Consider the following 144,179-nt stretch of genomic DNA (forward strand, 5'->3'; position numbering starts at 1 on the left):
TTACCAGGTACTTGGCACATAGTTAGTACTCAATAAAAGTCAAGGATGCTTATTACTACCCCTGATACTGCTGTTTACTAGTTGTATAATGTTAGAAAAGTAATTCCTTGGGCCTCAGTTTCCCCACTTGTATAATGATGGGATAGACTAAATTGCTGTCATGACAGCTGACTTAGAAATGGAAAATTCTATATTCTGCGCATGCGTGCACCTGTATATATTCATGAAGTCACAGGCTGTGTTCACTTTGTTCATATTCATTTACCTAGTTCATAGCATAATTCCTGGCACACAGCAGCCATTCAATAAATATTTGTTGAATGAGCGAATGTTTGCAAATATTTGGCTTCTTAAGAATTAGACTCTGTGGCTTATTCATGCAAAAAGCTCTACAACTGAAGTTCTAAGCAGACATTTCTCGGCAGAGGAAGAGAACATTCTCGGCCGGTAGAGGAGAGCACTCAGTCCTGCTGGGCTGATGATCTAAACCCCACTCATTCTAAGCAGGAGGCCAAGTCCAAAGTCTTGGGGATACTGGGAACAAACAATATCAACGTTCCTATGCTTCCTGTTCACCTTCTATTTGATAAAACATAGCCACATGATTTTGTGACCATGCCAAACCTATTTTTACTTGCTCATATTGGCTTTAATTCCAACTTTAAATTTCCCTTGCATTTCAGCTGTCAGCGTGGGCTTCCTCTGATATCTGTCACCCTACAAAGGGTCAAGATTAATCCAGCTCATCTCCTTGACGAGGCTGACATTGTCTCCCTCCTTCTCTGCTGTAGTGTTGTGGCCTTTAATAGAATGGTGACTTTTCAGAGAAAAGAGACTCGTTCTTTCGTTGAGGGTGGCAAGTAGTAAGGTTACCTTTAAGCGGATCCTCAAGGCTCCTTGCCATTTCTGGCATGTTCCATCAGTCTGTTTACAGAGCAGTTCTGAGCCAGAAAGCAAAGACAAATCTGTGGTATGTCCCCAGTTGACACGGAAAATCACTAGACTACAATGACTATGAAAGAGTATCTAAATTGCCAGTCATATTATATGTGGAAGGCTTTTTATCTCTGAGAAGCAGATAGCCAAAACTCATCAATAAAATTCCATGGTCAATTTTATTTTCCCACTGGGGAAAATATCGACATGGTCATCACAAGCCCCAGAGGCTGCCTGGCTATCAAGGACAAACAGGCAGACATTGTGAAGCAGGCCACAAAAGTAGCAAAATCCACCCATGGAGATCAAACAGGATGCAAATCTCCCCATTTCATCTCTGGAAAGAAGACCATGAAACTAATGAGGTGGAAACAGACCCATATGACATCCTCTCTCCTCCCCCCACCACCTGTCCTTGTCTGGATCTCCACCAGAAACAAATTCTCACTCGCCTTCATGATTATTTAATTAACATTTTAAACAGGAATCTGATTGTGCACCATCCTGCTTAAAACCTTCGATAGTTTCCCACTCCCTTCACATGAAATGTAAACTTTCTCCCACGGCCTTCATACATGGATAAGCCATAGGGTCTAATTCTTAAGAAGTTATATATTTGCAAACATTTTTTCACTCAACAAGTATTTATCGAATGGTGCCGTGTGCCAAGCATTGTGCATGGACTGGGTAAACAAATATGAATAACATCATGTTGGTGTTTAAAGAATCAAAAAATAATCTTCTTTTTCCTGCCGAGTTGAGAGCTGGCCATTGAAGAGTCAGAAAGTGCCTTAGATGTGTGACAATAGCGTGCTTCTTTACTCTGAAACCCAGAATACTACAGACTTTTCTACTCAAAGACAATGCTGCATCAGCACAGACCACCTCCCCCTCGCACCTGGGATGCTGCCCCTGTTTGATGCACAGTTTGGAAGAGTAGATCAGAACATGTCATCCTAGAGAAAAAGGTAAGGGCCAGGACATGCATGCCGTGTGCCTTCTCTTGAATTTCTCTCTGGTGGTATGGAGAGAGGCTAGATATCCACCTGGAAGGACATCAACAGTGGGAAATCTGTTCCCCTCAGCAACACAGAGTCATGGAAACACAAAACAGAGGAGCTCAATATTTGAACAAAGACAATATGGCCCGAAATTGCCTTGTTGGTTTTGACTAAGACACATTTTAAGTCATGAGATCTTTACCTCACTGGTTTTCCTTCTTATTTGAGTTAATGTCTGTCTGATCACTTGGAATCAGCCCATTTTCTTTCAATTGATGTATTTGTCCTTTTCCCTTCCAATAATGGAAAATGATGCTTTGGCTATTATTACATGAAATTGATGATATTCAACCATTTTTCACCCACCCAAAATGGCAATTTCATATGATCCAAGCTAATAGATATACTAAGAACATGTTGCAGAACATTTATAAGAAAAATAAGGAGAGAATGAGTATGTGAATACTGATCAATTAATTAATCGACGGTAATAGATTATAGATTAAACAGGCAGTGGAAAATACGTAGGGCTACACTGTGGAATCAGACCTGAGGGATCCAGGTTTTGGTCTTTTGGATGCTCTGTTTGATTAGGAATCTTTGGTTGCAAGTGAGAGAGTCAACTCAACTAGCAGGAGGGCGGGGAGGAAAGGCAGTGTATCACTAGGCGATAAGGCTACCAGAGAAGAGACTGGCTCTATGGAGAGAGGAGAGATGTCATCTTTATCCGTCGTTGTACATTATTATTTGGCTCCAAGCTCCCCCTGCTTTGTTCACAGATGGAGGGAAGGAAGAAAGGGAAGAAGGAAAGAGTTGAAGATACTAGTCATCAAAGTCCGGTCAGGAGTCCCCTGGAGGTCCCTCAGATCCTTTCAGGGGTTCTGAGAGGTCAAAACTCTTTTCACAGTAATACTAAGACGTGAAATGCCTTTTACACTGATGTTTGCACTGATGATGCAAAAATAATGGGGGTGAAACTGCTGTTGCTTTGGCAGAAATCACGGCAGTGGTTTCAAATTGTGTGAGCAGTCATCGTATGCTTCACACCACACATTTACAGTATTAAAAAAAGTGCTAGTTTTACTGCAGAATGTTATTGATGAAGCAGTAAAATTATTAATTAAATTTTGACCCTCAAGTATTATTCCGTGTGAAGAGAAAAGAAACACATATGAAATATTTCTGTTGCAAACGAAGGATAATGGTTGTTTTGAGGGAAAGCCCTTTGGCAATTGGCTGAGCCATGAGCAGAACTGCTTTTTTCATTGAACGCCATTTTTCCTTGAACAAACAACTGAAAGATGAACTGTGGTTATTTAGACTCGGGCATTCGACAGACATTTTTTCTAAAATGAATGAAGTGAGCTTGTCAATTCAAGAAAAACAACTGACAGAATTGGTTGCCAAGGACAAATTTGATGTCCATGCAAATAGTTACAGAATTTTGGAAAACTTATACAGTTGTGCCGCATAACAACATTTCGGTCAAAGACGGACTGCATAGACGATGGCGGTCCCATAAGATTAGGACCACATAGCCCAGGTGTATAGTAGGCTATAGCATCTAGGTTTGTGTAAGTACACTCTATGATGTTCGCACAGCGACAAAATAGCCTAACGGTGGATTTCTCAGAACGCATCCCTGTCGTTAAGCGACTGTATCTGCCAAACCTGAGCTTGACAGCTTTCCGATGCTTAAAGCCTTTTTTTATAGAAATATGTTATGAATGCTAACATGCAGTGAGTTTATTATTATTTTAAAAAGTAAGTTAATAAATATCCTTCACCTATCTCAATTTTAATTTTAAATATAGTAAATATTGAAAGATACAGCTCTCATAAGCAAATGATTTTCAGTCTTCAATAGTTTTTAAGTGCATAAAGATGTATTGAGACTGAAAGACGTTGAGAATGATTCATGTAAGAATGATTTTTTTTTTCTTTAAGTAAATTCTAGCACTGAGAGAGGCCTTTTGCTAACAAGCTTTTCTCCATTTTTTCTGAACTTCCCCCTCCGTGATCTGTCTCTGTGTGTGTGTGCGTCTCTCTCAGCCTCTTTTTCTCTCTGTCTCTTTCCACTATGAGCATTTAGATCTGGAAAATATCTTTTCATGGTTAAATTAATGGCAATGCTTCTCAAAAAAACAATGTCCATTGGGCCAGAAGATTTTCTCTATTTCCTGCCTTTTAGTTCCCCAAACAATTTCCTTCTTTTGCTGGTTTAATTTTGTTTTCAGTGAATCCACGTGCAGGACTGTGAAGTGGAAAAACAGTATTATACACTTGCATGTGATGAAGAAGCCAGAAAGAATAAATGAGACAAAAGCAATGTCAGTGAAAATAGAAACCACACACACAACACGACAAATGCAAATGCTAGAGATCATTCTATTTTTGTAAAGTCTTGGATGTGTTCATTTCCCCTGAAATATCTATTCAGTGTTATGCTGGTTACAGATGTTGTTATTATTACCGCTGACAAGCGTGACTGCACAGAGACTTAATGACAGGGTGACGACTTGTACGGAAAAGACACGTCAGCCTGCACCGTGCGGAGAATGACACGGGCCCACACATTGAGATTCTCAGCAAGTCACTCTTGATGACTATTAAGTTACATTTTCTAAATGATATTATTAGTAACACTGCCAGATCAGCCTAACTGTAGAATGTGTGATAGAGAGAGGGCTCTGGGGGCTGTTATTTTAATAGAAAGTACAGCTTAGGTCACATAGAAACTTAGAGAATATTCCACTTGGAGGATATTATCATTTTATTTTTCTCATGTGTAGAATTCTCCTGTGAGTTTTCAGCAGCTGATTCCCTCCCTTATGTGGGTAATTGTCTCTTATGTCAAATGATAGGATTGGACTAGAGCAGTTGTTTTCAAACAGTGAAATCCTCACCTGGAACCTCAATGTACAAAACAGAGACAAGAGCTGCCTGGCTTAGAGGAAACTTAAAATCTCCCCTTTGGCTCCCCACTGAGCTTCTCTGCTCAGCTTTTGAGATACCGCAGTGAACCCTGGGGCTCTGGGGCACACAGTTTGAGAACCCTTGGACCAAGGACTCTATAGCTCCGTGTGCTTATGGAGGCCTTTCCAGAAATCTGAGTAATTTCTTTTAATTAGAGAACCAGTTGCCATCAAGTTCAGAACTAAATGGTCCCCTGGTTGGAGCTTGCAAGGATGAGGAAGATATTGGCAACTCCCCCTGTTGGATTCACGAGCCCACTAAGAGCCACTAAACACATACTGAGTACCAACTGTGAGTCCATCCACTTCCTGGGCATTGTGGGGTAAACAAAATGTAGGCAACCAACATCTGTCTTTAAGGAGCTGATAATCAATTTGGAGAGGCACAACATAAACCCAGAAAGCCATTAAAATGCCAGATATCTGGTCATGCATCACTTAACAACAAAGACATATTCTAAGAAATGTGTTATTAGAGGATTTCGTTGCTGTGGGAACATCATAGCGTGTACTTACACAGACCTAGATGGTATAGCTTATTACACCCTGAGGCTGTCTAGTGTAGCCTGTTGCTCCTAGGCGACAACCCTGTACAGCTCGTTACTGTACTGAATACTGTAGGCAACCGTAACGTAATGATGAGTGTTTGTGGATATAAACACATCTAAACATAGAAAAAGTACAGTAAAAATATGGTATAAAAGACAAAAAAATGGTGCACTTGTATAGGGCACTTACTGTGAATGGAACTTGCTGGAATGGAAGTTGCTCTGGTGAGTCAGAGAGTGAGGATGAGTGAACTCAAAGCCCTAGGACGTTACTGTTCACTACCGTAGACTTTACACACACTGCACACTTAGGCTACACTAAGTTTATAAAAAAAGGATTTTTCTTTCTTCAATAATAAATTAACCTTGGCCTACTGTAACTTTTTTACTTTATAAACTTTAATTTTTAAAAACTTTTTGACTCTTTTATAACACAACTTAGAACACAAACACGTTGTGCATAGATCTGTACACAAATATTTTCTTTCTTTATATGCTTATTCTATAAGCTTTTTTCCTATTTTTAAAACTTTTTAGCTTTTTTACTTTTTAAACTCTTTTTGTTAAAAACTAAGACACAAACACACACATTAGCCTAGGCCTACACAGGGTCAGGATCATTAACATCATTGCCTTCCACCTCCACATCTTGTCCCACTGGAAGGTCTTCGGGAGTAATGACACGCGCATGGAGATGCCGTCTATGATAACAAGGCTTTTCTCTGGAATGCCTCCTGCGGGACCTGCCTGAGGCTCTTCTTGAGGAGGTGTCACTCTTTTCAGAAATATGTCCATAGTGGTTTGCTTGGTTTGTTTCTTTTTTCATCGTAGATTTGCTTGTAAGCAGATAATGCACCATGAAAGTTCCTCTCTATGAATGAGAACCTTTCGCTTCTTGGGGTCCATGTTTTCAGACTTTTTAAGGAGATTGTTGAGGTTTGCAAAAGTTTCGGCTAAACCCTTTCCTGTGAATTTTCTTGAGTGTTCTTTTTCTTTTTCTTCTCCAGCAGTTTCCTTTTCTCTTGCCTCTTCTTCAACTACGCGTTCCTGTTCCAGTTCCAACAACTCTTCATTAGTTGGCTCCTTAGGAACACCTTCGAGGAGCTCTTCAGTGTCACACTCACTCGCACCCAGGTGAAAGCTGTTTTCCGTCTCAGCTACAGCCTTGTTGGTGGGTGCAAGCTCCTCATCCTTGGAAAATCCTTTGAATTCATGGACAAACCTCTTGAGTGTCTTCTTCCAGATGCTATTCATATACTCCTTGGTGACATCACCCCAAGCTCAAACAAGATTCTTGAAGTAGTCATAGATGTTGTAATCTTCCAGGATTGCGTCAGTGTCTTCCTCAGTTACAGCAATAACCTGGGCAGAGTTTTCTTCAGGTAGTAGGCCTTAAAAACTGCTATAACTCCATCCATCGATTAGATCAAAGAGGTGGTGATTGGAGGGAAAAACACCAGTTTGATTTGGGGATGAAGATCACCAATAAAAAGAGGATGTCTGGAAGCATTATCAACCATAAGCAAAACTTTGGAAGCTATATTTTTCTCCAAACACTACTTCTCCAATTCACTGGCATAGCAATTTAGGAGGGCATCTAGGAAGAGGAGCTGGGTCATCTATTACTGATATGCTTGAAGGCCCTGGGTTCTCACTGTGCCAGAGCCCAAAGGGGTTTCAATTTGTAGCCCGCAACATTGCCCCCAAGCAAGGCTGTTATCTTGTCCTTAAAAGCCTTGAAACCTGGCCTTGACTTGGCCTCCTTGTGAATGAAAGTCCTTTCAGGCATCCATTTCCAGAATAAGCAGGTTTCATCCATGTTGAATCTTTGCTCTGGCAAGTAATTTTCCCCCAAAATGAGCTTATCTAGAGTTTGCAAAAATTCTTCATCTGCCTTCAGATCAGCACTCGCAGACTCACCACTCACTTTCATATTGTGTGATGAATAATGACTCTTGAATCGTTGAAACCATCCAGACCTAGGAGTGAATTCAACATTGTAGTCAGGACCAATCTTTCAACATCGCAAAAAAACTTTTTGGTTTGGCTGTGATCATCACAGTGCTGAGAGGGATATGTGTCTGTGTCTGGTCTTCACTCCAGGTCATTAAATGTTTCTCCACGTCTGATACAGGCCCTTCTTGAATTTTTCTTAGTCTCTTTGCCTCCAATGAGGCAGATCCTTTAACAGCTTCCATCACTTTCTTCTTGTTCTTCATCATTGTAGCTGTGGTGGAATGGGACATGCCTGACTGGTCAGAAATAGCTATCGCTGATTTTCCACCTTTGGAGTCCTTCATCACTTTTAATTTTGTTAAAATTAAAGGTCAGTCACTCAACGTGGCCTTTTACTGACAGCTTTAGCAGTGGATTCTGTACGCTTGGGGTCACGAGAAACAAAACAACATGAGATTAGATCAAGCACAAGAGAAAATGATGCAATCAGGAGACACGGTAAACACGAGATGTATGAGGCTGCGGCTGACACAACATAGGCTACTGTTTTATAGAAAATTTCTTTTTCCAAGTAGAAAGAGTACCTTCTGAAATAATGATAAAAAGTATAGTATAGTAAATACATAAACCAGTAGTATAGTTGTTTCTTATAATTACCAAGCACATGGAGGTTACATAATTCTATGTGCTACAGTGTTGTATGACTGACAGTGCAATAGTGATACCAACCCTGATATCAGTATCCCCATATTAAACCCAGCATATTTGGGGTTAAAACCAAAGCACTCATTCCCTGCTTACTCCCTGGCTTTCTGGCTCCAGAATCCACTATCCTCCATGGAGACAGACACAGCCAAGGACAAGCACCTGGATTTGTTGCCACCTCCCTGCAAAGAGATTCAGGCTGGTGGGAAATCTGCTGACCAGCAAGGTCATGGGCTCCCTCCTCTCTGAGAGTAGTCTCAAGGCCAAAGACAGGCCGGTGGGAAAGCTCTGACCAGCAAGGCCATATGCTCCCCCTCCCCGACCTAAAACCCCAAATAAAAATCCTTCCTTTTAGCTTTTCAGGGAGTTTGGGATTTCAGCGTTAGCTGCCTCTCTCCTGGCTCAGCGCTGTGCAAAAATAAAATTCCTACTTTCTTCCACTACACCTAGTGTCAGAGATTGGTTTGCCATGCAACAGGTGAGTGAACTCACTTCAGGTTTGATAACAGTCGGTTTCTTTACACTGCCATCACCACAAACACGTGAGTAATGCATTGTGCTGTGACATTACAACAGCAATGACATCACTAGGTGATAGGAATTTTTCAGCTCAGTTACGGTCTTATGGGACCACCATCCTATATGTGGTCTGTCATTGATGAAAACATCATTATACGGTGCATGACTGTAATATGGTTTCAGAATTCAAGGATAGGTTGTAGGTACCACAATTAGGCAGATCAGGAAGGACAGACAGAGCAGAGTGTGTCATTCATTTATTCATTCAGGTTTTCAACAGCTATTTGTTCAATACCAGTCAATTTGCTTAGTGATAAGGACATAAAGATAAACATACATGGCTATGATTTCTTCTTCCTTGGTGCTTGCTATCTAGTTGGTTTTGGGTAGGAAGAGATATCAATCAAGAAATGGAAAAAAATAAATGTGAAATTTCAACCATGTTGAGTTAGACTTTGTTCTTGAGGGAAGGGAGGGTGGTCAGACAAAGCTTCCCTGAGGAAGTGCTTATTTAGCTGAAATCAGAAGGATGAGTTGAAATTGAATGATGGGGTTTGGGCAGTGGCGGGGGGAGGGTTGGTATATGAGAACACTTGACTGTGGCTGTCCACTAATTAGGAAAGCCACAAATCAACCACCATGGCCCTGACTTCCAGTCGTGTTTTCCTGTTTGCAGGATCCATCCATTCCTCTGCACTTGATCATTTGAGAATGACAATATGAAAACCCAGCCATCTAAGCCATACTGGGTCAGTCGCTGTCTCCTGATTTTCCTGCTGTAGCCAATAATAATATCTCGCATCTCCGTAGCGCTTTATAGTTTACAAAGCACGTATGCATGCATTATCATATTTTCCTTCTCCAGAATCTTATGAGGTGGATACTACCATCCCCATGTTACAGATGCAAAAATGAGACTTAAGATACTTCATGACTTTTCAAGGTCCCACAGCCAGGAAATCATGGTACGTGGTACATGGTATCTTGCATAACTGAAACTTAATACCTGTTGAACAGCAGCTCCTTCTTTCCTCCTTCCCCAAGCCTATGGCAACCACCATTCTACTCTCTGTTTCTGGGAGTTTGACTATTTGGATACCTCATGTCACTGGAATCATTTAGTATTTTCCCTTCCACAACTGGCGTATTTCACTGAGCATGATGTCCTCCAGCTTCATCTGTGTTGCTGCATATAGCAAGATTTCTTCCTTTTTTAAGGCTGAATAGCATTACATTGTATGTACATACCACACTTTTGTCATCCATTCATCCACTGATGGATATTTAGGTTGCTTCCATATCTTGGATGCTGTGAAAAATGCTGCAAATTGTATAGCTGATAAGAGGTTAATATCCAAAACAAATGGGGAACTTCTATAAGCCAGTAGCAAAAGATCCCAAATAATCTGCTTAAGGAAAGGACTTGAATAGATATTTCTCCAAAAAAAAGACATACAATAGCCAGCAAGTATATGTAAAGATGCTCAACATCACTAGTCATCAGGGAAGTACAAATCAAAACTATAATGAGATATCACTTCATATGCATTAGGATGACCATTATTAAAAAAAAGATAAGTGTTGGTGAGGGTGTGGAGAAATTGGAACAAGTGTGCACTGTTAGTGGCCATGGTACAGCTGCTATAGAAAATAGTATGCAGGTTTCCGAAAAAATAAAAAGTGAGACTACCATATGATTCAGCAATTCCACTTCTGGGTATTTATTCAAAAGAAATGAAATCAGGGTCTCAAAGATATATCTGCCTTCCCATAATGACTTTTTTAAACAGACTGGCCTTGATAGGGGACATAAAGAAATGGCTTTTTTTAATGCCCACCTCTGCTTTCAAATATCTTCTGTTGAATCCCTTCCTCTATTCCCAGATGCCCTGTTAGGCAAATTCCATCAGTTTTCTGGTCACTTTTAGATATTTTAAAATATCTTTTTTCAATACAGAAAGATTGAAGGCTCCAGTCTGTTGTCCAGTTCAGAGCTGATCTGTCCATTTGAACTTTGGCCTGCCTTGCGCTCCAGTGACCAGCAGTGGGGAAGGACACACAGTCTGTTCTTTTGCTTTCCTTTCCCCACCTTCTCCCCACGTCAGTCTGCTACTTCTGGCTCCTCTAGAGTTAGGGGTGAGCGGGAAGAAAGGCAATGGGGAGGAGAATTGAAGCTGCAAACAATTTTGTTTCCTTTAATTCCAATAATAACATGAATAAATATATATGTATATGTACATGTCTGTATATATGTATATACATATGTATGTGTACATGCATGTACTGGATCATCTGGGTGACCTTCTTATAGTTGGATTCAGACACATGCTATCTAGTTAGGGTGACCAGTTTGTCCCAGTATGCCCAGGACTTTCCCAGTTTTAGCACTGAAAGTCACACATCTTGGGAATCCCTCAGTCTTGGACAAATTGCGACCATCGGTCACCCTAAGGTAGAGTAACCTAGCAAATCCTCAGGGGTGCGCCTAGGGATCCCTGGTGATCTGCAGGACTCTGTTAACATTACAGCCACATAAGAAATAAATTCTTTATCTGAAAATCAAAAGAACTACCTCCTCTATTCACTAACAGTGAGGACTTGAGTAAAGGGTTTAAATAATTCAATAATTATTTGCAAGGAATGAATAGATGAGTGTGCATGTGGAGTTGTCCGCTGTGCCCCTATTCATTCTGAGAGTGTTAAGGCCAACCCAATAGTAGGCATTGGTTGTTTTGTTAAACAAAATAAATCGCTTTCAGCTTCACCACTGGTAATTATGTCAGTAAAAGTTTATTTTAAAATATTTAGAGTTTAAAAGAAATTATTAATAAATCTAATCAATAATTCATTCAAATAATGAATATGGAGTATATTAGCAGTATGCAATGTTCACTTAAGAATAATAATATTTTATTTAGCCTTCCTATGTTTTATTCAGGAATTTTGATTATTTTTATTAAATGTAGAATTGATAAGGAAGATACCATGAGTACTGGGAGTTAAACAACAAAATCAGACAGGAAGAAGAGAAGCTATGTCAGTCCAGACAACCCGCTCAAAAGAACCGGATCATGAATTCAATTTGCTCATTTATTTGAAGGTTTCTAGCATGTACAGTGAATTATTTGTGGAAATATGTAATAAGAACATTGACACAAATGGGGAGAAATCAGAGTTTATTGGGAAGAGCATGAACTTGAGAGTCACAAGACCTGGACTCTAGTCTTGGCTTTACTATTTACCAGCTATGTGACTTTTGACAAGTAAGTTATCCTCATGCCTCAGTTTCCTCAGCTAGCTTCCTATCTCATAGTGATTTTTGAAAAATTCAGTAAGATACTGAATAGATAAGTAACCAGGGATAGTGCAGTATTGACCAAGAGCAGGCTTGTGGGGGTGGGGAGAATGAAAGCCTGTGGCTGGCCACAAGCAGTGGCTGCCCCAGAGAGATGCTGTGGCAATCAGCAGGGAGGAAGGAGGCAAATAAATCCTCAGATATCCTTCTCTTGCCTTCTGCTGTCTTGACAGCGCTTCCCACAAGCCAAACCCAGCTAGAAACAAGAGGAGAAAAAAGTCTGTTGACGTAGCCCAAGGATGTCATTCATCAGATGCCTGGAGAAGGCAGAGCAGGGCCAAGAATGGAACCAGAGGAGTGAACAGCAGACATGAGCACTGCAATAGAATCTTCCAATATTATAAAACTGCATGCAGGGAAGTGTGAAAACTAGCTGTAACTCTGGACAATCCTATGGCACTTTCTTATAAAGTTAAGCCTACTCTTATCACACAACCCAGCAATCCACTCCTGGATACTTATCCTAGAGTAATGAAAACTTGCGTTCATACAGAAGTCTGCGTGTGAATGTTTATAGCAGCTCTATTCATAATCACACTAAACTAGAAAGTAGACAAATGTCCTTCAACAGCTGCATAGATAAACAAACTGTGGCACATCCGTTTGGTGGAACACTACTCAGCAATGAGAAGGAATGGACTACCGAAGCTGCAGCAACTTGGATGCGTCTCAAAGGCATTGTCCTGAGTGAGAGAAGCCAGTCTGAAAAGCTTACCTACTGTATGAACCCATTTATATGACATCCTTAAAAACACAAAACTGTTAGGGGTGGGGGGAGGATATGACTATAAAGGGACAGCAGGAGGGAGTTTTGAGGGGCGATAGAATAGTTCTGTGTATGAATTGTGATAGTAGTTACACAAAACTATACATGTGCTAAAATTCATAGAACTGTGTATCGAAAAAGGTCAATTTTGTAGCTAATTTAATTTAAAAATGAAAAAGCAATTTAAATAAATAAGGCATATTGTGGACAAAAGCTTCAATGATAGATTTATTCTTGTAGATATTGACAACATATTTGTCCCGAAGTTGAACTTAAAGATGCTTCAATCCAAACCTAAATAGGAGTTGTTAATCAATGCAGAAATACCTGAAAATAGGACATTATATAAAAGTGGCAGCCTTGGCAGGGGCAGCAGGCAAGAAGGGTGAGTTTTCTGTGGCAGGATGACAGATAACAGGCCTCAGGACTTTGCCAATGGGGCTTAGGGTCAGAAAGCAACTGTCCCCAGTGGACACAAAAGACAGGGTGGAGTAGAGGGGTCCCCGAAGAAAAAGCAAAGGCAGACACTCATACATGGAGCCAAGGACAGAGCCTGGAGCTCAGGAACCACATCGTAGTTTGGCTGTACCACAAGGGTTCAAGGCAAGAGATGGTCCAGTGCTTGGCAGCGCATTCTAAGGAGGTGGGACAAGAACAAAAGAAACAGGATAGTATAGGTTGAAGAGCATGCGCACTGGAGTGAGACAGAGCTGGTGGAGTCTGGCTCTGCCACTGCCTAGCTTACAACCTGGGACAATTATTTTAGCTTCTCGTGTACAAAAAGGGATAAGAACATCTCTCCCATGGCACTGCTGTGAAAATTAAATGAAGTAACATCTGCAGCAGTCTCAGCAAGTTGCCCAGCCCGGAGGAGATGCTCAATTAACAGTAGAAGTACATTAAAGGAGAGGGTAGAGTTCACATCAGGATTGTGGAGCTCATGAGCTGTATGCTTAGTGAGTCATTTCATCTTGCTAAGCCTCACCTTCTAAACCTGTACAATGGCTGTAATAATGTCTACTCCGTGGAATTTGGGGAAGAGGGCTCTATTGAGAAAAGAGCTATGAAGATGCTTTGTTAACTGAGAATTGCTATTCAAATGTACTTCTTTTTAGGTCAGAGAAGGGCCAAGGGGAAATCTTTTCTTCTTGCCTAGCTCCTGGCCTGAAGATACAGAAAGCACGACATCCAGATCTGGGTTGGTCCCAAGGCCATGTGGGGCCAGACATACAGGAGAGGATCAAGAGGACTCAGCCGGCAGGTGCCAAACAACTTTGGCCAGGAGGAATTGGTGATGTCATTATCAACGGGACCATGAGGACTCACCTTTGAGCACTGAGGGGGAAATACACTGGGGTGGTTAACAGCGTGGGCTCTGGAGCCAGCACTTGCTGTGGGGACCTGGGCCAGTGGTGCAGATAGGGCTGTTGCTGAAGATTCTTAACGATCACCCTCCCCACGTTCTCACACTTGTAATAGGATTTTCCCTCCATTCTCTTAGTCATGTGATGCTTCAGTGCCTGCCAGCAGGGTAGACAGATTCTACATCTTTCTCCCATTGACTTTGGCTCCATTTGACTTTGTGTTAACTCTTTTTGGATAATGACAGGCTAGTGGATATGACAGGTTAGTGGAGTGAGCATAGCCTCATGTACGATTTGCCGTTAGTCATGAGGAGACATTGCTCAGGGAGCTGCTGTATCTTCAGCTTGGGTCACAAATGACTGACACCTGGCACAGTCCTGAACCTGACCCACCACCTGAACCAGAGTCAACTCAGCCCTCTAACTGGTCCTTTCAGTGAGAAATAACTATTGGTTGTTGGAAGCCAATGAGATTTTGGGGTTGTTCGTTATGCAGCATTATTGTAGCAATAACTGACTTAACAGCAGTTCTCTAACTTTAATTATCTTTAGTTTTGTCCTTCATAAAATGAAATAGATAGGGCCTAATTATAATCACCCAGCAGGACACTTATGAGCAATATACCAGGTGATATATGTCAAGTATTTAGTAAACTACTCAACACCAAGCAAAAGAACAAGGAGTGAAAGTCACTGCTCTGAAGAGAGTGAGTTAGGAAGAAATTCTAAAACAACGTCCACCTTACTGAGTCTCAGTTTCCTCAACTGTGAAATGCATACAGAAGCACTTGACCCACCCCCGTCTAAGAGACGCTGTGAAGCTTACGTGAGGTGATGGATGTGAAAGTAGCTTGCTGTCTGTGAAGAGCTATCTAGGAGTTAGGAGTCATTACTCTTTCTACTACAGAGAATTCTCTTATCCCAGTATTATTTATCATCATCCCCAAAGTTACAGTTACATAGGAGAGTAGGATGAAAGGCATCATTGCATGACAGCATGCACTAATAAATTGTCCACTCGTTAAAATTCATCTCCACTCGAATACCCCTTAACACTCTTCTCTATATCCACAATGTCTTACCTGCGTTCAGCTACTCTCAAACATCTGACAACACAGCACAAGTATATTGCAATTTGATTGCAAAAGGAAACTGCAAATCTTGAAAAAAGATGCAAGACTTTGCAAAGATGAAAGGGAAGATGGTGAATTTCGTTAATCACATGCAAAATAATTGACAAATGAGGATCTGACAGAGTTAGGCCAGTTAATAATTGAAGAAGAGAAAAATCAACAAGGATGATGACGTAACAGGCTTCAAAAGAGAATAATTTGGTGATTTGAATATCAAAGGATGCAGGAGGCCTTCGGGAAAATTGATGAAATCAAAACCTTTTTTGCAAAAATGATTATCCTCTGTATGGCTATATGTTGATGGGTATCATATTGTACTATTAAGCAATTTCTTTGGAAAATGATCTAAAAAATTCTTTGTTAGTTTTAATAATCATCAAATAATTGCAGTACAGTCTACATTTTCATTAAATATAAAATTAACTTATTTTAATACATTTTAGTTTTATTTTTTCAAGATAAAGTCTCCAATTTTTCCCCCATTTTCTAGGAAATTTTGGTTCCTATTTTTAGCGGTCTTTTCTGCCATCATCTTTTCCATGTGTAATTAGGACCTTTTCTACTTATTGTTTTCTTCTTCCTTTTAGACTCACTGAGCCCTTGGAACCACTCTTTATCTAGAGATTTCGAGAACAGAAGCTTCCAGTGGATGAGTGAAGGCAGGAAAACATCAGCCCAAGGTCCAGAAGGCTTCCCTGGCCCCTTTGGGATGAATGATTTTATGTGACAAGCCAAATGAACTTTTAAAAACCTGAGAGAGTGGGGTGTAATTGTCCTCTGCAAAATCAATAGCCTGTCACAGACTCATCCTCTTTCCATAACTTACTTCTGTGTGACTTCAGCCAGGAGGCATCACTTTGAGCCTTTTCCCTTTCCATAAAGAGGGAATGATAATATTTACCCTGAAGGAGCTTTATGAGGACTGAATGAAATTATAGATATTAAAGTATGTTAAGCAATGTTTGCATAATAGGAGTTCAAAAAACTTAGCTGTGATTATTTCTAATACAGCCGCAGTGACCAATATTCCACTAGGATATTTCTCTTGCTTCCTCATCTCTAACTTCCTTCGTCTTGAGCATATTTGTGTACAGTCTAGAATTCTTCCTCCAGATTTCCTTGAGTCCTCTGCTTGACTCCACAACATGTATGTTCTGGAAGACAGTGGCTTGCATCTAAGTTTCATTCTTCTATTGGGTAGTGTGGAGGAAGATCTGCCTTATAATCCCACAAAAACTTGAGCTTACTAAATGGATGGCGGGGAGGGAGAGGGCTGGTCCGGTGGTGAATGCTGGCACGGAGGCGCAGAAAGGAACATTGCCTCCTCTGTGATTTGTCGTGTTGGCCTTCTATGAGTTGATTCTTTTCAATCTTTTCAACAAACACTGCATCAAATGGCACCAGCACATCCAGAATTAACAGAATGTCCAGGACTAGAATCAACCTAGCTGTGTTAGCCATGGAACTAACCTGATGATAACTCTATAGGTTCATTATTTTGTAGATAAGGGAAGGAAGGTTTGTAGCTAAGTTGGAGTAACTTGCCTGAGGTCAGTCAGGGTTGCAGGTGAGATTTAAACCCTGCAGGTCACCTCCACAGCCTTCCTTACATGTAACCACAAAGCTCTATTGCTGTGGGCCAAATGAGGATGCCGCAGGAGGCATCTTGAGTTTGTATCCCTGATGTACTGCATGTGATAATGTTTACCAAAAAGTTGCATTCCTAACATCATTTTTCACCTTTTGAGTGTTCCTTGAGATAGGTGAGAAGGAAGAATCCTGTTTTACCAATGAGTTTGTGTGATTTATCCAAGGTTGTCTATTTGGCCAATGGCAGAGCCAGGACTCTTAACGGAACACTGACCCCTGTCTCCATATTATGCATTTTCCAGTTCTCTTTCTCTGAGCACGTCGTTGTGTCTCAGAAGCTCTGTGTTGTGTTTCTGTGGCTGCCAGCTGTGAGATGGTCTACCTTTAGAACAGATAGATGGAGAGGAGAAGCTCCGTCCTACGGGGATGCATCTCCTCTCTACTCCAGAGAGCTCCATCCATCACTTTGTCATTGCAGAGACCCAGCTGGGGCATGCCCAGCAAGGGTGAGGATACATAAATATAATGGAAATCAGTCAGGGGCCAATTTTCCCTATTGAAAAGGGAATTGCATTTCTCAGGCATGTGGGCAAAGAGGGGTTGATTAAACAGAAAACACTTCCACAAAGCGGGTAGAGTAAAGAAGAACTCAACCCCTGTGTGGTCTGAGAAGGAATCCTCCTGCAAAAAACACAACTGAGTGCCATCTGTGCTTCTGATCATTTCATCTGACTGCTTATCTTGTTACAGAATTGCTGATTTGAGCAACTTGGAGGTACTTACTTGACCCATGTTTCATTATCTGATATGTCACAAGACTTTAAAATCTCTAGAACAGGGTGTAAAATGTGAAAGCATGCAGGAGGTAATGGGGTGCTTCATCCTACATTTGGCTAGGTCACCGGATACTGACAGAGATCAATAGTTTCTTTTAAGGACGGCATCCTTGAGCACTGAATGTGGCCATGATGTCTGGATACCTGACTAGCTTTTGTGTTTGCGGGACGGTGGTTAGGAGAAAAATCAATAAATTTAGTACTTGATGTTAGTATAATAACTAACCTATTCACCAGACGATACATGGGCAATCAAGAGAGTGGACACAATGAGAGACAATACAAAGCCATTCTGTACAAGAGGCAACTAAGGATAGAGAGCTAACTGTCTGGCCAAGGGTTATATGGGAGGGTGAGGGGCAGGGCTACGATTTCACTGCAGAACTTCAGTTCCCACATCCAGCATTCTTTTTATTCTACCATGCTATCTCTCATTCTTCTCATACTTACTCTCATCACATTTACTTTTTATCGTTCCTTTCTTATGATTCTTTTTTTTTTTTTAAGATTTTATTTTTTCCTTTTTCTCCCCAAAGCCCCCCAGTACATGGCTGTATATTCTTCGTTGTGGGTCCTTCTAGTTGTGGCATGTGGGACGCTGCCTCAGGGTGGCTTGATGAGCAGTGCCATGTTCGCGCCCAGGATTCAAACCAACGAAACACTGGGCCGCCTGCAGCGGAGTGCGCGAACTTAACCACTCGGCCATGGGGCCAGCCCCTCTTATGATTCTTTTTAAATTTACTTTCATCATTTTCCCCTTTGACTCCAGCATTTTCTGATTGCTTTTATTTTTTGACCGTAAATGTCACCACGGCAATTATTTTTCCAAGTCTCTATGAGCCCCCATACCCGACAGTTCCCAGCACAGTGCTAAATACATGACCATGCCCCAGAGATATATTTTTATTGATGGATTTGTTGGTTAACTGGTTCCTTTCTTACTATTATCCCTGTTTGGCTCTCTGAAATTACCACCAATTTATCTACCTTCTAATTCAGTAAACATTAGTTGAGTGCCTACTGGGGGTACAGAGATTAATCTCCTGCCCTCTAATCAAGCACAGACAGTAGGTTGGGAAGATAAGGCTTGGCCTAGGGTAGAATATATAAGTTTTCGTGAACTAGAAGAGAATACACTAAGCAAAATGTCTCCATCATCTTTGCTCCCTGACTGTTTGGAACTCTTGCATTTTTCCCTAAGTATTTCTATCTCCAAAGACCAAAGGGTCACAAATGAAAACAAGTGAAAGTTGTATTTTGGCATTGTATTAGTTAAGGTTTTCCAGAGAAGCAGAAGCAACAGGATATGTATATATGTATAGGTAAGTGTATATCTATCTATCTATCTATATCTATCTATCTATCTATCTCTATATCTATCTATATACATAAAGAGAGAGAGGCGGGGAGGGGGGGATGGTTTAAAGCAATTGGCTCATGTTATTGTGGAGGCTTGATGAGTCCAAAATCTACAGGGTGGACTGGGAGGCTAGAGACCCAGTGAAGAGCTATAGTTCACATCCAAAGGCAGTCTTCTGGCAACATTTTTTCTTTCTTAGGGGACCTCGGTCTTTTTTCTCTTAAGATCTTCAACTGATTGCATGAGGCTAACCTACATTATGGAGGGCAATCTGCTTTACTCCAAGCCCACCAATTTAAATGTCTCATCCATAAAACACCCTCACAGAAACTTCCAGAATAATGTTTGACCAAATATCTGGGCGCCATGGTTCAGCCAAGTTGGCACATAAAATGAAGCATCACAGATGTCTTTTTAACCACATGGGCACTCTTACAAGGTACAGATTTGAATCAGTAGGAAGGAGAAGCAGCTCTTTATCCTTTCCTCCCTCCCACCACCAGCACCTCTGCCCCACGAGGAAAACACCCACCACCATGAGAAGGAGTATATGAATTGTGGATTTAAATGCTGTAATGCAATTCAGTAGATTAAAGTGAATGAAATCGGATGTCATTTATTCATGTTTTAATATGCATACATCTCAAAAATAGAATAGCAAGCCAGGGAGTGTGTGTGTACGTGTGTGTGTGTACAGCTTGCAGAAAGAGACATTGAGTGTGATCACATTTATGCAAAGTTTTAAAGCACAAAAAAATTAAAGTTTATGGATAAAAAGAGTAAAAGCGTGTAAGTCAATATAAACCTCCCACTCCAGAGAGTCAATGCCTCTGGGAAGGAAGGTGGGTGAGTGGATGGTGTAGGTGGGGTCCTCGGGCAGCTTCAACCTCATCCCTGATGTTTCCTTTCTGTTTCCAATGGATCTGACACAAGGCAAAATATTAAGTTTTTACAACATTTGGTAGTGGGTGCAAGAGCAGAAGTTTTATTATTTTGTATACATTTTTATATGCTTGAAATATTTGGTAGTAAAATTGTTCAAGTGTCTCCTTTTTCTCTCAAGAGTCCCTGGCAAAGGTAGGCTGTCCAGCCCTCCCTCTCTGCTCCTGCTTTATTTACCAAGGCCTCAGACACACACGCAAGAGTTATAGCGTCTGCTCAGAAGTGGGGTGGGCAGGAGAGGCGGAGCCCTTCATGAGAGGAAAATTCCATCAGGCCTCTGTGTACTAATCTAGTCCTCCGGCCGGGCTCAGACTATTTAATGCTCAGCAGTCAATCTTGAACATCCCAACAGGGACAGGCCATGTGAATGTTCTGAGGAGAAAGCTAGGAATACATAAGTAGTTAACTCAAGGCTCTTCATGCTAAACCTTCTGAAGGCCCAGATGAAAATGGCCGCTGTGTGTCAATAAGGAAGCCTTATTGAAATTCAGTGAGCAGAGTACTGTATCAGTAATTTTCTGTGTTAAATTACTAACACAACCAACTAAGCGAGGGTATCTGATGTTAGCCCTAATTCTGTTAGTCATAATTCCACGCATGTGGAATTATGGGAGCTAGACAGTTATAGGAAGATCAGAAATATGCCCTCATCTTTCTAATGGACAAGTATGTTCATCTTTTTAACAATGACAAAATTTGAATTGCTCTCTCATAAAGTAAATTTAGAAAGAAAATACTTTAAATTGGAAAAGTGCAAAATGAATTTTTTTAGAGTGCAATCTGCAAATTTCAATTTGTCACTCACATAAAACAAAACTGTTTGTATTCCCTTAAGATGGAAATGAAAGAGGCTGCTTCAGATGCAAAATAAGTAATACTGAGGTGAAAGTCTACTAAAGGCAGGGAGTGCACTCCTTTAGCCCCGGAGGGTAGAAAGCAGAGTGTCTACGGGAGCCCTGCAGATTACCACTGGCCTACTAGGGGGCAGGGAGCAGTTTTTCAGATAGCAAATAAAGGAGGTTGATTCTGATCATGCTAACGGTGTACGCACTTGGGAGCCATTGATGAGTGCAAGGTTAATGCCCTACAATAATGTGAATAACCGTCTACTATTCATTTATTCAGTGAATATTTGTTGAGCACCTACTAAATGCAGATACTCTTAGGTATTATTGATAAGATGGGAAGTACAAACAAGGTTTTCCCTGCCCTGAGAGAGCTTGGTAGTCACAAAGCAAATATACAATTGAATTTTAAAAGTTCTCCGAAGGAGGGAGACACTGGGTCTGTAATTGGGGAAGTTGATGGGGAGGAGGGAAGGCTTCTCTGAGGAAGTGAGGTGTGAGCTACAGCCTCAAGTAGGGAGGAAGACCAGCATGGCAAGAGCATGAAATTGGTTAACCGCTATTTATTGAGCATCTATTATACGCCAGGCATTTTTCTGGTTGATCAGGGTACATGAATAAGACAAGGATGCCAGTCCTTGAAGAGTTTATATATTTTGGAAGGGGAAGGTCAGGAAGAATAAACATAATAATTATGTTCTATAGTACATTAGAAGGTGATTACGTTTCAAAGAAAAGGCTGGAGCGGGACAAAGAGAATCATGAGTGTCTCCAGCTTGGGAGCAACTCATACCTTTGAACAGAATGATCAAGATGGGTCTCATTATGAAGATGACGGTAGAGTGACTCCCTGAAGGGTGAGGGAGTGAGCTCTACAGATACCCGGCAGAAAAGTGTTTCAGGTGGAGAGGACAGCCAGTTCCAAAGGTGGGAGTGTACCTGGCATGTTCAGGAAAGGGAAGAGGCCAGTGTGGCTGGAGCAGAGTGGACGAGGGTGGAGGTTAGATGGTGGAAGGCCTTGAGGCCATTGCTGGGCTTTCGCTTCTGCTCTGACTGAGTGGGGCACCTACTGAGGGTTTTGAGCAGAGTCAGGATATGGTCTGACCTCTGCTTTAAAAGGATTTCTCTTACTACTGTACTGGAAATAAAGGCCCGGGGGCAAGGGTGGAAGCCAAGGTCACGGGGAGACGTAGTGATTCTGATGAAAGATGCTCATGGCATGGGCCAGTCAGCTAGAGGCGGTGCAGGGAGTGGAAAGTGGCCATCTTTTAGTGGCAGTCTGAAGGTGAGGCAATAGGGTTAGCTGGTGGATTGGATGGTGGGTGAGGACAGTCAGAAATTTCTGCCAAATTTCCAGCCTGAGCAACCAGAAAGTTGGAGTTACCATCAACGGATGTGAGAAAGAGTCCAGGGAGAGCAAGCTGGGAAGGAGAGGACCAGGAGTTCACTTCTGGACACGTGGAAATGAGGTTTACATTTTACATCCAAGTGGATGTCAAGTAGGTAGTTGGGAAGAAAGGAATTGAAGACAGTGAACATGGGCAGATCTTTAAGAAGTTTCACTGCAAAGGTGAACAGAGAAATGCAGCTGAGGCTCATAGAGGAAGTGAGATCAAGAAAGGAACTTTTTTGTAATTTGGGAAAAATAGCAGCAGGTTTGTATAAAGATGGGTATGAGCATGGTGAGTAATGATACTGGGCAGCCGGAGGGAGTGCCGGGCATTTGGCCCTAGCAGCACGTTCGAAGGAATTGGGTTTTTATTGTAGCAGTGGGAAACCACTGAGATTTAAAGAGAATGGTTTGATAAGACAGAATTTACATTTTGAATGGATTCCTCTGGCTGCAGAGGACAAACTGGATTGGAAACTAGCCAAAGGAGTTGTAGGCAGCCTACTTAATGTGTGCCTAGCAGGGTGCTAGGCATGTCCTATGCCTTAGCTTATTTAATCCTCACAACAAAGCTGTGAGATGGGTGACATTCTTCTTCACCTTTTACAGGTGAGGGCACCAGGACTCCGAGGGTGGTTCAGTGACTTGCCCATAGTCATCACACAGTTAGTAAATCAGTGAGGGAACTAGGGTTAGAGTCCAAGTGTTTCAGTTCCAGTATCTGGTGTTTTTGTCATATGTGCTATTGGTCATGGACTCATGTAAGTTTTAGTTGGAAGGGCTCTTAGAAACTGCCTAGCCCAGCCCCTCGGGTAAACTGAATTTCAGGGATTCAGAAGCAGTAGCTTGCAAATGGAATCATAGTTTAAATGCACAGGGGGGAGGTTGCTATTTAAAGTCCTATTCTGGGAAATCCTTTGTAAAGTCAAGAATCCTTTTGTAAAGCAAATAATCCACTCTCCAATTTAGCTGTGGAGAAAATTCTGTTCTTTAAACATCAGGTAAATCTATAAAACTAAAAAGTGCTAGAGAATGTTCTCATTATTCAGGGAGAGGAGCTGTGGCGAGGCGGCACGGAGAGATGTGGGGAGAGAGGGCTGCCTGAGGACTAGAAGAGTGGGGTCCTCGGCTTTGTGTGCTGGAGGGCACACCAGCTCCAAGGCAGACAATATTATAGTTCAAAGGTTTCCACTCACTTCACTACTAAGGAATCTTAGAATTCGCTTTGTGAATCTGTGATCTGTTGTGGAGAACATGTTGCTACTATCTGCCCAGTACTCCTTTCTCCATCACAGAACTGTTCCTTCCCCATCCCATCCCCGCCAGGTGATTCTGATGGGACTGCCAATCACCAGGCTTTATGTGCCCCCTCGTCCCTGAGTTGGGCAAATGAGCAGGACTAACCAATCAGAGCCTCCCTAGACTCTTTCATCTGATCAATTTTTCTCTGGATTATGACAAGATAGTCAGCATGTGTCCACAAGGAGAGAGACTGTGTGAGAGTAAATCCATACAGAGGCAAGGGGAGCCAAAAAATGGAGAATAATTAAAGCAAAGCCCTGGTGACCTTGCCCAAAGATCTAGACCAGGCGTACCTGAATCCAGCAAGATCACTTCCTTGGGATATTCCAGTTACATTAAACACTGGATTCTCTTTGTTGCTCTAGGCCTAAGGTCCTCACCTCTAAAATAGGAAAAATAATACTACCTACCTCACAGCATGTAGCAAGGATGATGTTAAATAATGTGTGTAAAACACTTAAAGCAGCGCCTGGCACATGTCAGTTAACTATTGCTGAATAACAAACTACCCCAAAGTTAGTGACTTCAAACAACTGTTGAGCTCTCGATTCTGCGGGTTGGCCATTTGGGTTGAGTTCTGCTGGGTGGTTATTCTAATCTCCGCTCTGCTCATTCATGCATCTGTGGTCAGTTTCTGAGATGGGTCAGTTCACCTCCACATGGCACCACGTCCTCCAGCAGGCTTGCCCACATCCTTTTCGTTGTGGTGGCTGGACCAAGTACTAAGAGGAGGAGTGGAAGCAGGCAAGCCCTCTTGAGCTGGCATACTATCTCTTCTGCATTCTGTTGACCAAAGCAAGTCGTGAGCCCAGCCCAGATCCATGAAGGGGGAAAGCAGACTCAATCTCTTCATGGGAAGAGCTACTGCCACATTGCAGAAAATCTGAACAGAGAGAGCGCTGGGAATGACTATGGCCACTTTTTCAATCTGCTACAGTAAGTGTGTAATAAAATCTCACTCTACGTTGCTGCTATTATTATTATTATTGCCCAAACTAGTTTAATTTACTTTCTGTCCCTTGCTACAGACATGATCATCTTTGCTATCAGACTTTCGAAAAGTTTATTAAGAATAGCTCAGCGATCACCTCAGTTTTTTTCTTAGATTTCTCATCGAAGACCAAATATAGTTTACTTCTGGAAGTAAGATTTGCCTTCTAGAAACATCCCAAATGATACTCTGTTTGTCACTAGCAGAGTATTACAAAAGTGGAGGACTATAATTCATCATGTTGTAAGTTATATTTTCTCTGTTCAGTAAGACCTTGCAAATTACTAGGTTGTAATGATCTAGTTTAAACAATCCATTATTTGTTTGAGAATTTCTCCTCAATGGTTTCCATTTTGTAATTATTTACATTTCTTTGAGGTTGGTTCTTCTTTAATTGCTTTAGATTTGAGGGAGAAAATATTGAGATCACTCAATTGTTCTTATGGGGGAATAATATGTATTCTTGAAAAGAACAAATTGTAGATTTTCATCCTTATTAAGTTTTGATTGTAGAGAATATCACATTATGCAAGGTGTGCAGTGAATACATATCAATTAATTACTTTAAACAAATTCCCTCAACAGAACTAATACTGATGATTTTTCATTATTATGTCACTAATGATATTGCCAAATTTCAATTTCTTCTGTTTCTAAATTCAGCTGAGGATTAGTGTAAGTTTTTCCCTTTGTTATTATAAAGAGAAGCAATGTGAAAAGGATTGTTTTTTAAGGGAGGTGATGGTTTTATTCCAGAGTTGGAGGGATCTATTGTATGCTTTGTGATATCAAGATATCAAGAGCAGATAGAAGCATTGCAATTTTCCACAGTAACCAGAAGGGAATAAACATCTTTATCAGCCAATGTTAAAGGACTGTTACTGTGTTTTTAAGTTATGGCACTGTTATCATCCACCATTAGCAGAAACCCTTTTTCTTTTACTACATTAGATGTTACCTTTTGTTTATATTGGATTGAATGTCAATGTTAGTAATTGATAATTGAGCACCAACTCTGTGCATTCGCCTATGGATTAACTAGCTAATATTGGGAAACAAATTATCCAAATTTGGATAATTCCAAAATTCAATGGCTTAAAGCATAATAATTATTTTTTCTTATAGTGCAAGTGGGTCAGGTGTTCTGGAGCAGTGTGCCTGTGCAGTTCTGGCTCAGGTATCTCATGAGGTTGCCGTCAGATGTCAGCTGGGATTGCAGTCATCTGAAGGTTTGCCTGGGGCTGGAGGATCCAGTTAGTGCTGCCTGTTGGCAGGAGGCCCCTGTTCCTCTCCACGTGGATCTTTCTACAGCACTATTTGAGTGCCCTCTTGACCTGATGGCTAGCTTTCCCAGAGTGAGCAATCCAAGAGACCAAGACAGAGACCACAATGCCTTTATGACCTAACCTCAGAAGCTACACAAGATCACTTCTAATATATTCTGTTTATCACACAGGCCACCCTAATTCAGTGTGGAAGGAGAGTATAAAAGGGTGTGAAAACTAAAAGGCAAGGATCATTGGTTGCCATCTTGGTGACTGGCCACCACAAACTGTTACTAAGTGGTAGCAATAGACTATCTACAAAGACCAACTCTATCAGTTATCAGAGACTGCGTACATTTTTATGATGTGTCTCCTGGGTATGTCCTATCCCATGCAGAACGGTGAAGCCACTGATTATATCTTCATGTCCTTTACTGTAATGATAATGCTCTACTTATCTTCTCCAGAAGAATCTAGGCCTTTTCTGTTGCTCTTCCCATAGACATGGTGTCTTTCCTACAATAATTTTGGAGTCAAGGAACCTTTGCCGATCTCATGAAAGTTTTGGAATACTTTTGAAGAAAAGTATATTCACACACAATTTTACTTACTTCAGTTGTAGTAGCTTCAGGAACACCCTTTCCCCTCAAGTGAGTGAATACGTGGAGTGAGTTAAAATTTCTGCCCAGAAGAGGTTACAAGGCTGTCTATAAATTAGGGGAAAAATTCATGCAAGGCCCAGAAAGTATCTGCGCAGTGTGATCTCCAAACAGCCCAAAGTAAGCATTTCCCTGGAGAATTCTAATCTTTAACGTTAATCTCTCAAAAATAGAACGATTATCACTCCAATTAGAACTCTCAAAATTTCTTATATATTTTATATCCTTCTTCCTATCTCATATTCTCTGGAGTAACTCATTTTCTACCTCCTCCCCCTTCCTTTTTGCTTCCAGCTTGCTGCATTTTTTTTTTCTCTTGTTTCTCCTTTTTCTTCCAGCTTTTTATCATGTAGCTTGATTTAGCCTTTCTTATAAAGGACTTTCCTACCTCTACCTCCCTCTTGCTCCTGTGTCTTGCTGCCCATTCTCTAATTATGCATTGACAAATCTAAACAACCAGTCTGGCACTGTTGGTCTCTCCTGGAGAGTGGCAGGTCTCCCAGGCACAGGATGAGACGAAGGAGAGCTAAGGGTGAGTACAGCATTCTCTTTACCCACTCTGGTGAGGGGAAGGACTAAGAACATTGATACCTTAATATCTTTTAGCCCCTTCCCACTTTCATTTAGCAGCAATTGATCTGACAGCAAAATCTTCAAGACACTTTCTATTTAGAGAGTCGTGCCTCTTACGAGTCCCTTGAAGAGTAATCAAATTGCTTGATGAAGTGTGGCCTGAATTCCCCTAGTCATCTTGATAAATTATCATTCTGCGTGCTCCTTGATGTATTCTTTTTATGTCACATGGGTTTCTTTCATAGTCAAAATGTGACAGCAAATAAAAAGAAACAACAACAAAACATTGATTTTGAATCCTGGTATATGTTAAAATCTCCATTAAATGGGCAATTTGGGGAATGGGAAAGAGCACAACACCTTGCTCAGTTGTATAAGACATGCTAAAGGGCTGGGTTAATCAGTTAATTGCCTTTTGAGATTAACTTGAGATGGTCCTTTATTTTCTCATACTCTGGTCTTTCAAGTTTAAGGGAGAAAGTTGGCAACTTTGGAAAAGTAGAGAAAGCCTTGGGATGGGATGGCTGCCAAGATTCCACCCTTGTGTAATCCCCAAACTTTGTCACTCTGATGGATGTCATATCATCATTAGGTTATTTATGTGGCACACATGGCTTTAAGAAAGGGAGATTATCGTGGGTGGACTTGACTTAGTTAGGTGAGCCCCTAAAAGGGCCTGGGCTCTCCCTGGAGACAGAAATTTGAAATTTAAAAGCATTTCATGTTGGGAGAGTCTCCATTGCTGGCCTTAAAGATGGAGGGGGCCACATGGCAAAGGTCTGAGGGAAGCCTCTAGGAGCTGTGATATCCTCTGGCTGGAAGCCAGCAAGGAAACGGAGAACTTAGTCCTACAACTTTAAGAAATTGAATTCCACCACAACCATCTGAGCTTGGGAGAGGACCTTGAGCTCTAGATGGGAATGCAGCCAGCCAACACCTTGATCTCAGTCCATGAGAACCTGCGCTAAGAACCCAGCACCGCCATGCCTCAACTTTCTGCCCCGCAGAGTTATGAGATCATAAAAGAGAGTTGCTTAAGCTACTGAGCTACTGAGTTTGTGATGATTCGTTAGGCAGCAGTGAGAAATAAATACAAGTCATAACCTGTTTTCTTTTGGCACCCAGGGAAGGTGAGACAGCAGAACAAGAGGCAATATACTTGGGAGTTAAAAGCTTCAGCTCTAGAATCCTAGACTGAGCTCTGCGACCCAATTCTAAGCTATGTGATTTTTTCAGAATGTCTTATCCCTCTGAGCCTCAGTTTCCTCACCCATAAAAAAGAGAATCATTATTGGTTTCTCATAGAATTTTAAGAGACTTATATGAGGTGACAAACATAAAGAACTAAGAATGGTAACTGGCACGTGTAAGAGCTACAGATAGGTAGGTAGATGGATGGATAGATAGATAGATATTAGCTATTTTTACCCTGAGAAAAGTTACTAGAACATGGATTTTGAGAGCTGGAGAATAGGAGTGATTATTAAACAACCAATAATTGTGCACTTTTGGCAATTTAACAATATATTTTCCTATTTTATCTCATTTCATCATTACTAGCTTGTGAGGAAGATATTATTAACAATATCATTTCTTTTAAATTTTTTATTTTTAAATATAGACTCACAAGAAGTTCCAAAAATAGTACAGAGATGTCCCATGTACCCTTCACCCAGCTCGTAATGGCACCTTGCTTGACTGTAGTACAATATGAAAACCAGGAAACTTAGATTGGTTCAATGCTATTAACTAGATCTTACTCACATCTCACTGTTAATAATTTCATTTTACAGACCAAAAAGCTGGGACTTATTTCAATTCCTGATTTCAAGTTCCCCTTGAAAGTTGTGGTCAAATTATATAGACTTACATTATAAATCGTTTGTCTCTATTGCCTGTCTGCACTCAGTGGGAGATTAGGGAAAACAAACGTAGCTTTTCCTTGACCGTTCCGACTGGTTAAAATTCAACTGTATTTTTGAGGACAAAGTTTTGTTTTTGACTAGAAACTTTTATTTTGCTGCAGAGAAAGAAAGATGACATTGCAGATTTTGACTGAAGGCTAGTTGACACAGATGTTGACAGGGTCGCAATGCTGGAGATACATGCACAACGGTAGTCCCCCTAGTACCGTCTCAGTGGCCCTAAAGATCTGAGGAATAGTCTCGGCCTTTTTTCAGTTACCACCGAAGGCAAGGATGCTCACGTGAAATAAAGCTGAAAGTAACCTGGAAGTCAGCGGCCCCTCAAGATCCAGGTAAATTGGCTTGGACCCCTGCGGTTAAAGAGTCTGAGGGTTTTTGAGAGTTTTCAGTGAATTCTTCCCAGGAATTATATTGCCTCACCCCTGTTTCCCTCCAGGGATTCCTTTCCCACATAGATTGTTTCTGTGCTTCTTTGTGTGGTTGGATATAAAGCTCCTTGAGTTCTGTGAAAACTCTTGCAGCCAAAAGTCTTGGAGAACTGTTATGGAAGGTTTTCAAAGGACAGTGGAGAGGTTTACGTTCCACACCTTCACATGAAACAACCTTAATCTTGGATGTTAGAATTTCTCTTTCATACAGGTCTTTGGAGTCAGCTTTGTGCCAGGCGCCTCTCTCGGCCTGCCTCTCTGTGCCCAGTCTCACTAATACCTTCCCCTTTTCTCTTCTGCTCACTCATCTCTCCTGCCCTTGGGAGAAAAATAAACTCCTTCCCTTTTCTTTTGCCCTTCTCAGACATTCTGGTCCCAAATCCTTAGGCTTGCACCACCTGCCTTGCACCAAGTCCTTATAAATCATCTCTCTAAGAATTTTAATTCTCTTGCTGACATGACATCTGGTATCAGGTGTTAAGATGAAATGTCACTTTGCTATTAATCACTATTAATTTTATTATACATTCATTATTCACTTAACTTGCTAACACCTTTTGTTATTGTGAATTCTCTGAAGCTCCTGGGGGTCCTTCATTTCTTTTCCATTTCTCCTAGTTTTCTTACCAGAATGTTCTAGATCATGGTCGCTGTAGATGCTGTATCTTCTATTAAGGAATAAGCCAATTCTTGTTGCATGTTGGGTAAAGATGTCTATTTGTATCCCAGTGCTGCTTCTACTTTGCCTCTCAGGAAAAGCAAACATAAACTTGGCACAGCCTGCCACAGACACTGCATGCCCAGTTTGGAACCACACCATGAAAGGGAACACTAGCCACTGAAAAATTGCCACGGAAGGATTTACCTTAGAAACCCATCAGCCTCAATTTTAGATGTCAATTCATCCCCCCAGTCCTGTCTTCCCTCTACCTGTTGACCCGTCCGTACTCCCAATGCCTAGCACAGCGTTATGCACACTGGGCACTTAGAAAATATTTGTTAAAGGTATTAATGTAAGAAAGTATGCATTGTAACAAGTAGGCTGAATTGATAAGCTTTTGAGGAGCCATAGAATAGACATCCTTCTATCTCCTATATCTCCCATATTGACTCCTATATGGTTTAAGCAACTAGTGAACGGGTCTCTTGGAAAGCAAGGTTGTCATGTGACCTGGTCATTTACAACTTATTTGTTGTTATGTCAGGGAGAAAAGAGTAATGGGTTCAATAGCTCGAGAAAAATACTACATCCCTTAATGCTGTTTGTATCATGTTGCTGTCTAAAGAGCAGTTCATACATATCCTTTCCACTCCAACCACAACTTCTGGGAAACAACTTTCCTCTCCTCCCTCATCTAAAATGCATTTTAGCTAAATCTCTTGCTTCGCCAAGAGTGGGTGGTGCCCGTATGCTGGCCGTGTCTCGTGTCACTTCTCATCAATGCAATGTTGTTAGGTTTGATGGCGAGCTGAGGCTGAGGTGGGCGTAGCTTCACTGCTGTGGTGACTGAAGTGACAAACAGTCTAACATGATTAGTATTTGACTGAACACTGAGGATTTTTCCATACAAAAAGAGCTTAAAAAAGAAATGTGACTTTAAGGCCATCTCTGGGGAAAGAAACTGGATGCTACTCAGGCCTAGATAGGTCGGCTGGCCCTGTGTGCAGTGAGAAGGCTGGTGTGATAACCCTAGAAGCCTCAGTCTGAAGGGTTTTCTATGTATAGTCACCTGGGCACTTCCATATCTACAGGTGTGGCTGGTTGGAGTGGATGTTAGGTAGTCTGTAGGTGGTTTCCCCGCCTCTCCCGATTCCCATGTCTGAGGCATACACACACTCGCCATTCATTCCTTGTTCAATTATTCATTCATCCAGTAACCATTTCTACACTGCTCTGCACTGAGCACAGCACAAGGCGCTGGAGCCACAATACTGAAAGGCACAGGAGTGGTCTCTGTCCTGCTGTTGCTTATAGTCCAGACCAGGAGACAGATTCAGAGATGGGTAGTCACAAAGCGGGATGGTAAGGGCAATGACAGAGCTAAGGCTCAGTAAATTATGGCACACATAGGAAGAGCATGGAACACAGCTTGTGGGAGATTCCCTGGGCTTACTGAGTTTTAAAAGACAAGGAGTCAAGCAGGAGAACTGGAGGAGGTTGGTGGAAGAGAGGGAGGGAGAGCCTTCCAGATGGAGGGCACAGCATGAGCCGAGGCCCAGGGAAGAGGAACACTGTGGTACGCATGGAGTTACAAGCAGCAAGGAGCTGCTGTATGAGGCAGAGTGGTAAGAGATGAGACTAGAGAAAATTGAGGGATCAGGCCATGGAGGGCCTTGTAGGTTATGATTAGAAGTGTGGACTTTATCTTAAAGGCTATGGGAGCCACTGAAGTGGCCTCCAGCGCTCCTTCCTTCACACGCGTTTCCGATGGCAATAGGTATTCTCATGTCTTAACCGACCGGTTCACTCTAACTTCATTGGTCTCCTCTATGATGCTGGGGATTTTTCATGGGTTGAAGGCTGCTGACATCATCTGTTGCTCACGGATTTCAATCTTGCTGTGTTATAGTCCTTGGAGAGCAGGCCTGTGGGCTTGCTGCCTCTCTTCTCGTTTCAAAGCTGGACTTGAAAATCTACTTTACTTATGCGGCACCTACAGGGCTGCAGGCAGAATCCTGCAGGCTCTAAGTTCCAGTTACTGTTGTAGGAAAACAAGACTCATCTTCTCCAACTCTCTGGTTTCCCAGCATAGTTTATATAAATTGACATGCCAAAGATCCCAGCCTCCATCTGCTAGCTTCTTAATGTCTATGAAAAAATGCGGGAACTTTTACATCATTTTAGCAATGTATGATGCCCTATCGCTTATACTAGCTTCGTCTTCCAACGTTGTTGCGAACAAAAATCCATATTTTGAGAACCATTTTGCACGTATGCCTTCATGTTTTCACCGCTAATGTTGATCATGATTCTAACTGTGAAATATGTCATAAAGTCTACGTTTCTTACTTAATAAATGTAACACAATAGAGAAGTAAAAGAAAAATAAAAACTGAGGGCAATTTCTCTTTGTCACTCACTGCTTTTCATGCCAGAAAACGATATGGCCCCATGTTTACTGAGCACCTACTATGATGTCCCAGGCATCTTCCTGGCATTTTTATACACGTTACCTTGTTTAACCCTCTCAATCACATGGTGAAGAAGGTCTTATTATTTCCCATTTTTATACATAATACAACAGAGGATCAGAAGGTCAGGTGAATTCTGCTAGGACCCATAGCTAGCGAATAACGAAGGTGGGATGAGCCCAGGACTGTCTGACTGTCTGAGCAGACTTTGGGGGAGAATCTGAGGTGGGGAGGAAGATGGGAGTAGTGGGCTAGTTTCAAGCAGTTGTTAGCAGAAAAATACATACAGCATCTAGTGCCTGAGGGAACAATTGGCCTCATCTCTTTTATTAGCTGTGGTCAGTTAGTAGCGGCTGCCTGGAGAACTTGGTTGAGAAATTGCACTGAGATTGATTAGCTAGGTATGACATAGTAGACATAGACATGTTAATTCAAATGCCATATATTTAGCATCCGTAGTTTACTGATAGTAAGGCTGTGACCACAGGCACACCACGGAGGGGCATGAGGAAAGCACTGAGAAGACCTGGCTCGCTTCTCACCCAAGGGTGGATGCAGGGCTCCTGGAGCTACACCCACTATTTCTCCTTTGTCTTTTCAGCATTGCACCTGCCAATTCCTCAACAGCTATTGATATACTAAAGGGCAAAATGTTCACAAATTACCCAGCAAGTATCTTCATATGGACCTTTTCGAAGGGAACATATTTTGAGAGAACATATGCTTTTTGATGCTCTATGCTCGATTGAATTAGGTAATAAGCATTCAGCCCATCCAGGCTTACTGTAGAAAGCATAATAATAGTGACTCTGCTTGTCTAACAACCCCTAATCCCGTAAGTTGTCACCATTTGCGAGCCCCATTGCTATCACCTACTGGGCACCTTTTTCTCTTCCTCTCAACTGTGTGTTTGGGGAAGAGAGTTCTGCAAACATTACAGGCTTAGAAGGCACGGTCAGAATGCTAATAGAACCATCAACCCTCAGACGACAACTTCCTGGAATGTGACTGAGCAAGGTGTGCAGCGCAGCTCATACCTTGTGCCTCCTCCTACATGATTGCAATTAACATTTTATCTGCCCTATGTCTCAAGTCGAAGCTTTGGCACTGTTCCCTGGAGGGTGAGGCAGGACCTTAATTACAGAGCACATGCACTTCCTGCTGAGGCTGTATTCTGATGTCACCACCTCTGAGCTCCAGAGAGAGGTCAGAGGGATCCTAGGATGTCCTGTGGCTCAGATCGAATATTTTAATTCAGAGACTCAGTAAGCTGCTCCATCAATTAAGACTGGCTGTACTTGCAGCGGACTTGCTCGGGCACAGCCAGGAGCTTTGATTCATTTCATTTCTTACTGACCCTGTCACACGGTGGAGGGACAGTCAACATTTCAATGGGTGGTGGAGAGCTGCCAGAAGTAAAAGGAACACTAATGATTGAGGAAGATTTTAAAGGGTAGGACTGGCATTTGAAATGACAGCACATATGTCATGCTGGCTAAATGATGGTGCTTGGTGGGGGGCCAGGGAGAGGGGTGGACTATTTTATAATTTATTAGCAACTAATAAATCCCCCATCTCAGTGAATTATCACAGGACGGGTTTGCTTTTTGCTCAGGTAAATTTCAGCGCAATTAAGTGGAAATGCTTCTCCATTTGGTTTTTCAGGGGTCCAGGCTCTTTCCATCTATGATGCTATCAGTTCACCATGCACTCCAGGAGGGAGAGAGAGTAATGGAGGAATGTACTGCCTTTCAGAGGATGAGGTTGGGGCCAACTTTTTCCTCCTTTCGTCCACAGATCAGGATTAATCCCAGAACCCAGGATGGGGTTGAGCCTGCAGCAGTATGCATGTGGGGGTGGACGGCTGAGTGAGAAGGAGGTGGAAGCAGTGAAACTGATCCAAACATGGAGTCAGATGTGGGCAGTGAGAGTCAGGCAGCATCAAAACCTACCTCGCAAATGTAAACACCTTACATTTCAGCAGGTGCCCAGTCCGTGGAGGCAGCTAACACTAGGCCTATGGGGACAGTTCTTTTTGGCAAAGTAAGCATCCTGATGGCTTTAGAGAACAGCTCTCAGCTGTAACTACAGGTAGGTCTTTGGAATCGATGCCACACAATCGGCTCTTTTCAAAGGGGAAAAGAGGCTAATGACTTACTCCCCATATTATTGGTCTCAGATGAAACATAATTTAGAATAAAGTATTGTTTTAGCAGCGACATCAGAGCTGCTAAAAATATGCAGCAGTGATCATTTACATTCACTGCCCGATTATTATCTTCCTTATTTACAAAGAAAGTGGCTAGCTGTCACCCTGGCTTTCTTCCATAGTAAACCACGAATAATTTTTGTTAGAGTTTGTACTTTGAATTTAAACATAACTGGGCCATTACAGCTGGCTGCCGCCATAAACACACATACCATTTGCATGTCTAGATGAGCAAATCAGAGCTGTAGACAACGGGGGCCGCGCGGCAATATATTACTCTGCCTCCCCTCCACCACGAGTAATTAACTACTGCCTGGGAAATCGATTCATAACTAGATGTCTAATCGAAGAGATAGGACAGGATAATATACAGTTGCCAAAATGAAGTTTGATATGAACTTTAAATCTTGTCTCTGGCTTGAGACACTGTGGTTGGAAATGCAAATTATTCCTTTCAAAACTCACTTGCAAATGGAAGGAACAATTGCTGAGTTAATGGACGCAATGGGAATTTTACCCTCCCACCAGCAATTTGAGGAGCATATTTATTACCAAGTTATTGGGCCCACGACTCCTCTCTTTACCACCAGCACCATCCCGAGCAAGGAAGCTGTGTTTGGATTCCAACAAGTTCTTAAACTTATACTTGTATTAACTTTGAATGATTCTAGCAGAGCGTGTCATGAGTAGTGACAGGATTATTCATGAGCTAAATGATTCTGACTCAGAAGAGCACCCAGTTTCTAGCCCTGGCGGAAGGAAAGGGAATCGACAGCACAGGGAAGTGCGTTGTTTGTTGTGCCTTTCTTCGTGGAAGCTTTTCTCAGAGATCAGACAACAGACCCCTTCAGGGAACTGGGCCTGCGGGGGTACTGGTTTGGAAGTGGGCCCTGCTGTGGGCATTAGTTGTGAGTTGGGTGAGAAAAAGTGTGTATGTATGTATGTGTGTGTATGTGTGCATATTTTTTACCATTCACTTCCAAGTGGCTGATTTTGATATCCCAATGGGTACGTGCTTAGGGTATCTACAAAGTAGGGGGACCCCTCCAAAACGCTCTTTGGAAAAATTATGATAGGTGAAAGGAAGCATCCAAGAAGCCATTCTAGGAAATCCAAGAATGGTCTTGGATGCTCTCACGCCCTTTTCTGGTTCAGTATTTGGATTATCATTCGTTGGATTGAAGGGTGTCTGACAACCTTGACATTGCTTAAGACTTTAAATGTCTTACTCAGATCTTGCCAATGGCCTAGCTCCATAGCGTGAACTTGTTGGGTGATGGGGTGACACCAAGGGAGAAGAGAGGTAGGAGTGATTCCCCTGATGGAGAGACAGTCAGAACCCAGAGGCTAAGTTGCTGTGGCTCCTTCTATAACACCGAGCCTATTTTCAGCAAAATCAGGGCACCATTGATGGTAAAGGCCCCTGGACCAGGAGTTCGGGGTGCTGGGTCTGATTTCTGTCTCTGTCATTGACCTGGCAATACCGTAGAGTGTTCACAATAGTCCTATGGAAATACTGCACCTTCCTAATTTGCAACTTGTCCTATTTCCCTCCTTGGGTTGTGGTGAAGATATATTGAGAGGAAAACCATGAAAGCACTTTGAAAATTAAAGAACATTTGACAGTGTTGGTGAGCAACCTTCTTAGAAGTACAAGCTAGGCCCTCTGAAGCCAGATCCTGTGTGGCAGCAAATATATAAGAGAAAACCTTTCATTCTTAGGCATTTATTGGAAAATTATTTTAACTTTCCGTGTTATACACGAATGGATGTGACATTAGAATCGCATTATGTCAGAGCCATTTCTTCTGAAATGATTTAGAAGATGACGACCACATAGAGACTAGACTACAACTGCTGTTTGTTGGTTATTTTTTTTATTTTTATTTTTTTAGTGGGAGGTTGTCTTAAAGGATAATTGAAATTAATAGGAATCTGATCTCTTTCCCATTTAAACTACTGATTTATGTAACAGGATCAGTACAAACCTGCAGAGCAGTACAGTAACTAAGAGAAATAAATGCTTTCAAGCCAGCAGCATGACAAATGGTCAGCATAAGCATGCACCCTCTGGTTATTACAACCCTTATTATGATATATCATTAAGCAACCCAGTGTTCCACACAATGCAGAAGTGATTAACCCCCTAGAAACAGGGGAGAATGCTGGGTCTTACAACTTCTCTGAAAGTAAAATTGGGAATCGATTAGGCAGACTTTTTGATTATGACCTAAGTGACTTGTTCTCCTTGTTGCTATATACGTTGAAGACGAATTGCAGGGTTGGTCCCGCATAGTAAGAAACTTCAGAGAAAATCTAGTCCATCCCTCTCTTTGCACAGATGAGGATACGGTGACCCTCTCAGACAGAGGAAGTTGAGAACGGGAAGAGATCTTGACCTGAGCAGCGTGTGTCTGCCACATAGTAGGTGATCAATGAATGCTTAATGATAAGTCTTAGGGATGAGGAACTCTCGTACGAGAACACAAGTGAGAAAATAAGAGACTTAGCCAGAGCTTGCAGGACTGCAACTGGAGTCCAGCAATCTGAGTGCTAGACCTAGTCCTACCATCAATAGCTTATACAAGGTGTACTACTATTTCCTATACTCTCAGTTTCCTCTATTTCCGCTATATTTTCTGTAGTGCTTTAGAGTAAGGGAAAAGAGGTACAAAGCACTTTGGAAAATGTCAACTAGTCTCTTCTATAGCTAGTAAATTTGTCTTGTAGATGATTTAGGAAGACCAGACTGTTTTTAAGGAAAGACCTAGGAAACAGCAGCAAACAGCTGAGTGAGAGAGTCTGCTGATGCTTGAAGCGGACGGTGGTTGTTTATTTCTCCTCAAATCCTCTGGTGAACTTGCTTGTGCAGGTCAGAGCTGTGGAGTGGAAATCAGTCTGGGGTATTTGATCATTAGGACTTATTTCTTATGAGCCCTTTAAGGTAAAAAGCTAGGTGAAGGTACCATTTCAATTTTCTGCGAGGTCAGAATCTAAGACTCTCATAATAACACTGCCAGCAGCAGAGGGCAACTATAATGAGCCCACCAAAGAGAGAGAGGTAGTCCCTTGTATTTAAAAAGCTCTCAATTTTAAAAAGTGTCCTTAAACATTTTTCTGTTTCCTCTCAGGACTTCAGAAGGCAGAGAGTCAAGCTCTGCTTTGTGGAAAACCAGGTGTAACAATTAGTTGAGAGGGAGGTATTTATATTTGCTATAAAATTCAGCCATTTCAGCTATCCTGGAGTATTTAGAAATATGGACATGTGAATTAAAATCTTATTGACTTTCAATTATTTAACAGTTGCATTCCTATGTTAATGGTATAAAAATCCCATTAAAAAAAAGTTCAATTTTTTTCCACTTGAAACTGATCAGATAGCCATAGGTTTCCTTAAAGCAAGTAAAGTAGAAATCAAATAATTGTAATGTGAGAGGGCTTTCTTAAGCCCAGCTATGATTCCCAAAGTCCCATTCATTTCCACCACCATTTTATCAGAACAAGACCTCTCATGGGCAATCCCCGTAACTAATTATGGGAGATGTCAGCTTTTCTAGGATAAGCTTGAGGCGATCCAAATATCAGGACTTAAAATTTAACCCTTATTCCATATATTACCTGTATTTTATTAATGAAACCAAATGTTTGTCTTTCTCCTTTTGTTTCCCCTACTCTAAGTCTGGAAGAGGTGGATTCTGTCGGACATCATCTGGGCTTTCAGTGCATCTTTCCAAGAAGGAAGAATGGTTTCCTTAGGCCAGTGTTTGTCAAGTTGAGGTGCAAGGATTTCCTGCCGTTAAAAATGCAGATTCTTGGATCTACCTCCATGCTACTGAACGAGCACTACTGGGATTGAGACTCAAGGATCTAAATATATAAGATATATTAGTCTTATATAATTATATAAATATATATCTATATATTTATATAATTATATAAATATATATCTTATATAAATATATAAGAGACTTCCCAGGTAATTCTTATGCATGCTAATATCTGAAAACCACGGCGATTGGCTGTGATAGAGTCTCACGTGTGTAGGGTCCCATGTTGCAGAGGAAATTGATGATGGGGAGGGGGAAAGCATGCTCTGACGGGCCAGAAGAGGATGCCAGGGGAGGGTCCTGTGCTTCTATATACTTACACAGAGGACTTCTGTTCTTTCTAGAAAGACCTCTTTGGTTTGCTGGTCTTCTTCTGGTCATTCTTCTATTTAGGCAGCCATCATCCTGAACGGATAGATTTTCCCAACGCTGTAGATTCCTAAGATATACATATTGGGTGAAGGACTGGCTACAAGAGTACTAGCGCTCACCTTCTCTCTGGTTTCAACAGAGCATCCCTTTTGCCAAGAATTAGTCTTCTCCCAGTCTCACTGAAGCTTTACAATTTGAACATTCTCCTCTTGTTTGAAGAAACACATCAAATGTGGCTCTGTGCCTTACATAGATGGCTGAATGTGGGCTGCCTGATGTGCTAAAACCCTACATTAGCTTTGTTACACTACTTTTCACTTTCTCACGGAACACAAATCCATCAAAACCTACACTTTTCCATCATCACTCACCCCATAGTGAGCTAGGAAAGAATCTCTCTCTTCCTTAGTTGTGTTTTGAATCTTTCTTGTTCGCAACTCAGAAAATGCACTGCATGATTACTCTGGTTGCCATGGCTACAGGTCTAATTTCCCTCCAGATCTGTCTTTTGGTGTCACATGTTCCTTATATGTTTGATCTGTAAGGGAGCTTTTCAGAAATTCATCTACTAGGTGTCAGGAGGAAATAAGACATTAGGACATCAAAGTGGGACATTTGTAAGCTTAGTTTCAGAGAATAACAGCTAACACTCCTGATTGTACATTTAGGAAAAAAACACTGAAAAATCCATCTTCCTGAACTCTCCCATTGGTTCTCTATACTTTCCTTCCTTCTTTGCCTGAATATTTTCAGTTTTCCTCATAGTCTTTATGATCAACTTTTACCTAATAAATTGTAGTGAACCTCTTAAATATTTCCCAAAGCTTCTTTTCTCTGTTGGCAGGAAAACTGTCTTCATTTTGATTTTTCCTGAATCTTCTCTAAGATTTTTTTGTTTTTGTTTTTGGTGAAGAAGATTTGCTCTGAGCTAATATCTGTGCCAATCTTTGTCTACTTTGGATATAGGACGCTGCCACATCACAGCTTGACAGTGGTGTAGGTTGGTGCCCGGGAACTGAACCTGTGAACCCAGGCCACCAAAGCAGAGTGCGCCAAACCTAACCACTCCACTACAGGGCCAAGGCCTGAGATTATTTTGCTTAACGTGAAAATGAAGATTATCCTTGTAGTACTCTACGATGTCCACTGTTAACAAAATATTAGCTGTTTTTAAACTGTCATCTTCAGTTTCTGCCTTCTGGGGCAATCATGGGGCCTAGATTGTTTAGAGGATTCCCCAGAAATTCAGTTAGAACGAGTGATTGTTCAGTGTTCTTCTCTTACATTTGATGTAATCTGGCCCTAATATGTTGCTTCAAAAACATCTCAGGTGCCTAAGAGAATTTTTGTCTTGCAGGGTTCCAACCCACTCAACGAGTCAAATTGAGAAATACAAAATGAGTTGACACTGCGCACCTCCACCTTGCCGCCAGGCAAAGAATTTTTCAGTGATTTAGATACGTCTCTGTTTTGAAAGATTACCACCCTTACTTTTTGACTCTCTTTTGAGTGCCTCGTTTTAAAGAAATTATCCACAGATTTAAGGCTAAAAGACAAACTGAATGGCAATTTTACGGGTAATTTGGGCTTGACATGTGGTAGGAGAATTTGTTGCTATCTTGGCCAGAGTGGACATGAGATTCTGGAGAAGATGTCTCAGCAAAGCACATTTGGAATGATTAGCGCAGTCATTCGAAAACAACTAGGGATTTTTTTAGCTCACCTTGTGTCTTTACAGATTTGCGTATTCATGCACAGGGGGTAGAGCCAGGCTGACAGACTTGTCAAACTATGAAAGGCAGGTGGTGTAAGGCTTTTTAATGCTCCACGAAGCATGAATCCAAATGGAACAACATGAATAAATTCCTTCTTGGGATTTGTAAATAAATGCATTAAATGTCTTGAATATTTAATTCACTTGCTCCTAATAATATTTGTTGACATGGAAGATAATAAAGCATAATGACTTCTAACCTCCTAAATGGGAATAATCCCCAGGAGCTGTCATTAATATGGAAAATTTTAGAAAAAGAGTGCATTTCAGTGGCTCATAATAAATGTGCTGCCCTGCTTGAAATAGTGTTTGATGGATCTCCTCCTGGAAAAAAAATAAAAATATCTTACCTTTGTATACTCCTTAGACACTGTACTTTCTGGCTTTGTGAAATATACTTTGTCCATTTTATCCACTCTGAATTTTTTAGCCTCAGAATATTAATTTTAAAGGCAACCACAAAGATGTGATAAAGGAACTGTGTCTGAGAAAATGCCTGAAAAATTCAACACATTTAAAAGTATCAAGTGACTTTCTTGGAATTAATTGATCCAATCACAGAACAAATTGTCCTCCACATCTCTTTTTCTAACAACTTCATTAAGAAATTCAGCAACAGTAAAAGACCTTAGCAGCCTATATAGAAAAAAAAAAAAACTGGTTGCAGACACCAAAAATTAGGTTTTCCTTGTGTCAATACAACTTTCTAGCCAAGAGAATATATTACTATTGAGTTAAAACTGAGATGACCCATATCCTGTCACCCTCATTTTTTTTAAAAGACAGTATGGAGGCCCAAAATAGTTGACTTTCCAAGGCTCCTGGTGGCAGAGCTTTTCCAGAATAGAGGAATAATTTGGCTTGTTAGATGGTCTGAGTTCCTGCCATGTCCCGAAGCACTCTGAATGAAGAAAGTAAATTACCTTGAGTGTATTTAATTATATTGTATTTCTTTGAAAACTGGACCTCTGAATTCTGAACAGGTGATAAATCTCTAATCAAAACGTTAGTTAACCAGAAGCCCTGCTTTGGGACCATGATGGATGATAGAGAATTTCCCTTCATGCCTTTGTTGTTTGGCCATGCACCTGCTTCCAGCAGGGACTTCCTGCATTTTCCCATTTACTCACATTTACAGTGCTATTCAGTTGTTTTGCCAGAGGGGTTTCTCTTTTTTCCTTTATTCAGTGTGAGGTATTGTTGACCTTTTGAGCACACAGCATTTAATGAGGTTCCCATGCTGCTAAATGAAACGAGATTCAAATGCTGGCCATTCAGGTGATTGCTAGGCTGTATGAGTCAGACCCCAAAGAAATTTGTCCTCTGAAGGAACTGGAATTAGTCCTGTGTAACTTGCAACATCCTTCAATCTGGGCCTCCATTCTGCGTTGTCAGGGCAACTGTCTTTTTTTCTCCCCCCCCCCCCCCCCCCGAGGAAGATTAGCCCTGAGCTAACATCTGCCAATCCACCTCATTTTTCTGAGGAAGACTGGCCCTGAGCTAACATCCGTGCTCATCTTCCTCTACTTTATATGTGGGACGCCTACCACAGCATGGCGTGCTAAGCGGTGCCATGTCTGCATCCTGGATCTGAACCAGCAAACCCCCAGCCGCCGAAGCAGAAGGTGCCGGCCCCAGGGTAACTGTCTCTTAATAATCCCTGAGATGATAGAGATGATTATATCTTAGAGTGATTCTTCATAAGTTATTTGGGAAAGTAAACAGAAATAGAGAGAAACCCCCCCCCCCCATATTTTGTTTGTGGTCTTTGAAATCCATACCCAGGAAATAGTCTTTGAAAACGACATCATTTTATTGCAATATCATAAATTTAGGTGAGTCCTACATTACCGTGAAAGTACAAACCTGTTGTAAAGTTATGTGTTATCGTAAGGATTCAGACGTACTCTGGGTCAAATGACGACTGCTAAAACTACCTCCACAGAACGTTCTTGGGTATTAACTTGGAAAGAAGTTTGTTCTTATTTTCAGAATTAGAAATGGATTCCATTGTGCTTTATTCAGGGAAAAGAAAGAGGGTCTCTATTTTAAAAACAGAAGGCTACTCACATCTCATAATATTTATCTAAATAGATGGGTGTAATGGTTTCAGAGTTTCATTCCTTTCTTGGGAGCATGAGACTGAATTATGTCTATTCTTTCTAGATGTTTCATGTCATGTTCTAGCCAGGCTGCCATCTTGAATGTTAAATACCCCAAAAGACCCTTGGCTGATTAAAGGCAAACACATCTTGATTTATTCAGCCAAGATACCGAGTGCGAAACATCTGCCAATTCCTGAACTGTATAAGCAGGATCAGAGGGCATAGTTCCTTTCCTTAAAGAGCTTAGAGTGGAAAGTAAAGTCAGCCAATGGTGATAACAAAATGTGATGGGTACAGTGGAAAGCACAGGGACCACAGAGAAGGGGCATCATACTCTCTCGCTTAGAGTTGAGAAAAAGTGTCAGCAAAAGCTTCCTGGATGAAATGAACTGCAGTTGGATAGTGAAGGGCAAATAGAAAGTATGGAACATTTGGAAAATTCATGCAAAGGACCACCTGCTAGAGAATATACAGAAAAATACAGTGGTTCAGCAAAATTGGAGGGTGAGTTGCCTTGAGGGAAACACGAGTAGTAGGCAGGGTCCATATCTTGATGACCTGATTTCCCTTGTTAAAGAATTTGGACTATATCATTGGGGCAATGGAACAAGGGTTTAGGGTGGCATGATCAGACTTGTGTCTTAGATCGCTTTGCTTAGAATGGATTGGGAGGGAGCAGGATTAGAGGCAGGGAGACTGTCAGAAGGTAAGAGAGAACGGTGGCCAGATTGGAATAGCACCAGAATGGATGTGAGGGAGGATGCCCAGGTGTGGACTAGGACATCTGGGTGAATAGGGCCAGGATCAGTTTGGAAGGATGGTGGTCATGGGTTTTGAGTTTGAAGCTTTGATTTTGAAGATATTATATGATATTCTTTGAGGAGAGGGAAGTAATGAAAAGGCTGTTGCCTGATTAGATGACGTGTGTGTGTGTGTGTGTGTGTGTGTGTGTGTGTGTGTGGTGTGTCTTAGTTGCAAATGATAAGCCCAGAACACAGACCCAAAATCTAGGTGGTGAAGAAACCATCTGGGCTTGAGGAAGTGGAGGACCAGACTCTGAAATCGGGGCCAAAGCACACAGCTGTGACAATTGGCCTGACCCCCCCCCCCCCCCCCCCCAGAGAACCCTATCTGTTCCTCAGCTCCTGTGGCTGCATCTCCTTGGCAAAAGGCCTTGGAAGACAAAAGCAAAGGTGGCTAAGAATGGAAGGAAAGGGGTATTCCAGGCAGAGGAAAAACATTTGCAAAGAACCACTTTCTTAATGGTAAAAGAATTCTCCCTATGGGCCTAGAAGTTGTTTAAGAATATGTTTAAGACATCACACACAAAAAACTAATATGTTTAAGATATCACACACAAAAATAGAGCCATCAGAAATGAGTTCAAAAGCTGTAAAAAGTTACTGAGCAATATCAAAGTTGACAGCAAATTTGGGAAAGATCATTTACATTATCTGACTCAATGATTCCCGGGAATAGCCTAGGCCAGTGATGAGGAGCAGGGGCTCCGGAGAGGGACTGGCTAGGTTGGGACCCCAGCTCCCCACTGACTACGTGTATGCCCTCAAGCCAGTTTCTCAACATTTCTGGGCCTCAATTTCCTTAGCTGTGAAAACAAGATACCCACAATGCCCGGCTCATAGGATCATGGTGTAAAGTGCTCAGCAGCTGCCCCATAAATGTTAGCCATTATGATTATGTTTCTCTTTTTCCTAAACATGCATCGATGGATCGATTTGTTCAGAACCACTAGGAGAAGTTTGGGAAAATATAGTTTCCAGATTCCCCAAATCCAGGATTTTTGGTTTAGTAGATTAGAGGTAAAATACAGAAATAGGAACTTTAAAGAAAGATGGATCGGTTTGGGATCTTGTGCATGTTATGAATGAAGAAACTTGACCCAGAGAGGTTAAGTGACTCATCCAAGGTGAGTTATCTTGGGTTCTTTATTTTTTAAGAAACAGAGACTAATTAAGCAAATGAAGATGGAGGCAGATCCAAGAATCAGGTCTGCTCATTGCAAATTCTGAAGTACCCACCTCCTTGCCCATCCCAACCTATCTAAGATATTTTAAGTTAAACAAAATTATTATGGATAGAACATAAAGACTGTTAAAACAGTCATCGTAAAAAAGAAATCAATTTACACCCATCAGAAAAAACATGAGGCTAGAGGGAATTTGATCCCAGGTGGTAGAAACATAGGTATAACTAAAACATGGCAGCACGCTATCAGAAAGGACTCCCCAAGTGCGTAACAAGCCCTCACTGACAGGGGAAATGTTAGTCATGATGCTAAGTGAGGTGTGCTAAGAACAGATTGCTCTCTGATCAATACTCAGTATGAAGGTGCTTTTCAATTAGAAACACCTAAGTAGAAATTGGCAGAATAACCAACCATGTCTGTTATAATGTTTATTTCAAACGCCATTTGTAAGAGAGAATATGTGTTTGGTTTAAATTTATTATGTATATTATAGATATATAAATTATATACATATATAATAGCTAAAGTTAAAGCACAATATTAAGAGGGTTTTTTTCTTTCTTTTTTTGTGGGGGAGTTCTTTGCTTTCAAAGGAGATCTGATTCAAGGAGCGCTTTTGACAAAGTTTCTGTCAATAAGCCTCTGGATAAAATGGTAAATACATGTTAGATGCCGCTGTTATTCAGTGCATTTGAAGAGCTCTTCCCAAGCAGTGTTCTGGCTTAGAAAGGGTCTCCAGTTTCTGGTGCGTGATAGGAATTTGTTGGATGGCGTTTGGATGAGTGGGTAAACAAATGAATAATTTAATGAGTAAAAGTATGAGTGATGCCACGGCTTTTTGCCATTGTTGTCCTCTTTCTAACAGTAATCTGTAGCTTATTTGACAATTGTATCATCATGGGCTCTTTATTTTTAGGAGACAGATGCTGAGACCAACTGAAGGGATTTACTGGAAGGGAGGATAAGAGGGCTAAGAAGGAGGTGGGGAGACAGGAGCTCTGAGGACCTAGGTTGAAGACACAAATGGAAAGTCTGCTCCTGGCTCCTCCACTGGGATCCACCAGCTCCTCCAAGCAGGTCTCCGTACTCAAGGATGAAGTTCTCAGGAGAGAGCTCCTGATGCCCACTGCCAAGGGGGCCATCTGGAATAACAATCCCACTGAGACTATACCCAATTGTGAGAAGGAGCAATTCTCCATGACACAGTTGGGGTGCTTTTCCAGAAAAAAGGGTGGATGGGTGCTGGGCAGGCAAAGACCACAGAGTCCAATACATCAATGAGTATAAAACTCTGTGTTTAAGCTAAAAAAAAAAATCAAATTGCCAAGTAAAGAAAGGTAGAAATATTGATTTGTTATAGTCAATTTTTTAAACATGTTTGAAAACTTGCATTGCCCACACATGATCAGTAAAGGCTGACCAAAGATAGCATGAAAACAATAGAGGTGATAGTCCTAGGGTCCCCTGAGTGGTCACATTATATCTGCTCTATTCAGGATGGACATAGGGTTCCAAGAAGGGCAAGTTGACTTGGAGAACATTTGGGGGAGAGAGGTCATAAGAGTGCAGTGCCCAGAAAATGTCTCACCTGAGAAATGTTTGAGGACATCAGACGAAGGGGATGCATCAATGCCTGGGTGGGAGAAGTGGGTGATCTGTCCAGGCAGCTGATCCCAGATCAGTGCACCCAGGTAGAAGGACTCAAGCTTAGTTTGATGGGTCCCACTGTCAGAGACTTGGAAGAGGGGTGCGTGCATTGGATGAGGGTTGAATTTAACAATGACCAAAGTCATCTTCATGAACTTTGGTGGAGAAATAGGAAAGTGAATCCAAAAAAATGTAGTGGCAAGCTTTTGGTATTAAGAATTTGTTTTTTGCAAAATTCTATGGGATATGGTCCATGAGAGGTAAAGAAGTGCTTTATGCAATTCCCTGCATTTTTCATGTTTACTGATAATTCTAGAATCAAGAGGAACCAAGCCAAGGATGGCAAGATTTCATCAGTGTAACCAATTCCTAATGATTAATTACCATGCAATGAGAACAGTAATCTATGAGGGAAGCAGTTAATAATTTTGAATTTTTAAGATATGTTTTTTGGTGACATTTACTAGGTGTATGTCATATGTGTTAATTACTATTTCTATCTCTTTACCTGCGCTTATAGATTATACAAAGGCTCCCCCTAAATCTGAGGAGCTGTTGTAATTCTCTGTGCTCTTCATCTTTGCAGGTAGGTGAAAGCTTAAGTGCAGCCCAGCCTTGGACCCCCATTGGATGGACGGCACCCGTGCTTGTGCGGGCATCTCTTAGTGTGCGCTGATGCTGAAACCCTCCTTCTGTCCACTCTCAGGGGCCGTAGCACCAGACCTGGAGCTAAGGAGCATCTTCAGTTTTTCTCCTTCTTTTTGTTTTGTTATGAAACATTTTAAATGTTCAGAAAATTGCAAGGTATAATAAACTCCCATGTATCCATTACCCAGATTTAACATTTTGTTATATTTACTTTATTTCCCCCCTTTTATTTCTTTAAATGAATACAAATTTAGAGGTAGAGTTGTGGCCGACTTGGAGGAGCACTGCTGGTAACCTGAAATGAAAAGCAAAACAGTGACAAGTGTAGCTTGTTTAACGCCAACTTCAATTTCCACGGAAGAAAGAAAATACATATTTCAGAGCACCTCCTATATGTTTGATACTATCCCAAATACTTTCACGTGGGGCAGTGGTATGGCGGTAAACTGGCTCTCAGAGGCAAAAAAGAGAAGCCAAAAACCTGATATGCAGTGTCTGCTGACTTTGTGGTGTGTAAAGACACCCACCATGGCTTGTATCAAGCTACCAATGGTTTAACAACTGGCTTGCAAAATTCCTGAATATTTAACGATCTGTTCCTGTGAACCTGGACAAGCCAGCTCCAGCGTACGACTGCCTGTATTCAATCGACAGATATGTATGGGGACCCCTATATACTGTAAATGTTGGGGACATAGTAGCCTTTCTTAAAAGCAGCCTTTCATCCTGAGAGATTGAGGTATTATTATCTTCCTTTTATAGATGTGGAAACTGAGGCCCCAAGAAGTTAAGTAATATAGAGACTGCTATTGACAACCTGCCCACATCCCACTGGCGTTTACCTTATCCATGCATGCAGCCTAATTTACATCTACCCGTACCTGTGACTCCATCTGTGGCTCTCTGCCCACCTGAGCTCTTGGTCACCAGGGCAGGGAGGCGGGTCTGGGGAATTAACATCCCCTGAGGTGCATGTTCCACACTGGATTCTCCAGCAGCATTAAACTCACAGGACTTAGTTCCCCTCAATGGTAACTGACTTGGAAATGTACCCTTTATCATCTACCTTGCCTTTCCTGAATCCCCACATCCCTGCCTGTATTTCCTGCAATTGCCTTCCAGATACACTACTTGCACTGGAAGCCCTGCCTTGGGTTCTGCTTCCGGGGGAACCCAAACTAAGGCAGGCTGCAGCCTGGTCAGCCTCCAGAGCTCTGCTTGCTTTCTCCACCCACCACCCTGCTTCCTAGAGCTCATTCTTTGCCTTAATCTTTCTGGCTCATGCTAAAATGCCAACATCTCAATGAGGGGCAACAGCCCTGGGAGGGCTGAGCTTCTCATGCTGAGGCTCCTACTCCATCCTCCTGGGGAAGAACCGGATTGACCAGAGATAGGGTCCACAGGACACTGCAGCCAAATGTCAGATTTATTCCTGGTCCAAGTTTGTATCCTGAGTCTGGCCTTGCTCTCTGCTGGACTGAGCTGACCTGGAAAGCCAAGAAGGGGGATTCAAGATATAATTTATTTCGCACCCGTAAATCTAGAGCCCGGAGTCACCTTGAGGAGCCTGGCATGTCCCCGTGCTAACCATCACACCCTCGCCCACTTCTCCCTCCTAGCCCCACTCAGAAATCCAGAGCCAGAAGCACCTTCTAGCAAAAGGCCTCCCAAGTGGCTAACCCTTCCCCAAGTTTGACTCTTTCAAAGTGGCTTTGACTGCCGTCTGCTCTTGAAGCAGTACTCACGTCTCCCCTACACACTTATTACTGTTTTAATTTCATATTATTTCTGTGCCTGTTCAACATCAGTGTCTCCCCAACAGACAGGAAGCCCACAAAGGAGGGTCTGTCTGTGTTCGCTCTCCAGGGACCTTTAGTATCTACCACAATAGATGCTCAGTAAATACTGCTGACTGAATACATAGAAGAGGAAAAGGAGTGAGGAATGACCCTGCTTGTTCTGTGTCCAGGGCGAGCCCAGATGCTGACTCCAGCCCTGTTCTTGGACTTCAGTCTCCCTGTGAGCTCCTGCCCTTGGATGTCCTTGAATAGCAAAGAGCATCAGCCTCGCGCGAAGCATCAGAGCAGCGACTCTGGGGTGAAATGCCACGTTCCAGTCCTGCCTCAACTGTTTACGAGCTACGTGACCTTCGGCCACTTACTGGACCTCTCTGTTCTTCAATTTTCCTATTTGCAAAATGAGGAAAAGAACACCCAGCTCAAAGAGTTGTTTTGAGGAGTGAAAGCTTGAATGTAAGCAATGTGCTTACCACAGGTACTGGCATATAGTCACAACAGCACGCAGTCTCCACTCGATAGCAAGCACTCACTTAACTTTTAACTGTTATTACCTTTTTAAAAAAGAGTAAATTGTGCATTTTCTCTAAGGAAAACCCTTAGATACTTTAGTGTAAATTCCCGGCTCTGACTCTGGCGACATGAGGTGCCCTCCAGCCTCTCGACTTCATCTCCTCCTCCCTCCCATCTCTGTCTAAGCTCCAAGCTCCCTGCGGCCTTTCTTTTCCTCAAACATGGCATCGTTTTTCCTGTTTCTGGGCTTTGTCCACACTGTCCTCTCTGCCTAGAGTGCTCTCGCTTTTGCCTCTAGGAGCTGGTCCTCTCAGGAGTCAGCTCTTCCATGGGGTCGTCTCTGATCTAAAGCTGCTCAGTCCCCGCCTCTCTCTCTCAGAGCCTTTATCATCAAGTGTAATGATCTATTTTCTCTCTCCTGACAGAATCTCAACTCTCTGAGTCACAGCACCCAGGATTGAAGGTCAATACGCACATCGAGTCAATGAACATGAAGGCCCAGCATTAGGGGGCAGGTTCCAAGGCCTCACCCAGGCCCCCCATTTTGCTCCCACATGGCCACTCAGGCTTCTCTCATCCTCAAGTGGTGCTTGCTAAGCCCTGACCTCACGCCCTCAAACCAGCGTCCCCCTCACAGCACTGGCCGTGGGCTCTGGCTGCTACTCCCGGTTCCTCCCAGCCTCCAGGTCCTGCTGAAATCCTGTGAGTCTCCTTCAAAGCTTCCAACGGCCTCTCATCACACTTATTTCAAAATGATGAGGTCTGTTTTTGTCTCTCGTCTCTTTCCACCTCCCTCTTGCTCATTGTGCTCCAACCAGACCGATCTTCTCTTGTTCCTCAAACGTGCCAAGCCAATCGCCACCTCAGGGCCTTTGCACTTGCCTCTTTTATCTTTCAGCTCTGTGAAGCCTTCCCTTACTCCCATGTTATATGCTATCTCCAGATATCTACATTGGTCTATGTTATTACCTGTTTTATTCTCTTTATAGCCCTTAACACTATTTGAAATCATCCATTTAAAGAGTCCATCTGTCTACGTACTTCCCTGCCTATCTCTTGTACTATAATGTGCACCTGTTAGAGAAGGAAACCACCACTCCTCTTATTCATCACTATGTGTCTAGTGCCTGGTGCAGTGCCTGGCACTTAGTAGGTGCTTAATAAATATTTGTTGAATGAACGAATGACAGAATAAAAGAACTAACACTCTTGTCTGTTCCTTCTTGGGGACAAAATGGCTCATCCCAGAATCCCTGTTTGCTGAGCAGAACTTGAGAGCTCCATCTGGGCCCATGGACCCCGATGCTCCTGATAAAACCACTGCCACCATGTCACTGGCTCAGGGGTCCTCACTGGGCTTTGCTTTCCTTCCTTCCTTTCCTTTCCACGATGGCGTCCTGTTGCCTCCGTTTCTCTCTGCCTGCTGAGGCAGCAGCTCCAGGAGGCAGCCCAGTATGTCTTTAGAAGCTGGCAAATCCAGATTCAAATCCAAGCTCTTCCATTTATGAACTGTGGCCTTGACCGAGTCCTTTCACCTCTCAGACCCTGAGCTTCCTCAACTACAAATAGAAACTGTAGAGAGAAATGTCAAATAGCCATGGTCTCACAGGGTCACTGGGAGGATTAGATGAGATAATACTTCAAAATACCGCACCACAGTAAATCCACAATAACTGTTTGACACTTTGACAGTCGGCTACACTTTCAATTTGGCTTGTCTCCAACTCTCTGCATCTTTTCTGCTCCATGAATTCTCACCCTCTCTGACCTCACAGCCTTGTCCCACCCAAGCCCCTATGCTTGGACTGACCAATGAATTAACGGCCATGCGTCATTTTGAGTGACAGCCTTGCAGTTCTGTATAAACTGCAAATGTGAACCAAACAAAGAAGCAACTGGATCGTAGGACTTAGAGCTATAGTTCTGCACGTCACCTCCTCGAAGCACCGACCTCAGCATTCCCTTTCATGGTCTCCCTCGCGGGGAGGGAGGTCAGATACTGGCCCATCAGTGTCACAGGTAGCTGATACCTCACAGCACAGCCCCATCTCTGTTGATACACATAGAGTCCTGTAGAAATATTCTGATGAAATTATTCGCTTTCTGTCCACTCTTACAGAGTAAAATAAACTCTTCAAACCTGATGACAAGGTCAAATAGTAAAGCATGGGTCTATTTACTTAGCAAGCAGATAGCAAAGAAGCTGCGACATCTCAACACCTAGTACCAGTCTTTTCTAGAACTGACTGGAGATACGCTCACCTGGGACCTGGGTCTCACGTGCTCTCAGCGTTGTGCTGGTGAATACTCAGTCCTAGACCCTCCCACCTGCTCTGTCTTGACATAAGTAGAGCAAAGTATTCAAAAATTCCAGATCCTTGCCTTTTGGATATAAACTGCTGTCACTCACAATTCAGCCCTCACACCCTTCAAAGTGAGTTTCTCACCACTCGCTTTTCAAGGAAGATCTTGAATATAAGTTAGAAAGTCCTCTCAGAAAATGGAAGCAAGTATGGGAAAACAAAGTCATAAAATTCCCAGAGGTAGTCATTAGGATTTGTGGAGGATGGTAAGCTCTTATTGCTTAGTGCCTCTCTCTCAGTTCATTAAGGTGGAATAAAACCCAGCAATGTTAAGTAAGCTATTGTTTAGGAACTAACAATGACTCATCGTCCATGCAGGCTAAAATCTTTGGAGGAGGTTGAGAGCATTTAGCAAAGCCATTTACCTGTCATTGGTCTCTCTTTAATTCCTTGGCTGTGAAATGATGTCTTTCCAAACATCCCATGAAAAGAGATTAGAAAGAGACAGAGATGGATTGTATCAACAGGAAATAAATCATACACATTCTGGAAACACAACTTCATTGAGGATATCACTGCTCTGTGCTAATTACTTTGTTTTGGGTAAAAAGCTTTATGATTGAATTGTAGGAAAGCACTAAGTCATCACTGAATGTGAAATTCTACTTCTGTCTCTAATAACGTAAAAAAATTTCCTAGAATGATGGAAAACCTTGTTTGTGGCAAGAACTTCAGCCAAATGCATCATCTAACAAGGAAGTATATAAATTTCATGTTTAAAAATGGATTATTGCAAAAATTTTATTCTGACCGCTTAAGCGTAATCTTGGTGGAAAGCCCTTTTTCAAAACCCTAACCTCCACAGTTGTGTTGGCTGTTTTCTTGTGGGTTTCCTAAGTTCCACAGATATGCACACGTAGGAGCAGTGCTGTATTAGTTATCTTCTGATGTTTAACAAATTACTCCTAACATTAGTGGCTTAAACCAACCCACGTTGATTATGTCACAGCTTCTATGGATCAGAAATCTGGGCATGACTTAGCTGAGTCCTCTGGGTTTCTAATAAGACTTTACTCAAGGCATTGGCTGAGACTGCTGTCTCATCCTTGGCTGGGAGCCACTGCTGGACTGAAGGCCTCAGTTCCTCACTGGCTGTTGGCACTCCTGTGGTTCTCTGCCACATAAGCCTCTCCATGGGATAGCTTGCAACATGGTAGCTTACGTCATCAGAGAGAGCAAGTAAGATGGCCAGACAGGGAGTATATGCATGATGGAGGACATAGTCTTTTGTTATCTGATCTTGGAAGTGACATCGCATCACTTTTGCCACATTCTATTTGGTAAAAGCGTCACCAGGTCCATCTCCACACAAAGGGAAGGGGTTTCCAAAGTGCATGAATACCAGGATCCAGGGCTCGTTGAGGGCCATCTTAGAGACCACTTGCCACAAATGCCAAGGAGAAAAATCTAAAATTATGATGACTCTATGATGATTCTCTAGACGCAAAGCAGCAACACTGAACCACACAGTGAGACAATACATTAGGGCGTTTACAGACACATATTTGATGACTTACTGGAGTTCAAGTTCTAACTCTGCAATGCCCCAATTCTAAGAATTTGGGCAAGATAGTCAATCTCTATCTGTAAAATGGAGATAATTCCTACCTCACAGCGTAGGACAATCTAAATTTTTCAGCCTGTTGCTCACTAGATGGTAAATAATTAGTAGTAGCATTAGTCTAGTATTTTGTGTGACCCATGTAGATCAAATTCCATTTTTGCCATTGACTTGATAGTTGTGTGAACTAGGACAAGTCACTTAATCTCACTGTGCCTGTTTTAGTTTGGGATGCATTTTGCTACAAGTAATGAAAAACTACAGTGTCTCAAAAACAAAAAGAAAAGGATTATTTACGTCAAGCAACAAGACATCCAGGGAAGACATACTAGAGTGAGTGGGGTAGGTCAGCAATGTTCTTGGGGGCTGAAGCTCGCTCTTTCTCTTGATTTTGCCCGCCTTGGCATGTTGGCTGTTGTGCCCATGCTTGTTGCTTCATGGTTGTAGGAGAGCTGCTCTCCCTCTGTCCTTATCTCCATGTTTCAGCAGGAAGAAGGAAGAAGGAAGAAGGAAGAAGGAGGCTCCCAAGATAATGCTAAGCTGAAGAGTTAGAATGACAGGTATAGATAAGGCCTGGAGAGCAACCAGTCCAAGTGTAAGGAGGACAGAAGGAAGGCTCCAGAATTTTTCCAAGAAAAAAATTAAAACTGACAGGCTACCTAATATTATTAAAGTATATTGAGAGGAGATTTATGATTATGCTGGAATGTCAAGCAATGACTTATTAACAGGAAGATCAAAAGCTAGATGACCTAAAAACCAAAAAAAGTCAGGCAAGATTAATTACAGGGAAAGCAAACAGTTATATAGGGAAGGCAACGAAATCACAGATACTATAAGCATTAACTGTGAACAGTATTTACGTAGCCATACCACTGAATATTGGTTTAATATCCAAGAAGTGCATTATAACTATTCCAGAATGATGGAGAGAAAAATGCGTGAGTGTGTGTGTTTTGTGGGGGTCTTGTAAAGGAGTCAAATCTTTATTTTTTAAAGTTTGAAGTCAACAAATAATAAAAAAAACTGTAAAATCAACAAATAGATAAGTGTGTTATATAGAAACGTGGAGGTAAATCTCAGAAGTTGCAAGCAGTTTTCTCTGGGGAGTGGGCCTCAGGAGTAGGAAAGGTTGAGTAGAGAATGTTTACTCACCCTTAGCTGCATCCCCACTGCAAGACAAGAAAAGCCCATGCAGCTTGGTATAGATAGACGTGGCAAGGGAATAGAATTGAAAAATTAACTATGCTTTATTTTTTGGTACTCTTATCATGAGAGAATGAGAGCTCTGTTTCCTTGCTTCTTCCCAAGGGCTTCCCGGGAGAGAGTTATGTTAAATATTCCTTTGGCTGAGAAAGGGAGGGCTGAAAGAAGTTCAGCCTCATTTTAAGGAGAGATTTGGAGTTTCCAAGACTAGAGCAGGAAAGTGAAGGAGGCCAGTCCTGAGATTGATGTAGCCTGGTATCCCACTCGCATGGAGCACCCAAGGACAGTCAGGTCCTCTAAGGTGGGGGCCAATCATAAACTCTGCAGCATGAAAAGTCCTATAGCCAATCTGAACACAAAAGGCCTGAATGCTGCAGGAATTTGAGACCTAAAACTTTGAATGAACCAATGGCTTTGATCCTTAAACACTTCGTGAAGATCAAAAACCTGTTCCTTGAATTTCTTACACTGAATTAGTCTCTTTGGAATTCCCACACCATGTAGGAGAGGGAGGAAGCCCTTCTGATGATCCATATTGGATCTCTTGTCAACGCTAGCAAGTGGTGTTCCAAACTGGGTTTAAATTTTTTTGAAAATATTTCCAATGTGATGTTTCTTGTTGAGAAAATTCTGCTTCCCTGAACAATCTTACAGAAGCACACATCAATCCAGAGGCAAGTATGTAGGAGGTGTGCAGAACCAGAACTAAGGTCTGTAGGGGAGGAAGACTTTTCCTCTACCTAATGTGGGTTCGTCTGGCCAGAGAACGAATTAAATTCACATGAGACAGAATAGCAAGAGAAAATTAAACAAAGCTTTATGAGGACCATGGCCCAGGGCCTTTCTTCCCGAAGGAAGAAAGGGCACTGAAGAAGTGGGGTGCACAGAGTGGTTATATACCCCCAAACAGGATATTTCACATATGATTGAAATGTCCCTCCCACAATAGTCAGAAGATTGCCCTGTCGGCACAGCACTTGATGGACACAGCAGATAGTGGGTCTGCTATCTCAGTGGGCGTAGCAGGAGGAAAGTCTATTGTCTCGAGCTGGGTGGTCACAGGTGAGCCCAGCAATCAGTTCCTAGCCTAAGGAAAGATGCTTAATCCTTAAAGAAATGCCAACGTTGGGAGGGGAGGGAAGTCAGTTACAGGAGGTTACCAGACAAACACAGTAAACAAAATGAAGATTTAAGTCCTTGCCTTGCCCACTGATTAAGAGTTTCTACAGACAAGGTCATCTCCTTTCTGCTTCCTGGCACAGAGAGGGAGGCACCTTTACAGATAGAGATTTCCCTTACAATGTAAATGTCGCCTAACAAAGGGCAAGCAAGTTCTACTTTTCAGAGCCTCCTTCCCTGTCCCAGTTTATCAAAAGCAATCAGCCTCAAACAATCCTCATGCTAAAGAGACATATCTTGGGGTGGCCAATTCCAGTCCCCACAGGTCCTAAATACATGAGGATGGGGACCATGTCTCCCTTGTTGTCTGCTTTGATATATTTCTTGAATGAATGAAACACTGTTTGAGACATTGAGCCCAAAACGAGAAAACTCTTCATGAAGCCAAATAAGACAATAGCTATGTTCAGAGATTAAAAAGATACTAAAATGTCACTAGAACAAAATATTGGCCAGCAGTTGGCAAATCAGTGGGTAGAGAGGGGTCTGGAGGTAAGCTCAGGACTGAAGTTACCGTGTGCCCATCTTAGACCTTTCTGCCTTTTTGTACCCCTTGTTCCATAGCACATGTGTATAGAATAACTTCTTGTCTGGCACAAGAAAAGATGGAAGTTGGACTTACATCTGAAGCTTCCTTTGCTCCAATCTTGTCCACCTCATTCTAAGTAACCCAAGCTGCTTCTCACTCTGGGCATCCGTAGACCATCAGTGACAAGCAATACAAGACCTACCACCTCGTGGTAGATGACAGGCTGCAACGTGTCAGTTTCAAATTCAATTTCAAAATTTATGTAAAGTACCATCTATTGCAGCAAAGAGTAGTGAAAGTTTGAGCAATTTTCTGGTGCCTTCTGTTACTCTTCCTGGTCAGTAAGGGTTATTAAAGTCAATTAGCTTGTTTCTTGCAGGTGAGATAGCTAGCAAAGCTGTTAAACGCCTAGCTCTGGGATAAACTGCATTCAGCTCTGAGATGCATCACTAATGATCTGTATGACCTGGCGCCTATCACTAAAGTTCTACATTCGTGAAATGGAGACAAAATGGTGACTAAAACACTTAGCACCTCTTGAAACATGCAAAGCTCACCATCAGTATTTATATCATCAGTATTCCTCTTTATAAGAACTTTTTTTCTCACCTGTCGATAGATAGATGTGGCTCAGCCCTTCTTTTTACCTTGTCTCTGGAGGCCAAATTTTTGAGAAAGGAAACATTTGTGCAAAAAACAGGGTGGAACAGAAAAAAAAGTGTAAAGCCACAAGTTATTTGCTAAATGAAAAATAGAAGGTTTCCAAAACCTTCCTACATCTAAATGTGCTTCCATCACTGCAGCTCTAGACACGTAATTCCCTACGGCTTTGGCCCACAACTCTTGGATCTAATGGGCTATTGACTCAAGCTTAATTTGGCTTCCAGGATATGGTTTGTGTATATGATGTACAGTCTGCAAGAAACGTAGGGCTAGTTTTGTTTTAGGAAATGAAGATTAATAACGAGCATCTGGCCCATTAATAACCTTGGGTGTACGGGACAAAGACAAATTTTTAGATAAATTCATAATCCCATAAATATTGGTGAAGCAGTAAACTTCTGATTCTAAATTAGTTAAGTTTCTCAGGCCATAAAACACTTTTACTGCTGCTTTCCTTTTCTAAAATATCCAGCTGGAACCTTCAAAGAATAATGGCTACCATCTTCTTTTAAACCAATCTTATTTTTACAGTATTTGCAGAGGATGGATTTGTATTAATAGTGCACTTCTCCTTACTTGAAGAATCAGAATAAACTGGTAACTGGTGTTAGTGGCCCATCTAACATTAACACGACACAGTTGTGTCACGTACTTACCCTTTGTGGAGTCTGGGTAATTTCCTGGGGGAGAATGTTCTCTATTCATTCTCTATGTGATTTTCTCCTCTAGGTTCAGACGTGGTTTTAGTCTGGTAATGTTTCATCTTCTGTACTCAAGAATCAGAAATAATAATTGCTTTTGCCTAGTGCTTTATAGGTTCCAAATTATTTTCTCATCTTTTGTCCTTTGCCCTAAAACCACTCTTTACAATAGGTATCGTTATCCCCTGATGAGGAAAACAAGATTTAAAGGTTTTCGGTCACAAGCTGAAAATTAACACCGACAGGAAGTGGTGGAGCTGTGAGGTCTCAGGGTTCCAGATCTTGTGCTGTTTTCATGATGAGAGAGAAGGGAAGGCTTTGGGTGACAAAGACGCATCTGTGCCCTAATGATTGTGCTGCGGACTGCTCCTCGCAGAGAATGCCTCTCGCATCTTTTCTCTCTGTGCCTGCACTCAGTATCTCTTCTCCGCCTCCTCCTGTGGCCCTCTAGAAACAATTTTCTATCAGTCCTTTTCTAAGTTTGATTTCCCCCCAAAACACACCCTGACAAAAGTTTTGAGGGCAAATTGTTTATTAGGGAGTAGACCCCAGGCAGCACTGTGAGGGGATGCGGAGGCAAGGCAGGAAGGGAGGAAAATCAGTAAAGTGTACTGCGACGAATGAGTTACCACTGTGGGCAGTCAGGGCTCAGTGCCCCTAGAAGTGCTTTGTAAAACCCAACTCGGAAGGTAGCCAACTCCTATCCTTCATTGGTTAAAGTTTGCTTTTGGGGACATTAACTTCCCATTTTGCCACGTGTGTGGGATGACCATGCTCCTGTGGCCAGAGAAAGTCGTCAGGCAGAAATACGGGCAATTGAGATAGGAGGTCATCAGGATGTATGGTTTTTGTCCACTGAAGTTGCAGTTTTCATACAGCCTGGGTGGATGGGGGCGGGGGCAGGGGGTTACAAACTGTGTCTAACAACAATAAACTGTAACAGTTTAGTGTGAATTTTAGGCATTTGGTAACCCTTCTTTCAAGGCTTTGGGTATCCTTTCTCAGGTCTCTTGGTTGTAAGTGACAGAAAAGTGAACCCCAAATGACTTTAAGCACAAAAGGAATTTATTGGATCACGCAGAAGGCAAGTCCAGAGGAGGGTCTGTTTTAGGTGCTAAAGGATGCAGGGGCTCCTGCATCCAGTTGTCTCCATTTTCTCTGTGTGGTGGCTCTATTTTCAGAAAAGCTGCTCCCAGTCAAAAGTGGCTGCTGGCAGCACCTGGTTCTGTATCCTTCTAGGTTCAAATCCAGCGGAAGAGAGGACGTTTTGTCTAGAATGCCCAGCAGAACTTCTAAACTTCTTTCTTACTGGACTACTCTAGGTCACATGCCCACCCCTGAACCAACCACTGTGGCCCAGGGTATGTGACCCACCAGCTGTCTTAGACCTCCATCATATGTCACACCCCAAGTCTAGATTCTATGGGCTGATGTTGGGAGGAAGTGGATCCCCAAATGAAAGTTGAGGCTGTCTCTTGCAGAAGGGATAATAGACATTGAGAGGCCAAAGAACAAACATCCAGTACAATCACCCAGGAGAATGACAAATCGGTATTTATCTCTAAAAGTCATTTCTTGAAAGAGTTTTAGATAGGGAGCAGGAGTCGGACAAGGAGGTAGTGGACAATACTCACTAATATCGCCAAAGGGATGGTGGACTCTGCTCCCTGCTTGAGTTTCCTGCTTTTCTTGGCCAATCTGTGGCTCTTGATAAAAGTGTTCAGGAAATCCTTGATCCAGTCTGCACCAATGCAATTCAGACACGATTCAGAGAATTCCCTGGGCACGTGCTATGTGCAAGGCCTATGCCCTATGCCTCCCACTGGCAACTGCTCTATCTCTAAATTTCTTCTCCTTCATTCTCTGCTCTGGATGAATCAGATCATGCCCTGTAGTTTTTATTGGCTCCAAGAGAATATTAGCAGAGAATGCAATGTTTTTCATTCATGCACTCATTCATCCTTTCATCCGTCCAGCAGCCATTCAATCATCATTGATTGAATGCCCTCTATGTGCCACAGAGAAGGCAAAGACTAAGCAGAACAATATTTTGACTTCAAGGGGCTGAAAATCCAGAAGGGAATCTGTTAGGGTATATGAGACACAAGATGTGTACAAAAATATCTCTAATGTGAAGCAGAAATTGACCAGTGCTATTAGTCATAAACAGAGAAATTCCCACTCATTTCAGAAAAAGAAATGACCCTCTGGTTTCTGGGGTGGAATCAATATGAAATCTGATGGAAGAGGGGGAATAAATAAAATTAAATTAGTGTTTGCATTTTGGAATGCTTGAAATGTTTAGCATGATCAAATTTCTTATTCCAGTAAGTTAAACATGTCTATTTGGAATGGCAACTCTTGCTGTTCAGATTATTCCAGTTTATGGCTGATGTTTAACTCCATTCTCTAGGAATGTGCTTTTTCTGTTTTACCAAAGTGAACATATCTAATTTAGTTCTTATTTTGCCTGATGTGGTCCCCATAGGACAAATGTCAGTATTTATTCTCTAGCAAGTACTTGACACATTGCACGTGAATGAGTCAGTGGAAGTATATAGCCCATGAGACCATTGCCGTCATGTCCATTCTGGAATAAATTAAAGACAACTCAAGGTGGAGATAAGATTGGATTTTAGGAAAAGACTTAAGAGCCATAAAGTCGAATATTAAGAACAAATCAGACCAGTAGATTGGACACTCGTCAGCAGGGACTGTGGCTTATTCCTTCATGTACCTGCCCCGACTCCAGGTTCAAGGCCTGGCACATGGTGAGTGTTCAGTAAAGGCATCTTGAATTAAGTCCCTGGCTATCTTTGGGGATACCACCATTAAAAAGGCATCATTTGTGCCACCAACAACCCCTACCCTTCTGTAAACTAGAGGGCAGGGGCCAGTCTGACTGCTCCGTTACACATTGTACCTATGTACAACTTGGCACACATAGAGGGTACAAATTACTTGCTTCTGGAATTAAAGTACCAATGACGATTTTCAACATTCCCTAAGTATGAAGCAGAGGGTCTCAAAGAGCCCCTCAAATCTTGGTAATCCGAGGTATGAACATTTTCAATTCTGTCTCCCAAATGAATACTCTTCAAGTGAGTCTCAGTTTTCCTGAACCATGAAATTAAAAGGTAGGCGGAGGGAAGATAATATCTACCAATTTTGTAGGACCGATGTAAGGGTAGCATGAGTTACCATGTGGATGTAACTAGCAGAGGACTTGGCACATAGTAGGAATTCACTAAATGTCGGCCAGATCATCAACACGGGACAATCTTATTTTCAGGTCTGGCTTTTGCCAGTGAATGACATTATGAAACAATACATAGCTGGTCACTCAAACTCGTTTCCGGCTTCTCTTAAGCTGCTGCTGGTTTGCAGCTGAAGGCTGTGCGTAGACTAGCAGAGAACATGACTCTACACAGGGAGTCAATGTGAGAAAGATCTGGGTAATGTTACATGTTTCTGGGTCAACAAGGCGATTATAGCAGGTGGTATTGGTGCCCTGTCCAGCTCTCCTGTGCCCAGCCGGGGCATCCTTCCCCTGCTGCTGGGAGGTTTGGCTGCTGACAGCTCACAACTGTATCCTTCACTGGAGAACTGCCCTTGACAGACAGAGCTGCCTTGCCTGGAAATGCCAAGGACATTATATATCATTCGTATCTCCCCTACAGCCAGTGACAGGTGTAGGGATACAGAGGTCCCTTTGCCTCAAGTGAAGATGACTCTGTGATGTCATTCACACATCAGAGCTCCCCACTGGATCAGGCTGAAGCTAGAGCTTAGCTGAAACCTCATCCCGGCTGGGCTTCTCTCCCTGCCCTATTCTGTTTTGCTCCCCAGGAGGCATCCCGGTTTCAGACTCTGCTTCTAGGGATCCCAACCTAAGTCAGAGAAGAACTGAAGACACAACAAAGAGATGCAATGTCTTGTGTCTGGTTTTAAAGAAAACTCAATGTTTTGTTAATAATGGCGGCTGACATATAGATTTCACAGTTTGCATAGTGCTTTTCACATGCTGATTTTGCCTCTGAATAGTTCTGTTGGGGAGCTGTTATTATTGTCCCCAGTTTTACGGTGAGAAAAACAAGGCCTAGGTTGGTTAACAGACTTGAATAAGCTCATAAACCCAGGTCCTCTGTTCTTTGCTTTGTGATCTTCATGCTTGTCAGTCTGACTGTCTCTCCCGACGCAGTTTTCAGTTGAAACCCTTGTTTTGTGGTTGGACAATCCCTGACATTGCTTTGCCATTCACTTCTAACCACTGAAGCTTCCAGATCACCTTGGATTCCTTTAGACCAATAACCAAAAATAAAACAACCCATTTGAGATACCTGATTCCCTCTAAAGGTCCTAATTTCCTTGCTTTGGGTACAGGCCATTGCAGAACCTCACGACCAAAGATACACAGTTGCAATGTCTTCTGCAGGGAAAGTTATGATATTTCATACAAAGCAAAATAAAAGAAAGTCTCTGCATATACAAAGAAACAACTTCTCAGAATTTATTTTCCAGATGAGACAGTTGAGAAAAAAGAATGCTAAGTTAGCTTCATGTCTGTGTCAGAGAAAGAGTACCTAACATTTACAAATAGGAATCCGTGCTAGTTAATAGTGTCGGTGTTAGTGCTGTTGAGTCGATTCCAACTCCTAGAGACCCCGGGTACAGCAGAGTGGAGCCCTGCTCCACCCTCTCCCCTTCCTGAACTCTATCAGACAATGCTCCACTGCTATTCACAGGGTTTTCATGGCCAATTTTTTCAGAAGTGGGTGGCCAGCTCCCTCTTCCTAGTCTGTCTTAGTCTGGCTCTGCTGAAATCCGTCCACCATGGGTGACCCTGCTGGTATTTGAAATATCAGTGGCATAGCTTTCAGCATCACAGCAATGTGCAGTGGCCACAGTATGACAACCGACAGATGGGTGGTGTGGTTCCAGCCTTGGCGGTGAAAGCCAGTGAATCTTAACCACTAGACCGCCAGCACCAACTGCTAGTTAATATTACCACCAAGAAATTATTGGTTTGGCTCTAAATATATGCTATAGTATAGTTTGTAGGCCTTAAAAGTAATAGTTTACGGAGAGAAGAGAAATGTCATACATACCTTAAGAGTAGATGCCTATCAAAATAATTTTATTTATACTATCAATGATTTCTAGATAATACTGACTCTTACAAAATCGTGGCAAACTGTATCACATCTTTTGTGTAATAAATCTGACATGGTGATCAAATCACTGAAAAATGGAGATAAAAAATTTAGGATTTTGTTCTAAATCATAACACAGCCTGAGGGAGAGAGAGAGCAAGCGACAGAGAGATTGAATCCTTTATGAAAGATGGTGCAAAGATTCTTTACCAAAATGCTGTACTTGCGCTTACTTGGTACTTACTTATTTTTAATTTTTATTTTGTCCGTAATGATTCACTGCACCATAACGAAAGATAATTAGCCCCTGCTTTAGTGTATTGGTTCTGGAATGTTGTCTGTTAAATTGGGTAGTATGATAATAATTTGCTATGTAAGCCGGTATGCTTTTATGCGCAGTAAATAGCTGTAAATCCATTGCTCTGCCAGGTAAATTGAAGCCCCGTCTATTCAGGATGTGGTGATTTGGCACGTCTCAGAAACACAGATGTCAGATCTTGGCTTTTGAGTCTTAAAGCAGACTTTTCAGGTGAAGTTTAAGGAAGAATCACGGAGCAGGCATGTTTGCAGACACCAGCTTGTCGTTGAGGAAGTAGAAGAAAAGGGAACGTACAATACGAACAGTCTCATGGTCATCTTTTTTCATTGCCTGGAGAGGTGTAAGGCTAAACAACCTCACATACACACACTTGGGTCAAAGAACAATTCCTGCTAGCCTGAAACACACCCGTGGTCCCTTCTCCACGGCTGGTTCTGGAAAACGTATCTCCTGCAAGGATGAGTAGTTAAGAAGGAAGGAGCACAAAGCTGTGAAGAGATCCTGCGAGGAAGAAAAGAAGAAGAGAAGCACAGGACGGGCAAATGACAGCTGAAGACTGAAGAGTGGAAGAGGCCTGAGGGCAGCCAGAGTAATTTGCCAGCAGGGCCCCTGAGAAAGAGCCCAGCTGTCTCCTCCCCTCCACACTGTCTGCAAGCTCCCTCCCCACCGAGTTGTGTCAAGGGCTGGGACATGGGAACATAAGTTTGGGGACTCTAAGCCAGAGCATCCTGGGCTGGGGCTGGGGAAGCAGCAAATCTTGGATAATCCCCCTGTACTCAGTATGGCGTGGGAATGGTACTGTAGGAACGGCTGCCATGGCGTGCTCAGGAGGGGAAGGTCACACACGCCTCACAGAGACCCTTCTGGTCCCAGACACACACGAGAGAACAGCCAGGTGTAACATCCCTCCTACAGGAGCACAGAATATCTGAATGACGGCTAGACCCAGAAAGACCTTATCATGTTACCATGCACGCGTAAGTGGGACAAGAGGCTGGAGGGGACGGTGATGTTTCCAAGGATTCCTAAGCAAACAGATGATGATCAACATTAGAGTTCTTAAGAGAAACAGAACCAAGGCGGGGAGTGTGTGCGTGTATAGAGAGAGAGAATTGTGTTAGGGAATTGGCTCATGTGACTGTGGAAACAGGCAAATCCATATTCTGCAGGGTAGGCTGGCATGCTGGAGATCCAGGGAAGAATAGATGTTGCAGCTTGAGTCTGGAGGCAGAATTTCCCTCTCCTTGGGGGAGGTCAGTCTCTTATCTCTTAAGGCCTCCATATTATGGAGGGTAATCTGCTTTACTCAAAATTCTACTGATTTAGACATTAATTTCATCTAAAAATTACCATCATTGTGACATCCAGACAGGTGTTTAATCAAATATCTGGATGCCGTGTCCTACCAAGTTGAGACATAAAATTAACCATCAGGACCGCAAACCAGAGAACCAGATGCTTCTGCTTCCCCTGTTCTCTTTGGAGCGCCTGCAAATCCCTGGGGTGGGAGGGAGGGGACACCTAAACGCATTGTCTTCTGCCCAGTGGATGGGAGTTTGAAGGAAAAAATTAAATTCAACTCTTGGAGAAATAGCCACACGTCTAGGACGCCCAGATATGTGAATTGACACGTATCTCAATTGACCCTTCATGCTTTGCCCAAGCTGGCTCCAGGGCCCGAGACGCCCTTCTCCATTGTCTCTGCATGGCAGGGCTCCTCTTGCCCACCACCTCCTCTGGGCAGCTCCCGCAGCTCTCTGACAGACTTGGTTTCACCTCATCTACGGTGCTGGCTCACCACGCACACCTCTGCTGCTCAGACCGCCTCACGTTCTGCTCTGTCTCCCAGAGTTCCCAGTGGGACTGAGTTCCATTTGCCTCCATTACCTTAGTTCCATTCATTGGCTTCCTCCTCTTTCCTGTCTCATCTCTTCTTCCTCTACTGTCATTTCCTGGCACCTCCTCCCAAACAAATTACGTGCCCTCCAATGCTTTTCTGGGATCTGCTCTGAGGACACTTAAACCAAAGCCGTGGGCTTCCTAAGAGCATTTGTTTTTTAAAAATCACATAGTAGATGCTCGGGGAACAGTCAATATGAGAGATTTGAGTCAGATGCTTAGAAGATTATACAACCTCAGATTACGAAAAGCATAGATTTTAAGGGCTGCACTAAATTGAGACCTCTTTTCTCCCTGTCCTAATTTGCCTTACTGACAGGAAGTCACTGTTAACATTTGAGCTTGAAATTTCACTGACCATCAGTTCTCTACCAATGTCAGAGACCTGTACTCACTTTTCTACACTAGGAGAGGCCAGTATTTAAGAATTTTACAGTGGACAGGGCCATAACCTATCCATTGTATAAGTTTAGATTCCTTATCTGAATTATTTTAAATAAGGTATATGACATGAGACCCAAAGACTACAAATATCCCCCTTTTTCACTCATTCTATGGGCTCAGTGAATACTTAGTGAGTGCTGTAGAAGGTGGGGATTTGGAAGGAATCCAAATAAGCCAATCCTTTCCTGCACAAAGAGCACACTAAAGAGGTGACATTTAAATGAAGACCTAAACGTGGCATAGGGGTAGGCATGCCTACCTGAGAGAAAGTTCCAGCAAAGGAAACAGCAAGTGCAAAGGCCCTGCACGCACACACATTTAGTGTGTTCAAAAAAGTGGAAAGGAGGCCAGTGAGCCGGGACAGAATGAATGAGGAGGGAGCTAGCAGGTGAGGTCTGAGCGGTGAGGAGGGGTGGGGGGCAGATCATCCAGGACTTGTAATGACTTTGACTTTGACTCTCACGGTGAAGGGAAGCCACTGGAATATTTTGAGCAAAGCTGTGACATGATTGGTCTTATGGTTTCAAAGGATCACGCTGCCTGCCGTGTGGGGTGGGAAAGTGCCGAGAGTGAAGCTGGAGGCCTTTGGCATGAATGCAAGTGTAATAGTTGGTTATTAATCTGTGACGTCACTTAGAGAGAAAACAAACTTTAGAAAAATAAGCCAACAGATCCTTCACAGGGTCAAGAATAAGCCGCTCCAGCACACTATTATATAATTTCTTTCTCAAGCAGAAAGGATCTTGATTGCACAGCCCCAGCTGAAGACCATTGTTAACCAAGTAACAAAACAATTTCAATTAACAGGGAGAAAGCTCCAGCCAATGGCAGGGTCAAGTTCTCCCAGGGGATTGCCTCGGAAGCCTGACATCCTGCTCATTTTCAGAGCCATACTGTGTTGCCTGTGAAATGAGAGTTCACGTTTCCTGCCAGCGTCTGGAAATGGAGGACTCCAGGCTGGGAGCACAGAGACCTGGGTTCTCGGTGTGGCTCTGTCACAACCTTGTAGGGTGACCCTGGGACCCATCACGCAGCCGATCTGGCCTCTATTCTGCAGGTCTGCGGACTGTGGGGGCGGTACTGCCCCTCTGCTGGATTTCCCCAGCGTGGTTGAAGGCCTCCTGAGACAGCCCATCTGAAGACGCCTCGCAGCTGAGAAAGCAGCTCTCAGCGCAGAGGCCTCATCATTAGCTTTGCCCAAACACTAAAGGAATGATGCACGTCATCGGAAGGGGGCTGTGACAGACTGACAGATGGAAAAACTAAAGTGACAGCAGTCACATACCTTGTTTTGTACAGTAGCAACAAACTCTGTCTTCTCACTAAGATGCAGAAACATCACATAATGCGCATAAATCTTCACGTAAAAGGCACCAGGTGCGAAGGCTGGGAGACGTTGAGCGCCATGTGCACAACAAGCGGGGATGGAGGGAGCGGACGGCATCCTAAGTTGGAAAGTCTCTCCAGCACGCCCGGGTGGGCAGCACTAGCGGCGGTGGGAAGAAGGCTGTCTGGAAGGGAAGCTGAAGCTGAGACCTGAGTGGTGAGAGGAAGAGAGGTTGGGGTCCGGAGGGCAGGTGCTCGGGGCAGACGGGCAGTTAGTGCAAAAGCACATCGCTTTAGGAGCCATGTTGTTGGCGTCAATGTGCAAGGCAGTTGGTTGTGAGATAATAGGGTAGCATATTAATAGAGATAACGGAGATTTTGTGCAGCACGCACAGCTGACACTTGCCTGTCTCCCCTTGGCCCACTTGTGAGTTACTTGGAGAGAACATGGACAGTTCCCCCTAAAACGCACAAAGGTTCTCACCTCAACTGCCCACATCTGCCTGCTTCCCTGCCTGGCGGTGTGGTTCTCCGACAGCGGGGGAACCTGCTCCATCCTTCACAGGGCAATCGGAAATGCTTGCCTGGGGGGCCCCTCCCAGGATCCAGCCCAGCCTCCCCATTCTCTGGCAGCTCAGTGCTGAGGCTTGTGGCCTGCAGCTTCTCAGAGTCCCCAGCAGGACTGAGTCCCATTGCCCACAGTGACAACTCTCTAATTCACACACCTGGGATCAGTTTTCTGGGTTTGCAATAACAAAGGACCACAGACTGGGTGGTTTAAATAGTAGACATTTATTCCTCGCAGTTCTGGAGGCTACAAGTCAGAGATAGAGGTATAGGCACGGTTGGTTTCTTCTGAGGCCTCTCCTAGGCTTATAGCTGACGGTTTCTCTCTGTGTCTTCACGTAGTCTTCCCCCTGCCTGTGTCTGTGTCCTTATCTCCACTTCTTATAAGGACACCAGTTGCATCAGATCAGGGGCTGCCCGTATGACCTCATTTCACCTTATTATCTCTTGGAAGACCCTATTGCCAAATGCAGTCACATTCTGAGGCACTGGTGGTTAGGGTTCCAACATACGAATTTTGGGGGACACAGTTCATCCCATAACACACGCTTTATTGCCATTTCTCTCCTCCCTGCCTCAATTTCCCCACTCCCTCACTGCCTCCGTGGATCCTTCCCCAAATAAACCACCTGGATCCAAGTCCTTGTCTTGGGTCTGCTTTGGGGGAACCAAACTAAGAGAATAGGAATTGGTGAAATAAAAAAATGCTGTGGATAAATGGAGAGGGCAGATCCACCTAAAAGCATTTCAATTCACTTTAGAAAAATAGCAAATAAACCAGCAAAAACCACTGACTGGGCCATGCAAAATACTTGCCCAGTCCCCATCTGGTCTGTTTGTGTGCAATCTCCTGGCCAGATGCTTTTTAGGTCCAACTGTCACTTTCCACGATTCATGTGTGTGTGTGTGTGTGTGTGTGTTTGTGTAAGCAGGCAATCCCCTGAAATGTAGGAACCACACACAGTTTAAAATAAAAGGGAGGAAACGCTATCTGTGACATAATTCTGTACCCTGAGGCTTTAAGGGGGTTCTTAGATCTTCAGCTGAGAACATGACCCAGCGTTTCAATAACGCGCGTGGCTGAGTTATGCCCCAGGCAGATGGAGCTTGTGTGTGGAGACTGTCGCCCCCTATAAGGAAGGGCTCTGAGTGGCATTCCTTCAGGCAGCGCCACTGTCAGGGCATGGTGCCAGCTTTCCCCACTAGAGGGCACTGCAGCTACAGAAACAAAGCGGTGTCTTTTTGGCCCCAAATTATTGCATTAGGAAGCTTGCTGCCCTGGGATTGTATTTCCAGTTGAGATCACGGACACCTCTTTTGTACATCTGCATGAATTACACCCACCCTGGCCATGTGCAGGTGCTGGAATGATGACTCGATTCATAACTGACCGCCCCCGGATTGGGAGTGTGATTTTCAGAGACAACAGGCAGGTGACATTGCTAATACATCTTTCTCACACAGTCTCCTCCCCCCAGTTAGAGCCGGCTGCAGCAAGATGGGAAGGGGACGGGACATCAAGGCTGAAGATCAGAGTTTGAATTCTGGCTCTGGCCCTTTCTGGCATCTTTAGTTTAAACAAATTATTTAAACCTGATGTCTTCCTGTTTCCTAACCTGTAAAGCGGGAATAGTGAACTCAGCCCACAGAGAAGTTTTGATAAATAAAAGGTTCAAGGATTTTGCAACTTTAAAGGACTAGCAACCACCCAGGGCGACATTATCAAGGCTGACCACATTAATCTACATGTTGTAAGAACCTTTGATGAGTGGTATACTTCTTTAAATTCTACTATTAGATATTTATTTCTGTACATTTAACTGCCTTTTCTTTAAGGAGAACATTCTCCTCGAGTGGCGTATGCACAGTAACTCATCAACATTTTGGCGTGTTAATTTTGGGGATTGGTGCCTTTAGCTGAGAGCAAGAGCTAAGACCTGGATTTGGGGAAAGAGGAGACGTTTTGGTATGAATCCATGGTTCTCTGCTAGGATAGAGTGTCAGGCTCTGGTCTCAAAGTAAATCGTGGCTGAAGAGAGGAACAGAGAAAAGGGGGGAGACCAAGCCAGAAGGAGAAGGCACAACATCACGAGCTGCCAGGAGTAGCCAGGTCTTAGAAACATTAACTTATTTTCTGAATCCCGGAATGCCTGCTGCATGACAAATATGTGAGATCATCTCTGTACAGTGGAAAGCTGACAACTGCTTCAAATGTGAAGCATTTTCTGACCACACCTTATCACCCCATTAAGAGACCAGAGAAGGAAAAGGACAGGTTTCCAGAATAATTGGGCAGATGGAGGGAGGGGTCGTACTGCATCCCAGGTGCTGTGACTGAGTTTCAACTCCATGAAGGTGAGACAGGATGCTTCTTTTTCACTTCTATACATTCATTTTTTGACACATGGCAAGTACTCAATACATAAATGAATGAATGAACGAAACCATTTTGGTTTGGGACAAGGATTCTCAAAGTATGTTCCTTGGTCCACTTCCATCAGAATTACCCGATCCTTTTCTATAGTTATAAGCACTTATTATGTACAAGACACTGTTCTAATTACTTTTCATGAATTAACTCATTTAATCTTCACTCAACCGTGTGAGATAGGTACTATTATTAGTACCCTCACTTTACAAATGAGCAAACTAAGGTTCAGAGTGGTTAAGTCACTTGCCCAAGGTCACACAGCTAATAAATGGCTGAGATGAGATTTGAACTCAGACAATCTAGCCCCAGAGTCAATGCTCAAAACCACATCATTGTGTTGCTTGCTTCCCTCGACTTAAAAAGAACGAGACACTTTAATATGTGCTGACAAGAAAGAGTCAACAACTTATATTTTTAAATGAAAAAAAGCAAATCAAGATGCTGGCCAATGTGTTTAATAAGCTGCCATCTGTGTCCGGAGAAAAAGAGAGTCAGATATGCTTGCACATGCGCAGACTCTCTCAAGAAGGAAAGAGAAGTCGCGACAGCGAATGGCTTAGCCTGGAGAGGGGAATTTGAAGAATGGGACCAGGAGTGTGAGGGGGACACAGATTTTCCTGCAGGATATTTTGCAGTGGTTCCAAACTTTTTCATTTTTCTTTATTTTCCTCTCTATCATGTAGCCTTAATTTATGTGTCTTCATTTATTAATTACATACAAGTACTATTGTCAATTCATGTATTAAACATTAGTTACGTTTATTTTTCTGTTAGAGGAAAAGATAGATGCCAGGCACAGGGCGAACATTTGCTTCCTGCGTTCCTGTTGGACACTCACGCACCCCCTTCAGAGGTTCCTCCAACCATCACGTTGTCGGTGACTTCCCAACGCCTGTCCTGCCCACCTGTGTGCCCAGCCCAGACTCGGAATTACAACCTCTGGGCAGTTCCTGGGCGATCTGCATGGTTAACAAAGGCCAGGCGATTCTTTTGGGGCCTCATGTTTGAGAATCGTTACCCTCTGTCCGGGCCAGCGAATTTAAGTTCAAGAGAAGACCTGGGGGCTTTCTTGCGCGCGTAGTCCCTTTTCCCTTTCAACCAAATGCATTCTGTCTGGCAGAAGCGAGAAAGGGGAGCACAGCCTTGGGGCCGGCCTGTGTCCACTGCGGTTACCACACTGCCGACCCTGGGCAGCCGGCCTCATGGCATCCCTGCCCATTGTCTTCTGCATTTTCAAAAGATAAAAGAGATTCTCTTTTTGTTATTGTTTGAAATGTAAACAAGAAACGTGGAGTACACCATTTGACCCTATGCATTCATTTTGTTGTGATTCTTTTATCTTAGAGCTTCTCCTCCCATGTTCTGTGTGTGTGCCCTTTTTAATTCGCGAGCTCAGCAGAGGGCTGCTTATTGGGCCCACGATGGTCTCTTGATTCTTTCCCTCGTTTTACCCCCAGGATTTTTTATGACTTAACCTACGATTGTCGCTTCTGAGACCATCCTATTAACCTTCATTTTGGGGGGGATCTAGAACTGCTCTGTCCAATACGAAGCCACTGGCCACAGGTCCCTCCGTCAGACAGCCACACTCAAGTGCTCCACAGCCACACTGAGCCAGTGGTTACAACATGGCATAGCGCACACTATAGAATATTTCCAGCATCACAGAAGGTTATATCGGAGCGTGCTGTTCTAGAACCTTCCTATCCCCCAATCTTTGCTCTAAAACAAGTTTAAATCTTCTTTTCTAAAGGCCAACAAAAGACGTTTGAATCTATCTGTCCTCCCTTCATGTTATTTGGGACAATAAATGACGTGAGTCTCTCAAAGCCTGTTCCGCTTCCTCTCTCTGGTTAGCTCCTCTTTGTGGATGATGACGTGACCCGGGGCGGCAAGTGCTCTCTTTACTTTTACTTCCTTTGGAGAGTGAACATCTGGGGAGAATTTGAACATACATTCATATTTCAGACGTGGACGTTTATTTTCTGCATTTCGTGCTTTTTTTTTTTTTTTAAAGATTGGCACCTTGGCTAACAACTGTTGCCAATCTTCCTTTTTTTGTTCTGCTTTATTTCCCAAACCCCCCCGTACACAGTTGTATATCTTAGTTGCAGGTCCTTCTAGTCGTGGGATGTGGGAGGCCGCCTTAACGTGGCCTGATGAACGGTGCCATGTCTGCGCCCAGGATCCGAACCCTGGGCCGCCGCAGGGGAGCATGCGAACTTAACCACCTAGCCACGGAGCTGGCCCCTATTTTGTGCATTTCTTAGGAAGTTACTTGAGGATGTTCTTCAACAAAATGAGAAAATATAGTGGTCATGAGGACTGCTCACAAATAGTGCCTTTCTCCTCTTTTCTTGCACATAAAAGGATTGCACTTATCTGCCCCCTTTATAGTTAGAATTAACCATGTGACTTGCTTTGGCCGGTGAAAGGTACATGGAAGTGGCATGTGTCAGTTCCCAGTGGAATTGTTTACAGCCACTGCATACTTGTCCGAGTTCTTTTTCCCTCTGCTGGGCAGCATGCTGCTCTGTCAGCCTGGGTCCTGGATCAAGGGTGATGCAGGAGGAGCCACCGCTTATCTGTGGTGGACGTGTACTCCAAGTGAGCAACGAAACTTGCAGTTCTGAGCCACTGAGGCTGAGGGCTGTTTGCTACTTCAGCATAAAGGGGTTTATCCTGACCAGAACAGAGAAAGCAGCAAAAAGGAGAAGACATGGGATGCAGAAAACAGTGAGTCCAGCACAGCGATAACTCAAAGGCAAGTCTCGAGATGCTAGCCGTGCAGTAAACACTTCAGTTCAGGGCTGCAGCTGGGGGGCTGAGGAAGTCAACAGAAAAACTTGATGTAAATAGAATCTGGGGGAAATATAGACATATGATAAAGGCCAGAAGCAAATGAGTCAAGAGAAAGAGAGACCCCAGGAGGAGAACATCTTCAAAATACAATAGGAGTGCCTAAATGTTTTCAATGGTGAATAATTTTCCCAAAGTAACAAAGAATATAAATATGGATCATCAACATGCAATTTTATTTTACTTTTTATTAAGATTATGATAGTTTACAAACTTGTGAAATTTCAGTTGAACATTATTGTCTGTCAGTCGTGTTGTGGGTGCACCCTTCACCCTTTGTGCCCACCCCCCAGCCCCCCTTTCCCCTGGTATCCACTAATCTGTTCTCTTTGTCCATGTGTTTAACTTCCACATATGAGTGGAGTCATACAGACATTGTCTTTCTCTGTCTCGCTTATTTCACTTCATCAACATGCAATTTTAAGACCAACCTTTAGATACACCAAGAAAGACAAAATAGAAAAGTTATCTAACTTAATTGCATTAGAGTGAAAGCACAGACGGCAAAGACTGGGGATGAAAAAAAGAGGAGGAAAGCTGAAGGAAAGGGGGGGGTGTTTATATCTTTACCTTATAAGTCGTGGAGTAGCTATGAGAAACTATCAACGGCCAATAATGCTGGGTTTTATTTAAAATTAAAAGGTAACTGATGGAAAATCTAAAAAAGCTGAAATATCTAAATAAGGAAGTGGAGATAGGAGTGGTATGAGTTAGCTAAATCTTGCTATATTATATTGACAGACAATAAATAAAGACTAAATTTGATTTTGGTTGTCCAGTTTGAGCCATATGAATGTAACAACCAGGAGAAGTAACCAAGACTGAAGTGAGCGTCTTTACTAACAGGACTGGGCTTGTGGAGGGTGGGCCAGAGGCGTTACTTCCAAGTAATGTATTACTTTGAGTTTAAAATGTTTTAATTAACAAAAATTAAGGACATCTTCACCTCGGCAGCTTGCAAATTGATCTGCTCCTGTGGTTTTAGTGAAATGAGTTTCCCCAAAGTGTTTCACTTTCCTGATCTCTGCTAGTAAACAATATCCAAAATGGTTCATTCTTTTCCTCTCTCTCATGGGGCAAAAAGGGAAATATTTGGATTATGAGAGACCTTTAACCATTCACTCCACAGATATGTAAGAACTCGGGCTGTTGAGTCAAATTACTCGGACTTCAATCTTCACTCTTTCATTTCATAGCTGTGTGATGTTGGACAAGTCACTTCATCTCTCTGTGTCTTGGTTTCCTTCTGGAGAAAAAGTAATGGTAATAATACCCTCACATATATTATGATGATTAAAATAATTAATCTTTTTAAGTGATTAGTATATTGCATGAAATCATTCGGTCACCGTCCTTGAAGAATTTGGAATCTAGTGCAGGAAAAAAAGAGAAGCGATCAAGCGGATAGAAAACAGGATGAGCCTTCGTGACGGGCAATACCCAAGCTTGCTGAGGGGTGTCACCCCTTTTGTCATGCACTTAATATTCTTACCATCCTTCTACCTCAAGTTTACAGCCACACGACTTTCTCTGACATTCAGTGAAACAAACAAGCTATGTCTTTAGTGACCCCCCACCAAACGTTTGTGACACCTGTAAGATCTGTCTATCCCCTTATGGATAGAATCTCAAATTTCCTGAGTCTCCCAGGCCTTGTGAATTATATTTCCAATGTCCCTCCAGACAAACACTGTTAAAAGCACTAGGAATTTCAAAGTCAAGGACATTCCAGGGTGTAGCCCCTGCGAGAAGAAACAATAAGCACTTTCTGCGTCTCTCATTACATCTCATTTCGGAAAGAGTGTAGCCTGGTTATTTTCCAAGCCAGAAGGCACTTGCTTTCCGTTTGCTTCAAATCTATGCACTTTTAAAAATACCATGACATTTTGCTTCTGAGACAAAAGTCAAATGCCAAAAAAAAAAAAAAAAATCACCTCCACAAATGTGAGTATTAAAAACTTAATTTATAAATGCAAACAAGATCGGCTGCCAAGATGCCAACACAGTTACTTAGTTTGCAGACTTGGAGATTGTGGTGGGCGATGTTCCTCATGCCTGCTCTACACCTGTGTGTTTGCTGCCTCATCGCGGATTGAGAGAGCTGTTCCAGAAAAAGCCTCTGTTGGCATTCTTTCCTGTCTGCTTACATGCAGCTGGTGGGCTTGGGTTACAGTTCTGGAATTTCTTAAGAGGGAAAACAGGAAGCTAGGCGGTGTAGGGTGCATTAGTTATTCTGTGGACTCAACACACCTGCATCATTTGGAAAACTGCTCCTCCCTCATTCCATGATGTCTGAGTGGCACTGTCAATCGCAGTGTGCACCCCCCACCTTGGTCCCGTTGGGGTGCGTATCTGGTCCAGATTTTCCCAAGCCCAGTATTCCTTCCTCCTGGCAACAGCACTGGCACATAAATAGATGCTTCATAAGAGGAAGGGCTCTGTCCTCTTGGCCCTTGAACTCTGCTTTGAACATCATAAGAGCTCAATAAGTACTTACAAAATGGGTAACAGTCTCAAATATTATTTAAAAGAACATTTGTAAGTTTGTATAAGGATGTTGGGAGATGCAAGGGCCCTAATTCCCAAAGGAGTTGCTAAGCTCATGGGAGGTTAAGTTGGGAGTGTTGGGAGCCATCTTCCCCTCCTGAGAAAGACAGTGTGAGAAAACATGGAGGGAGACAGAGGCAAGGCGGGAGGGAGAGACCAAGCCCTACTCTATTACCTGAACCTCAGTCTTGCCTACAGGTGGCGCCACGCCTGCAGTTCCTGGTTGCAGGACCCAATACTTTTCCTTTTCACTTGAGCTAGTTTGAATTAGGTTTCTGTCACTTGTGTTAAAAAAAAAAGTATGTATATATATATATATATAAAATATGTATATATGCCTTGACTCTTCCTTAATTCTCATCACATCTACCAACCAGACCCTCCCAGTGATGTGGGAGGAAGGAACAGAGCCGAAAGGTGTGTGCAAGTTGAGAAGGCCAGCAGAGAAGCAAACACCTTTTCTCCAGAGATGCTGGGGTTGGCTCCGACTTCCAAGTGTGGCCCCGCACTCGGTCTGATAACGACTCCCAGTCACTCCTCTGGGGTGGACAGGACTCAGTTTAAACACGCCTGCTTTCCTTTCCCTTCCTCTCCCTGATGATAGTAGCGTATGGCTTTTAGTCCTTAACTTGGGTTGTTAGGATACAAATCCTGCTGATTTACAAGATGATAGCTGCTCACTGTCCATAACAGAAGACTCAACAGGGCTCTGGGCTCTAGGAGACTGAGATGATTGGGCAACAATTCCAGAGCTCCCTGTCCTCAGCCGACCCCTTCGGATCAGGATAGAGCTTCCCTACTGCCCTCACAGGCATCCCCCAGGCTGTCTTCTCCATCTTCCTGGGCAGCCATCCAGGAACACTGGATTGTGGACCACCCCAGAAGAGCATCAGATCTCAGACAACAGCACCACCTTTTCCGACTCTACTGTCAGCAACCCAGAAACGAGAAGACCAAAACCCACTGAAATCCCCCATGCATCTGAATGGGATGGGCTGGAAATGTGTGTGCACAGACCGCCAGTCGGCTCAGGGCTCAGACCGCACGTTCTTCTCAAGTTCTCCTGACCTTTGCTGTACTTGCAGACTGATCTCCCTGCTGGAGGCGAGTTTCTGGTTCCAGTGAGCGCTTGACTGTCTCAAATCTCACCTCCTATGGCTTGTTTTCCCTGCTCCATGCCACCTACTCCTGGAACTCAACTTCTTTACCTTGATTTCACCCCGAACCCACACATAAGGCTTGTGTGCCTCGCAGACCTTGCTGAAGGTTAGAGGCTCTGGAGGGTCCTTAGATCACAGTGACCACAAATACATTAAAGAAGTTAAATACCTGAAGTGTCTGCTTTTAACACTCTTTTGACCATCGTGCTGCTCACCAACTTCACTCTCCTTTCTCCAGTCTTCTCTCCCCTCTCTTTCTGTCCCACACCCACATCCTATTTATCTCCTCTCCAGAGCACTTTGGCCCTCTCCAACCCATTTCATCAAAGCCTCACCTTTTCAAAATGCTAGGCAGTCCAAAGACAGGTTCACCTCCAACTGAAATTCTGACACTCGCCGTTTTGATGGTGATTTCTACCATGTCACCTACATATTCTTTAACTGATGTAGAGATGCACATTCATTCATTCTCTCTCCTTTTCTCCATATATATGTGTGTGTATGAATGTATGTGTATGTATATATACCTGCATGTGTGTGTATGCACACACATATGTGCTATCTATCTGTGTATGTATACATATATATATCTCTCTCTCCTGTGTATGAACCTTGAATTCCCTTGGTCAAAGTGTCTTCATTTGTAAAGTTAGGGATATACATACTAGGCTATTTCTAATACTCCATTCAGCTCTAGCTATTTTTAGTATACATACCCTATATTTGTGTTATGTTATGACATATATTAGGTGGCTAAAACTTATTCATTTGCATGCATGGCTTAACATTTTCCCATTATTTTTAATGTTAAAATAGAGTATTTTCACTTCTTCAATGGCTGTGAAATGTGACAATAGTTACAGAATTATCTTGAACTCCAAAACGTAAAGTTTCTATTTTTATCTCAGAGTTCACTAGACGAATTGTTAATAAGCGCTAAACTAAGTGGCTAGAGCATTACTTGATACCAAAGGTAGAAAAGCTGGCCCTCTGTGTTCACGTGTCCCATGGAATTTAAGTGACTCTGTGTCCATCACTGACCTGCCCCAGCGGTCAGCTAAAACGTACCTAATTTCACAGTCAGCTGGAGCAAGTTCAGCTAGGGCTCCAGGGACAGACTGAGAGTTCACAGTGCCGTCCGACGACATCATAAAATTCTATGCGATAATAAGGTTTCTGGATAGGACATTACCTGTTAGAGCATGTAAGTATTGTCTGAATTCATCTGTGGAGATGAATCGAATTTGTTTTGCAGAAAATACATCAATTCTTAATTATATGTTAATGTTTTAAAAAACACCCAGGCGTGAAGAATCATTTCAAAATTCTGACAGAGCTGAGCAAATTTTTTTTTTACTTGATTTGAATTTTGTGAATTCTAGTTTTTACCATTAAAAAAAATGATCTTTCTTGTCAGTAAGGCTGAATGTAAAAGACCCACCTGTGTTTCAATCATAACACCACGTTTCCTACCTACGTGGCTTTGGGAATTTAGCCCAACCTTCCCAACAACGGCTCGTCATTGCTTACCTTAAAGGATCGGTCTTCAATCCTTGAGGATAATAATACTTACCTTGAAGGACTGTTCTAAGGATTAATTAAAGATCCTGGGGATTCAAGTGATAAACAAACGTTAGTGACATTCATCCTTGTCCTTCTTCCCCAATTCACCTTCTACCTTGTCCCATCGAAATCTAGAATGAGTTTAAGCAGGATTGGAATCTCCTGGGAATGCAGAGGAGTCCCTTTCCCCCGCCTCTGGTCCTGTCCCGGGGGATAATGGCAGACTCTCTGCGTTCCCCATCCTGAAGGACAGCTTTGTCCGTCAGGAGCCAGCCAGGACAACACAGCCTGCCAGCAATTCAATAGCAAGAATAAAATAGAAGCAACTAGTTATAAGGTTGCTGGGAGGGCTCAGAAGCCAAATGGGATGGCAGGCACCTCAGAGTTTAACACCTGAATGACGCCATTGTCACCCTGAGGCTTGAAGAACAAAAGGAGGAAGTGGTGTCCTCAGAGCCCAGAAGCCAGGGCTGCCCAGTGCAAACTGATCACAGTGGAAACATAGCTTCTGTCTGACATCCTGCCTATAACGGAGAGAGGGAGACTAACGCCCTGGCTTCTCCCACCAGAGCCTTCCACTGCTGAGCCTAACTGGAAGATACTTGGCCAGGAAGCTTAGGAAATGTACTTTATGGAGCCAGCCCCTTACGGTAGGCAGAAGAACAGAGGAAGGCAGGAAATGGATTAGAAGGCAAATGGGCAAAGGCTGACAGAGAGCCAAGTGGGGGAGTTCTCCCCTTTATTTGTAGCCCCCATTTCTGCCTCCGAGTCAGCTTTAAAAAAACCCAGAAAATTCTTGTCAAGATTAGCATCCTTTCTGACACTCTTCCTGAGGGACTTTCCATTACAAGTGTGTCAATGCATGGTGCTACCTACAAGCAGGAGCACACTAGCTAACACACTTCCAGTATTTGTTATCACCGAGGAGCAAAAGCTGGGACCTTGAAGGACTGGGACCCAGGATGGATGAGTTTCCATGAGGGGATGCTGCAGTCCTAGTGTCGCAGGAGGAACACTGTGTGTGTGAGCTGAGGGAGAAAGTCCTGGAGTATAGTGGTGGAGAGGTAGTCCGGAAGCAAATATCATCCAATTGCTTAATCAGCCAAGAACAAGTCCTGGCTGTATAGGTTAGTTAAAGAAGAGGAAAAGAGGCGCCCAGCAGTGAGCTATTCATGCACCATCCCACTTGATTTAAGTCCATTCTTCAACTATTTGTTGAGGCCCTACTAAGTGTTTTCAAGTGCTTCACACATAGAAATCAGCAACTTGGTCTTAGTTCTTGTTGCTATTATTATCATTAATATTGACAGTATGTAACGAGATCATAGAGAAAGGGCATCTAGCCTCACCTGCACGGTGATCAATAAAGCCTTCAATGGTTCTGAGACTTAAAGCTGATCAGGAGTTGACCAGGCAGCATGGCAGAAAGCCTCCAGGCAGAGTGAACAGCAGGAACGAATGCTTGGAGATGTTGTGGAAAAGACTTCAAACTTGTCAAAACTGTTCCTGCTTCCCAAAGAGTTTAGGGTCATTACTGACCTTGATTTTATGAAAGCATAGTAGGGTTGTCATGGTGGGTAAATAAAAATATAGGATACCCGGTTAAATTTGATATTCAGATAAATAACGAATCACGCTTTAGTCTAAGTTTGGCTCATGAAACAGTTGGGATGTGCGTATACTAAAACATGATTAGTTGTTTATCAAAAATTCAAATTTAAATGGGCATGGCATATTTTATCCAGCAACCCTAAACCATAGGGCTGAGCATAGACTCCCTTGTATAGATCAAACGTCTTAAAAAGAAGAGCAAAATTATGGTTCTTAGCCCCAGGTACTCCTTCAAAAATAGCCTAACCAGACGGCATCTTTAGAAGAATGGTTGACCAACATTTTATGTAAAGGGCCAGAGAGTGATTATTTTAGGCTTTGTGATGCATGTGGCCTCAATGGCATTCACTCAACTCTGCCTTTGTAGTATGAAAGCAGCCATAGACAATGCATAGACCAATGAGTGTGGCTGTGTGACAAAACTTTATTTATAATAATAGGCAGAGAGCCCATTGTCATAGTTTGCCAACGCCTCTTTTAGAAATTGGCTCAAAAATAATTTTTTTCCTTATTGTAAAAAGCTGCTTGCAACTCAACAGCAAAAAACAAACAATCGATTTAAAAAATGGTCAAAGGACTTGAATAGACATTTCTGCAAAGAAGATATACAAATGGCCAATAAGGACATGAAAAGAGATGTTCTTCATTGTACATCACTAATGATTAGGAAAATGAAAATCAGAATTCCAGTGAGATCCCACCTCATCTCCATCAGGATGGTTATTATCAGAAAAACCCAAACATACCAAAATAGCAACAACAATTGTGCTAAGGATGTGGACAAATTGGAACTCTTGTGCATTGCTGGGGGGAATGTAAAATGGTGCAGCCACTATGCAAAAGAATACGACGGTTCCTCAAAAAAATTAAACATTGAATTACCAGATGATCCAGAAATTCCACTTCTAGGTATATATCCAGAAGAATTGAAAGAAAAGACCACAACAGATATTTGTACAATGATGTTCATAGCAGCATTATTCACAATAGCCAAAAGGTGGACACAACCCAAATGCCCTCTAATGGATGAATAAGTAAACAAAATATGACACACACACACAATGCACTAAAATATTATTTAGTTTTAAAAATGAGTGAAATTCTGATGTATGTTACAACATAGATAAACCTTGAAAACATTATGGTTAGTGAAATAATCCAGACACAAAAGGACAAATATTGTGTGATTCCACTCATGTGAGGTGGCTAGAATAGTCGAATTCAGAGACACGGAAGGTAGAATAATAGTTACCTGTGGCGGGGGGAGGGAGAATGGGGAGTCGGTGTTTAATGTATGCAGTTTCAGCTTGGGACGATGAAAAAGTTCTGGAAGTGTTGGTAGCGATAATTGCACAACAAATACTTAATGCCGCTGAAACCTATACTTAAAAATGGTTAAGATGGTGAATTTTCTGTTATATATATTTTACCACAACAAAAAAGTTACTTACAGTTTACCTGATTAATCATAAACTACTCCAAGGCGACCAGACAATATTCTATTTATTTCTAAACTGGAAACAATGGCACAGACTATAGTTACTTACATAATTCCAGTAAATCTGGATATAAATAAGACACGATGTAACAAAACTTAAAATGTTGTCTTCCCAGTGCACAGACAAGTTATGTCTCAAAGTAGAACTTTCTCACTCAGTTCTACGGGAGGAGATTGTAACTTTGTGCACCAACGAGCTAGGACACTTTACCCCTGTCCCTGTACTGAGGTTAGAAACCGTGTCTATCCAGTCATAATGTCTGGGTTAAGGACCATGGTCATAATTAAACCTGGTCCTTGCTCTCAAGGATTTTTGATATTGTGGAGAAAAACATGCAAATAAATACTTTTCGGAGAGGTAGCTGCAAGCAATCGCCACCTCATTCCAGTGTTCTGTCACCCACTACGCCTCCCCCTGCCCCCTCAAGCACCACTTCTCACTCCATTTCTAGCTATTATCAATACTTAGAAAATGTTTGTTGATTTATTTTAACGTCTGCCTCTTTCCACAAGAGCATCATGAAATGGAAATAAAAAATCAGAGTCAGGAAAGAGAGCGTGTGAGAGGTTCAGTGACGTGGTATATCCCCACCCCCAAAGCAACTTGGTCTATATAGCCTCCAAATTCCTGTTCAGTTTCCTTTTAAATGGCGCAGTGAGAAAGCTTCCTCGAGTTCTAGCAAGATCGATTTTCCGGAGGGTTGAAATTATTCAGAATCATTGCGTTTGCCTCTTGTCTATGGATGAAGCATTAGTAGATAGAATTTAGAGATGTCATTATGTGAAGATGAATTTCATTTGTAATAAATTGTCAAATAAAATAATCTGCCTTTGAGGTATGCTAGATGCTTGGGTCATCGACAGAGTTTTATGCAGACACAGAAAGGCTATTTTGGACTTACTGATTTATTTGGTCGAAGTGCTTCCTATTATGTGATAATTGATGGAGATATATTTTTCTGATGCCAGAAACACTAACAACAAACACACACACACACACGCACACCTTAAATGTATGCTTCTTTTTCATGCACATACACAGTTATGTAATGGATAATTCTCAAAATACTTACGTACTTCATTTTACCATGATGTCAAAAATGAAAGCTTTCCTTTCTAAGAGTGATATTCAAAGCTTTACCTTTTTTTCGGTACTGGAAAATAAGAATTGCCCTATGCTTTGCTTAGTCACTTCTCTACCCAGTTTTGCTTTTTTAGCCACCTTCTTTATGACCATTGCTATGCCCTTGTGCAGCACCACCTACCCCCGCCACCTCCCCTGTACTCCTACAGCCATCCTCCTTGCCTGCAATTCCTCGTCTCCTCCAAGGGGGCTGACAATGGAGTGACCATTATAAAACACTCATCTACTCTTGCCACCCTCTGGCTCAATCCTTAGCAAAGATTCCCTGATGTTTTCAGAATAAAGTGCCAACCCATTGGCGGGTCAGGATCTGGTCAGTCTACCCTCTTACCACATTCACACAGGCACCTTCTCTCCATGCGGAGTAATCACATTCATTTCCGGAATGTTTCATGCTCTCTCTTTCTCCATGCCTTTGCTTATACTATTCCATCTTTCTGAACACTTTTCCTTTCTCTGTTCACCTGGTTAAATCCTAGGACCATGGTATAATGGGAAGAGATCAGACTTGGGATTTGATGACTGGCTGAACTGTCTACCTTGCTGTTTAGTGTTATATGCCTCCGGTCCTTTTATCTGCAAAATGACTTCAAAATACCTACCTTGTAGGGCTCTCATGGTAGTTAATAAGATAGCGTAAGAAAAATCACTTGGGACTTAGCAGTAGGTACTTTATAAATAATTGTTTTCATTATTCATAATATTGCTATTATTCATAATATAAAAATTATTTTCATTGGTTACACTGCTCCAGTGTCACTTTTCTTGAAAGCATTTTTTCTGACATCCCAAAGCAGGATTAGTTTTTGCTCTTTGCATTACTCCTGTGACTTGAAAACTCCTTCTCTGTTTACCCTCATCCCATTGTCTTGGAATTATTGGTTCCCATTGTATCGGTTCGGTTGTGTCTCCCCCGCACTGGGTAGCTGACACAGGGAGGCAGAAGCCCTTGTCTTGTTTGCTTTGGCATATCTCAATAAGTGAATGAGCGAGTGAGAGAATTCCCCAGGTTCTACTGGCCTTTTCATAGCATCATCCAACATAGCTAGTAAATACTAGTCCAGAAATCATCTAAAGCCAACAGGGTGCCAGTTTAGATTTTTTTTTTTGCCAAACCAGGGAAACCACGTATGTAACAGTGAAGGACTTAATTCAAGATGGCAGAAGGAGAAGGAGATGGTGACATCTTCATTTGTTGGCCTCCAGTCTTCTCTCCTCTAGTTCATTTTCCTCCCAGATGCCAGATAACTTTCATCAGTGATAAATCTGACATTGTCATTCCTCTGCTTTAAACACTTCAAGGATTTCTGAAAGCACTTAGAATAAAGGTCATAAGCCATCTAAATAGTCTCAGCCCTCATCGCTCTCCACCCTTTTCTCAGTATTCCAGCCACACCGAGATTCTTCCAGCTGCTCCAATCTCCTGGCCTTTGCACACAGCATTTCCTCTGCTAGCAGTTCCCTCACCACTGCACTTGCTACCTCCTCTTTACCCTCCCTCTGGTCTCAGCTTAAACATCGCTTCCTCTAGAAGGTGTTTCCTGATGTGCTAGCTAGCTTAGGAAACTTTCCCTCAACACCTCTGGCTGCCTCATAAGGTCCTGTGCTTCCCCCATGACCACACTTATCACACTTTATGGTACTAAATTGCTGAACATCTGTTCTGTCGGCCAGACTGTAATCTCGAGAGGAGAGGGGTCAAGCCTGTCTTATTCTCTGTTGGATCCCCTTAAATATAGCAAACAATAAATGGTTGCTGAATAAAAAAAAAAAAAGCTGATGGTTTAGGGGCCAGCCTGGTGGCATAGTGGTTAAGTTTGTGCACTCTGCTTTGGTGGCCTAGGGTTCATGGGTTCAAATCCTGGGCATGGGTCTACACACTGCTCATCAAGCAATGCTGTGATGGCATCCTACATACAGAAAAAAAAAAAAAAATAGAAGAAGAGTGGAATAGATGTTAGCTCAGGGCCAATCTTCCTCACCAAAAAAAAAAAAAAAAAAAAATCTGGTGGTTTAAAAAGCAGTTGCTTGGAAACATGCCTCCCTAAAGCCTGATAAACTTTGTTTTGGGATAAAAGAGAGTGCAATTCCAAATCTAGATAGTCAGCAGATCTTTCTTCTCATCTCTCATGTCAGGGTGTTTGAGTGAATGTTTATTCACTCATATACCTGCCCAGTTCCATAGGGAATAGGGCCAACTTTTCTGGCCAAGGTGATGAATTAGTGAGAGAAGCTTTTGGCCCAGTGCACACGTAATGTGAATATGAGGATGGGACAAGTTTCTGTCTGCCCTGGAGTCTGGTAATCCATTCTGCGGCGCAGCCACCCATCTTGATTTACCTCTCTTCTATTGGAATTTCCTGTCCCCCTTCCTATAGTCACACACACCTCTGTCACCTGAAGGTCAGGGCCAATAAATGAAACTAACCCACTTTTTAAATATACTTTTTCTAGCCTTAGATGTGTGTGTGTGTGTCTGTGAGAGAAAGAGAGAGATCTTGACATAACAAAGGTTTATTTCATTTATTGTATAGTTATATAGTTTACTTATTGTTACTATTCTTTATCCCAGAAGAGATTTAAGAAGAGTTTATATTAACACTATCCACTCAGCCTCATTACCACAGTCAACTGAAAAGTGCCGTAATGATTTCTCCTTGTGAGCCTTCAGAATTATGGAGACACTCCATATGCTGTGGCAGACTTATTTTTCTCTCAATTTTCACTTTGATGTTTGTACTTATTATTTTCTCTTAACCAATTTTTCATTCATTTAAAGCATCTCATTTCCTCAGAAAATCAAGGCTTTTTCTACTCAGATCGTTCTTCTCCCAGATCATTCTATCTGTTGGTGCCAGAACAATCTTTCTAATTCATCAGCTTGCAGATGTCGCGTCATGAATCCAAGGCCTTCAAGGCTCGCAAATGGCTGTGGGATGGAGGCCAAATCCATTAGGCCAGCCTTAAGGATCCTCTAGCTGTATCCTCCCAACATCCTGCCTTGACTTTTGTTTTTTGCACATACATTGAGTGCCAGCTGTATGCAAGGCTGTGTGCAAGGGTGCTGCAAGGGATGCTATGAAGAACACGACCCTGATTCCCCAAGTAGCTCACAAATTTAAAATGGGAGATCAGATAAATATGGTCCAAGGAAGGAGAAGGAGAGACTACGTCTGATTGTGTGTGTATGTGTGTGGGGGAGTGCTGACCAGAAAACTCAGGGCCAGATGCATAGTAGGTGCGTACTCAGTGTAATAGTAATGCGTGAACGATGACATGACCTGAGATTTCCTCTTGGGAGGTTAATATGGTAGAAGGGATTGCAGTGGGACAGGCTGGAGATGAGGAAATAGAATATGATTGATCAAAGGGGATGCAGGGAGTTGTGAAGCTGTTAGAGACTGTCAGTGAGAATGAGGTGTGGACACCCACAAATGGAGGATTTGATGGAGAATCAACAGGAATATCTAAGAGGAGGAGGGGTTAAAGGTGCCAATACAGTTTCTAGTCCGGCGCGAAGGTGTTCCCAATATCAGAGAAAGGAAAATCAAGAGGGAGTTTAGGCTAAAAGCTTTAGAACTTTGAACTTTGAGAATCCAGTGGGATATCCCAATAGGAATGTCCAATGGCTCTATCGGAGGAGAGTGTGGAGTGGAATCTAAGTGACAAATGGGAGCATTTGGCATAGAAGCCATGACTGAGCCATAGGAGGGAGTCAGGTTGCTCAAGGAGAGAGTGCAGAAAGAGAATCACTTTCTTCTCAGCTCTTGGACCCCCTGCTCCAGGCTGGCTGCGTGTTCCAGAGCCCACCAGGAGCTGCCACCCCTGCCTTGCTTTCGTTATCCCCCCAACTTTCAGGTACTCTTCTTTGCTTGACTAAGTGCACCTGTGTCTGTTGAGTTCTCCAGATGTTTCTTTAACATCAGCTACATACCGGGCACTTAGCTAGATCCTGTAGCTTATGGAAATGGGTCCTGCATCGTCCAACAGATTGTGTTTAAGAACTCATGCAAGCTCCAGTTCGCATCAACCTTTCCCTCCTCTGAATCTTTGGAGCATATCCTGTTACATGTCTGATATTTAGCACAATGAGTTCTGATGTTTGTATTTATTTTGTTAGAACTCCACGGCATCTCTCCATCTAGACAAAGAGTTCTTTGAGAATAGACACCGTCATACTCTAGTCTGGGTTTCCTCAAGGTGTAGCACAATGTTTTGCACACAGTCGGTACTGTTTTGAAGGCAATGTGACTTTTGTTTACTAATATTTTTCCCCCCAACCCTTTATATCTATTGGCACCAATTCTTGCATCTTAGGTTTCTAGTTTGATGACTCAAAAGTCTAGATAAAAACATGACTTGTTATGACTCACAAATTATAGAGATAATTTTAATAGAGAGACACTTCTGCTCACCTTGTTATTCAGAAGAGCTAAAGTGCTTTTGGAATGCTAAATATATGAAGATGCAGTAAACACTGCAGTGAGGAATGAAGTGATAATTAACGCGTAAGTAATTAATCACCCAGCTCAGTCCATGGTGGGTAGTTTGGTACAGTTGCTGATGTTAAAATCATTTCCCTTTTGTTACAGTGACAGGACTTTAAGAGGAATCTGGATTATTTAAAAAATTTCCATGGACTTGGGACCACAGAAACATAAACTTCAGAGGTGGGGGGGGCAGCATTTACTTGCCTACCAAAGGATAAATGGTTCCTTTTCAAGGGCTGCCTGTGAGTAACTGATAGGGCATCCAAGACTCTGTTTTGAAAAGGGATCTAAGGTAGAGTCTGGGATCAGTGGGTAAGTGTCATAATGGAACGTGTCCACTGCAGGTGAAGGTGGTAAAGGCACATGCTTGCTTGCCTTCTGGGACCGCATCCTCATTCTACAGAGGAAGACACTGAGTATTGGAAGAGGAATGCTTTCAACAAATGAACATTTATTGAGGCCTACTGCGCACTAGGCAATTTACCATGTAATGTAAACTTCCCCTGCACCTAGATGCTGTGCTGAGAAGCAGGAGCACCACTTCAAAGGGCCTTAGCACAGTACATGTGGTTGAAAGCATATTTACATTTCTCTATGTTTTCTCCTGCACTAGAAAGAAGGAAAACATGCTCCTGCATTTATTTTTATTTTCAGTTTACCCACTCAGTAGACAAATTGAATGTTGTTATTTCTTAACCTAACAATCTAAATGTAGTTACTTTTCACACCTTTTGCTTTTCACGAGTTTTGCAACTTCCCCCAGGAATAACTTCACTCACGTTTTCAAACAAGAATGTGTCTGATCAAGAAGGAAGTCCCAAACCTGGATGACTAACGCTGAGTCTTTTGAATTTCAGGATAAGCAGAGGCTAATTCATGAGTTTGTTCATTTTTTCTTTCTCAGCTTGAAGCATTTGGTAGACATTAAGCCTTCAGTTATCACACACTTTCACATCCCCAGAGTGTTTTTAGTCTGGATATTAAATAGTGTGATGCAGATGGTAGAAGCATTCTGGCTTTAAATTTAAATTTTAGCTACTTTCATAGGCATGGCCCAGGTACATGGCAATGCAATTAATGGAGCATCTGGAATTATCCATTAAGTCCATGAAATTTAGGTGGGTCCTGAGTTCGGTCGGATCAATGCTCAGCTATATCCAAAGTGAAAGAACTCTGCCGAAGGCCCAAATTTGAGGCCAGGTTCTGTCTCTTAGCTACCGCGTGACTTTTGACAAGTCATATTTAACTTCTGTTTCTTTGTCTATAAACTAGGAGCCATAAAGAAGCCTACCTTTTAGGGATGGTATGAAAATTAATTAAATATTGTAATGGAGATCATGTCTGATGGCTTCTCGCCTATTTTGGTTATCTATTGCTGTGTAACAAATAACACTCACAACTTCATAAATTAAGACAACGCAATGCTATTATCTTCCATGATTCTGTGGATTGACTGGGCTTGACTGGGTGTTTCTTCTACTCCCTGCTGTGTTGACTGGGGTCATCTGGGGTCTCTGTTGGTGTAGAACACCAGGATGGCTCCCCTACGTGGCTGGCAGTTGCTGCTACTGTCTGAATCATCTTGCTCTTCTTCAAATATGAAAATCTTGTTCCCGCTTTGGGGTCCCAGCCCTTGTTTTTCCTTCTTCCTGGGATGTTCCCAGCCTAGATTTTAGCCCCGCTTACTGATCTCATTCAGACCTCTACTCACATAAACCTTCTCAGAGACTTCTTCCCTGACCATCTCATCAAAAAATGTCATCCATATCTCTCTTCTATCATATTGTTTTAGTTTTCTTTGTATTATTTTAGTTTCTTCAGAAAGAGTCTGGGATGAGAATGTGTAGGGTAACTGAAGACTTCCATTTTCTTCTTTATTCACTGTCTGACATTCTATTTCTTTTGTCTGCTGTCTGATTTTCCCACTAGACATAAGCTCCATGATGTCAACAACATTGTCTTATTTCTAGCATGTAGAACTATGTCTAAACATACTAATCTATGCCTGTGTGTGTAGACATACACTTATACCTACACATGCAGGAACGGAATGAATGAAGGTGGAAAGGTTTTATAAATTGTGTATTCTTCTTATTATTGAATAAAGACACAATTCACTCTTTTTCTAGTTGATTTATTATTATTACTCATAAAATCATTTGCTGAATGCATACTATGCATAGGACTGTGCTAATGATTAGTTACTTAAAGAATTAATGTGGATTCATAGCACTTGCCATAATTTACTTATTAGATCACATTATAAATGACATCAAGGTCTGGGTTACATTCTCACAGTTTCTGCTTAACTGTACTCCACAGATTGGCCTTTAAAACCCCACATTTCAACCTTGCAATTACATGCTAAAAATCACAACTTTGCAATTAAATGCCTGAGTACAGTTATAGCCATATAGATTATCCTGGACTGGGGGAGATAAAACTCCCATTTATCGAACGTCCACTATGCGCCATGTGTCTTCTGCATCCTCTCTCATTTTATTGGTACTACAACCCTGTGAAGCAGAACTTACGACCTTCAGTTTACGGATAAGAAAATTGAAGTTCAGAATGCCTGGATTCTCCCATTTCTCTACTGCTTAACATAGCACCTGGCACAAAGGTGCTCAATAAATTTTTGTTAAATACTAAACAAAAGACAAGTTAACTAAATTGTTTTTTTAAATATCACCTAGAATGTAACAGACCTGACTTTGAACCCCGGTTTATGGGCTCCAAAGCACAAATTATTTCCACCAGTCTAGAGCCAGTCACAGTGGTCTTCGCAGCATCAGTGTCAAGTCTAAAAACTAGAGAAGAGGAGAAATCTCAGAGGTGAGAGTTACAGATTCATTTTGAGTGTGGGATTGAGGCAGGAAATAAGATAGTTATTTTAACTGACAACATTTTATATTAGATGCTACAGTTGGTTCAATGTATAACATCTGTTTAACATCACATGCAAAATAAAACTTTCCTTTTGACGTTTTTCGCTCTTGAGTCTCCTCGAAAATGCTGGGTGATCTACATCCTTTGAATATTAATGAAGCAAAGTCGCTTCAAAAATGCCCTACTGTGTCTCGAATCCAGGAACCAACATGACTCATTAGACTCCTCTTGATTAGAAATGTTAAAGTAGGTTTTCTTTCTTTTCAGTTTAATTAAATAAAGTTGACAGGCTTTCTTGATTCCCAGTTGGCCAAGACTTCCAAAGTGTGGAATGAGAGGAAAATGGTGCCCTCTTCTAAACAGCCCTTGCTGGGTTGTGTTGGGTTTTATTCTCTTTTAAAAGAGGATTCAATCAGTAAGTTTTAAGACAAATGGGATACAAAGGTTTTGTCTTGGGAGAAAAGGTAGGAAGATAAAAAAGATGTATTTCCTCTATGATGGTAGACGAATGGGTATGGAGACTACAGATTGGGTCAGGCTGGTTTGCTGGGTGTCACAGTACTGTGTAAGCAGTAGGCACAGTTTTAATTCTCTACCCCCCAGCTGAGCCACGCCAAAAGGCTGCAGTGGTTTAAGGTCACTTAGTTCTTCTGCCTGGATGGATTGATGCACACCATAGAGACCCTGTGCAGGATCATAGCTGAGAACCTTATCATCCAAGCTGCGCAGAGCCAAGGAGACATATACTCTTATTTTTGTCTTTTATTTCCAGTGTCACATAAAAGCTTCCTAACCTTAAGTTGTACCATTTTTTGGTCAGTTTATAACCTCATAAATAGCTTCTGAGAGTGCAACAAATGGGGACAGGGTATAAAGGCTTGGAGCAGGACAGTTTCGAGATGTGCAGGAAAAAGAAAGAGACTTGTCTTCCCCTTGAACTTCCGCTTTATACGGGATCATCTTCGCTTCTGTTAACAATGAGAGTTAGAGAACTCCGAGCTAAACAGGACTACAAAAGATCAGTTAACACAATCTCCTGCCTTCAGGGCATTGTCACCCCCATTTTACGGATGACTTAACTGTCCCAAAGAGGGGAGAAGGGATTTCCTCATAGTCCCAAATAACTCATTGATTAAAACATGTTGAGCACGTGGGGCTGGTACTGTGTTAAGCATTACGGAAACAAAAATAAATAAGACATAACTACTGCCCTTAAGAACTACTGTCACTTCTCACTGTGTGACCTGGGGCATTCAGTCCATCAGTTAAAAATACTTCCTCAGTTCCTACTCTGTGTCAGACACTTTTCTAGGTCAAGTCACTTCCCTTCTCTGGGCTTCCGTTTCTTCAATCCTGTTACTGTCAAAGTCTGCCTTATCCTCGAAAAGAGCAGTAGGCAGGGAGAGTGGAAACTGGGGGAGAGCGGTCCTTTCTCAATTAACCACCTTTCTCTATTTAACCACCTAGACCATATCCAATGCTATAGTAGGGGATTTGTAGAAATACAAAGATAGCTGAGCTATGCTTTCTTTCCTCAAGGAGCTGGAAATCTGCTATGGGCTGAACTGTGTCCCCCACAAATTCATATGTTGCAGCCCTAACTCTCAATGGGACTGATTTTGGAGATAATTAAAGTTCAATGAGGTCATAAGGGTGAGGCGCTAATCCAATAGGACTGGTGGCTTTATAGGAAGAGGAAGAGAGAGAGCTCTCCCTCTGTGTGTGTGTGTGTGTGTGCCACAGAGGGAAGGCCGTGTCAGGGCAGGACAAGAAGGCGGCAACCTACAAGCCAGGAAGCGAGCCCTCATGGGAACCCAAACCCTGCTGGAAACTTGATCTTGAACTTCCCAGCGGCCAGAAATATGAGAAATAAGTGTCTGTTGTTTAAGCCACCCAGTCTGTGGTATTTTCTAGCAGCTGAGCTGACTAAGACAGAATCTAAGAGACAATCCAAATGGCACATCGAATCACACAAGATGGAATACAGTTGCAGTAAAGCCCTAAGTCAAGGCTCCTAGCTGGTTTGAATGTGATAATCTTTCTTTCTCTCTTTATCTCGTATACTTCCCCCATATGCACAAGATCTTATTTATACTTCCCAAATTTTTCACTGAGGAAATATTTATGTGTATGTGAATTTGGTACCTCTTTCTGTATCTCCAAAACTGCTGAAGAGTTGCCAGCCCAGGGTCTGAGAACCTCTGCTCAGATGCAATAGAAGTTGAAAGAAAGAAGAAAATCTGGCAGCAAAAGCAAATAAGGAATGCTCTTCATATCTGAATAGGCCAAAATCGGAATAAGGAAGCATTCTGGAAGAAGACGAATGGAAAGAATCCCTCTAAAAATAGCCCCAGCCATGGCAGTTGCCCCCCCCCCCTTTGCATTCCCCTCTCATCTCTAGTTTTATGCTGGGGTGGACTTGTAATTTCAAGCGGTGGTGTGCTGGAAAACTGGCTCTCTGGAACAACGAACTCTGATTTGTTGTGTTTGCCAATTTCTATGGTGTAAATACACCTAGGATGGCTGATTTCAAGCTAATTGCTGTCACTGAACATGGAGTTGGGAAGACAGGAACAGAACTGGCTCTTGAGAATCAATAGGAAGCAATTTCAGCACAGCACTGTAAGGAATCTTAGAAGTTACCTTATTCTAAACTTTGACTTGTAGAATTTAAGCATCTCCCGGGAGAGGACTCAAGGGAAACCTCGAAACCACTGCCTCTCTCTGCCTATAACCCTTCTCCCCTCCTTAAGTCAGAGCAGCTTTTCCCAATATTCTCTGGAGTCATCCTGACTCTCGTCTAAAACCCCTACTTTACAGGTTAGAGAGAGTCCCAGGCCTTTGAGAAGGTTTCCAAGAATATCAAGGGATTTGCATTCTCATGGGGCTCTCCCACTCCACATTCTTGCTTTAGCTGTATTTTTTTTTTTATTTTGGTCTTCTTTTGTTCTGTTTTTCTTTGTTTTTGATTCTGTCCAGATATCAGTGTTCTCTGGAACACATCCTATCTGTCAGCTCCCCTTAAAATGTGACAGCTGTACCTAATATGCATTATTCCAAGCATGACACAGAAGAATAGGACTATTATATTTCATAGATTCTAAGATGCACATTATTCACATTTTTACATTTCTGAAAGTGGGATCCATCATACAATTAAAGTTGTGGTTTAATTGGCAGCTTTCTTTTCCTTTTAGTGTTACATAAAATAATGGTGCATCTTATAATAAATATGATCTTAGATTTGATAAAGTATGGTATTATTTATTATTCATTCAATAAATATGAGCTCCAAAGACCCATAGACCTGAATCTCATGGAACATTATAGCTGCCTCACTCATATTTGCTAAATAAAGTAATAAATGAAACTTTTGGTATCCTGTTTTACGACGTCAGCTGAGATATGGGATTCTGTCCTGCTTCCTAACTTAAACACAGATACACACACATACATAAGCACTTGTGCATGCCTGCACATACACATGTGTACATGCACATGCACACACACACACACACACACAAAGAGCAGTTTCAGAAATCAACTCCAATAACATATTAAAATTAAATGTTAGACTTATCTCTTCTTCAAGGAGTCCATGGACCATTTCTTCAACTCAGGTTCAAGAGCAGTGCTTCTCTTGCTCTCTTTCCTCTTTTTTAAGTTTTATTTCCTCCCTTTTCCTCATTTATAGATCCTTTCCCAATCGGAACCAAAACCAAATTCTTTTCCCTTTCTTATGCAGAGAAGTTTAGCCATTTCAGACTTCTCCAGATGCAGCTCAAGTGACGTCACCCCTTCAGGGGCTTGACTGTAAGTTCCTGAACTGATTCTTTCTCCTAGACTCCACTTGGGAGGGGAAGGAAGTAACAGCTAGGCCCGGGTTTGATTTTGTTGCTTACATACACATACCCCCCACAATTTTCCAGGTGGGTCGTCCTATGACTTCAGTTGTATTTCCTGCAATGATAGAGGGCTAACTTCTCCCTAGACTGTTCTAACTGTGTCAGAGCTTTGTCTCATATATTGATTGTCCTCATTGCAAGGCTTGTCCACCTATCTTGAAATCATATATATATAAAATCTCTTTTCCATATGACAGTTGTTGAAGGATTTAAAGACAAGGGTCACATTTCCTGTGAAACTTTTATTTCACACGTCATCATCTCTTTCTATGGTTCCTTGAATGTCAAGGCTCCCAGATCAAAAATCTGTCTCCTTAGATATATTCCAGTTTGTCAGCCTTCAACTGAGGGTGTGGCAGCCAGATCTGAGTGATATGTCTCCCGTAGAGCTTAGCAGCACATGTGACCTTATTTCCTTAATAGAATTTATAATCTCAAATTATTTTATTCCTTGTTTATTGTCCTAAGTCTCCATAAGGATGTAATATCCCTGAGGACATGACTCTTGTCTTTTTGTTCACCTTTTTATCATAGGTATATGGCAAATAGTAGATGCTCAATAAATGTGTCCACTGACTGACTGAATGAATGAATGAGGTATCCTTTCTCCAGCATTTCTCATAGATGCCTCATAGTCATCATATATTTTAATCTGTGAATTCTCTTGATGCCCTTGAATGCTAGTTATCATAGACCTAACACAAAAATGTTGTAAAGACTCCTGACTCAGCTTGAGTTTCTCTTCTTTCAAATCAATATCTATTGGCATATTATGGATCAATAATATAGAGCTAAAAATTGATAGATCAATATCTATTCATATGTACTCTCTTCAGTTATTCTCTTCCAATGATTCTTGCCTGATGGGAGAAGCAGAAGCAAACGCAGAAGCAGAAACAGAAGCAGAAGCATAATAGAAACTTTCTTTCCACCCTTTGTCAATTTTAAATCCTCCTTTCTGTGGGTAGTAGGCAGACTTAAAAGGGTGCTCACACTTCATTATGGATGCTGGGCCATGGGGGAATTCTGACTGAATGCCTCAAAGCTGTCTCACAGATTGGACCTGCGTTTTTGGGTACATTCTGAATTCACTTTTATCTTGAGGCTTTCCCCTTCCTCTGTGATTTGGGCATCATTAGAGGTTCTTGAGAGCAGAGCCTTGTTTGTCCTCTTCACTACTCTATTCAAATTTTGGCCATGTGCTTTAGCAATTGATGTTGAAAATCCAGACCTCTGTGCCTCTGAGCAGCATCCTTAGCCTGAAACCTTAAGGAGCGCCCTCACTCAGGGGAAGTTGATCTGGCTCTACTGGTTATGCCAAGAGCCAAGAAGAGGAAGACAAATCCACAGAGGGAAAACCACGCCAAGAATAGAGGTGTGGGAGGGATTAGCTTTTGGGTTTCCATATAGTCACACCACAAACCATTACGTTGATGCTAAATATTAGGAACTCACCCTCTAACCATTTGGACCGGTGTCCACGATGCATTATTTGCTTAAAGAAGAAAGTTCCAGCTAAACGCAAGTAGTAAGATGCATTAAAAAAATCAAATGACAAACATCCATGTGTGTGTTTGTGCGTGCTTAGGTTTGTGTTACACACAGGAATAGGAGAGACACTTGCCAGGCTGTTAGTATTTGTTAGTGCAGGATGTAAAGAATGAAAAAAAGAAGAGATGGTGGGGTTGATGGCTACAGTTTTTCTTATGTATGTTTGTATTATTTCCTTGGTTGTCATAAACAAAAGTTAGTATGTCCCTCTTAACAGGAATTTCATAAATGGAGTAAAGGAAAAACAAATCTAAAACCCAATAACTCTTCAAAAGAGAAACCAAAGCAAAGTTGTAGAAAAGTAGAATTTCTAGGCATGTTCTTCTGCCTGTTTCTTTTCAAACTCTCCAAATGGTGATGTGGTTTTCCAGGGATCGGGGAGAGATTTGACTATTCTGTCTTGGGCTTGAGCCTTGAGCATCCCTGTATTTCATGTACGACTCTAGATGGGCCATGTGGTGAGGAAACTCTCCTGGGATGCTGACAACACGAACTATTTCCTCTTCTTCATATTGTTCAGGTACCTCAAAGGAAGCCATTCTGAAAACATAAAAAAAGGACAAGTGTTTGTGTGTGTGTGCGTGAGAGAGAGAGAGAGAGAGAGAGAGAGAGGATGCTTGTAGTGTTCTGGGATCAGGCAATGCTAATGACATTAAACAATTTCTTGATAATTTCTTGAGCTATCTGAGCCATTGATGTTATAACAGGTTTGCCACTGGGGATTTTTATCTTTCAGCTAAATCCAGCATTTAGCACCTAAAATCTCCCCTAAGCAATGGCTCAAGTTTAGATCTGGCCTCCAATAAAAAGCAGCCTGAGTAGAATGTAAGAATTAGGAATGGTGGCTGGGAAGTCAGACTGTATGGGTTTGAAACTTGAATTAGCTTGTGACCTTGAGCAACTGAGTTGAACCCCTCTGAGCCTCAGTTTTCCCGTCTATCTAATAGGGTTCTTTGGAGGATTGATATAATATGAGGAAAGAACATCAGTGCAAATCCTCTCAGTCCCACCTTTTATTCTCACCACTGCTGAGGCAAACAGGTCCATGTGGGTTGGGGCCAACTTTGCAGAAAGGCGACCTGAAGTGCACATCTTGTTCCTCTGGCTTCCCACGCCTCTCTGCTACAGTGGTGTGGGACACCTGCAAGAAGGTGACTGGTTCTTACATGTGCACAACCCAGAGTTGTGGGGTCACCCTTGACCCATTGGGGGGATGACAGTTCTGAGCATTTCTTAGGGCTCTGTAGGGAAAACTGTGCCCTTCTCTGGAAAACTAGATCCTGGATTGTCTAGACCCTGGAGGACACCCCTTTGGGTTATCTGATTCCATCCAAGCTGTTTTACAATAGCTTACACACACGTGGTTCATCTGTAATGTGATGTCTGAAAACCATGGTGCTCAGGTACGTCTGTTAATCATCTAGCTGGAAGTTTCTAAATTTAGTCCATAGGAATCTCTCTTTTAAAGAGTTGGGCTATGAGGTTATACCTCTCTTTTTCCGAACTGCTTGCAATAAGCTTCCTCAAAAACTTATACAAATATTTTTAGGTTAGAGAATATAAACTCCTAGGATTTTTAAAAGTCCGACTAGTCTGTCACGACTCTTACGATGTGCCCATTGAGGGTATCAAAGAGCCCCTTTCTGTAATGATTGGGTGGGACCCATTTATTTCTAAATGCTGGCTATTAATGAATAAAAATGATTACATGCTGTGATCCACAGCCAGCATGATCTGTAACTGTATAACAAGAGACACAATTAACACCAGGCTTGGGAACTGTTATTGTAATGAGCATTTGGTGTGAAAGGATCATTATTTTTTTAAAAATATAGGAAGAGAAGACTTAATAGGCCAGTTGGTTTCTGTAGACAAGCTAAATGGCTTAATTATCCCCATTAGGAATCGGGTGTTGAAACTGCAGTACAAATTGCCCAGGACTGGACTTTGTGTGGAGAGGGGTGTCATCAGAGAAAAGGAGGAGGAAAAATGGGGAGTTAATGGACATCCTGACAGCTCCTTTTCCTATTTCATCCCATTGAACCCACATGACAACTCCATTTGAGGTTGACAGAAGCAAGGAGTAGAGTATTCAGAGGCACGAATGGAAATGTCATGGGGTCCAATGAAGTGAGGTGTACTCTAGGCTCCCCTGCGGCTGCACGTGGTGGTGGTCAGCACGGGGCGAAGGGGCCCTCTGAGAACTGTGTACATCTTCCACCGAGCCCTGCTGCTCCATTTAGTGCCATCTTCTCACTCTCATCCTCCACCACCCACTCTGTACTCTTTGCCACCTTCATGTTATTCCTCAGGCTGCTCCCTGCCTTGAGTTCCCTGTCCCATCCCTTTTGTTGCATTAAATGCTAAGTACTCCTCTTGAATCCACTGAAGTCATATCTTAACCAGGACAATTTCTTGCAGATTTCTAGCCCACTACAGATTTCTGTATTGTTTTTAGTTGATCAGGCTGTGGTACTCAGCACTTAATCACTCGAGGATGATTTCCTCATGTCAACTCTGTCTCTTTCATTTAGATGCATGAGCTTTTTGGTATCAAGAACTGGTTTAGGGAAAGAGGGAATGCGTCTGAGGTTCAGTCCTGAGTGACAGAAAACTCAAGATGGTGGTGGCATACATAACAAGACCAAGACATTTGTCTCTCTTTCATGTAAACACCCACAGTCTAAGGCTAATATAGTGTTTCCATGATTGCTGGGGAGCCAGGCTCCTTCTATTTTGTTGCTCTGCCATCTTCAATATATGGCTTACATTGTTAGTTTCAAGATTCCAATTTACTTTACCAGTTTAGCTGAATAATAGCTAATATTTACAGAATAACTTCCATGTTCTTATGTCTCCTCAATGCACTGCCTACCCCTCAAAGCAGAAACCAAGACAAAAGCTTGCATTCAGGTAGTTTACTTGGGAATATGATGTTAAGGAGCCATGAATGAGAGACAAGGGAAGTGCAGCAGGGGAGGAGGGAAAAACAACACAAATTCCTATTACACATATAGGGGAGGAAGACAATTCCTTTACCCTCCAGGTCCTTCTGGCTGAGCTAAGAATTTAATTGACATGAGAAAGAACAGGAGAAAATCAAAGTTTAATAACATGTATACATGGGAGAAACCCAGGAAAACTGACTAACTCACCAGAATGGGTTAAGTTACCACCTTAAATATCATCCTCAGCTAAAGACAAAGGAGGATGTCTGGGATAGTGGTTTGGGACTTCAAAGAGGAGGAAGGCAATTCATGTGGAAAAGGAAAAGCAAATGTTTGGTAGACAGAACTTTGATAAGAATGGGCTTAGCAAGGACCCTCACAGGCTACCATACCCAGAGTTATCTATGGTGGTGGCCTGTCATGGGGACACGCCTTCTATCCCAAATTCTGTTAGGCAGTTAGGGGGAAGGTCAAAGTTTTTTTCAGAGTCCTTTGTCCTTAACCAAAGAGACACATTTTGGGGTGTCCACTTCTGACCCCATACACGCACACAAGCTACTGGTATTTAATCCCTTGGAACATTCCAAGGAACTGTTAAAAGGTAATTTTGCAAATAGGGTAAAATCGTGATTCTCATATAGATATAAAAGTGAATACATGTTAAATATTTAACTCATAATCCATGAAGGAACTAGAGAGATATTTTACCCACTTCCAAAGAGAATCCAAAGAAAAGACAGATTTACAGATCAGGAATATAGAAATGGAGGCACAAATGGAGGCAAACTTGCCGCAGTGGGAAGGAGTCTTTTGGACAGGACAGAATTTACTTATCTAGAGACGAGAGTGATTTTGCATTGCTATTAGTCATCTATAATTTAGAGCATTGTAAAACAGTGCCCATAAAGGGCAGAGGTGTCCCCCAGGGTGGAGACAATCCAGGGTCTAGTTTTCCAAAAGAGCACACACTTTCCCCTACAAAGCCTTAAGAAAATATTCAGCACTGTCATCCTCCGAGTGGCCAGGGGTGACCCCACAGCTCCAGGTTGCACCTGTGTGAGCCCCAGTCACTTTCCTGCAGGTGAAGCCGGGAACCTGAGGGTTACAGTAGATATTCAATAAGAACATGATTGCCTTTTGACCTTGTTCCCAACACAGGCATAGATGGATCCTGTCTTTTCTTGTTTGACTTGAGGGGTGACTCAGGGGTCTTGAGGATTTGTCAGCTTGTTTTGCAGAAGAAAGAGAATGGCTTCAGGGAGGTTGCAATCACCTGATGGCCCCTAGCAGCAGCTGTTGAAGCACAGAAATCAGACTACCCAGGGGCGTATCAGGAGTGATCCCTTTGTTTCTCTGAAGCTCTTCACGCCAAGCCTCTCAGCTCTATAAACGCCCGTTTTCTGCTCTTGTTAAGGCAGATTTGAGCAAACCCATGTGCCCACCTTCTCGTTTTGGCCAAGTCAAACAAAACCTTTCTCCATCTCCAAGCACCAATGTCTCAGTATTTGGTTCACCATGCCTTGGGCACACGAACTTGAGATTAAGAGGTTTGGTATCAGAGGTGTCTCATGCTACTGTGGCAATGAGTCCTGGGAAGCTAGAGGGACAGGGTGTGAGCTTCAGGTCACCCTTCTGCAAAGCTGGCCCCAGCAAACACGGACCTGTTTGCCTCAGCAGTGGCCAAAGTAAAAGGTGAGGCTGAGAGCATTTGCACTGATGCACTTTCCATGTGTTATGTCAATTCCCTGAATAACCCTATTAGGCAGATGGGAAAACTGAGGGTCCGCGGGGTTGAACTCAGTTGCCCAAGGTCACACAACTAATTCAAGTTTCAAATCCATACAGACTGACTTCCCAGCCACCCTTCCTAATTCTTACATTCTACTTAGAATGTTTTTTATTGGAGGCCAGATCTAAACTTGAGCCATTGCTTAGGTGGAGTTTAGGTGCCAAATGCTGGATTTACCTGAAAAGAAGAATAAAAATTCCCACTGGCAAACCTGTTGCAGTATCAATGGCTCAGCAGGGGTAAGGAACGATCAGTTGCTTGTTGAATGACATTGCTATTGCCTGATCTCAGAACCCTGAAGGCATCTCCCCCGCTGTTCCCCCCCACACACTTGGCCTTTACTGAAACAGCTTTTAATATTTTCTTCTTTTCTTCAAAGCCAAAATGTATCGGAGAAGCAAGTATGGAGTACTTTGGAAAAGGGGAAAAATTACCTTCCATACAATCTCTCTGGAAGCTTAGTAAGTCTTGGTGAAAACGAAATGTGACAGCCACCTGGCCCCTGCCATCAACAGCTGTAAAAATTATTCTCCCCGGTTTGTGTACAGTCGAGCTGGGACTTAGGAAGTGGGTGCTTATACGACCATTGGACATTTGTCACAGTTCTCTGGGGACTTTATAGGCTGGGCCTGGGGACACATTTAAGCCTGATTATTTACTTCTGTGGTGTACCTTTGAGGCACATTATATATACATACGTTCCTTTACTTGTGACTTCTCTTCTCTGGCCATATTTCTAAGTCTAAAAATCCTTTTCATGCTCCAGCAGAAAAGCCTGGTGTGGTTGTGGTTGCCCTCGGCCAGGTTACTTTGACAATAAGAAATCAGGCAATGTTTGTGAGTGCCTCTCCCTGCTGCTCTGGTGTAAGTAAGGACTAGCGACTTTAGAATTTGGAAGGAGAGGAGTGCCACCCTGGAGTGTTGTGGCAGGAAGAGCTTGCAGGATTTAGTGATGTTCTCTATGTTTTTCTTGTCTCTAATATAAGCTCTGTGACCTTGGACAGATTGCTGAGACTGAGATCTCCACTGATCACAAACGTTAAACAGAGGTGATAATGTCCACCTTACTCAAAGGGGTCACGGAGGGCAGAGTGAGGCAAATGCCTTGTAAAGTGTCTTGTAAACTATTAAGTGCCACACTATCTAAGGTTCAATAAATGCTAACATTTTTTCTCTCTGACCCTCAGTGAAAGAAAAGCTGAGGATGTGAATTTCCTTTCTAACTGAGCCAAGGCCATAAAGGGGTGGGTGGGGGTAAGCTGATGTGATCCAGGTGTGTGTGAACATCATCCATGGCTACATCTAGAGGAACAGAGAGAAACAATGGCTGATGGCCTGCCTTTGGGAAATTGCACAGTATAATAAAGTCGTTTGGTCATTTGTCATGTGCCACGTTCTATGCTAAGTGTTTTCCATGCATTCCTCATGTATTTTGTCGGACTGTCAGCATGAGCAAAGGGGAAGGTGGATGGAATAAGGAACAATCAGGAAGCAGACCACGGTGAAGAAGGACAACATAGAACTTCTCTGCACTCATTTGTTCAGCTAACATTTGTGGAGTCCCTACTGTGTGCCAGACAGTATGCTGGGTAAACATATATCTTGGCATTTGTTACTGAGACTGAGGCACGACCACATATGGCAATGCAAAGAGAGGCAGCTGTGTGGCTAAATGGTAGGTAGATCCTGGAGCTGGCATATGCTTCCTACCCTGGGCTGGGGGCCCTGGCCTTAGCTTTGTGAATCAAAACCCAAGCCAAAGGCTTGGAGCTGCTTAAAGAACGATCCTCAGAGGTCGCTAAAAGCTGCTAAGTGAATGTTCTCACTTTCCATCTGTCCCTCTAATTGCAAACCCTGTGCTCCTTTTAGTCAGCAGGCTCCCACACAGAGGGCGTGGGAGCAGACAGGACCCACCTCTGCCAGCTCTTTGTTAAACGCAATTCTCCTAAGGCTCCTCTTCAAACTAGGAAGGAACCTGGAGCTGCTGGCTTGGGCTCAAGCTCCCAACAGCAGTAACTCAAAGATGTCATGTGGTCTGCACTAATTAGACCCGCCAAACCCATTACCAAGGAGAGCCAGAGCGCTTAGGCAATTAGTGATGATTTGGCTAGTGTCCACCATCGCCAGATGGTCTCTGCAACTCCCCTGCATTCTCAGAGAAATTACACGTGGAGGCAAAGCTGAGGTCCTATAAAGGCATGGACAGAGTGAACATTCTAGGCATGCAGTGGGAAGAAAAGATAATACTGATGATCCTAATCATAAACATAGCTACTATCTATTGAACATCTGCTATGTGCCAGGCTTGGGGCTAGACATTCCACAATATCAATCCAATCCTCATGTCCTCTCTAGAAAGTAGGTGCTAAGATTATCCTCATTTTACCTGAGAGAAAACCAAAGCTTTGAGAAGTTGTCCAAGGCATTCCCCAAGAATATTTAAAGCTGGAATTCAGACTCAATTCTGTCTGGCTACAAAGTTGGAATCACATAGACCATACTGTGATAACATGTTAGGAAGATCTCCTTTAAATATATCACTTCCCCAGACTAAATTAGATCCCTCTCATATAGGCTCTTATAGCACATATTCAGCCTTTTATTTATAGCCATAACCCTCAGGTGATTAATGCCTATGTCTCCCACTATACTAAGTTCAATAAAGACAGGACTTGGTTGTTTTCTTCACCACTTTATCCACAACTCTTTGCATTGTGCCTGGTATATAAAAAGTGGTCAACAACCACTTGTTTAGTGAATTAATGAAAGAAACAATCAGGCAAGAAAAAGAGAGTGAGAGAAAGAAGATAGGACTCATGAGAATGTGGAAAGATCATATTTACAAATATATAACACTGGTGTGCTGGTAAATCTGTTCTCTGGGGGGAGAAATCACCATGATTTGTAGCATTTGCCAGTTTCTGTGGTGTAAAGACTCCTATCATGACCAATTTCAAGCTATCAAAATGACATCCCTGAATGCAAAGTTGGAAGTGATGCACAGTATTGGCTCTTGTTGGATCCAGCAGGACTTTCTCATTTGTTTTGGAGTCTAAGGAGTCAGTCTCCTGTAGGGGAGGAATACAATTCCTCTACCCACTGTGGGTTCTTCTGGCCAGAGAATGAATTAAATTCACATGAGACAGAATAACAGGATAAAATTAAACAAAGCTTTATAACATGTATACATGGGAGAGGCTCAGGCAACCTGAGCAACTCGCCAAAATGGCTGAAGCCCCCACCTTAAATATCATCTTCAGCTAATGACAAAGGAGGATGTTGGGGGTGGAGGGGGAGTCGATCATGGGAGATTACCGCACAAGTACAGTAAACAAATGCAGATTTAAGTCCTTGCCTTTGGCATTGACTAAGAGTTTCTAGAGATAATGTCATCCCCCCCTTCTTCCCGGTACAGAGAGGGAGACACCTTTACAGATGGAGATTTCCTTTACAATGTAAATGCCTCCTAACAAACGGCAAGCAAGTTCCACTCCTCAGAGCCTCCTTCCTGTCTGCAGTTTATTAAAGTAACCAGCCGCAAATAATCATCATGCCAAAGAGACATATTTGGGGTAGCCAATTCCAGGCCCCCACACTCCTCTCTGATTTTTTGTTCTCTCCATATGTAAAAGGAAGAGTCAGGAGTAATGGTTTCCACATGCCCTCTCTCAGCTCTGACACTCTATGAGCCCACATATGATGTCTTTCATTATTTTGTCCTCCCACAGGCTGGAGTGATGTGGGTGAGGAAGAAGGAAGACGGAGGACTGGACCCCAAGAAGGTAGAGTGAGGGCTCAGACCTACAGGAAGTTCCAACACCTTGGCTCCTTGTTTACAATTTCAGAAACATCTCCCAGTGCTTTCACAGGGGCCACTTTTTACATTCAGTTGAAGGAATCAACCCATTTGCTTCTCCAGTAAATACAACTACATCTCACCAGTTTCAACAGTCAAGCATCAGTGGATTTTGGGAAGCTAGTGTTAGCATTAGCATCAGTGAACAGCTAATGAAAAAGCAGCCTGCTACAATGTGTTGAACCGGTGTGGAGAGACTTACAGGTTCTATGTCTGAGAAAGACAAATGGATGCAATGAGAGCATTGTGACTTCTCTATATGCCCTTCTGCTTACCTGACCATCTCTTCCCTCTTACACCGTTTACATTACAATACACAGGCTCTCCATCCCAAGGTAAACTTAAGATGTCGCAGAATATTCTAGGGAGAATAAGAAACTGTTATTGTGACTGTAATCTGTGAGAACCGTGTTTCTGCCTCTGCAATATTTTCAGTGAGTGGTCACTTGGCCTTAACAACTTAGGGCTGCAAAGTCACTAGTCTGAGTGTTCATCTTGTAGAAAATTGAAAAATATAGTTTTCTATAAACAGAAAATTCTTCCAAGTCAAATCCCTATAATTTGGACAGTTCTGCATAGAAAGCCTATTTCAAGAGGTTTAGCGATTTAGAGACAGAGAATGAGCTGTGAATGTTTGCCCTCTTCTGGGACTCAATGGAAAATGGATCATTCAGAATGTTGGCAGCCACCCACACAGTCAGGCTAATTAGATCTTTTGCCTCCAAGATTTTCCCCACCCCTTAGTCAATGTGTATAGGGCATTCATTTCCAATTCAGATGTAGAGAGTGTCTGTTGAACCACCAGTATCCATGCGGCACGTTGGAGGGGTGGGGAGACGGAATAGCTAAAGGAAACTCAGTTCCTTTCCTCCAGGAGCTCTCAGTGTGGTATCAGAGGACAGGGGTACCAATGACTAGTTGTCGAGGAAGTGGGAGAATTCCTCTGCCTTTCCTTAAGGTTCTTATGGCTGGTCAAATAATTACAAAGGCAGGTTAGCAGGAGAAAATCAAAGAAAGTTTAATAGCATGTATACGTGGGAGAAACGCAGGAGAAACTGAGGAACTTAGCCATCTGGCTGAGGCTGCCTGTTTAAGTATCTTCAGCTACAGAGAAGGAGGACATTTGGGGTCGTGGTTTGGGGCTTCAAAGGGGAGGAAGGCAACTCACATGGAAATGGAAAAGCAAATGTTGTGTAAATAGAACTCTGACAAGCGTGGGCTTAGCAATGATCCTCCCAGTTTACCTGATACCCAGAGTTATCTATGGTGATGGTTTGTCCTGGGGACAGGCCTTTATTTTAAATTTCTTTTAGGCAGTTATGGGGGAAAGGTTGAATGTTCTTCCTGAGTCTGAGCCTTTATTGTCTTCAGCTCGAAATAATCCGCATACTAGAGTGGCGCATCTTGGGGCAGCCTGCCCTGAACCTCATCATAGTCAAGGAGGAATATAATATGAATAGAAACAGAAATATGTAGGACAAACACACGACTTTGGGATATGTGGTGGGGAGAGAAGGCTCTGGAGTCATCAAATTTACTTACTCGCCGCCGTATGACCTTAAAGAAGTTACTTAATCCTCTAAGCTTCGGTTTTGCTATATATAAAAGGGAGAATAATCATCATCCTTATCTATCAAGTTGTTTTGAGACTTAGAAGAGATAATGCCTGTGAAGCACTCAACACACTCTGACATATAGGCAGCACTCAATAAATGTCAGCTATTATTAGTTACCTTCATTTGGTGTGAGATAAATGGGCGTGGTCATGAGTAGGAGTGGGGATAGGAAAGACAGGGCAGGCAGAGTGGCAAAGACAGGAAGGTGTGAAAGACTACAGAATATTTGGGTTGGGTAATATTTAATAGACCAAATTAATCCAACAAATATTGAAGAGTGAGAGAAGATGGAGTTTGAAAAAGAAGACTGGAGAAAGCTTGGAAAGGACTGACAGACCTGGTGAAGAGGTGACCTCAACCTGAAGGCAAAGGAACCCACTGGCATTTTGAAGGCAGTGGCCAAATCTGTGTATTAGAGTTTGCTCAGGTGACACGATGAATTGGAGAGGGGCAGAGTTTCGAAGCAGAGAGACCTAACAGGGGGCTTTGTCTAGAGATGCATATTAGGACCATTGTGTTGGACAGTTGTCGATACTATGCGGGTGGGAAAGGACTCCCACAAAGAAATATAGAATGAAGAGAGTCAATAGTGAAGGCTTAGAGAACCCCACATTTCAGGGATGGCAGAGAAACAAGTATCAGCATTAACAAGAAAGACAGTAGAAGAGCTGACACAGAGCTAGCTAGAAGCAGAAAGAGGTTGGCTTCATGAAGAGAAGGAAGAAGGACATCTCTGGGAGTACGGGGTGGGTTAGCAAGATCAAATGCCACTGAGTTGCTGCTTGAAAAGAGACCAAGAGTTGAAACAATTAGTGGTTCATTGATGGTCTAATTAGAGCAGTTTGAGTGCAGTCCTAGATTGCAGCTGAGAAAAACGGATGACGAGATGGAGTAGTGAGTGAATACAACTCTTCAAGGAATTGGGAGGCAAGGGAGGAAGAGACAAGGTAATAACCTAGGGTTTAGGGCAGGGGAAATGGGAAGTTAAATAACTTAGAAAGATTGGGATACTCCAACATTTTTGAATGGGATGGTTAAGAAAGAGGAGTTGAAATGGCAGAGAAGGGATGCCTGCAGAGCCAGAGAAGAGCAGATCAAAACCTGCAAGTGGAGAAATTTGTCTCCATTGGGGAGGAGACCCTCTTCCCCTGGGTCAGGAGGGAGTAAAATAAGAATGCCTAGGAGGATAGCTAAAACTGGAGGTGGTGGCACACTGGCCTGTATTTTTTCTGTGGAATAGGTAAAGTGTCCTGTAAGGGGAAGGAGGTGGAGGTGGAGCCTGAAAGCTTGCCTGGATTAGTAACCTTTGGAACAGCCCCCATGGACGATGAGAAAGGCTGTGAAGAAAGGTTGAGGAGAAGACTTGAGAGCGTCACTCAGAGCAGAGAACACAATGCAGCAAAGAGGGCATAGTTGCAATTTTCTTTAGCACCTGGGGGAATCCTGGGGGCAGTTGCAGAGAAAACATATATGTAGGATGGATTCAGGGTCGCGGATTGGCAGGAAGCACACAGCAGAAGGACTATCGGGGAAAGGAATTGAGGTTCTTTAAAGGATTCTTATTGATATGGCTATTCCTGGGGACCAAACTAGGAGGTGAGCAAGAATGGCTAGGAGGGGCTGAGAGGCTGGTATATCAGGGCAATAGGGAACGGGGAGATGTAAGAATGCACCACTTGCCATCTTCCCATCGTTGTCCCAGGACACCACTGTACCATCTGTGTCTATCTCACTATTGGTGGTGGACATAAGTTAGCAGCGTAACCAATGCTGAGTCATAGTAATCCAGAGCATTCTGTGCCAGTGGAGGGGAGAGTGTTTATTCAATGAATAGCATCTATGTTGGGATGACTAGAGCTTTTTTTTTTTTTTTTTATTAATGTTATGATAGATTACAACCTTGTGAGATTTCAGTTGTACATTATTGTTAGTCATGTTGTGGGTACACCTCTTCCCCCTTTGTGCCCTCCCCCCACCCCCCCTTTTCCCTGGTAACCACCGATCAGATCTCCTTGTCAATATGTTAACTTCCACCTATGAGTGGAGTCATATAGAGTTCGTCTTTCTCTGACTGGCTTATTTCGCTTAACATAATACCCTCGAGGTCCATCCACATTGCTGCGAATGGGCCAATTTTGTCTTTTTTTATTGCTGAGTAGTATTCCATTGTGTATATATACCATATCTTCTTTATCCAATCATCAGTTTCTGGGCATGTAGGTTGGTTCCATGTCTTGGCTATTGTAAATAATGCTGCAATGAACATAGGGGTACAAGGGACTCTTGGGATTTCTGATTTCAGGTTCTTAGGATAGATACCCAGTAATGGGATGGCTGGGTCATAGGGTATTTCTATTTTTAACTTTTTGAGAAATCTCCATACTGTTTTCCATAGTGGCTGTACCAGTTTGCATTCCCACCAAAAGTGTATGAGGGTTCCTTATGACTAGAGATTTTTAAGGTGACACAGAGTTTCTATGAGAATGGAACAATCCCTGCATCCAAGCATCTTATGATCTGATTTCTAGTAGCTCTGGATGGGTCACATTTTTATTTTTCTCTTCATTTCTTCCCCAAATTAGAAGAATACCCATAAATTCTTGCGAGCAAAATATTCCAGTTAGGTGTCTTAAGCATGATCAAAGGAGCAACTCGGAAGGTGCCAGGGTCACTAATTTACTCAGGCATATCTTACAGCTGAGCTCAGAAATTCCTCCAATCGTAAGTTCCAACAATAAGTAAGTAAGGCAATAGCTTCATGCTGTTCCAAATTGGATATGCCTGGGTGAAGTAATATCGTTATGCCTTAGTGTGAATGAGTTCATCAGATAACTTGCGGAAGCTGAGCATCACAGAGTTCAAATGCGTTGACTGACTCTTATTACAGAAATATAATCGTATTTGATAGGAAGCCTTAATCATCTTACTAACAGAATACTCAAGTGCTGTTGAACCTGCCCTTTTGACAAGAGAGGGAGGAGAAGCAGCACAAACAGATTATCCAGGAGGGGTAAGAGTCTTGTGAAGTTTAGATCTATGAGTGCTTTCTTTTTCTCTTTAATATTTACTGTTTAATTAAAGTGTTTTTGTGCAGTTTCTGAGGAGTGCAAACTTTTACCACACGGTTCCTATTCACAAAACTTTTAAAAAAGAAGTAATATTGGAGGATGCATTTGTTTCATATAAACTATGAAATATGATTCTTGGAAAGTTAATTTTCCGTCTTAGGCTATAAATGAACTCAAAGCCTGTGATTAACCCACCACTCTGAGAATAAACTCAACAACCTGGATTGATTGATCCACCTCTAAGGTAAAATTTGGGCTCTCTCACTCCTTTTGGGAGTGGAAAGATCTGGGGAATAAGAATGCACTGCTGCCCACAGGCGATTAGGTATTGAAAACTGAGATGGCAGTAACAAACTTCCTTCCATGCATTTCCTTAGATCTGGTAAGAGAAGCCAATGTTTTGGGGGAGAGTACTGAATTATCACGTGTATTTGAACACACTCTTCCGCCCTAAAAATTCCTCAATGGCTTTTCATTAATCTTCGTATAAAATCTGAACTCCTAACCTTGGTCAAAAAGACAATTCATGGTCTGGCCCCTGTATCTCTGCAATCTCCCTTGTTCACAGCATTCTAACCCTACTGGTCTTTCTTCATTCTCTCATACAGCCCATACATTTTCCTACCTCAGGACCTTTGGACGTGCTCTTTCCCCTACTTCTCTCTCAGTGTTTATTTTTCTTCCTTAATTTTCAGCTTAGATAACACCTCTTCAGAACTGCTTTCCTTGACTTACCTACCAACTCTGTTATTTTAATCTCACCTAAAACCTTGTTTGACATCTGCACAGCACTTATTGCAAATTGGGATTATTTTATTTATGTGTTTGTTAACCTGATGGTAGGAATCTTACCTATTTTTTCCCCTTTTCACCACTGTTATCCCCAACACAGAACGTGGCACACTGTCGGCATGTAATAAATATTTATTAAATAAATTAAGTAATAATAATAATAATAACCTTTTATTGAACTATTTCTAGGTTCTAAGCAGCTTGTTAAGCACAATACGTATAGTGATGACAAGGAATGCCATCAATAACTCCTTGGAGAAGGTTATTATTATTTCCATTGCGTAGATTAGTAGAGACATTAAGTAATTTGCCCAGTGACTTTTAAGTGGCTAAACTGTGGTTTAAATTCTGGCTGTTGTGACATAAATTTGTGCTATCAGCCATGATATGTTATTTCTATTGCCATTTTGTTAAGAGAGCAGATTTGGGGGCTGAATTCAAATTGCCCAGAATTCCCTTTAAACACATGATCATCGGCAAAGTTTTTAAAACCCTGCAATGAGTTCTCTGACTTCCTCAAACCTGTACCTCATTTTGGCAGCACCGATCTGGTCCTGGTACTGAGTTTAATTACTTAGGAGATTTCCCGAGGTATCTTTTCCCCTCTGATTCAAATTCCAGCTCTCTGTGGCCTCCGCTAGACAGGTGCTGAGATGTAAACAGCACTGTGAAGAATGTGTTTAATAGGTGCTTCCCCTACACGGAAGATGTGCAGAATTCTGAGAAAACAGAATCCCAGCGTCTGCAAAAGCTGGTCAAAACGGCATTTCAGCAGCCTGAATTTTTATTCCTCCCCAAGAACGCTAGGTCCCTAGAGCTGTTTGAATCTTGCCTCATTAAAAGTTAATATAATTTGCATTGGTGCTATTCATTTTGTGTCTGGACACCTCATTTCCCCAGCTCTGGCAGGGTTTCTGTGAACCAAGCCTCCATGAAAAGTGAGTGTCCCCACCTTACCTTCGCTCAAGTTGCAGACACAGACGGGAGTAATCAATAGCTGATCGTTGATAAATGGTAATCATTACAAAGAATACAGATTCAGACGCCAGCCACAGAATGGATGCCAGCTATTTGTCGCGGGGTAATTCAGGACTGTCAGGAGGTAATAGAGTGAGATTGCGATGGTGCAGTCATTCCCTCGCCCAGGGGAGGAGTGTTAAACATTAATACTTGAGCTCTGAAAGGATCAGAAACTTGACAGCCAGGCAAGCTTTGTAAAGGGAGCGGGGAGAAGCTTAGTAAACCCAAATTTCTCAAGCGTGTGCTGCAAAGGATTACTAATGTCCCAAACCCCCACTTTAAGAGTTAAATTCATTCTCTCTGACTCCTGTAGTACTAAAATTGGATAGAATTATGATCTGGAGGATGGTTACTGCTGGGTGGTAGAAGGGCATGGGGTTAGGAGAAAAAGGGAATAGGCAAAGCAGTGTTTTTAGAGTGAGGAGTGATCTATTCACACCATAGAGAGCTTCCTACCATCATTTCCTTTGGGACCCATGGCCATTTAGTTTATTCATTCATTTTTCTCATTCCTTATGTATTCATTCCTCCACAACAATCCATGGAGCTCCTGCCGTAACCAAACTCTTGCTACAGCAGGAATGCGAAGTATAAGAAAGGCTAAAATTTGGACCTTTCCTCTGGAGTGGTTATGTCACCAACTGGCTGCCCTGAGGAACGCAAGGGTTGGTTGAAAGCATTTAACTGTTGCCCCGAATTGTTTTATCCTTTTGTTCTGTTAAGGAGATGCAATCACCAACCTCCCTGAACCAGACCAAGCCTCACCATGAGAGCTACACCTATGACCTTTGCCTTGTTTTTAACACCAAGATCTTTCTAGGAGGAGCTCAGGCCTTCTTACCGTAAGCTGCAGTGTATGTGGAAGCATGTTTTCCAGCTGAGCCTGCGCTAGTGAATACCCACCTGTCCCTTTTGAATATTCATTCCCCACCCGAAATAAATGTCCCTGCTCCCTTTGTTCGGCAATTCCATGACTTTGGAAATGACTCCTCATGGGCTCCTATTTGCTGCAAACATACTTTACTTTGTGTGACAGCTACTTCTCATGGAAAGTCTGATTTAACTCACCAGCAGGGGAACCTAATTTGGTTCAGTAATAGCTATATTCTCTAAAGGTGATAGATATCAGCATAATAGGTATTAAAACACAATGTAATAACTTCTGTGGTAGATGTCCATGGACTTATCAGAACATAAATCTGAGACTATGTTAGGTGAGTGATAAGGGGGTGGAAGAAAGTGTCACATATGAAGAGATTTTTGACATTGATCTTGAATGATGAAAGCTACATCATTCACCAGGAGAGGAAGGTGGACAAGGCAGTTTAGGAAGAGAGAACACCTGTAAAGACTGTCTGCGTAGGGGCAAGTAGATTCAATTTCTTGAAAAAAGTAACGGTGTGTGAGTTGATAGAGTGGGAATGGAAATTGGAATAACCAAAGGAATAGTACCATGCTAAGAAATGTTATATTTTGGTCTTGTGCCCAATGGCTCTTGGAGGTTTTTAAGAAAGGGAGTCCTGTATGTGTTTCATGTTATCTACTGTATAGAGCCCTTTCTGGATGTATATGGTGAATACATAGTAGGGTGGACATATTTAAGTCTTTGAAGCTAGGACTTTTGTAGTAGTCCAGGTAAGAGATGTTGAAGGATGGACAGGCAGGGCCAATGTTGGTGTTACTCACTGAGAGGGAGAACATGGAAGAAAAACAGGAGTAAGGATGTCAATAAAGAGCTTGGGAAAGAACGTGTTGAATTTGAAAGCACTATAGGAACTTCTGGTAAGCATGGAAGACAAATTGGAATTATGGGGTTAGAGCTTAGTAGAGATTTCAGGAAGGAAGATAGGTGGGGGTTTGAAATAATTATATGATGAATATTCTGATAGTTGATAAAATTATGGTCATGGGTAGGTAAGAAGAGATCTAAGCTGAAAGCATGGCAAGTCTCCCCATCTACTGAGATTAGCAGAGAAGCCAGTAAACGAGACTGGAGAGCAACTCTAAGGGAAATCTAAAGGAAATACTTTTGTCTTACAACCACAAGAACAAATGGCTCAATGAAGAACCTAAGCTGATCCTTATAATGAATATATTCTATTAATTATTTGGTTTTGTCAATTTATGTTATCAGTCCCTATGGAATTTTAGTTGACCATCTACTTTATGCTAATAGGAAATAGTGAAACCTAATTGGGGTGATGCTAGTAATTATTTCAGAAGAATGTAGAGGCATATTGGTAAATCAGGATGGAAAAACCTACACCATCATTATCTGAGACTTTTATTTGCTTCTCACATAAGGAGAAGACCTCATTATCATACTTATTAAGGTGATGTGTTTTAATCACAAAAACATCTTAATTAATGGTTCCTACATTATATTTTGTAGTTAAGCTTGGGCTAAAACCAGAGGGAACCCTTGTCTCAGTTTTATAGGTAGCCTGTTGGCACTGAGTTGACATGTTTGTTGAATTGGGTCTATACATATTTCACAGTTGTATAGGAATGCTGGGTAAATAAGACCTCATTCTCCGTATGTTAATTCATTCAGCAAATTTTTATTAAGTTTCTACTGAGGTTCTAGGGATTGCTCTAGACTTTGTGAATAAAGCAGTAAAAAATAGTCAACATCTCTACTCTCGTAGGGTTATGTTTGGATGATGGCAGGAGAGAGAAACGATCAATCGATCAATCAAACAATCAACAAAATGTCAGATACTCATAACTGCTTTGAAAAAATAAGGTAGAATAAGGATGGAGATGGGAGACAGCCTTGCCTTTAAGAATAAAAGCCTCTGAGCATCACTCCCTGTCTGCTGTGTCAGTGGAGACAAGCCAGCGAGAGTTCCCTGTGACTAATGTGCTGCTGAGCACTTGCTCCCAGCAGAAGCCTCTCTCATCCATGCGGGCTCCTTTGTTACTCTTCCATGTTGACTCCCCTGGTCAACAGGTGGTAGACGCCAGAAACTCATAAAGGTCCTGCTGTGTCTTCACAAGTTCTTTCATCTGTGGAGCAACTCTTCTGACACTCTGCTGCTAGACAGCTCCATCTTTGACTACCCCAGAGAGGACAGTCCCCTGAGGCTTACAATGGCGCCCTCTAGCGGCATATCCTTGGCTAATTAACTTTTTCGTTTTTAGTATTTATTGATGTTTCAATTTAAATTGGTTTAAACAATTGTAACAGTAATACATAACATCAGGGAAACACTCAAACCATAGAGAGGAGTATTGAAAAATATATATTTTTTCTCTTATACACTTCACCCAGTTTCTCTCAAGTTCAACCTTCTCCCTAAGAGGAATAACCTTGAACAGTTTATTTTGTATTCTTCCACATATGTAAGAGAACGAGATAGAGGCCCAATCCTACAGTGTTTAAATGTCTTATAAATATTTTCGTATCGGGATATAGGCTCTACTAAGCTTTTGTCTCAATCGCTCAAGAAGGTTTTGGATATTCCCGTGGGGCATCAGGCTACAAGAGCGAACTATATACTAAGAAAGCTCCACGTATCAGCAATGCAATGTGGAGTAGCAGACTTTAGTCAGAGACCCAAGACTTTTAAGAGAAAGAACTGTCAAGAAAGTGTAACCTTGCAGTGGCAGAGTTGATTCTGACGTGGTCCAATTCCAGAACAAATTGTGACATCAGTAGCTTGCTTTGTGCTTTTCTGCTCCATCCCCCACTGAGGATACACATCTCCTGAGCTAGAATGACTTCCCATACTCCTGACCTCCCCTACGAAGGGCAGGCTCTGTCTCTCCACATTTTGTCCTTTTTTTATCCCATGCCACTGAGGCTTCTAATTTGCAGTAAATTAAGTAGGCTCACTTTGCATGTTTCAATTAATTGGTTCTTTTTAAAAATAAGTTTTCATAAAGAAAATTTTATATAATCATACATGGAAAACCAGTACACGTTTTTATAAGTGGAATACATCTATAAAAATAAATGCAATTAGAAACTTGTAATATTATTAAGTTACAGCTAGATTCCTTTGCCTGCCAAGTTCTGAGACTAAAGCCTGCTATTTCTTTGTGTGTGGTAGTGGGGAGCAGTATTTCTCCTTGAGGCATTTAGAAGAATAAAATAGGAATTAAAACAAATAAAATTTAAAAACACTGCTTTCAATAAGGAATACAGCACCCAGATCATTCAAGGATTTACAGGAAGTGCAGTGAGTAGGAGTGTGGTCAGCAGATGCCTCCAGCTCTCAGCTCCTTAGGGGTCTGCCTCAGCTTGAGAGCCGCTCTACCCTTGTCCTGTCCTTCCCAGAGTAGCGCACAGGCACCGACTGAGCGAGGCAGGAGCACACGCCTGGCCGTTTTGGCCCGAGGAAAGGTCACTCTGCTAGCCAGCATCCGCACTAAGGCTTCCGGTCAGGTGGGCTGGAGTTTTCTTGGGCTTCATCATGGTTTGACTTTTCCCTCTGCTCAATCTTGATTCCTCCTCCTTTCTTCCACAGACGTTGCTCTCTAATAAACATCCCGTCCCCCAAATTCCATCTCAGCATCTGCTTCTGGAAAATTCAACCAGAGGCAAGGATTTAATATTATTTAGTATTGGGTCAGTTTGTCGCCAAAAAGTAATCTGGTGCAACCAAGAGAACCTGAATTTGGAGTCAGACAAACCTAAAATTCAATGTTCTCATTGTTTTATATGAGCTTTTTTAGCCTACAGAAATTCTCAATTTTATTAAATCTAAAATAAGAATAATAATTTCTCCCTGGACTTCTTTATACAATGGAAGAATACACATAAAGAATTTAGAATAGGGACTGTCTCAGAGAATATTCTAGATCTCGATTATGCACTAGATCAGTTCTGTCCAATAAAAATATGAAACAAGCCAAAAACTTGAGTCACCTATGTAAATTTAAATTTTCTAGTGGCCGCATACAAAGAAGTAAAACACACTTGAATTAACTTAATAATATATTTTACTTTACCCAACATATTATCATTTCAACATGTAATCAATATAAAAATTATTAATGAGATATTTTACCTTTTTTAGTATGAAGCCTTCAAAAAGTATATATCTTACACTTGGAGCTCACCTCAATTTGGATGAGCTGTGCTTCAAATGCTCAATAACCACGTGTGGCTGGTGGCTACTGTATTAAACAGCATAGTTCTAGAACAAATCTTGAGTTTTGTCTCTAATCCACTGTGAGCCTTCAATGGAAAAGAGAACTATAGAAGCTGAAATGTGATATGAAATCTAGAAAAGGCCGGGCTGGGATGAAGATGAAGTCAGTGGGAGAAGAACTTTGACAGTGCTCACTTTCTCTCATGGACATTCTTGGTCTGACATCTGCAGAAGCTCCCAGCTAGTACACTAGACAGCTAGTTGGTGGAACATAAACACCATTAATTAATGGTAATCGCTTCCTCAACTTTAGCAGAAATATGATTCAGGGTTAGAAGCATAAAACTGCATTCTTCATCAAATACCTTATTCATGGCAAAATGTGCATAAGTCCTATTGTCAAGACATGAGAAAGAAAACAAAAAAAGGAGGTTTGGGTATAAGACGATATGTTGAAATTGCAAGATATCTTTTTGAGACTGCTAGGATTAAAACAATATTTTTATACTGTTCAAAGGGGAACAGGGAGGAATTAAAAGAATTATTAAGAGTAGAAAATTTATTTTCACGATAAGGAAGGAACATTAGCCTGTTATAATCACCAGCGCATTAACTGAGTCAACAAATAGCACCAAGGTATGAAAAAGTTAACATGTGCTAAGGGGTTATTCACTGTTCTAAGTACAGGGCCTGGATTAGACAAGCCGTATTGTAGGTATGGTTATCATTGCAATATGATGTTTGAGGAAGCTGAGCTGCAGAGGTTAAGCAAATGCCCAAGGTCATATGGCCAGAAGGGGAGAGATCAAGACTCCATCTCAGGCAGTCTGATTCTAGAACTCACCCTATCCAGCACTAGGTGGTAAGTAGAAAATAACGACGAATCAGAGTTAGTTCTTGCTCTTTTGTTACTAGAGGCCTAGAAGCAGGGATGAGATAAGCATATAAATAAATCTGATAAAAGATAAAGGATGTAAAATGTATGCTAGAAGGAAAGATTCCGTGGGAATATATTGGAGCGTCTAGAAGCCTTTAGGATACCTCTCCTGACCTCACGGATGAGGAAAATCAAGTCTAACAATAGTCCATTAACATATCCAAGTACTAAGTCACAGACCCCCTTTAACACCAAGTCTTGCATTAACTGGGAGTGCATTGAACCCCTCTTAGTACATATAGTCTCTCCAAAGTGGGGGCTATGGTTTTAATCAGACCAGATTTTATTTTGTTTCCCTGTGTCCCAGTGCTTCATGCACGAACTCTCTACTTTGCTAAGGTTTCCACTTTGTTGAACATTGTTTGATTATGATTTGACTGAATCAAATCTTTTGCAAATTATATCAATGCTACCCAAAAGTAATAACTCAGACGGTAAATATTGTGAATACGAGGAAAGAAAACTGCCATTCAGTTAAGAATAAGCATGGATAAGAATTGAGGAATATTTCAGAGGAAAAATGGGAGGATTTATCGTTCTCAGATTGTCATCTTACATCGATGAGGGTGAATTTTATGTTTTTCAAGATATCTTGCTCATGAAGATAACACATTTACAATCCAGGTGTAGTTCCTCTGATTATCTTGGGAAATATATCTGCACATGCTGTATTGAAACAACTGGAGACCCCGAGGCCATGTTTTTCAAAACATAAACACTCTATCATTCCCAAATGACATTATGTCATCCACGACTGTTGTTAGTGATATATTTAGACACTGGAAGGCAGTATTTTCCAAAGTGGCCCCAAGATTTCCTATGGGGAAAAATAGAGTTCCAAAATCAAAGACATTTGAGAAATGTAGTTAACAGGTTTATTTACTCCAAAACTTCTTCGAGACTTTAATATGCTAATGTGGATGCTTAATCTATAAGGATTTGCCTAAAATATTTGATCAAAAGCTTCACCCCACCACCCCTCTTTATTTTTATTTATTGAGGAGCATTTACTACGTTTAGGGTTGGCCTAAATATATTAATTTAAATCACATGAAATTGCCAATATTTGATGTGTTTCATCTTATAAAAATGGCAGCATCATATAGCTCTACTTAAATACCTTGGGAACACTGTCTTCAAGCTTAGTTCTGAGAACTGTTCAAGGATTGGTATTATGTTTTGGTTCCTGAGTCACAGCTCTTCCTAAGCCTCACCCCTAACTTAACCTAGGCCTGTTTTTGATACAAGTACTAATTCCACTTGCCAGAGTGTCTCTAGGTCTTGGCCCTCCCTGACGTGCCTCACACAAGCAAGTGGAACTTCTTGATTATTAATATTAGACTTATTTAATTCCAGCCCCACATCTCTAATGATCTACTTTACCAGAAAAATTCCACCCTCAATGCTTGAGACAGTTAGGTATGAGCTCAATACTCCATTGACAGGAATGTTCAATCGCAGGAAATCAACAATCTCAGTGGAAGGGCCCAGACAGATAATGATTTACAAAATATACACAAAAAATAATTTAAAAAGAGTAGCTTAAAAGTCTAAACTCAAATCACATTGTCACACAAAGGACTGTAATTTTACTGGGTGTTTCCAGGTCAGGGTCTAGATTGGATTTTCAAATGTTAGAATTTGGGAAATATTTTAATGGTCTCTGGATGATGCACAAAATGCTTGAAACTGGAACCGCTTCAGGAAATCCAGCATGTGTGCTCCCCAGAGCCACCTCACGTTTAACTGTGGGAGTCCTCTCGAATGGCTTTGGGGCTCTGAGTGAGTTTACAGCGTGACCATACATTCTGGGCTCTCTGTCCATCTCTCTACCATTGATTGTAGACCGGACCTCCAGAGGCTTGCTCTGTAGCTGGTACAGAGTAAGCCCTTATTAAAAATTTGTTGAATTAAATCAAATCTTCCTTTCCCTGTTCGCCATCGTGTGGTTAACGTCGTTAAGCAGTAAATTAGTCAGAACAACCCAAATTGGTGAGGAGAAAATAGAAATACATTACCCAGATAAACAGAGAGAGTTGTGTGGGTTGCCCACATTCCCAAAATCACTTCCCTAATCACCATTTTCCTTAGCATGTGTTAGAGAAGCCTTAATTGTACAAACTTCCAATTGCTTGGCTGAAGAAAACTCTCCTGTCTCTTGTCCTGAGTTTTCAGATGGAGACTATGCAGCCATAAGATCCTGCTCTCTGACGGATCTATGCAAACAAATCTTACTTGCATCAGATGTGTGTATCAACTGAACAGTTTATCCGACCTTCATTATAAACCTAGCAATGGTCTGAAGAGCTTTGCCTTAGAAACTACCTTGACAAGGTTTACAAATCAATTTTACTTGCAGAGTTTGGGCCTTTGTTTGGAAAGGGGTTTTCATTTTCTGCTCATTTTCTTCCTCCCTGGCACCAATCTGAACAGCATCCAGAGAACAATGCTACACCTAATTTGCTCCTGCAAATGAGAGCAATTAAAATAACTCGACAAAAATGATGGAGGCTCTCAGATGATTTACAGGCCAAGAATGGAGCATAATGACTCTGTTTATTCCTCTATGATCTGACTTGCCAGTGGGCCTGGAAGTTTAGGTGTTAAGCACTTCCAGCCTTGTTTTGACATGCACGATTGCTCCTGGCTCCTTTCTGAGAGAGGCAGCTGTTGGCGTGACCCCTAGTGCTGGAGGAAATGGGCCAGCCCATGCCAGGTCATTGCTAGCAAAACACATAGACAGCCAAACTGCAGGGATCTGCTCCTAAACTTGTAACCTCAGTTCGGGAGGATGTGTGTCCTGTCTCTTAGGACAAAGAGAGATGGCACATGTAGTAGAAAGAGCCTGAGGAGCTGTAGACTTTGCAGGTCCTGGATTCTAATCTAATCTTGATCACTACCTTTGGGTTCCTTGAATCTGTTAATCGTTGTGAACCTCTGTTCCCTGAGTTATGGCACTTGCTTTCCTGAGGGTTTGGCTTGTGATGTTTTCTTCCCCCCTCCAAGACTCACTGTCCCTGCTATGGCCTTATCTTAGCACCTCCAGCAGGCCGATGTCTTTCCTACCTCGTGGCACTTGCCTATGCTGTTCCTCTTGCTTACAACCCACCGCTCACCTCCCACCCCACCTACACTCTCCCTAACTCGCCTACTCGTCCTTCAAGTCTCAACTTAAATGCCGCTTACTTACACGGGCCTTCTTTGACACCCTCTCCCCAGTCTAAATTGTTTACTCTCATTATATACTTCTTTATAGCTCCCTCGTATTATATCATTACAGCATTAATTACAGTTGACATATATGTTTATACAGTAGTCATCCAACGCTCTTATCATATCTTGCTATCTCCCTGTCTTAATTCTCGTCAAAGTACTTATTAATTTTTTACGTTTTTTATCAAATTAATTATTGTCTACACTTCCATAGAATATAAGCTTCATGAATGAAGGAAACTTGCCTGTTTTGTTCACAACCACATCCTCAGTGCTTGGCACGATGGCATTGGCATGAAGTTGGAATTCAAAAAACATGTGTAGGATGGATAGGTATTTGGGTCGATGATGGGCCCACGATATCCTCTTTGCAAGGTAGTTGTGAAGATAGAGAAGATGCGCATACAGCGCTTAAAGCAGTGAGAGGCACTCCTAGCCGTCAAACAAAGGGGTTATTGTTACTGACTGAACAAAGAGGCACATAACAAAGAAGACAGGAAGAGTTCATTCTAAAAATCCGAGCGTGTTCCGGGAGTGTGAACACATCCAGTGTAGCTTCCTGTACCATCTCCCTGAATAGTTCTGCAAAGTCCCTGCCATAACCCTTCCTCTGTACCATCTCACCCCCAAACGGCTTCTCCAGCACCCTGGACGATGCAAAGTTCATTGAGCAGCCACACTGTTTCATTTCTCTGGGGTTTTGCACACATAGATTCCTCTGCCTGAAATAGCGTGTGCGGTGGGCTGAGGCAAACCGCACTCCCTAATCAAGGATGTCCTAACTACAGGTGAATTTTAGAGAATCCTCACTTCCAGTCAGGGCCAAGTGAAACATAGTTGCATCAAATTCTTGATAAATTTTCAGCAGCTGTTACTGATAACATCAGGTGATTGATCTTTTTCTCTTTAATTTCCAGAGACACCCTCAATTGAGTTTGTGAAAGGTCTCTGTGCTAAGATGGAAGAATTGAGTCTACAGTCTTAAATCTAAGATACTGAGCCTTAAATTACTGTCTCTCTCTCCTCTTTATGCTTTGAATTGAGAAGATACAGAAAGGACAAGCCAGGGATACAATGAAATACTGTGTCTGAAATGGGGGTTCCATATTTGCATTGGGGCAAACGAGGAAAAAATCATTAAATGGACTTTAGTTTTAGTCGTGGAAATATTCTGTCTACCATTAGCCATATTTTCCCAGTAGAGATGGATTAGTAGTCTTACACACCAGCAGTATCTTAGCAACTTACTATCACAAGATCCCTCTTACTGAAGGAAACGGAAGTCCAGAATAATTGATTGGTTAGTTAATGAAAGGGTTTCCATGCCTTGTCCATGCCGTGGACTTCTTTGAAACAAAATCATCTCCATGGTAAAGCATTAAAGTGGTAGCTTGGTTCCCTGGTAGTGAGACGCCGTGGCGCACTCGCTAAAGCAGGCGAACGACTCAAATACCTGCAAGAGTTAGGCTTGGGATGAATATGAGCGATGCTGACCAGGGTAAAGGGGAAAGCTCATTTTCTACTGAACTCTGTTACAGTAAAAAGGAGTGCCCACTCAATGATAAATGGTAATGAACAATTGACCTCAGAGTTTGGGGATAATAGGGAATAGAAGAGATTGCGGCCAATCAGAACTCCATGCTGACTGAAAGAGATATCTACTATCAAGCTCTGGCTAACTTACAAGAAGATGACCCTGATGTTGTCAGATCTTCATGTGCTTCAGTATTAGCTAGAAATCTAGGTTTGGGGGTGAGATTTTCCAATTTTTTTTGTGTGTGTGTGTCCTGAGGAAGATTCCCCCTGACTAACTCTGTTGCCAATCTTCCTGTATCTTTTGCTTGTGAGCTGCCACCACAGTATAGCCACTGACAAGTGGTGTAGGTCTGTGCCTGGGAACTGAACCTGGGCAGCCTAAAGTGGAGCATGCCAAACTTAACCACTAGGCCACTAGGGCTGGCCCAAGATTTCCCAATTTTAATCATCATTGTCAATTAATTACAATGCTTTTATGTGTAAATATCTTAAGTACTCTGAATGCTTCGATGCCATGAAATCTGGCTCATTCCTGTGTCCTTTATGTATAATCGGGTGTTGAGTTCAGAACCTCCATTTGCGTATGCTCAGCTTGAGTTCTTGAAAAAGAGGCCGACTCCACCAACGTGAGAGCCAGGTGCCGTGCATTGTTCTCTTGAGCAAAGGCTGTACAGACCACTGCTCAGGAGTGAGTCCAGCTTAATTCTCTCCATACATTCCTCACCACTATTCCCTATCACCCCAGGGGCCGGACTAAGTCACTGAGATCACTGTCTCGGCAGGCAGTCTCATTCTGCCACCTTGATGCTGGCTGTCCTGAAATGTGGTGCCCACCTGCTGCCATACCATGGCTTGGATGTGCACTTGAGCCCTCCGGTTCCTTAAGAATCTTCCTCAACACCAGTGTTCTGAAGGGTCATGCCAGGGGGTCCAGTGTAATGCTACTTTCATACTTGGTCCTATGCCTTCCAGAGGTCCTTTAAGTCCAGGAACTTAGGTTTTTTGGTTCTAGATAATACGCTTACATTCTTTGATAATTTTCTTTTCTCTAGATTTTTATTTTCTATTTCTAGAGCTCCCGTTAGTTGAATGTTGCACTTCTTGAATGCATCCTCCCCAAATTCCTATTTTTTATTCCAATTTCATTCTAGATGCCCATTTATTTTATTTTCTGAGAGATTTCACCATCTTTATCTTTTGACTCTTCTAATGGAGTTTTACAATGTTGACTATTGTATTTTTAATTTTTAAGAGTTTTTTCTTATTCCTTTGTTGTTCCTCTTTTTTTGTGAGGAAGATTGGCCTGAACTACTATCTGTGCCAATCTCCCTCTATTTTTTGTATGTGGGATTCCTCCACAGCATGGCTTGATGAGAGGTGTGTAGGTCCATGCCTGGGATCTGAACCTGCGAGCCCTGGGCTGCCAAAGCAGAGTGTCCGAACTTGACCGCTACACCACCAGGCCGGCCTCGTCTTGTTGTTACTTCTTAAGGATAGCATGATATTCTTATGTCATGAATGAACTGTTTCTTCTCTCTAACATATCAGCTATCTTTTAGGGTGTTTTTTCCTCCATGTAATACCTTTCTGTCTTTTTTTTTTTTTTTTTTTTAAAGATTTTATTTTTTCCTTTTTCTCCCCAAAGCCCCCTGGTACATAGTTGTGTATTCTTCGTTGTGGGTTCTTCTAGTTGCGGCATGTGGGACGCTGCCTCAGCGTGGTCTGATGAGCAGTGCCATGTCCGCGCCCAGGATTCGAACTGACAAAACACTGGGCCGCCTGCTGCGGAGCGCGCGAACTTAACCACTCGGCCACGGGGCCAGCCCCGATACCTTTCTGTCTTACGAGTCTTCTCCTGCTTTATTGTCCGTTACTGTCTCCCGTGCTACAGGCTTTCCTTAAGTGTCTGGTGGTCTTCGTTGTCTGCCCATGTTAAGAGTTAGGGAAAAACAGAGTGCCCGTCTCCCATGTGTGGAGGGAACATTAAAAGGGAGCTCATTGAATAGTGGGCTTCTCTGTTGAATGATTAGGCAGGGGACAAACTGCCAAAAGTCAGTTGGACTTGTCTCTGTCACAGACAGGGTCCCCAGAGAATTGCCCACTGCTTTCTTACTTTGCTTTCTTGCTTTTTGCCAGTGGTGATTGGAAGTGGGGGCAGTGGGTCTGACTGGCAGTACTCTTGGAGCTGAGTTGCAAAGCGTTGCTTAGGATGTCATCATTCAATATGGTTTTACCTAAACCACTTGTTTTTAGCCACGAACCTCTTCCCCAGTCTCCATGGTGCTTGCATCTCAAAGTTTAGATTATTTCTGACTCAATTTCTCCATAGGTAGAGCTTCCAGATTTAAGAAAAACAAAATAGAGGCTGCCTAGTAAAATCTGAATTTCAGATGAACAAGGAATATGTTTTTAGGATAAGTCTGTCCCACGCAATCATTCGTTATCTGAAATTCAAATGTACCTGGGCCTCTTCTGTTTCATCTGGTCACCGTATCCACGGCAATGGGAGAGCAAAGTAGTAACCTGGCCGCATCCCTGTGTGAGGTGGAAGGGATCTGGAGGAGTCTACAGTTTTTACCAACTTCCTACCTTTTCCCCATCATCAGCCCTGCCCTTCACCCCCCCCCCTCACAGTATCTGGCGCTTCGGAGCCCTCAGCCCTCCTGGAGTTCTGCAAAGCAGCTTGGTTTCCTCTCATTGACATGGCCCTCTGCAAACTTTTTGGCATTTGGATTTGTCCATGCTATTACCATATTTCATTTCCTTTGAGATGTGACCAATTATAGGATGTTCCATCCATTATCTAACAAGTAATTAAGAAGGAAAAAAATGCTGCCAATTACAACTGTAAGATACCGCCAACAGTAAGAGTCATCTCCATCTCAGAAATGTTAAAATGTGAAAAAGATGCAGATTTTAGAATTGATGAAACATGGTAGTTTTTCCACTGTTTCTCAGTCTTCCTTAAATTAGTTAGCCTCTCTCATTTACCGTTATCTCTTCTTCCATCCTCTTTGCCCTTGTAGATTCATATCTATTCCGTAGAGGAATTTCAGGGAATAGCTGAGATTCACACATATGTTTATCCTTCCTTGTCCCTCAACTATTCTCTGATTCGATGGAAATTTCAGATCAATCTGTTGTTTGACGAGAAGAGGCACGAGCCCCGCTGTGTGTTTCCTTCTGTTCCTACCTGACGTTGTGGCAGCCTGGTGGAATGAACAGTGAATCAAGAGCCCCCGGCCCAGGCAGGCTCCAGTGTCACCCAGTCCTTGCCAAGCCCCCTGCCAGATAATACAGCTCTGCCACAGCTGCTGCAGCCCGGAGATTAATTTATTCCCACCCCTTTCTGCCGCAATGCTGGAACTATTTCAGGCAGAAGAGAACTTCTGAGCCGTGAGCAGCTCACTTCAAAGGGCAAGAGGTCAGGCAATAAGTCCACATGCCTAGTGGAACCAGGGCATTGCAGGAGCCTTTCATCTGGCTCATTCTTCGTGTACATTCCCCAGAATCTTCCCTGTTCTCCTGTGTGCTCTCCTTTTGGTGCTCCCTCCCTCTTTATCTTTGCAACGGATCTTTTCCATCCTGCCCCCTGTTTCTCTGACTTATGTTCTTCCCTCGAGTTGGACCTTTGTTTCCCTTCTTTCATTATTCAACTGTGTGCTGGCAACTGTTTTGGGTGCAGCTGTGACCCAAACAGACCACAATCACTGCTCCCATGGAGCTTATAGTCGGGAGGGGTAGGAGGAGACAAAATAAAAGAATGATGGTTAGATGTGATGGCTTAGAAAGTGATCAGTGCTCTGGGGGAAAAGAGCATGCAAGGGCGGTGGCCAGAGAGAGGGGCAGAGGTGTCTATTTTAAATAACGTGGTCTGGGAAATTCTTGCCAAGTAGGAGACCTTTGAGGAAAGGCCTGAGGGAGGTGAGGTGGGGAGCCAGACCATTATCTGGGGAGGATGACGGGAGTATTCCAGGCAGAGGGAAAAGCAAATACAACTTTGCTGAGGCAGGAGTGTGCCAGAAAGTTCAAGAAAGAGCGAGAAGTCCTCTGTGGCTGGGTAGAGTAAGCAGGGGGTTAGTGACAGGAGCTGGGGTAGGGGGCATCCAAATCAGGGTGGGCTTTGTCCTCATGGTAATGTCTTACCAGCTTCTCCTTAGGGGTGGGAGAAGCCCCATGCCCTCACCTCTGCATTCTTCTCCTCCTCAGTGAAGAGCCTGGGCAGAGAAAGGATGTGGTTTAACTTGTTTTTTTCTCAGGATCTTATGTAGGCCACTGCACTTTCTCCTACTTTCTAAAAATCCTTTTCATTTCTACTTTCCTTTCAAAAACCCAGTCCGATGTCAACATTGCCCTTTCTTCGATTCTCCCTTTTAAGCCAAATCTGTTCCCTTCCTCAGCCATAACTCTAATTTTGGAATCTAAATGCATACCACTCCATTCACCACAAGAACTGAGAATCATAAAAGCTCACACTGTGTTCTCACTGTTTAATTTTTAGCTTAGTGATTTAATCTGACAATTGCCCTTTATCTCTTTACTGGTCACCGAGATTCACCAACTTTCCTTTGAACTAAAGGGTAAGATAAAATCTTTCTTTGGGGAAGAATTAGAAGTTATATTATTTCCTGGGGTGCAATTCTTGACAGCAAATCTAATGTAATCATCTAGCAGGCACCGAGTATAACCCCGGCACTTGGAGAAGAAGTTTATTGATAAGTACAACGTTTGTCCTCAACAATATTACCCGCATAATAGGAAAACATTTTAGGGTCCTCTCAAGGTTGAAATAGAGCTCAAAGCATCACTCTTGATCGCATTCATTCAAGATTAGAATCATAAAACAAAAGAATGATAAAACAAAGCACCCAGCTATCATTTGTTCTGAAGAAGCAGTGTCAAAGGGTCTAATTTAATCATTTAGTGCTATTAAGTAGAAATTAGGTTTCCATGGAGGCAGTGCCTTTAGACTTGGCAGGATTCTGATCCTCATTTGCTTCTCTTTTTCCTCCATAGAAAACAGACTGACAATAATAACACTCCCTTTCTCATTTCCAAAGCCACAGAATCCTGCAGTTTAGGTAGCTACCTGGCAAGTTTGGGTGATGGCTCTCAGGTCCAGGTGCTTCTGGAAGGGGATGGTTTCTGGCCATGGAAACGTGAGACAGAATGCAGTGAATGTGCTGCTCAGATTCATCTTTGGCATTGGTTAGGAGTCTTAAACGAGGAGTCTGAAGCTCTGAGTTCTTTCGATTGGTTCACCTGCTCAGTGACACTGGACACAATCTTTCCCTCTCTGAGTCATTTTTCTCGTCTCTTGAGTAGGGACGATATCTATCCTGCAAGGATTAAGTGAGAGAATTCACGCATTTTCTAGCACAAACAGCAAGCTCAGAAGGCATTCAATAAAGGGCACTGCTCTTCTGTTCTCTCTCTGTATAAAAATACCTGCCTTGACTTCCTTGTAGACGGGATCAAATAAGCTGTGTATCCGAATGTGCTTTGAAAAGCAGTAGCATCATCGACAGCTTTCTATTTGCTAATCTATCCAGTACAGAGACAGTCTCCATTATACTCTGGAAAAGAGTGGGCTTTTTCTTTCTCCTTTGTCTTTCTCTGTTATGGCTCTCCTTTCCACAGCCAGGGTTGATTGAGACTGGTGGCAGCCCAGAATCCCTTGCATACCTACGCCAGCGTGCCAGATCTGAGCCGCAAGCCTCATCCTCTTCACGTCTGTTATGACTCTCAGAGGACCCTGCTGTTACTACAGAGAAGTTGGTTTTGTTCACACCCGGCCCACCTCATCCTGGAGCACATGGAGGGATGCTGCCAAGTTAAGAACAGGGCACACTTAGCTATGGCCAACCGAGCCTCGCCTACGTCTGCCTCCCTCGACCCCGCTGCAGGTGTTGGAATGAATGGACTTCGTCTCGGGCTAGCATGACCACGCAGCTCAGGGGGTCGACTGGGGACCCAATGGGCATGACCTGGGAGAGCTAGAAGTTCAAGTGTGTCTAGGAACATGTAAACCTTTAAATATTTCTCTTTACAGTATTGTGTAGATTCAATTTTCATTTATGTTTTATGGAATAACTGCGAAGTTGACCAAAGAGTGGTCCTCACTAACGGGAGTTTATGTTCCTCTGTGAAGCACTCAACTTCAGCAAAGATGTGCTTGGAGCAGCAGGGTGGAAGGAGACCCCTTAGAACAGCCCTACCAGCCCCAGGGGGCGATAGAATGAGAGCTGTGGCAGCTGAGTCCCTTCGACCTCCCTCACTTCCACAGAACAGAGGTTGGCAGAATGTAGCCCTTGGACCAAAAACTGCATATGACCTGCTTGTATCAATAGTTTTGTTGGAACACAGCCACACGCATCCCTTTACAAAATATCTATGGCTGCGTCTACTCTATAATAACAGAGCTGAGTAGTTGCCATGGAGACCATAGAGCCTGGAAAGGAGAACATCTTTACTATTTGGCCCTTTGCAGAAATAATTTGCTGATCACTGCTGTAAAGAGTTGGGAATTCCAGCAGCACCTCTGATCACAGTCCATTTTTTATTGACCCACCTGTGCAAACTTTTTGCTTGATTCTATCAAGCTAACCCTGGGTAAAGCTGGTTTAATTGCATTATTTAAATCAATGATGGAGTAAAATGGGCCAGGAAGTCCAGTTCAGGCAAATGAACGGACTTCATCTCTGGCTAGCATGATGATACAGTTCAGGGTTGATATAATTTATGTACATAAAAAGAAAAGCAATACTCAATGCTATATCTTATTTATAGATGTATATATATTTAGTAAAAGTACAAAAACATGCACAGGAATAAGAATCACCAACCTCAGGACGTGATTACCTATCGGTTTGTACAAGGACTCCTAGGAAGGATGGGAAAGAGCAGGCTTAGCTTTGTTTGTAATTTTTAATTCAAAATAAAAGAGAGTTTTGAAGAAAATATAATGAAATATTAATATTGATTACATTGGCTTTGGACCCCTGGGGGCCTCATTATTTTCTATACTTTGTTTCTATATTTTTCACAATTAAAAGTAAATCCCGAAAGGGCAGGCAGGCACTCGGGTAAGTCATTTTGCCTCTCTGGGTTTTAGGGAAATCCTTTAGGGAGGAAGTTTTCCCAAGTCTTTGGTAAAATCTTCATTCCCTTATTTAAGGAACATGTGGCAACAGGCACCACACCCACAGAGAGAGAAGTCTCATTCAGACACCTTCCATTCCCATGTATGCATTAACACTCAGTATTTCAAATACACACTCCTACATACTGCATAAGTAACTGAATGTAGAATGTGAAATTCCAATACTGTTGCTCAATCCAGCTACAAGTATTGCTGCAAAGAACGCTTGATGCATCTCCTTTTGTCTCCTTCCATACATTTACAAACAGATGAACAGATCATTTTTTTTATCCCCATTAATTACCTCAAACTATATGAATTGTTCTAAGGTCTGTGTTTTTCCAGGAGACATTTCTAATTCGTAACATAGAAGTTTGTCTTTGTCTATCTAATGATTTAATAGCATTTCGTAGTGGTGGTGTTGGTGCTGTCAATACCGACTCATAGCGCCCCTGTCTACAGCGGAGCTGAATCCTGCCTGGTCTTTTTGTGCCACCCTCTCACCTCTGGCACTATATCAGACAATGCTCTGCTGCTATTCACAGGATTTTCATGGCCAATTTTGTTAGAAGTGGGTAGCCATTTTCTGCTTCCTAGTCTGTCTTAGTCTGGAAGCTCCTCTGAAACCTGTCCACCATGGGTGCCCCTGCTGGTATTTGAAATACGAGTGGTATAGCTTTCAGCGTCACAGTAACACACAGCCACCACAGTATGACAACTGACAGACAGGTGATGTGCTTCCCTGACCAGGAAACAAATCTAGTCTGCGGCAGTTGGAGCACCAAATCTTAACCACTAGATCACCAGGGCTGGCTATATATAGGCTACATATATTCTATTTCATTTAACCACTTTCCTGCATGAATCATTCTATAATACATGTTATTTCTCCCTTTTGTGTGTGCCAGCATTTTCCCTCTAGTAGGCAGGTAGGGTTATCCGTTTTGGGAATCTATCTACAAAGAGTAGAGGGATTTCTTAATCACAATTTAATGAAAATTTGTCTGTAGCGTTGGACCTACATTCTATCCTATGTACTATGGACATCTACGTATGCACCATAAGCCATATATGATAAACTAGTGGGCTGGAATAATCATTCCTTTATTAACTATTAATTTGTATTAACTAATGTGATTAATTTTGTTGATTATCATTTACACATTTATTTATTTAATGAGGTCTGTTTTCACATTTTGACAGTGGTAGGTATCTGATTTTGTCTTATTTTGTCTTATTTTGGATCGGGATGTTTGAAAACTCCTCTCATGGAAGATCACATCCTACTGGGAGTCAGAACTGAAAAAAGAATCCTTCTCCACTGTGCAGTACTGGGACCCATTTGTATCATCATTAAAAGTGCTCAGAGATGACGCCTCTGAAATAGATTGCTATTTCATCACCTCACAACTGATATTGTGTTGGTTACATAGCTGGAGGCAGTTGAATTTGCATATATATAGTTACAAAATATATTTGCAAGATCTCCTTGTTTTCAGAACACACTCAAAATCCATCTTAATCACTCTTCTATTTCCCAAGAGAGTTCAAAAAGTTTAATGGCTTCTAACAAGTTTATCTGGCAAAGGTTTGTTTCAAAACGATTATATCGGTACTTCCTCACAGTGATGGTATGACTTTTTTGAATCTATATTGAGGTTGATCTGTGACTAAAGAGAAGTTAGGAAATTCACAGTTAAACCAGATAAAAAGGCCTGAAGCTGTTTCCTTTTCTTTGTACAATGAAGCTCCAAAGGCGTGAATTCAAAAAACAAAATATCTCCCCCAAATTAATTGAGAATGAGGCTGGATTTAGCTCGATAGAGGTTGCCTAGCAACCAAGCCACATGTTGGAAAGAGGATGAGGGTACTTTAGCCCCTGGGTACCACTTAAGGCGCTGAGTTTCCTTGAAGGATGTGAAAAACCTCTGTGTTCTTTTAGAAGTTTTTATTTAAAGATGTGTATGATCCATACCATATGCTCGGATAGCTTTTCATGTTTTAAACTAGATTCAACGCTGAAATTCAGCTCAATTGTCACCTGTTCTATGAAGCTTTCCCTGACCCTGACCAAGAACCCCCAGAATTTGGGCCTTATCAGTTTCCTCTACGGGCCCTTCATCCTAGGCATTTTGCTACCTTTGCACTCATCACAGTGTCCTAGGATCATTAACTTGCTCATTTATCTATTTGTGTATCTGTCTGCTCAACTTGACTGTAATCAGGGGCTGTCTCTTGTTTTTCTTTGCATCTCCCATTCATAAGCCCGTGTTCTGTACTTTGTAGATAGATGCTCTAGCATTGTTTGTTGAATGGATGGATAGATGAAGAAGTGAATGCATGAATAAAAGGAAAGAGTCGACCAGGCTTCAGTGAAGATACTACTTATATTAGTAAATGTATCAAGGACGCTATACTACATCTAAATGTAATGGAATAACTCCAACACATACTGTGGGGAGAGACTTTGTGATAAGCCTGTCCCAAGCCACATTCTAAAGAGTCTGTTTGAATTAAGTTGCCTTCCGTCTTTTCTGTTCTCTGCCCTGCAGGCTCCCTGAGCAATTGTGGCTGGGTCTTAAAGTGAGTTCAAATTATCAGCCAATTGGCCCTGACTTCCCATGCCAAGGTAGGCATGTCTGCCTGCTTCTCCTTGCTTATTGGACTTTGCCTGAGGCTCGTTACTCTGTTTATTATCACTCAAGTGCTGCTTCTCCCCTTTCATTTCAGTGTGAAGTATTCTTCATCTCAGGTTGGCATAGGGAAGTTTTCTTGGGGAAACTCTTGATTCCCTATGGCTGTTAACATGTTTATTTATGACTGCAATAACCCCAGAACTCCCTCAGATAATCCTTAGAAAGGACATTTTGCTTCGGGCTGTTTCCTGAGGTAGGGAGCTATAAAGGGAACTCATTTCTCCTATCCAGGTCTTCGCATCCAAGGCACTAGAGGGACTCTGTTTGGATCAGTGTTATTGCAGGAATCAGATGGCACACAAATTATGTAGTTTGAGGGGAATTTTAGAAAGAGGCTTTTTACAAAGGCATGGTCAGGGGTAAGGAAACCAAGAGAGATTGGGTACTATTCTGGGGCTGGAAATAAGCTAGGTGTGATGGGGAGATGGGAATGAATGGTTACCAAAACCAAGGGAAATGAATTCAGAGAGAGAAAATGAGAGCTGTGTGGAGGGGAGCAGGATCCTTCATTTCAGTCCATGGAGACTCTGCAGAGAGGCATCCCAGGGGAGAAGTGCCCTGAATGTACTCTCCTCCCTTCCTCTGCTCTCCCACTGACGTGCTCCAGTGGCCAAATCCAACAGGAGGGGCCTGAAGAAGTGGCACTTGGAGCACACAGCAGGGTAGAAAATGGCGGAGAAAGGATCTGGAGGGGCGAGTGGTAGATACTCAGTACAACCACACAGAAGGAATGCAGACATCATGGGCCCCGTGAATAGAGGCCATGCTTCATACAGCTTCACTGTGAAATAATTTGGGGGAAATATTTGACATTTTCTTATGAATCTTCAACTTCTTCTGTAAATATTTCTTTATCTTGCTCCTCATTTGCATTGGGCTCTAACTAATTTGTTCACTTAAGGGCTACAACATTCTAAAAAATATAAAGACAAACTCTCTTTGCCTTGCCATTACCTCCAGGATAAAGTCCACGTTTCATGTGGCCTTTGAGAATCTTAAAATTCCGGCTCTGGCTTTTCACCGTCTAGATAGTTCTTACTCGTCTTTCAGTGTTTACTAACTTGAAGCTTGACTGGATGCAAGCGAGAGAAATCTATGTTACACTAGTTTGGGCAAGGAATGGAATTTACTGGACAGATTACTGCTCGGGAAAGCTAGATCTCTGAGCAGCTTCTGGGATTTCAACACCGCAAGGTGTGACTTAGTTCCCAGTCCCTAGGCTCTATGTGTTTCAGTTCAAGTTCCCTAGAGAGACCATCTGACTGGCCCAGCTCGGGTTAGGTGCGCACTGCTGGTCTAACTAGGTATGATCAATAGAAATATCAAGTAGCCATGTTGTCTCTAGGAACTCCCTGGTGGGTAGTGGTGATGGAGCAGATGGTGCTTAGAGAAGAGAGGACAGATTATGAGTTAGACAGAGCCCTCCAAAGGTTATCTAGCATAAAGACCTAGCCTAATTGTGATCTTTTTACTTATTTATTTTAGTTTTAAATTTTTTAAAAGAATTTTACTGTTATAATTGACGTATAACATAGTGATTTCAGGTATGCAACATGATTCGATAATTGTTTATATTGCGAAACGATCACAAGTCTAGTTAACCTGAGTCACATATGTAGTTACAAAATGTTTTTGTGTGTGATGAGAATTTTTAAGATTTACTCTCTTAGCAATTCTCAAATATGCAATACAGTATTATTACCAATAGTCACCATGCTGTACATTACATCCCCAGGACTTATTTTGTAGCTGAGTGTTTGTACCTTTTGACCCGTTTCACCCATTTTGCCCACCCCCCACTCCCACCTGTGGCAACCACCAGTTGTGATCTTTTTAAGTGAGATCTCCTCAGATTCCCCTAGGGGCTTCTGTATCTTTTTCTGTTATGCACTTGTCTTGTTATAATCTAATTATTTTTCTAAATATTTGTCAGTCGCTCCCCTAATATGGTGAACTCAAGGAAAGGCACCGTATCTTATTCATCTTTATATACCCCGTAGCTAGCACAGTGAACAGAGAGACAATGCAATAATTGTGTGTAAGCAAATGAGCGTACAGCATAGTGAAAAGGTAATGGGCACTGGAATCACAAGGCTTATGCTGAGCCACTTCATTCATTTACTAGATGTATTGGATCAAGCCAAACTTTAAGTTCTTTCAGACCTGTTTCTTTTTTTCTTTATCTCCAATGATAACCACCCCTTCGAGTAATGAGGAAGGGTTTAATAAGTTGGAGGTTATATCCTGTTAGAGTCAGATAGACCTCCTTTTGAATCATAACTTTGCTTCTTGCCTGGCATTGAGCAGGTCACTTAACCTTTCCGAGCCTCTATAAGAGTAAAGATAATGCCTACTTTATCAATTTATGATGAAGATTGAACTTGATAATCTTTATGCTGTGCTTGGCACTTGGCGATTGCTCATTTATGTTACCTATTAGTGTCAAGGCCAAATCCTAGGCAATACTGGAAAGGGGATGAAGTCTGATTGTCTGTTCCCTTTAGTTGCCATCTGCCTCATCTCTGCACTTAATAGCTGGGCTAGAGTGTTGTCCTTCATCTAATTGTCTGAAATGACCTTCCCCTTAAGCAATTCAACTGGGGGATTTTCCTGCTCTCCCCTCCACCTTCATCAAGTCGGGTTCCCCTGCTGGCTCTTTTCCTCCTGCAAGGACTAAAGTGAAGTCATCTTATAATCAACCATGATAGTATTTAAAGGATGTTACTGAATTCACATCATGTCTCAGATAACCATCGCTGCATTTTTCTGGGCACATTTTGGAGATTCAACATGAACTCAACAGTGTGCCTTCTGTGGAGAGCTGCGCAAGTGTTGAGCTCCGCTGGTGGGTGAGAGGTCAAGAGGCCTGTGTGCCTTTCCGTATCCTACAGATTATAACACGGGGGAGGTCCCCGCCGTACCTCAAGGAAGGCCCCTCTGTGGAGTGGTCTTTCAAACACTGTCTTCCTTTTCTAAAGGAAAGAGGATTCTGGCATAGTTGAAAAGGCACAGAACAAAAAGTCAGGGTGTTTTCCTTTAAGTGGCGATACCTTCTACTAACACTACATTGTTCACTCCCACTCTCACTGACTTGGTCTTTCCATCTGTGAAATGGGGCTAATCCCCATCCCACTTTTCTGATAGGATAATTGTGGAACCAAAGAAACATCATACGTGAAACATTTTGTGAAGATCCATGAAAATCAAGGACATGTTTCTAAAAGTCTGAATTTCAAGTAGCTCAAAGCGTAGAGGGGGATTTTTCCGTCTCCAAAATATTAGTCCATATATATTTGTTCTCCTCTGTAAAAGGAGGCTCCAGCCCATCATATTCCACTGTGCGTAAGAAACAAGCTTTGCAACACAGTTTAGATTTAACTGTCAGAAACATTTTTTTGAGTTCGATGCAGCCTTATTGGAATTAATGAAAGGGAGAGATCAATATGAAGGAGCCAGCTCAAAAACTCTTCTTGAGTTTTAACAACATTGAAGAGAAAGGGGGCTTAGTTCTAGATGTTAAAGAAATAATATATTTACATGTAAGTTTATTGCAAATTTATTTACATCTTTGTAATTAACATGACATACAACTTATAAACTATTATTCTATCCTAAACTAGCCATTTTTTACAATTTGCCATGATTATCTAAGATGTATTTTACAGATTGATGTCTAAACAGCATGGAGTTTTACATTTCAGATGCATTTAAACAGGTTCTATAGAAAAATGATTTGAGAATAATTCCTTACTTCTTTGCATTGAAGGGCAGAAAAATACCACTGAGGAAATCTTTTATTTAGGATTGAAAAGTTTGTTGAGCTTTCTGCCTTAGCTGGTTTGCCAGTCAGCTAAGGTTCCTTGTGTTTACCAGGTCACAAATTATGGATCCTGTGGCTTTTCGGCACAGGGAAAGAATTTAAAATCAGAATAAACAAAGCACTTTAAAATTCTAGAGATTTACTTCATAACTTACTTTATGGAATTCAATTAATTTAATTAAGGTCAACTTCCTTATTGAAGGGAAATTTATATATATACATATATTTCTTTTTCTTTTTTGAGGAAGATTAGCCCTGAGCTAACATCTGCTGCCAATCTTCCTTTTTTTTTCTGAGGAAGACTGGCCCTGAGCTAACAGCCATGCCCATCTTCCTTTACTTTATATGTGGGATGACTGCCACAGCATGGCTTGACAAGTGGTGCCATGTCCACACCCAGGATCCAAACCAGCTAATGCCAGGCCGCCGAAGTGGAACGTACGAACTTAACCGCTGCACCACCTGGCGGGCCACGAGAAATTCATATTTTTGATCTCACGTTTTCCCTCCTCTTTCTCTCAAAGATGGCACTCATGGTATTCTGTTTCTACAGTTGCAAACATAGATGGTTTCAAATTAATTGCTCTATCACTATTTCTTCGAAATCATTCTTTCCTGTGAATACCTAATTCTGAATCTCTGTATTTTAGTTTCCTTATTTTTAAGAGAGATCAACGATCGCAGGGTTGTTTCGAGAATTCAATGAATTAAGTAGATGTCAAGGACTTAGAATGCTGCCTGGCACAGAGTTAGAACTCAACATGCGCCCCCTAGTCCTGTGGTCATTGCCGTCCACTTCGCTGTCGCCTTTGGTACTCTAGGATTTTATTGCATCATATTCTCATAAAAGCATGAAGATCAATGGACCACTTTTGTTTCTTGTGCTCCGGTAGAATCCAAAAAGATTAGAACAACTGGTGGGATGATCTCTGAGGAGATAAATATGAGATTTTATTCCAGAAGCTTCCGTCTTTGAGAGTCTTCCCCTTAGGAGCAGAATGATAACTATTTGGAGTCCTCCAAAGCAGAATAATGAGTATTTGCTTTTCCTTTCATTTTTTGCAATTTCCCTGAGCCAGAAGCAGCAGTAGATTCTGCTGTCATTTTGGTGTTCCCTAGCTATTCTTGTGGGCACCTTGCCTGATTTAGTTATGCTTATAAATTTTAAAACACGATTAGAGTCTCTATACTCCTTTATCTCTGAGCCTGAGAAATACAAAAATGAAAAATACAGTGGAAGCTTGTATTACTTAGGATTAAGTTTAGCTGCATATGAAAGAAACTCAAATAGCAGTGGCTTAACTAAGAAAGGAAGTATGTTTCTTTTTTCTCTGACGTAAGAGATGACCAGTAGTTGGCAGTCCAGGGCTGGTATGGTAGCTCCACATTTATCAGTGACCCAGGCCTATTCTCTCTTTCTGCTTGTTCAACCTTAGCAGGACTTCCATCCTCAAGATTGCCTCATGGTTGTGAGATGACCATTGTAGCTCCAGTCATCATGTTTGTTTTCCAGGCAGCAGAAAGGAGGAAAGGAGAGGGGCAAAGGCATGGTTTCCCACCCAATGAGCCCCTTTAAAGAGCATTCTGAGAAACCCCACACTGAGGCTGCTGCCTACTATCTCAAACGAAGATGGGAAATATCTAGAATGTGCCAAAAAATACTAGTCACAACTTGAGGGTGTATCCATACCATCTCCATCTGCTGACCAGGTGGGAGCTGTCCTTGGAGTTGTATTCCACAGTGAGGGCCAGAGTGTGGTATATGAACTACAGAACCAGACCAATCTGGCTTTGGAGCTTGGTCGGTCCCTTGCTCTTTGAATGTCTTCAGGCAAGTCAGGGAACTTCTTGAGCCTTCGTTTTATCATCTGTGGAATGAAGGTAATAATAGAGCCTACTTTATATGGATTAAAGAGTCGACATATGTACATAAGTTTTTATCCAATTAATAATTTCTAAAATGAATATCAGTAATTTTATTTCTTTTAGGTCAAACATTGTGCCAACTTTTACAAATGCCATATCTTATCCCCACAAGAAAATTGCAAAATATTTTACAAATGAATAAATCAGAAACTCAGAGAGACTGAGCAACTTGACCAAGATTACACAGAATTGAAATATAAGCCTGCCCTCCCGATTAAAGACAAAAGCAAAAAAGCCTGGATCTTTCTGGCTCTAACAATTGTACTTTTTTTTTTTTTTTAAGATTTTATTTCTTCCTTTTTCTCCCCAAAGCCCCCCAGTACATAGTTGTATATTCTTCGTTGTGGGTCCTTCTAGTTGTGGCATGTGGGACGCCGCCTCAGCGTGGTTTGATGAGCAGTGCCATGTCTGCGCCCAGGATTCGAACCAACGAAACACTGGGCCGCTTGCACCGGAGCGCGCGAACTTAACCACTCGGCCACGGGGCCAACCCCTAACAATTGTACTTTTTATTCTAAATTACATTGTTTCTTTCAGGTTATAATTGGATACACAGTATATACGGGTTTATGTCATAGCAAACTGGATTCTAATAGCTTTTTACTTTAGTGATTGTATTCACTCAGCAAATATCAAAAGGTGCCAGAGATGGTGAATAGGGCTTTAAGCCCAGACTTTGGACTGGCTATGTCTTGGGGAAAAAAACGGGACCTTGTTATAACAGAAAAATAGGAGAGATTTTCTGCCTAAGGCATTGTTTCAAAGTCTCCTTGTTTCTGGCTCTTTGTCACCTACTTACGTCTGGTTGAGTTGCCAGATCCTATTGTTCTCTGTCTTCTGATGTCAATTCAATTTGAAAAATTGAAATGGGGTATCTGCTGTGCTAGTTACAAGGTGGAGCTGGACTAATATGCCACATCCCTGGGGGGTGTATACAACTCCCGCATGATTTCCATAGATGGTAAAGCTTGCCATGATAGACAAAGCCTAGGATGCTATCAATGCAACAGAAGGTGTCACTGAATTCACAGGTGGGAATCAGAGCAGGAAAAGCAATTTCTAAGCTGGAACCTAAAGGATAAATAGAGATTTGCCAAAGGAAGAGAGGCTGGAAGGGGATTCCAAGCAGAAGGAAGAGCATGTACCCTTGACTCTGAGCTCTGACCTTTGGACACCCATTCTTTGATTATTTTTACCCTTACCTTCTAACTTTTGCCTTGACTCTTCCAGGGCTGGCTTTCAGCCTCACCTTCTAACAGCCTGTCATCAAACATGGATGCCACCACCTTAAACTGCATGCCATTGGGATTATATCTACATAAAACCAATGTTAACAAACCATTCTGCAAAATTGTTCTAAACAGAGATGGCAGCCTGGCTTCATTTCCTCTGCCAATGTTCATAGTTTGTTGGTGGCAGCCTGGACAGATCAAAAGGATGCTGAGGACTAGTGGAAAGAGTCCCGTGATTAATTAGTGGTGCTTCCCTGGGTTCAGAAATAGAATTCTGACACACATAGGTGCTGGCATTTTTGGGTCCAAAACTCTCTTTCCCCTTTTCCGTTACATTTGAATGGAATTAGGAAAAATGCCAAAGCAGCAGCAGGGCCCAGGCCAGAAAGTACAGACGACAATACCTTCGGTCTCTGCCTGTGGCATTTCCAACCTCAACATGCAAACTTTGGCTTTTGCTAATAATAAAAAGATGTCTCTAAGTTCTCCGGGCCATCTCGATGGTCTCTCCATCTGCAGGCCCCTTCAGACACCCAGCTGCTGCTCCTAACATGCCCACCAACAATCTACTACCTACTGTAGGGGCTGCCCCTTTCAGAAGTGGCTGGGGAGAGGCAGGAATATTGTCCGTGGTCACAGACTTGATGTTGTTGCTGACCTGCATGGACTTGGCCCTCTGACTTCCTCCTCATAAACATTTCCTGCTAACCCACTGAGTAACAGGCAGGCCAGAGACAACAGTCTCCTTTGTAAAAAAATTAGTTTTTAAATTGAAAAAAAATTATTATAATTATTTCCCTGCTTAAAACTTTTCATTAGTCCCATTGATTGCTTGCCAACCAATCTCACCCCTTGACCTTATACTGTACATTCCAGCTGTGTAACAACTGAGTGTTGCTTTCTTCTCGCCTTACTATTTTACCGTCTGTGTCTTTGTCTGTTCAGACTCTTCCACCTGGAGCCCTCTTCAGTTCCACCTTGTCCATGGAGCTACTTCTATTCACATTCCAGATCTGGCTGGATCCAGCACAAGCATCTTTGCAACCCTGGTGCATCCATCCCACCTGGTTCGTCTCTCTCAGCAGCGCCATCTCTGTGCTTTTTATGTACTTTTATGATTGCACGTGTCGTATTGGTTGTACATAAGTCATGCTCTAGTAGGCTGGGATTGCATCTCCTTCCTCTGCCAACAGGCATGTAAGCCAGAGCCTGGTCACCTCGGATGTTAAATTTAATTTAATCATTAAAAAATCCACTAAAGTTCTCTTTATATCTCCACTTTTCATTGAGCTCTGTGCATGTCTGTAGGAGTGAGGAAACTTCTGGCTAATCAAACATAGAGATATACGCCCATTCCATTTGTTTATCCTTGACTTCTCCTATTTCATAGTTTATAGTCAGGACAAGGAAGATCAGGATTAAAAAGTAGACATTTTGAGTTGCTTTAATGAAATTTGGAGGGATAGGAGGCTATTTATTTTTCCTTGGATTTTTTACCAAAGAGATTTTATTTTTATTTATCACAACAGCGTTCCAGGTAACATCTTGCCTAGTCATGTTAATTGAATTATTCAGATTGCTTATGAGTTAATATTGTCTTATCTCATGTTTCCAGCTCATTAAATAATAACCAAAAATCCAAGTAATTAATGCATTTACAAAATGCCATTAACTGCCATTGAATTTGTTCTCCCTCCTGAGTTCGTTGAGTGGTTGGGTAGAAAACACTTAACCTTTGGCTCATGCCAAACCAACCAATCTCACCCCTTGACCTTATACTGTACATTCCAGCTGTGTAACAACTGAGCATTGCTTTCTTCTTGCCTTACTATTTTACTGTCTGTGTCTTTGTCTGTTCAGACTCTTCCACCTGGAGCCCTCTTCAGTTCCACCTTGTCCATGGAGCTACTTCTATTCACATTCCAGATCTGGCTGGATCCAGCACTTCCTTGGATGGGGCCATCATCCTTCTGGCTCCTTCCCAAATGCACTGGGCTAGTTTCCTACATTGTGGTTTTTCGAGGCCTTTTTTCCCATTAACTCTTATGCTATTTGGAAACATGTTGTCAGTCAAAGAAGAAGGAGAAAGATCGTGAGCTCCCACTTGTCCAAACGTGCTTATTTGTTTCTTGCTTTCTCAAAATTTGATAAAGAGCAATGTTAGTGGATCCCAAGTGCCCCAGACCCCATCAGCCTCTGTTAGAGAATAAGTTAAACTTCTTTAAAAAAAAAAAAAGAAAGAAATCCAAGATTAGGAAGTGAGCTCCCATTATGCCTGACTGTGGAGAGCTCTGCCTTTAGAAGACTTGATTCCTCGGGTGTTTCTGTACATCCACCGAGAACGCTTAAGTATTCCACAAATTCATCCTATTGGCTCCCCCTGCCAACTGTCTGGCTCTAGATTGCTTCTCTCCTCTCCCACTGGTTGCATCTTACTGTCTCAGAAGGGTCCACTCAGTCTTGGAGCCCCTTCTGTAACTAAGTATGGGCGTGGGCACAGCTTCTTTCTTTATCTCACCATAGGGAAATCTAATGCAGGACAATGAAGGCATTTAAATAATGGAAGACAATTGCAGCACAAACACTAGGAATGGATACCAGATGCAGCAACTCTCAGGGTCTGCAGGCAGATGCCCCCTCTAGAAGACCGACTGAGGAGGTCTGTTATGAGTTGAATTGCATACCCAAAAAGATATGTTGAAGTCCTGATCCCCAGTACCTAAGAATGTGACCTTATGTGGAAACAGGGTCTTGTAGATATAATTAGTTGAGGTGAGGTGATATAGGAGTGGTGTGGACCCCTTAATCCAACATGAATGGTGTCCTTATAAGAGAGAGACACAGAGAGAAGAATACCACGTGAATGACAAAGGCACAGATCAAAGCGATGCAGCTACAAGCCAGGGAACACCAAGGACTGACAGACCCCATCAGAAGCTGGGAAGAGGCAAGGAAGGATTCTCCCTCACAAGTTTTTAGAGGAAGGGTGGCCCTGTCGATGCTTTGATTTTGGACTTCTGGCTCCAGAATTGTGAGACAATAAATTTCCATTGTTTTAAGCCACCCAGTTTGAGGTACTTTGTTAGAGTGTTGCTAGGAAACTAATACAGGTTCTGTCTTGCCATCTCCCAGCCAGCCATCATATTGCAGAATCTAGCTCAACTCTCCAAATCAGGGTACCCTTGACCTGCTCCCATCATCAAGCTCCCAGACCAAATTCTGAGGTCCTCCTTGTCTAGCTCCACATCTTCTCTGTCCTAGGGTGACTGGTGGTTGGCATATCCATTTTCTTTTATGAAAATAAACAAAGCTTTGGTTGGCTCTCCCCCAGGGGTCCCTTTGTGACGGCCACCACCAGCTGGACAATATAAGACAGATGATAGCACAGCAGCTGAGGTGCGTTTTGCCGTTATTGCTCCAGCTCCTTTCAGAGTCCCTCTGGCTAATTTGCTGACACAATCCCTCTGTCATTCTTCCTTTTCACTGATTTTTGCATAAAGAGGAACATACATATCTTCCAAGAATGGACACTCATTTATAGGGACAACACACAAATTAGAAAATAAATGTGCCCCTAGAGAAGACATACTGTAAAATGTTGACACAATGAAATCAAAATTTTCACAATCAATTTTAGGGCACTTAGATTGTCTTTGCCTTCTATTTATTCATTCTAAAACTGCTTTACCTTTGCACAACTAAAAGCCACATCAGACTGATTTTCCCAAAATAAAGGTACAGTTTTTCTTTCAAGGTAAATTCAAATTTTCACCTGTAAGGTAATATAAAGAATGCAAAAATATTGAAATGGCAGTCCACATTTACATACCCCACCACCCTGCTTCTAGACATGAAGGCTTTTAAGAAAAAGAAATTGATAAATGATAGGTAACTAGATAGCTTGATAGCTAGACAGCTAGACAGCTAGCTAGCTAGCTAGCTAGCTAGCTAGATGGATGGATGGATGGATGGATAGACAGACAGACAGACAGACAGACAGATAGATAGACAGAGAGATAACATAAATTCTCAGCCCCTTAGGATCCAGCCTCGGCTGGACCTCCACATTACTTCAAGATTTTTAATCTTAGGATTCCCGTTCTCCCTGCTGTGTCTTCCTCCATGAATAATTGTTCCTTGGATGATCCTTCTGTAAGGCACTCAGAGCTAGAAACTCCATCAGTGAAAGAAGAAATAGCTTGAGATGTATAGGGCACAATGACAATACTGCTCTGAGGATGCAGCTTTTCGCACATTGGCCCATTCCCAACGTACTCCTGGGGTTGATTTGTGATGTCTGCCAGGTGTATGGGAGGAGGTGGGAATGCACCTGTGCTGTGGATTTTCTGGTTCTGCCCAGTCCACCTAGTCGGAAACTTGTGCTGTAGCCATCCCTAGAGAACCAGGTTAAACCCTCTATATGAGGAATCAGTAAATTTGGCCCATCAGAGTTTTTGTAAATAAATTTTTATTGGAATGCATCCACAGTCGTTTATTTATATGCTGTCTGTGGTTGCTTTCATACTACAAAGGCAGTGACGAGTAGTTGCTATGGGGACTGTGTGGTTCACAAAGCCCAAAATATTTACTATCTAGCTTTTTCATAGAAAAAGTTTGCTGACTATTGCTCTATATGGTTCCCGTCCTGGGAGAATGCCCTTCTTCTTGGATCTGCTAAGTGGACTTGTTCCATCCTTCAAGTTAGAATGTTTCATGTTCTAGTCAGAGCTCTCTCCGTGACAGATAATTGAAATACAAATCAAACAATCTAGAGGAAATAATAGAATTTGGACTCCTAAATGAAAGGTCCAGGGATAACTGGCTTCAGGCACAGAGGGATCTCAGGAGGCAATTAGGTCATCAGAACTAATCTCCCTGGCTTCATCTCTTAATCTCAGGCACCCAGGAGTCCCAGGTTTATAGCTGACACGTGAACCCAATAGAGGAATGGCATCTCCTTCCCAATTAATCCAGCAAAAATCCCAGCATTGAGTGGAAAGGGACCATCACGGATTGTTTGACATTCTCTGACCAACACTGTGGCCAAGGGAATGAAATTTGATAACTAGCCTGGCAGAGATCATGGGTCTGTCCCTGTAGCTGCCTGGAGTCAGTGACTCAAAGTATAAGGAATGGTTATGATGGAGAGCTAGTTTGCCAAATGAAAAATCAATGTTTTTTCCCCAGATTAAGGGTGATTGAATGTTGATTTGTAGTAAAGAAGCATCAACTACTCCTGGAAAATAGGATTTCTGTAAAGAGGCAGAGAAACAAGACAGGCAGAGAAGTCATCCTTCTAGATCCTGGTCCTTTGAGATCCAGCCTGGCCCTTTGAGATCTTTACCTGGTAGTTGCTGGTTTGATTTTGTGACTGGCCTAGCCATTGCTTGACCACCTGAGAAAGCATTAGAGCTGCCCTGTCCCACGTGGTGACCTGGAAGGAAAGCTTGAAGGCCTCTGAATGACTGAATTAGTACTTAGACAGGCAACATTCCCAGCTCAGAGCATCGTACATTGTGACCTCTCTCCAAGAGCTTCTCCAATAGAGTTGCACCAATATCCACGCTGTAATTCCTAGTGGTGATGCATCACAGCAGCAGATCAAATCTTGGCTAACACCTGGCAGGGAGATATGGTTGGTACCTTTGTTCCTCTCCAAAGCAAACCCAAAATGTGAAATCGTTGTTAATTTAATAGCTTTCATTGAGAAAACAGTCATTGTTGACCATGAATAGAGGAATGAGACTGTGTGCCCATTCCAAAAGTTTATCTCCTTTTCAACCCTTAAGAAGAGCTCAGTCAATACTTTCAGTTGTAAATACTTTCAGTAGAAACAAAGTCACACTTTCCTGTCCCTTTGCCTTTTATTTATTTACAGTAACAATGTCTCGAGACAGTGCAAGTTTGCTGAATATTGCTTTATATGGTTCCAGTCCTGGGAGAATGCCCTTCTTCTTGGATCTGCTAAGTGGACTTGTTCCATCCTTCAAGATAGAATGTTTCACGTTCTCTTTCACTTTACAGACCCCATTCACCTACAAGTGAATCTGGGCCACTTCATCTCTCCCCACCTATCCAAACACCATATACAAGGGGCATGAGGGCATTGGGATTTTTTAAAGCTCCCCTAGGAGATCCTACATGCCATTAATCCAGGTTGTCTTCCTGCTTGGCAACTCTGATTCCTTCAAAGCCCTACCCCAAGCAAAGACAGAGTTAACTACCATCTTCTCTCTGTTTTTATCGTACTTCTGTTATGACTTCCTGAACTGTTTTGCAACAGTTGACTTACTCATCTGCCTCTCACTAAACGGTGCTCCCTGTGGGAATAGACTCTGTCTTGTCCCTCTCTGTATCTTTAGCACTCAGCAGAGCACCTGGAATGAGATAGCCATTTAAAAAATCTTAGCTGAATGGAACGATATCACACTATCCTCTCAAAGACGTTACAAAGTAGGTATTGTTATAATCATTCCTGTCTCATCAGGCCGGAAACTGAGGCTCACAGACATTAAGTGCTACATGCAGAACCTGACTTGAACCTAGAGCTTCTGACCC

This window comes from Equus caballus, chromosome 16 (genome assembly GCF_041296265.1).
Source record: "Equus caballus isolate H_3958 breed thoroughbred chromosome 16, TB-T2T, whole genome shotgun sequence".
Taxonomy (NCBI): domain Eukaryota; kingdom Metazoa; phylum Chordata; class Mammalia; order Perissodactyla; family Equidae; genus Equus; species Equus caballus.